We start from the raw sequence: 144179 nt of genomic DNA, 5'->3' as shown, positions 1-144179 counted from the left end.
ACAGTATCCAAAGTAGTTTCTCTAAATATCTATTTCTTAACCCTCTATCTCTGAAGATCATTACAGGCTTATAAATGAAGCTCAAACTCCAGCATGTAGCACAAGAAAATTTTCATCTGTGGTCTCCATCTTATTCCTTAAACACATCTATTGAAGACATCTATTAAGACACATCACCTCTCAAACCTTGTTCTGGTAACTGAACCAGTTCATTTCTCAAAGTGTGCAGTACCTTCTTTCCTGTGATCTTGCTCATATGTTTTTTGTCCTTTTTTTTTTTTCTCTCCTTTGCCTGAATAGTCTGTACATCCTTCACAACCTCGAATGAGTATTGTCTCACTTGAGAATTCTGCTACCCTCTCAACAGTCTCTTTTGCTACCATTTGCTTCCATTTCCCAGGGACATCTCATCCTACACTGAAATATACAATTTCACTTTTTCCTTTCAGTCTATGCCTAACATACATGAAATTTACAATGCGACATCAATATTGGATAAACTAATTAACATGATCAATATGAACGTAATTGCTACTTGATTGAAATCTAGTCCTCCAATCTTGAAAATGTGAATATACTAAAAAAAAAGTCTTCACTTTGACAATAATCTGGCATCTCCCACTCAAAGTAAAGTATTCTAAAGGTAGTTGAACTAGCAAGAAGAAAACAACGAGGATATAGATATAAATATATGGATAGATGTATGTATGTATCAAATAACAAAGTTCAAATGCTTTGTCTTTCCAGTATACTTTCGTAGTTCCTTATTTTGTATTGCCCTTAAAATTCAGGTGTTTGATGTTTGTTTGTTTTCATTTTTACTGATAGTGCTGGAGTTTAAATTCCAAGGCCTTATGCTTTCTAGGCTATCATACCATTCAGTCATTCACTGTTCGTTTAGTGAACAGTGAACAACACATTAACAAATAGCAGAGATTTAGAGACTTTAAAGTGTAGGACAAGGACTGGGGACATAGTTCACTGTTCAAGCACCTGCCTAGTAAGTGTGAGACCCTAACTTAAAATCCCAGGATGGCCAAAAAAAGTTATTTTCTAAGAAATGAAATAAATATATAAAAGATTGAAAGGGCTTATGTTTTTCTTTTAACTGTTAAATAAAAATTATGTGTTTATGGTATACATCATGATGGCTTAGTGTGCATGTACATGGTAGAATGATTAAATCAATCTAGACAATATGTTCATTACCAAACAGTAATCATGTTTCAATTGTACAGTATATTTCATATCACAAAGTTTCATTGATATAGACTGAAGTTAGCATAACAAAAATTCATTGATATAGACTGAAGTTAGTATAACAAAACTATATAATCACCCTTTAATATTTAAATGTATTTTATGTTTATGACATAAAATAATTTGGCATATTAAGAAAATGTAATGATTGAATTATTTTAAGCCTATTTTCTTTTTTCTCTCTTTATAAGAAGCTACTCTAGGGCCGGGAAGGTAGCTCAGTGGTAGAGCGCTTGCCTTGCATGCTCGAGGCCCTGGGTTCGATTCCTAAGCACCACATAAGCAAAAAGAAAAAAAGCCAGAAGTGGCGCTGTGGCTCAAGTGGTAGAGCGCTAGCCTTGAGCTGAAGAGCTGAGGGACAGTGCCCAGGCCCAGAGTTCAGGCCCCACGACCGGACCCAAAAAAAAAAAAAAAAAAAATACTCTACTAGAGAAAACACCATAAATCCAAGAGGAAACTGGAATACAAAAGTTTGATACATCAAAGAAAATAACCTTGTAGAAACTAGTCTGCAAAGCAATTAATCATTAAATTATAATCCACTCATAATGTCTTTATCTTGAAATACATATTACAATATGCATGATTTTTTTCACCAACATGATTTTTTTCATTGTCTTCCAGTTGTAGAAATGAATTTCAATTCAACATATCAGATTATGAGTGCAATGTATCTTGATCAGTGTCACTCCTACCATTATTCTCCCCTATCTTTCCCAATCCCACCTATCCTCATGATGTTTTTTATTGCTGTTGCACACAGCTTTTGGAATACTATTATAGAACTATAAACAGATCACACATAGCTTGCCCATTCTTTTGACCCCTTTATGATTAATTACAATAGATGCTGACTTTGCACAGTTTTAGCACAAAATATATACCTGCTTATATATCACTCATGGAAGAAAATTTAGTACTTCTGAGCTCTGTTATAACCAGCCGTTCCCATCTGTCTTCAAAATTACAGCCTTCTAAAAACTACAGGCAACAAGTAAAAGTCTTACTAGTCAGATTATAATAAAACCAGATTAGATATTTTTACACATAGCCCTCATCTACAAGGTACATTAAGGATACCAATTATAAACAAACACATGCAAACTTTAGCCAAAGGCAATCATTCACTGCAACAGAGTATTGGATATGACTACATTTTACTATGAAATTGGTGCCTTGAACCCCAATTAATAGAGGTCTTAAATTGTTCTCAAGATAATAGGAATTTAAAGTCTGTGGCTGATAAACTTCTTCAGAGAAATGAAACCATTGAACAGAAGAATAAACATTTACAGATCACAAGTGACTCTGAAGAAACAAATTGAGATAGTAAAAAAGTTGAATGAGTCATTCAAGAAAAGGCTATTGTTCAATTGATAAAGAAGAATAGAGAAAAGAAACTCGGAACTAGTTATTAGATACAGAATGCAAATTAGCAAATTTGCATCAAAAACAGAAGTGCAAGGAGAAAAGATTAAAGTCTTAGAAAAGGAAAAGGAAGATAAAGATAAAACCATTGCTTTTCTAAGAAAAGAATTAAGCAAAACAGAACAGATAAGAAAAAAAAGTACAAGTACAAAAGGCCCAATTACAAGGTCATTTGGAAGGAAAGTCTTTGATGGAAGTTCATCTAGAGGCCTTTGAACAAAGCACTTTCACAAGTGGTACATGCTCCACAGTTTAAGTGAGGAAAAACTAGTCCTGAAACTGTGAGTATATAGACATTATGGCATTTTGGAACTTGTAAACTGTTAATGTTTTATAATGATATGATTTATGTATAGAATGAAGTGGTAAAAGGAAATGTTTTGTGGCTCCAAAATAGTAGGAAAGTATTACTTAATTATTAATTTTGTAAAAATTCTTATTCAAAAAATAGTTTTTAAATACCTCTATGTATTCAGGAGAAAGAACTGTCATACACTGTTGGTGGAAATGTAAACTAGTACAACCACTATGGAAATCAATACAGAAGAGCCGCAAAAAAGTAAAATTAGACTTGCCTTATAACTGTGCCTGCCATATTACTATTAATATATATTCATATATCCTCATATATATACTCATATATACTATTCATACTCATGTATATACTGTTCATATATATATATTCAAAGAAGTATAACTTAAGACAATATGAAAGAAGGATATCCATGTAATCAGGCTTATTGCAGAATTGTTTCCAGTAGCCCAAGTATGGAATCAGCCTAGGTACCCAAAAAAGATAAAGCAAGCCAGGCGCTGGTGACTCACCCCTGTAATACTAGCTACTCAGGAGGCTGACATCTGAGGATCTTGGTTCAAAGCCAGACTACGCAAGAAAGGCCATGAGACTCTTATCTCCAATAAACCACTCAGAAAAGCGGAAGTGGTACTGTGGCTCTAGTGGTAGAGTAGCCTTGAGCTGAAGAGCTGATGGACAGCACCCAGGCTCAGAGTTCAAGCCCCATGACCAACAAAAAAAGACATAAGCATACAGCTAATATGGTACATATATACCATAAAGAAAACCAAAATCATGTAATTTGCATAAAAATGTGCAGAGATAGAGAACATTATGCTGAGTGAGATAAACCAAGCTATACACCATATGTCTACATACATATATATATATATATATATATATATATATATATAATACACGCGCTCACACACACACATTACTATTTAGAGGGATGAGGGGAAGAGGAGAGATCAAAGAAAGAGGGTGATTCATTTCTAAATATACTGCAACTATGTGAGTAGATAGCTTAAGCAATCTCAGTGAAAGCTGTGAGCCAATGAAGGGCTACAGGGAACAATAAATAACATTGGAAATTTCAGAAGTAGACTGGTGAATGTGGTTAATACCAGCAGGAGTGGGAAGAGATAAGAAGATGAATGAGAATGGATATGGTCAAAGTCGTTTATTTGCTTATGAGAGAATAGTACAGTGAAACCTGTTGAAATTGCACTTAGGAGATGATAGGAGGATAAGGGAGAGTTATAAAAAGGTTGAGTTTAATGAGGATACATTATATGCACATATGGAAACATCACAATGAAATCCCCTTGTATATCTAATATATACTAATTTCAAAGGTTGTAAAGAAAATTTTAAGAGAACCATCAATTGTTCCCATGTTAGTAAGATGAATGCAACTGCAAGTGTAACAGGTGATTTTTCTCCAGAAAGCATCCTCTGAGACAAGTACTAGAGCACAAGGTTAGTATAAGAATAAAATGAGCCTTGGAGTTGTTGTGCCTTAGGACAGAACAAATGAAGTTCTGTGTCCCTGTGTCCATCACTCATTGGATATGAACTGAGCCCAGAAGAAAGTGCATTTCACTGAGATAACAAGGAGAGCCAAGAGCCCCTCACCAACTGCAGACTTTGTGTAACACCCAGGCAACAAGTCCTCTCTTGAAAGCTTGTTGCCATATCCACTCAGACCCTTTAGAAAAACACTAGCTCCTCCTCTACCTATATGCTCAAGGTATAGAATCTTAGTAACATGGAAGAGGAAGATTAGGAGACAGAACCCCGTGCTGGTCCATCATTGATGATGATTCTTCTTTCTCCACTTCTAGCACTGGAATCCCCTGACCCTCTGCTACCACTTCTGCTGGTCTCTGGAATGTATTTAGCAATGAAACCCAAATTCTCTTCCCAAGTCAGCTTACTGCTCTCCAATGGATGTCTCTGTAACTGTTCATATACAGTAATATAAATTGTGTATTTCTTTCTGTTGCTGTGCTAAAATACCACAGTTTGGATTGCCGAAACAGCAAATTATGAGACATCATAGTAATAAAGGCTCACTGTTCAAATCAAAGTCTGGCTGAATGAGGCTGTGCTGCAGCCTCTCTTTCTGGTTTTAGGTGATCATCTTCCCTCTCACCACTTTTATGAGGACACTAATCTCACTGAATTAGTGTCTCTCAAGTCCTGCAATTTGAAATGTTTCCTAGTAGGGGGAAAGGGGTTGCAGATATAATTAAATTTGTTATCTTAATATGGACAGATTATCCTGGACTATATGGATGGGTCTTAAATACAATCACAGTGTTCCTATAAGAAGGAGAAAATAGAATTTACACGGACAGAAGAGACTAGCAATGTGACCATGAAGACAGATATTGAGGTAAAGGGGCCATGAGGCCAGGAAGGGTAGTGACGATTGAACATTAAGGAAGCAAAGGTCAGATTCTCCAAGAGACTCTAAGGAATCACAACTTTGGATTTCAACCAAATAATACTAATTTTGGGCTTTCAGCTACCAAGACAATAAAAACAAAATATTTTGTTATTTAAAATAGCAACTTTATGGTAATTTGTTACAACCCAAGAAAACTAATACAATTCCTTCCTTCTGTTAGCAGGCCCAACATTTCGTCAACATGAGTTTTACTATGACTTGACCTTATAGTTTTAGCCAGTGATGGAGAGGAAAATTCTGAGGGCATAGGAAAGAAATACTGTTAGTTTTTAAACAAAAAATTGATAACAAAACCAGGCTAATAATAAAGCCATAGCTGTAAATTAGCTATGTTTGACTTGCACAATGTACATATTACTTCACACTGCCGTACACAATGATTTTACCTGTTGATTTAAAATTCATTTAGAAGAATAAAATCATAGCAATAGCTATTAAATAGCTGATCATTCAAATCCACCAAAGGAAATGTTAGCTATGAGATTAGTATATTTTCCCTGCTTTCTTCAAAGGATTAAGTATAAACTATACTTGAGTTTAGGATATCAACAAATATTTCTATGTATATTTTTTTCATTTTAACCATAGACTCCCTTTCTGCAAACACAATAGCCAAAAATATAACCCTAATATCTATTGAGCATACATACTAGGTCAAAACACTTGGCTGGTGCTGGTGGCTCATGCCTGCATGCAATCCTAGCTACTCAAGAGTCTGAGATCTGAGGATCATGGTCCAAAACCAGCCTGGGCAAGAAAGTCTGTGAGACTTTTATCTCTAATAAATTACTCTGATAAAGCTGGAAGTGACGCTTTGGCTTACGTGATAGAGCACTAGCCTTGAGCACAAACAGGCTCAGGGACAGCACCCAGGCCCTGGCTTACAGCCCTGGGACCAGCAAAAAAAAAAAAAAAACACAAAATAAAACAAGAAAACAAACAAACAAACAAAAAAGAACCTGACCAACTTATTTCCATGTACTTTCCCTTTTAATATTCACTTATACAAAAAGCACTAATTTTGTATATGGATGAATAAAGACAAACAATATTAAGCCATTTGCCACAGGTCACTGGCTTTTTACATTATCAGAATATTTAGCCCAAGTACATTTGGCAATAGAACCCCACACTGACAATCCATCATAACTACACTCTCAAGTGGATTTTAAAGTCTGAGAGTCCTTGGTTGAAATCCAGGTTTCAACATTTCTGGGTATATAACCTTGTAAAAGCTATGGGATCTGAGTCTCAGTGTAATATCCATAAGTAAGACTAAAGATAGTGGCTGTCTCAAAATATAATTGTGATGATAAAATGAGACAGTTCTTAAATATTTATTCATAAATGGCATTTTAAAATTATACAATACTTGTTTATTATAGGAGTTCAACTTTCAGAATGGTCAATGTCTCTGGACATGGTGTCCAGTAAAATATTTTTTAAATGTTCATCATAGCTGGTTAAAATGATTGATAACTACTTAAAATCTAGCAATTTTGCTAAGCACCCACTGCAAAAGACATCACAATGCATTGGCTTCTGTTCTCTATACCAAATTAATATGCTCAATTCAAATTATGGGGCTCTTCCTCCCATCAGCTCCCAGTGGATAAATATAGTATCTTGGCAGGATTAAGCTGGTCAAATAAGTTTCTTTTTGTCTCTGAGTCTTGTCTCAGAGGCAAATACCTAAATTCCTAGCTATTATAGCCAAGAAGTAAGCTCCCTTTTTAGACCCAGCCCTAACTCATACTGTAGCCAGTAGGCTTTGACTACTATAACAAAACAACCATAGATTAGAGATCTTAATAATAATAATATTTTGTGAGGGAGCAGGGGATGGTGGTAGTCCTGGGGCTTGAACTCAAGGCCTGGTTACTGTTCCTGAGCTTTTGATTTTTATTTTTCCTCAAGGCTAGTGCTCTATCACTTGAGGCACAGCTCTACTTCTGGCTCTGTGTGTGTGTGTGAGAGAGAGAGAGGGAGAGAGAGAGAGAGAGAGAGAGAGAGAGAGAGAGAGAGAGAGAGAGCAGGTATGTGTGGGGAGGGGGATCCTGGGACTTGTATTCAGGGCTCAGGCAATGTCCCCTTGCTTTTCTCCTGAAGGTTAGCATTCTACCACTTGAGCCACAGATCCACTTCTGTCGTGTGTGTGTGTGTGTGTGTGTGTGTGTGTGTGTGTGTGTGTGTGTGTGTGTGTGTGTGTGTATGCTTAATTATAGTCTCACAGACTTTCCTATCCAGACTGTCCTTGAACTGTGATCTTTGGATAGCCTCTTGAATAGCTGGGATTACAGGCATGAACCACCAATGCCCAGCAACAATAACTTCTTTTTTTTTTTTTTTTTTGGGTCCAGTCGTGGGGCCTGAACTCTGGGCCTGGACGCTGTCCCTCAGCTCTTCAGCTCAAGGCTAACACTCTACCACTTGAGCTACAGCGCCACTTCCGGCTTTTTTCTTTTTGCTTATGTGGTGCTGAGGAATCGAACCCAGGGCCTCAAGTGTGCAAGGCAAGCGCTCTACCACTGAGCCACCTTCCCAGCCCAACAATAACTTCTTATTTGTCAGAGTTCCAGAGGATAAGAAGTCTAATATTAAGGGAAAGGTAAATTGAGTGTCTGGTGGCCACACTTCCTGAATGACTTTCACAAGTTTATTTTCTTACTACATCTTCACATAGCAGAAAGAAGTGAGGGAACCCTGTGGGGTTTCTTTTCTAAAAGGCAAAAATCCCATGCATGAGGACTTCACCCTTGTGACATATTCACCCCCCAAATGCTCCACCTTCTAAAGCTTCATATTGATTGTTAAAATTTCAAAATGTAAATTTTGGTGGGAAAAAAACCACAAGCATTTAGTCCATAACAATGCTATAAAAATATGGGGATCCCAAATGTATAGAGACACATATCTGCTCTTTCCCAGGGTAGAGGCTATATAAGGATAAGGAAATGCAAGAAAAGCAGAAGCAATATTCCTTGCTTAGCACTGCTTTCTAAAGGCTGTATTGTCACTTCTGCACCCTTTTCTGGAAAGGTGGCTCAGAGACTGCTAAATGGCACAAATAGTATGAATAACTCCCCAAAGAAAATAACCTTCTTAGAAATGGGCCATGAGATGTTCGCAGCTAAAGCTAGTTTCCAAAACAATGGTGATTTGGTTAGAAAGCAAGTGAGAGAAAAATGAAAAGAGAATCTGGTAAAGAGACAGCTAAGAAGAGACTACTTAAGGCCATAACAAACGTCACACACTCTATTTTTAGACTATGAAATGGTGAATGTCCAAACATTAGAGTGATGAGCAAGCACTCAGTAGAGCCTAACACTCGGTCATGATATTCACCAACACTATTGGCTTTATAAAGAGAGAGAACCAAACAACCTCACTGAAACCACTATCCTCCTAGGAGACTAGCATATGCCCATTGCTGCCCCTCTGAGAAGCTACCTCAGAGGATTCAAATCATGCAGGGACATAGACTTTACTAAATGGTCCATTTGTCACTAAGCAAATAAGTAACAGGGTTAAAAACAGAAAGAAAGAGGACCAGAAAAGGAGTGAATCAGTATTCATATTGTTTCCACAATATGTTATTCAGAATGTCTAGTTTTGAAAAAGCAATTTATGAACAACACAAAGAAGGAGGAAGATTACACAGGGAAAAGCAGGCAAGAGAAAGAGCCCATGAAAGGACCTGGATTTTATATTTTAAAATATTTCAAACCAACGATTATAAATAAATTCAAAAGTTAAAGAACACCATGCTTTAAAAGTAATTGATGTAAAATAAGGCTTCATCAAATACAGAATAACAGTAGAGAGATAGAAGTTAAGGGAGACAAAAGTTCTCATTAATCTCACATATCTAAATATACAATATGAATATTATCAATATAATGGCATAAAAAACATATATAGTACATATACAGTATATGTAGTACACCTACTATTTGAGAGAATCATATATATAGTACATACACGGTATATATAACACACATACTATTTGGGATATATGCTACATATACTATATATAGAATACTCTAGATACAATGTTATATATACTGTATATGTGTGTATGTATGTGTATGTGTGTGTGTGTGTACTAGTTCACTCTGCATGGTATTATTAGAATTACACAAGATAGATAGTTCATATATCAAAAAACATACTTCAAAGTTTTAAGCAACGTGAATTACATATTGCTGTCTTTGCATTTCCAAAATGGATATAAGAAAATTTTATCTGTAACTTTGTGACAGAACCTGGATAATACGCTTCCACGGAAAATGCCAATATAATACCAAATATGGACATGAGATTCATAATAATAACTATTATAAATAATATAATTCTAGCATTTGTTGTTTGACATGTATTTATTTTATATATTATTTCCTTAATCATTACAAACTTTCTACTCAGTAGTGTTATATATATATATATATGTATATATACATATAAATATATATGTATGTATACCAAGTTGTGTATATGTATGAGTGTACTCATATTCTTCTAAAGAAGGAATATGATTCCCTAGACTTAGTAACAGTACTCATACTGAAAACTTCATGACCCTGAAATAGGTTTAGCATTTCAAACATTTTTAGTAATAAATCTTTCTATATTCTACAACACAGTCTCAAGTCCTAGGTAATACATTTTTCATAATGTAAAGCTAATCATAGATTCACCTGCTGAATAAAACACTGAACTTTGGAGAAACTGTTAATAGACTAAGCTGTAAATGAATAAGATTTATTGCCTTATAAAAGGAATTTCTTGGTGAGAATCTACTCCGTCTATCTGTGCCTCACAGAAAGAAAGATAAAATTCAAGTGTCCACCATCGCTCTCCAATGACAGCTAATGTCATTTAAACCTTCTCATTACCTTGCATTGAAGATCCAGGACAAGGCCTCAACCATTTTACTGGTTAGAGAGAGAAGACAAGATGTGTGGTTCTATTTTGTCCCAGCCTGAATCACTCTGACCAGAGGTCCTCTATCTCTTGAACCACAGCACACATGCTAATACATCGTGGGATATCGTTTCCAGTTCAAGTAAAGTATTTGCTTAAATTGATTCTATTATCTTTAAAGTCTTCTGAACTATATAAGATGAAGCTGTCAGACTCCGGGGTTTATTTAAATTGTTACATTGCCATCTTGTGGCTGTACTTGGTAGGAATAGGAAACATACAGTTATTGAGAAGCCCAGAGCTTTTTTTCCCCAGTAGCTGGGTAAAGAAATTACCACTTAACAAAGCAGTTTATGAATATAATACATGATACCATCTCATCTTGCATAACTGAGGCATATGAGGCTGAAAATCATTCTATTGCTCAAAAGTGAGCCGATGGTGGTTGATGTAGAAAGGAGAAATTCTATACAATGTAAAAGTGCTAGATAAGAGAAAGCATTTTTAATCTTAATAAAACAAGGAATCTAAGTTGAAACTTGAAATTGTCTAGGTATGAAGCATTATATAACACTTCAAAGAAAGACCATGAGGTCAACTTTTGCTCAAGAGTTTTTACTAATTTGTCTAACTCCAACATTTGTAGGATGAATGTTTCTAATGGCATAATGATGTCCACATATCGAACTCAGTTTCAGATGAAATGTAAAGCAGAGGTCATGTTAGGTACAGCAAAGTCTTCCTGACTGGCCAATTCAAGCTTCAGTAAGACCTGTTTTGAAAGAAGTATATGCTCAACTTGTTGCCTTCCATTTCTAATACCTTATTAAAATATTGTTTTCTAATATATTTTATTGGAAAAATACTGTACAGAGGGGTTATAGTTACACGAGTAAGGTAGTACATTTCCTATCAAGCATTGTTACCTCCTCCTTTTTTTCCCCCTACCATCCCTTCCTTCTCTACCTCCCCAACTCTTCCCTCCTTCACCCGCCAAAGTTGTAAAGTTCCTTTTCACCATAGTGTCTTCTAAATCTCATTGTTATAATGGGGCAACCTGTATCCTTGTTTCAGCATTTTGTTATTTTCCTTCCCCTCCTCAAATTAGAAAAATGTATATACAAGATGCAAGGCACCAGAATCAAATACAGTGAAAACAGGGGTTATATCACCAGGGAAAAACATACAAAAGAAACAAAAAACTCACATGGTACATTACAAATTCATTAAAAACAATTGCAAGAAATATATAATCACTTGTGTCCCTATCTTAGGGTTCATTTGGCTTAGTATCATCTTATACCGTAATATGTACATAGCTTTTGACCTTTTCTGCTTGTCCTAGCCATATACTAGTTATTGCGAATAAGGGAAACCATGGGACCTATGTTTCCTTGGGCCTGGCTTCCTTTACTTAATATAACTTTTTCCAAGACTTTCCATTTCCTAACAAATGGGTGGTGTCATTCTTTCTGATGGAGGCATAGAATTCCATTGTATGTATATACCGCTTTCTTGATCCATTTATCTACTAAGGGGCATCTGAGTTGGTTCAGTGGGCTAAAGACTTAAAGAGAAACTTCTCTGAAGAGGAAAGAAGGATGGCCAATAGACACATCAAGAAATGCTCAACTTCTCTAACCATAAAAGAAATGCAAATCAAGACAACATTGGGATTCCCCTCTACCCCAGTTAGAATGGCTATAATCAAGAACTCTATTAACAAGAGATGCTGGAGGGGATATGGTCAAAAGGGAACCCTACTGCATTGCTGGTAGGAGTATAAACTTGTTCAACCACTTTGGAAAGCAGTATGGAGGTTCCTCAAAAGACTTCACAAAGAGCTCCCCTGTGACCCAGCAATCCCACTTTTGGGCATTTACACAAATGATCATAAACAAGGCTATACTAAAGCTACCAGCACAGTTGTTTATTGTGGCATTATTTTCCATAGCTAAGATATGAAACCTTTTTAAAAATTTCGTTGGGGCTGAACTCTGGGCCTGGTCTCTGTTTCTCATCTCCTCAGCTCAAGGCTAGTGCTCTACCACTTGAGCCACAGTGCCACTTCCGGTTTTCTGGTGGTTTATTGGAGATAAGAGTCTCATGGACTTTTATGCCCTGGCTGGCTTTGAACCGCGGTCCTCAGATCTCAACCTCCTAAGTAGCTAAGCTTACAGGTGTGATCCACCAGCGCCTGGCTTTAAAATCTTATTTTAAGTTGCTTCTATTATACCATTTTGACATTATATACATTCATTCCAAATACCAATAACATGTTCTAGTACAGCTACATATAAACACCCAGTTATGCTTGTTTAGGAGTCATTAATTTATCAAAATTTTCTGTTTTTACAATTAGGATCTAATAATGCCTTGTGTAACATAGAAGTGAGTTTGTTTTCAAGAGTATTCCAAAGTAGCACAATTTAAGAGAAACATGATATAATTAAGTGACAAAGTAAAGGTTTCTGTTGGGTTCGTTGGGAAAGAGAAGGGAGGCATCAATAATACAGGGACCCTGGAAGGAGTGAAGATGAAACAAATGGCAAAGCCAAAGGTCACGAAGCAGGAAGGCTGCTGATGCAAGATTGCATCCTAGTGCCTTAGTTTGAACAAGTTTTCCCACTACAAACATAAATGCCTCTGTGACACGGGGAAGAGAAAGAGGGCAAGCAACAGAGAACAAGTGGCACTTCCTGAGAAAATGAAGAGGCTCAAGACCTTCAGCTTAGTTGGCAAATGACCTCTGTAAATGGAGCGCTCCAACATACATTGACCCCTGGTCCTGCATAACATTTACTTCAAAATCCTATTCATCACTGGAGATTTCAACTAATAGCCTCAAGGCAAAAAAATAACTCTCCTTCCCCTTAACCTTGCTTTATCTATTCCTCAAGCTGTGGTAAAGCTTTGAAGTCTTTATCAGGTTTAAGATCATTTTCCATTTCCTTTAAGTCTAAACTTCTCTTGATCAGTGTCTCACACCAGTAATAACAGCTATTCAGGAGGCTACAACTGAGGATCAGCTCAATCAATTAATTGGTAGGGAAAGTCTATGAACTCTAATTAATCACCAAAAATCTGGACGTGGAGCTGTGGCCCAAGTTGTAAAGTGCTATCCTTGAACAATAAAGCCAGGGACAGTGTCCAGACCCTGAGTTCAAACCCAAGAACCAGCACAAAAAGAAAAAAAAATACTTACCTGTTTTCTTGATTGTCTCCCCAGTAACTCCTGATATGTGGATTTTTATAGACAATAAAAATATTACCTGGGTAATGGAGGTTTATACCTTAATCCTAGCTTACTCAGGATATTGAAATCTAAGAACTTCAGTGCTTTGGACTCCAATTTAACACCCCAAAAATAAATGAATAAATATTTTTTAAAAAAGAAATATGGCTATTTCATTGTTAATAAATGGTTTCTATTACCTGTATTTGTTGTCTACTGTTAATAAATAATCAAAACTCTGCTTTTGGGAGCTTCACTGCATGCATACCTGGGCTTTCACTTTAGAAGTCAGCCACCAATACTTCACTCCAGACAATGGCCTAAAACTTGATGGTATGGAAATTGCTTAGCAAAGGTCAACAAACCATTAAAAGTATTTAGGAATGAACTTGACCTGCTCTTGAAATATAAGAAGACAATGAAAAAAAACACTTTAATAGAAATAGGAATTCTATATATCCTAAATAGCAATTCTTTAAAGACTCATTTATTTCAGATAATTTTTACAAAAACATGTAATTATTCCAAGAATTTCTGGCTTAAGGGATGTCTGGCTTTAGAAAATCAACTATAAGGAGGCAAAGTCCTGAGAAGTTGAAATAAAATGGCTCAGGCCATTTTAAGGTATTACTTTGTAGTCCTTGCAGACCTTGAAATCAGAATTCTCTAATCTCAGCCTCCCAAATACTGGGATGATAAGAGTATTCTCCCAAACCTGGCATTGACTTCAGTGTTAGCATCGAGAGGTGTGGCACTTTGTTAAGGTTTCATGCATGAAGTCTCAATGTATTCTCTGTGTAGAACCTGAGCCAAACAGTGAATGTGGCTACAGTCAAATAACGTTGAATGGCTATTATGGTAGAGTAGGCTTGATTCAGGTCCTTGAGTAAAAAAAAAAAAAAAAAAAAAATGTACACTTGAATTGGAAAAGCTACATTCTTGCCAGGTCATCTAAATACCCAGCAAAGCTCTGGATATTACCCTAAGCCGTAGCTTTGCGAATGTTAGAATCCTGGTACTGATGCTGAAAGTGGCACTGTTCAAACTGAACATCATCTGTTGTAACACAAGATATATGTGGCTTTTACAGTCAAAAACCATCTTGGAAAAAACTAGCATTATAAATGAATATCATAGAAGAGGTAACTAAAGAGACACCTTTTACATCATCTGCCCTCTCTTCTTCCTGTACATTAAGAGGAACAGGGTGATGAAAAGCATAACTCCTAATAGACTAGAGTCTTTAGCTGAGCCTGAGCCTAATAAGGACATTTCCCTGGCCTAGAATGTTTTCTTTTTACAAATTCGCATTCTATCCCGTACCATGTGCTCCACAAATGTGTATGTAGAGCAGTATGGATGCAGGTGATTTGCCTGTCTTTGAAAGGGATAAGTGCACATTGTGAAGCAAAACTAGCCTTTTCTGTTCTAATCTTCCTTAGGCATCAGCATGATGGCAAACTTCACTCATATTTCAGGACTTTTATTGTTGGTGATGTGTGTTAATTTGAAAATATGTAGCTTAATTTTATGATAATCAGTTAAGCTCCCAGTGCAGACTAAAATATTATTCATTTCACTTGACACAGTACAATTGATGTACAAATCACAGTACCAATCACAGTACAAATCATAATTGGTTAATGAGTACAGAACACTTAAATACATATTTATTTTTTCTGACTAGTTTCATAAGCTTTCTTCAATTATTTTCCCTATTGTCACATACTACTTTTCATTTTTAACCATGGATCAAAACAAGAAAGATAATGCCATGTTAAACAAACCTCCAAATGAAGGAGTACAAACATCCATCCATGGGCTGGAGGCTGCTGGCTTCCTTCTTTTGTTGAGGGCCTTGTTTGTCACACCAGCCTCTTCTAGCCATAGAACGATTGTTTGCAATTGACATGCTATTGACTTGAATTGATTGTAACAATCAGCTATTAAACTGTTTACAATTAAATGACAATTTAGACCTTTTAATGTAAATGCCAAATTAGGTTTTATTTCAGCTTTCCCATTCCAGCTTCAATGTTCCCTTAGCATATCCCCCTGCGCTCCAACCGAGGGTCTGAACTCAGGCCTCCTCACTTGCTCTCCTTGCCTGCTCAGCTGGCCACCCTACCACTTGAGCTACACCTCTGGCTTCTTGACCCATTTTTAAAATGTGTCCTCAGTGGAGCTGGGAAGGTGGCTCACTGGTAGAGTGCTTGCCTTGCATGCCTAAGACCCTGGGTTCAATTCTTCAGCACCACATAAGCAAAAAGGGAAAAAGCCAGAAGTGGCACTGTGGCTCAAGTGGTAGAGAGCTGAAGAGCTAAGGGACAGTGCCCAGGCCCAGAGTTCAGGCCCCACGACCGGATCCAAAAAAAAATGTATCCTCAGTTTATGTTTGTATTTTTTTTACTGTAAAAATGCCTACTTATATTCCACATACTTCATGTTACTTGCAACAATATCCACTTTAAGTTTTTAGTAAGCTCACAAATGATTAAGATACTCTGAAATAACCTTCATTCACAGAAACAACTTTCATTTCTTACTGCCTGACATTCATAACATATATAGAGAGAGAGATCAGAAAAATAACCCAATCCATGGTAGTTTACAGGCAAGTCAAAGTCTGAAACATGGGATTTTCAACAATTTAAATTATCGAGACATTAAGATCTATCAGTTCAGTTAGGAGAGGCAGAGACAGGCTAATAAAAGAATCATCAATACATCATAATTGCCAGCATCAGTTTATTAACAGACCCAATGACAAAAAAGCATGGCAGACACCTCAGTTTATCCTTCTAATAACCCTATTAATCTGATCCTCCCAGTTGCCAGCATCTCTACCTTCTACAAAGTGGATGGTCTTCTTCATGCCACCTCTGGAGAAGATAATTTGAAGAGCCACAGGAAGTTATTTGCTCCTTGGAGCATTTTCCAACAGTATAGATCTCATGAATCAGATCCTCCATGCCGATGATGTCACAATTACCAAGAGATTGAGCAATCAAAGTGTTATCTGTTAAGGCAATTTGCTTCTTACTAATTTTGCCATAACCAGCCACACTGATGAGCTCATTTACCGACTTCAGGTTTGGGAACCCCCATGCAATTTATGGTTCCACAATCCTCAACATATTAATTAAAGCCTTATTGAGCTTAATAAACATGCCATTGAAGATCTGGCAAAGGAGAAGAAGCTGCAACACCTTACAGACTTTTGGACTCACACCATTGATTCCTCTGATTCTGATGACAAATGCCAATTTAGGCTCTGCAGGTACATAGACGTTGCCCGCTTTTCTGGCCATTCTCGCCATTCGAATCTCAGTTCTGTACATTTGCCTGTATTCTTTGTGATAGTGCTTAGCTTTCTCATAGATGAGCTTCCTCCTTGCTGTTCGAAGCATCTTCTGGACACATTTATTTTCAGCTCAGCAAAGATCCTCTGCTTTTTCTTATGGGTTTCTTTTTGGCACAGCAGGAACTTTCTTTTTCTTCTCTTCTGACCCCTTCATGGTTCCACCACAAAAGAGTATTTGTATTATTATTTAGGAACCAAATACTCATTATTCCTTTACCACAAATACTAAATTTACTACAAATACTAAAATTTAATCACAAGTATCTTTAAGTTTATTTGTGATTACTTGATCAATAAAAATGACTTAATTTACTTTCATTTAGAGTGACTTTAAAGATCTACATTCCTTTCAGACACAGTGACTAACACCTATTATGCCAGTTACTTGCATTTTTACATAGTTCTTACATGCAAGTTTATTCATTTAATAATTGGACATGGCTCTATTCCTTCATCTTCATGTCCCATTTATATTGTATTTTTTCTCATAACAATGACTTCCATGCTTCTTTTAGTGTTCTAATTATATCTTGAATAGACAGCTGATGCTAAATTATCTTAATTCTCACATTCATCATATGAAAAGGAAATCAAAAGTGCCTTGGGTTTTCTTTCAAGATGTTTCTGCCATTTTTAATCTTATGGTTTAGAGTTCTACTTTTCCTAAAATGTAGACAAATAAGGGTGTGAATGTGGGTATGTATGTATTTTTGTTTGCCAGTATTAGAATTTAAAACTCAGGGCCTTTTACTTTTGCTTGGTTTTCTTGCCAGCTCAGAGGGTGCTCTACCATTTGAGCATCATTTTTGCATCTTAATGGTTTATTAGAAATGGAACTTTTCAGAACTTTTTTCTGGGGCAGGATGGAGACCCTCCAGATCTCATATGCCTAAGTAGTTAGGAGTACCTGCATGAGCCATTGATGCCTGGCTGAAAATAATTTTTCTAAGCCTCTAAAATGTATGTTTTAAAAATATAATTGTAGTACTGCTATCAAAATATGCTTTATCTAGGGGCCAATGACTCATTCTTTTAATCCTAGCAACTAAAAAGGTGCAAATAAAGAGGAGCATGTAGTTTGAAGCCAAAAAAAGCAAAAGTTCACAACATTTTCAACAGAAAATGTTGGGCATGGTGGTGTGTACCTGTCATGCCAACAATGAAGAATCATGACCCATCAAGCTAAGGCAAAAAGATGAAACTATGAAAGCAAAAAGCTGGAGATGTGGCTCAAATGCACATACACATACACACATACACATATACATATATACTTATATATTAATATATACTGTTATATATGTGTACTAATATGTATACATTTTATGTGTGTATATATAAATTAGACATTATATGTTGTATATTGTACATATAATTGTAGAACTTTCACCTTCAATCATCAGGATAAAATTAGATCAGATATACCTACCTCATGAAAAAATAAGAGAAAATGTGAGTAAAATGTTTATGAAATCTCTGACAATGTCAAGGGAATAGATAAACCAATAAAGCTGAAGGTTTTGTTAGGCTCTTCCGGGAATAACGGCCCCTCCCCATGTTCTTCCTGAGTGCACACCTGGCCCCTTTCCTGGAAGCCCCCTCCCCAGCAGTTGTAACCCAGGCAACTGGCATACCTGGGGATGGTGGGCAGTCGCCAGGCTCTGAGGTCTTCACTGGGGCCAACCCTCCTCCTTGACCTCTCCCAATATATCAGTCTCCATCATTAGTTCTTCACTTTTCCTTGTTTTGCCTTTGGCTCCCTTGCAGCCTTTCCCTTGCCTCTTGCCCCTTTTCCCCTTTGCCTTCTCCTGCAACTCTGGCACCTCCTGCACGCCTTCATCTTGTGCAGGCCACCAGTACGCTCTCCCCACAATAATGCCTGAACCATGTGGTGGTCTCCTTTGGGTGGAACCTTACAGATTTAAGATCTTCATAGAAGAATAACTCTAAAAATATCTCTGATTCCACACCTGTGTCTTTTGTGCCCATTGCCTTGTAATGCAACCTTATAGCTCCTCTAGTCAAAAAGACTATTATTTTGAGGTGTATACCAGCTTGGAGGCTTGAAATCAGGGTCTAGGTATTGTCTCTGAGCTTTTTTGCTCAAGGCTAGCACTCTACCACTTCAGCCACTGTTCCACTTCCAACTTTTTCTTAGTTAATTGGAGATAGGAATCTCATGGACTTTCCTGTCAAGATCAGGGCTGGATTCAAAACTTGATCCTCAGATCTCAGCCTTCTGAGTAGCTAGAATGACAAGTATGAGCCACCAGCACCCAGCTTACTTGGTCTTCTTGCTCACTACTGGAGCTCTACCATTTGAAATATGGTGCAAAGTACATATTTGTCTGGATATGTTGGAGACTTGTAGTCCTTTCTGTCCAAGCTCACATGAAATATAAATAAGAGGATCATGACAAAGTAATCCAAGAAATAAATAAGACCTTTCTCAAAGCTAACCAGAGCTAACTTGGTATAACTGATAAGAATGCCAAATGTGAAAAAAGTACATAAACAAATACATAAAATAAAAACAAGCAATTGCATAAGACCTTGAGTTCAAGCTTCACAAAAATAACAATTCAACTGGATGCCAGCCACTCCTGTTTAGCTATTTAGGAGGATAAAATCTGGAAGATGACAATACAAGGTGAGACCAGGCAGTGTCTGCTAGATTTCCAAAATCCTAGTAAAAGCAGAGCTGATTCATTCTCCTTACAGGCCACCAAAAAAAAAAAAAAAAAAAAGCTGAGCCAAAAGCACAGCTCAAGTGACAGAGAACCATCTGAGTAAGCAAGCTGAGTAAGCATGAGGATTTGAGTTCAAAATGCAGTACCACAAATATTAATGAATAAATAAGTAAATAACCAAAGCTGAAAGGGTTAAGGGCATAGCTCAAGTGGTAGAGTGCTTGTCTAACATTCACAAGGGCCTAATTACACAATGCATACATTTGTTGAAACATTACATTGTACTCCCATTAAATCATAATTTTGGGGGAGTTTGTGTACCATTCAAAACTGTAAAAATCGGTAAAAATGCCAATTCATAACATTTCACATTATTAGCAAAGTATTAAAAGACAAGAAGTTTCTTGTCTGAGGAGTATCTATTCTATTCCCACATCAAAGTCATAGCTTCTGACTTAATGGTGAAATTTTAAGAGTTAGCTTCCTGAAATACTGAATGAGATGTGTAGGAACAATATTATTCCTTCAACTCAATGTTATGCTAATATAACTAACATTGATAATAATGCAAATATCAAACATAAATGACCTATGACTAGCTATATTCATGTAGAAAATCCGATACACTACATCATCCATTAAGCATAAAATATCTAGAAAAATATAAAGATGTACAGGACTCAATTGGAAATAAATATAAATAAAAAGAAACATAAAGAGCTATAGGCAGAAAATATTCATGAATCAGAAAAGTGAATATTATAAAGATATGTTTCTCTTATTTGTAGATTCATTGTTACCCCAATAAAATTGAACTTGACTAAAATTTCTATAAAAAGGCAAAAGATTTATGTATGCCAAATATAACCTTGAAGGAGAATATTCCTTGTAGGACCCCAGTCAGCAAGACTATGTGCTACCCAGTTAGACAGAGCAACAGGACAGAACATAATAAAGAACTACTCACAGGTAGCTAGCTTCTTACAAGTGGTCGGATTTCTAATTGGTTTTGTAGGGTATATTGAATATACATTTTATTTTATTTTATTTTTTTGTCGGTCGTGGGGCTTGAACTCTGGGCCTGGGCGCTGTCCCTCAGCTCTTCAGCTCAAGGCGAGCGCTCTACCACTTGAGCTACAGCGCCACTTCCGGTTTTCTGGTGGTTTATTCGAGGTAGGAGTCTCAAGGTCTCTCCTGCCCGGGCTGGCTTTGAACCGCGATCCTCAGATCTCAGCCTCCTGAGTAGCTAGGATTACAGGCGTGAGCCACCAGCGCCTGGCTGAATATACATTTTAAAATGAATTCCGCCCCATTCATTTGTACACAAAATATATTTCAATCTCTATGGTTACTACAAGACTGTATTCACTTTGGACGATAAAGAAAAAAAATACTCTTAGTATTTTTTTTCTTTATCTTCCTAAGGGAGAGGAACAGAAAGGCATAATGCCTATGTATATCTGCTCATACAAAATAAAATTTACTGAAATGACTTCCAGGATATGGAACCAAGAGGTTTTTTCTTTATTATTATTTTTTGTTTTCTTTTCTTTTTGTTCTGTTAGTTTATATTAAGGGGAGGTACAGAAATTGCAGGACAATTATGTGGAAAACGAACCTTACAACTTTGGTGGTGGGGGGAGGAAGACTGGGTGGGGGGGCGAGGGGAGGATGGGATGGGAAGGGGAAACAAAGGAGGAGGCTACAATGCTTGATAAGAAATGTACTCATTATCTTGTCCATGTAATTGTAACCCCTCTATACAGTGTTTTCACAGTAAAATAAAATAAATAAATAAATAAATAAATATTTAAAAAGAAAAAGCAGGCACATTTCATTTTAAATTTTAATAAAGCCAGAAAATTTTGTTTCTGAAGTTCATAGCTAAAATACAGTGCTTGGGATTAAATTTATCAGTAGCAAATGTGAGCTACAGTAAAGTACATATGTCTATAATACCTGTCAGGAGGTGAAGATGTGAGGATCTCTGCTCAAAGCCAACCTGTACAGAAATGTCTATGAGACTCATCTCCAATGAACCAGCAAAAAGCCACAAGTGGTTTCCCTTATTTGCAATAACTAGTATATGTCTGAGACAAGCAGAAAAGGTCAGATAAGATGATGTTAAGCAAAATGAATGCCAAGATAAGGACAAAAAAAGTTTTTTTTTTTTTTTTCTTGCTCGCTATTGCTTCTAACGTATTGATAAGGTACCATGTGATTTCTTTTGTTGCTTTGTATGTCCCTCCCCCACGGTATAACCCCTGTTTTCACTGTATTTGATGTTGGTATAATTTGTATAGGGGAAGGGAAAAAACAAATTGTTTAAACAGGGATATAGGTTGACCCATTACAACAATGAGATGTACAAGATGCTATGTGGAAAAACAAACTTTACAACTTAGGTGGGGGAAACGTGAGAGTGTAGTTGTGGAAGTGGGAGGGAAGGGATGGTAGGGGAAAAACAAAAGAGAAGACAACAATGCTTGATAAGAAATGTACTCATTACCTTGCTCATGTAACTGTAACCCCCTCCTCTGTACAGTATTCTCACAATAAAAAAAAAAATTCTTTAAAAAAAAGCCAAAGAAAAAAAAGAAAAAAATTGTGTGACAAGGAAGAACAAATGCAGCAAAGGTACTTATTGGATACTATGTTGAGTACAAACAATACAACTTGTGATTGGGGGATGGTAGGGATAAACAGAGACAGTGAGGGAAGGGGTGACATTGTCCAAAAAGAAATGTACTATATTAGTATACCATATTAGACCTGTAATTTACACTTATGATTTACACACTTTACTCCCTATATGTACATTTATATATTTTTGTAGCAAATAATACATGTAACACATATTCAGTGTTGTAAAGTGCACCAAAAATACATTCTATAAAAAATTGCATAGGTTTATTTTGTAGCTTAATGGCAATGGTATGCCATTTATATCCATGTCTTTTGTTCTGGCATTTTATGCATCCCACCTGTATTAGTCTCAGGGTTACCATAGCAAAACACCAATGGCTTAGTCAAGAGAAATATATTTCTTCAATTCTGGAAGCCCAAAGCCCAAGCTGAAGTTGTCAATGGGGTGGATTTCTCCTGAAGCCTCTATCCTTGACTTAAACATGCCATTGGTTTGTTGCTTTCCATTTCTGTCCATAAGTATTTCGGGATCTTTTCTCTTGCCTGAGTCATATCGCTTAAGGGTGCAGTTGCATGTCTTTCTTTCTCCTTAAATATTTCCTTAGGGATTAATTATGGTTTCAACACAGAAATTTGGGGTGAAGACACAGTTTACTGTAACATCACCAATTCTGATTTTATGCCCAGCCATGTGATTTGCTTTTCCAAAATGAAGCAAGACAGCAAGATTCAGAGGCACAGACTCATCTTGCCAGTAAAATAATTAGAAATTAGGGTTATACGATTACAGAAAAATAATCACAAAATAAGGTGTTATAGATTAAAGAGGGAGGAGAGAGAGACAGAGACAGAGAGACAGAGAGAGACGAGAGGGAGAGAGAGAGAGAGAGAGAGAGAGAGAGAGAGAGAGAGAGAGAGAGAGAGAGAGAGAGAGAGAGAGAGGAAGAGCCAAAAGTGACATAGGTATCATTATGGTCTCTTTAGCCTTTGCCCCTAGATTCAAATCAGGAACAGTATATTGGATATGTTGAAGGAGTATCATGTGCAGAAGTTAGGAGTCTGAAAATCTAGAAAGATGTCACTTTGCAGACTGGCCTACACCATAATACATTCAGATATATTAAAGCAACCACTATAGATTAAGCATTCACCACATGCAAAGATCTGTGCAAAAATTTCTTTTAAAAATATGGACGGGCTGGGAAGGTGGCTCAGTGGTAGAGCACTTGCCTTGCATGCCAGAGGCCCTGGGTTCGATTCCTCAGCACCACATAAGCAAAAAGAAAAAAGCCGGAAGTGGTGCTGTGGCTCAAGTGGTAGAGCACTAGCCTTGAGCTGAAGAGCTGAGGGACAGTGCCCAGGCCCAGAGTTCAGGCCCCACGACCGGACCCAAAAAAAATAAATAAATAAAAAATAAAAAAAAATAAAAATATGGACAATAAAGAATTCTCTCTGATTTCAATGAATGCTTAGTGATGTGAGAGGAGAAAGAAGCCTACATCAGCCTTAATACCACCCCAATGAACACCAATGGTCACATGTAGCAGTCATGTGGTCAGCCACAGAGAAACATTACCTATACTTCTACTCAAGGGTATCATGAGACAAACCTTGTTCTAATATTAAGCTATATATTCAGAAAGGACTGTCCTGCCAAAAATTTGACTGCAATCTGTATCAAAGTACATTATTATGTAAAATTTTGTCATATTATATTAATAAAGCAAAAAAACACATGAATTCTCAGTCTCCCTTCTTTAAGACAATACATTTATATTTATGAAAGCCAGGCTGACATTAGTCATGGAATAATTGTGCATCTACTAGCTTCTTAAGGAGCCCATTTACAGGAGAGAATGAAATCAATGATCATTCTGTTGATTTTATAATTGATTTGATTGATAAGGATAACTGATTTATATGCTGTCATATTCTTGCATGGCCTTACGCAAAGAATTCAGATCTACTAGCCAACTCTTCTCATTCAAATTCAACTATGCTATCAAGCATATTATTGCAAAGAATAATTCCCAATCTTTTCAAATAAAATGCATAGTTTGGCAAGCAGTATATGTTCTTGTGCTTTGCTCTTCATAGCTAAGAGATGTATAGACTATGCCAGTGGGGTTGAGTTCAAAGTACATTTTATTCCACATTATAAAACACTTACAGGATAATAACTGTTTTCAATTCTTTCCTAGTCATGCAGCAATGCTCAAGAATGATTCAGTAAAACTGTAATACTATTCTTTCAAATAAGTGGTGTGTGTTAATCTAAAGACATTCTTTTCAAAGCACAGTGAAATTTGTCCATGGACATATAACCTTTTGCCAAAAAACACAGTTCTGAGGCAGGCTCATGCCCTCATTTGTTAACAATTCATGTTCAGTTTTTTCTTTGCTGCCATGGAGACCCTGATTTATCTGACTCATTCTCCACCATTGTTCACTTTCTCTTTTCTCCTTTATTTATTAATTCAACTTGCTGTCTCGTCCTTTCCCCTCTCCTCCATATGGTTCTCTCTGTACCTGGCTTGCCATCACAAATGATCAGGAGCAACTTTGCTTCCACTTTCTCTGGGTCCTGATTTCAAGATGTTTGTTCCACCTGAAATGGGAACTGTTCATCATGAACAAGTAATGACACACGTGCAGTAGTGGTAGTTCCTGTCATTTAGGTAATCTGTGATGGTAGATGATCAAGGCAGGCCAGTAATATCCCATCACACTCCAGACCATCTGTATTTTCCAAGTGTAAGGCAAGGTACACAGACTAGGCTAACTAAAACACTGCCCTGGGGAGCTTTCTTTCTCTTGATTGAAAGACCTTCTTACATCTCAGCCTGTATCTAAAGAAGACATGACTTCAGAGATGCTCAAAGCCATGTCCCTTATGAAAGGATGAAGCATGAGAGATAGAAATGACATCCTGAGAGAAAAAGAGAATTTTTTTGCTATATAAATTGTTTAATTCATGTCTTTGAAGGTTCCCTGCATTTTCTGTTAATTTCTTCAAGTCTATTCCACAATTTTTTTCCATAAGTATTTTTTTATTTCTTTTAATTATATTTTCCTGTATTTGTCAGAGTTTGTCTTGTGTTTCATTCTCTTGCAAATGATTAATTTTATTCTGATACTATAAATTCTAATACTATTTGTCCTTGTCATTCTGGCTTATTTCCTTTAATGTGATGATCTACTGTTCATCCTTTTCTTTCAAATGACATTTTTTAAATTCTACCTAAACAATCCATTATATGTGAGTGTATACATATATATGTATATATATATGTGTGTAATGTTTTCTTTCTCTAGTCATCTGTCAATGGGGCATCTGTTCTGATTTCCTAACTATGCCATTATGAATAATGTTGAGATAAAAAAATAGGCATGTAAGTATCTCCAGTGTATGCTGATTTATGCTCCTTTGGGTTTATATTCAGGAATGCTATAACAGGACCCTATGGTACTTCTATTTTTAATTTTTGAAGGAATCTCTGCACTGAATTCACTGTGGATGTAACTAATTTATATCATTTTATAGGACAAGGCTCCTTCTTCCACCTCAGCTTTTGCCATTATTTGTTGTTCATTTTCTTGATGATTGCTATTGTGAGTGGGTTAGATGGAATCTCAATATCATTTTACTTTTTCTTGGTGGCTAAGGGTATTGGACATTTAAAAATGTAATTATTGGCCTTTTGTACTTCTTTTAAGAATTACTCATTTGCTCATTTACTGATTGGATTATTTCTTTTGTTATGAGACGGCTGTTGTTTTTGAGACCTTTATGTGTTCTGGATATTAATAACTTTTCAGATGAATATCTGGTAATAATTTTCTCTCATTCTGTAGACTGTCACTTCACTGTAGAAATTATTTCATCTACTACAAAAACATAAATTTCCTTAAATACAAGCAAATGGGCAACAGATACATGAAAAGGTACTGAAAATCATTAATCATCAGTGAATAGTGTGAGTCAGAATCAAAAGACAGTATCATCTCACATTAGAATGACTATTGCTATTACCAAAAGATAACAATTCGCCATGAGTGATGAATGCATGCTATTTGGGAAACAGTATAAAGAGTCCTCAAAAGACTGAAAAATAGCTAGGTTCTAGTGGGTCACACCTATAATCGTAGCTATGCAGGAGATCTCAGGATCATGGTCCAAAATTTGATCAGGTAGGAAAATAAGTGAGACTCTTATCTCCAATTAACTACCAAAAAGCTAGAAGAAAAGCTGTGACTCAAGTGTTAGAGCAATAGCCTTGATCACAAAAGCTCAAGAACAGCAACTAGGCCTTAAGTTCAAGCCCTAGGATCCAAACACACACACATAAGTAAATTAAATAAATGAATAAATAAATACTATATGATTCTGGAATCCCATTTCTGTGCATATATGTAAAGAAAATGAAACTGGCATGCTGAAAAATATTTGTGCCTCCATATTTTTTATTACAGAAATATTAATATTGGCAAGATATGGGGTCGATTTAAACATGAATGGATAGAGGATATGGATAGATAATGGAAGTGTGATATACATATAATGGAATTCTGGTCAGCCTTAAGAAGAAAGACATCCTGACACTTATGGTGATATAAATGAATATTTAGGACAGTATGTTAATTGAAATAAGCTCATGAGAGAAAGACAGTAAAGATCAGAGGAACTGAAAGTACACTGGTGATTGTAAGGAGCTGGTAAAAGAATAAATGAAAGATACTGGCCCAAGGGTCTCAAGTTTCAGTTATGCAGTCAGTTATAAATTCTGGAAACTTCATGTAATAATAGTTAACATTATATATTATGTAATATATATGTGTATATATTATATATGTAATTGTATATATAATTATATATGCAATAATAGTTAACATTATATATTATGTAATATATATGTGCATATTATATATATAATTATATACATAATTATATATGTAATAATAGTTAACATTATATATTAAATTTTATACTTGAAATTTATTGAGGGAGGAAATCTTATGGTCTTACAACACATAACAAATAAGCAAAGAAATCATTCAAAAAACACTTTTAAAGATGAGGTTTTTCACTTAAAAATATTTGTGAACTTAAGTTTGTGTTCTCATTAATATATACCATATATCAGCATAGTCCACGGGTCCTTTATTTAAAAGGCTATATTCTCTTTAGGAGGATGTAGCCCTCAACATAGGACCTCAAGTGTTACCCCAGCTTACTGACACTTGGCCAGTAAGCCATGCCTTCAGCCCATAAAACATTTTTTAGATTATTTTATTAGTGTATATCAATTATTATATTTCTGTATATTAAAGAAGTAAGTTTTCATTGTGATATTCCCATGTATATGTTCCTTGGTGTGTGTGTATATATATATATATATATATATATATAATTTTAGCTGGATTCCATTATTATTTTTTCTCATTTGCATATAGTGCACCTCAATTATACTTCTCTCTACCTGCTCTTTCCCTGATTCTGTCTCTTCCTTGACCCTTCCAAGAGTCATCCTTTTTATGTTCATGTTAAGATAGAATTTTTAATTTTTCTAATCAAATATTTGTCTAATAAAAAATTGAAACAGCATTGCCATCAGAGGTAGCCATTGCTGGGATCGTCCATGGGTCTCTCTCTAGGCTAGTGCCATACTTCAACTCTGGGTACCTGTACTTTTGTGATGGGAGAAGAAGTGAGGCAATAAAGGCATACCACATGTTCTGAAAGGATGAAAGAGGAAGTCTGCCTAGTCCTGCTTGCTTGGTATCTTCAGGCTTATTATCTCTCACCATCACATCTTAACAGCACAATAAACCGATCCCTCTCATTAGTTTTATGTGAAAGCTTCTGATATTTAGGTATTAAATAAACCCTGATGATGTTACTAGAATATTTCTCATTTTTTCATCCTTTTAGCTTAAGGCTACTCATCAGTATAGAGAAAGAATGATTACTTTCTCCAGTGAGCTTTACTGTAATTTGTCCACAGATTTTTGATTAACTGCCATATGAAACAAAAAAATCTTAAGTTATACATTTAGATAAAATTTATCCCACATAATAGAAACACAAAACTTGCCATTCTAGCTTTTCATGCTATAAAATATCATCATGTAGTTTTTTAATCAAAGTTAAAATTGTGTTCCAAAGCATAAAAATGAAACATTCTATTCTCAATTCTCACACTATTAATAGTATTAAGTGTAAAAACTTTTTTAATTCAGGAGTTTATTCCTTCTATGAAAAGGAGAGTGAGGGAGAGGGAGAGAGAGAGAGAGAGAGACAGATACAGAGACAGAGACAGATACAGAGACAGAGAGGGAGTATATATGTGTCAAACTCGGAAATATAATATTTATTCCATAGTCAATTTATTTTCAAAATTGTTCAAATTGATACTAGAAAGCATGAGTCTGCGTATGCAAGAAGACAAAACAATTTGGTAATGGTCTCCAAGATTTTCTCCATTTAGAGGGGATTATTTATGCATCCTGTATAGAGCAGACATAGTGTTCATACCTACTGCATATCTTCAGACAAATCATAAATCTCACAAAGTGGTATGCTAGAGACAAAGTCTTCAAATTGTGTACTTCCCTTTGAGATTCATTAGTTTCTGAGAAACTGACTCATTTCTGAAAATTTTCATAACTATGTGAGAGAAATAGAGTTAAAAGAGGTCATGATGAAATGCTTATCAAAATTTATAAATCAATAAAGGTTTTATAATTCCATGAACATTTTACACTGAAAAATCTACAAAACTCTCTTCAAGTAAATATCCACTTTTTCTTATATTATTCAAGAGGTTTTTTAACTTTAATCATTCAATAAAGTATCCAAAGAATTAAAACAATTTGTAAGGACTTTTTTAAAAAGTTTCTAGTGATGTCTACCTCCTTATCCTATGTAATACTCCAAAACTATCCATAGATAAGAGGTGAATATTTTCATGTCTGTTATGTTTCTCCTTATTTATTCTCTGGTACTAAATAATGTGTCTTTTTCAGACTTTTGCTTATTGACTCTACATAATAATTATTTCACTTAACTTTGTGTGATAAACAAAAATTCTAAGTCTCTTACAATATAGTACTTTGCTCACCCACTCACCATAATAATTTTTTTCTCAATCTCCACTCATTTCTAACTTATAAAACATTTCTAAGCTAGAAAATATATCTCAATATTACAATTACACTGTTTTTTCCTGTCACTTCTGTGCTTTTGTTTTTCTGATAATTTCTCTTTGATTTGTATGCTATTTACTTTTGAACTTTAGGCTATTCTCCTGAAACAGTCATTTTCTTCAAAATGAACTTGGAAAGTACCTGTTGGGCAAATACTAAAAAACAAGGAACTCCCCCCATAAAGGAAAAGAAAGAAAACAGTTTTTCATTGAATAAACATTAAAATCAGTATATCTTAACACAATTCACAACGGAGAAAATAACAACCAAAGGAATTCTTGCCCTTTTGTGTAGCCCTGAAGACACAACCCTATTATATTCATGTTCTCAGGATACAGTAATCATTTTTAAGGAAAAAGGTTAGCCAGCATCATTTGTCATATGTAGAATGAGAATTTCATTTCCTAACTTTACTTGGTTAACTACAGGAACCATCTGTATTAGCGAATTAGCTTTATTGTAAGGAAAAATCAACTTCTTATATCTTTACACTAAGAGGTTGTTTAGGAAGGAGTCACCTGCTTATAGTAGGTCTGTTCTTTTCCATAGAAACTGAGGTAAGATTCTAGAGGTAGGGTTTTGTCTTCCTTAATGATCAATAACAGTACAAAAAAAAATGTCTAGCAGCACTTTGAAGAAGATATCATGAGTCATTTCTTGGGCAAGAGGCACAATTAATATTTGAAAAGAAACATCTGTCAAGGATACCATTGCAAGATCTCTTTAAGTACAAATTATCTAAGAGAGCTATGAGAAAAAAATCCCTTATTTTCAACAGGAAGCCTCTGTTTGATTTGTTAGCCCCCACTGTAATGTGCTGTAAGAGACTCATAAGGGAAATGTAGGATTGTATAAATCTTCTAGGAAAACACAGCACTACCTGATATCTCTCAGTCTTTATGTGCAGTACTAGCTTGGAAAATTCATTTGCTACAAGGTTTTTAGTAAAACCAAGTCCTCAGCAATGAACAACTTACCTGTAAAATCTTAGTCCTGAAGGAAGCTGGAGCAGGAGTCCGGGGTGAAACATAGAAGGGTTACAGTTATATAGTAAGATAATGAGCACACTTCTTGTTGAACATTGTCACCCTTTAGGAGGCTTTTTAAAGAGAAAGATTGTTGATTACAAGCTTTCCTTCAATAAATACCCTAAGGGGTATTTATTATTTATACCCTAGGAGCAGAAGCCTATCTGTACTTTAGGCTCACTGAAGGAAATCTTGGCTGTTTTAGAGGATGTAAATTCATTGACTTGATTTCAATAAGTAATACATAAAAGGAAAAAAAACAAATTGTTTAAATGGGGATACAGGTGGACCCATTATACCAATGAGATATATAAGACGTTATGTGGAAAATGAACTTTACACCGGGGGTGGGGGCGGAGGGAACGGAGGGGGGGGGGGGGCGCGGCGGGGGGGGGGGGGGGGGGAGGGGGGAAGGAGATGGGAAGAGGAAACAAAGGAGGAGGCTACAATGCTTGATAAGAAATGCACTCATTACCTTGCCCATGTAATTGTAACCCCTCTGTACGGTATTTTCACAATTTAAAAAATGATGATAATAATAATACATTAAAATAAATACAACATAGAAATAAACACTCAGCTGGGTGCAGGTAGCTCACGACCCCTGAAGGAAAATCTGTGAAACTATTATCTCCAAATAACCACCAAAAAGCTAGAAGTAGCATTGTGGGTCAAATAATAGGGTGCTAGCCTTGAGCTTCTTCTTTCCCTCCCTCCTTTCCCCCTACTTCCCTTCTTTCCCATTTTATCGTCTTTATCTGTTTATTTTTCTTTCTCTTTTTTCTTTTTTATTTTTGGTGTGCACTGGTCCTTGTTTTTTTCTTTCCCCTCCACAAAAAGGATACAGGTGGACCCATTGCAACAATGAGATGTACAAGACGTTATGTTGAAAACAAACTTTACAACTTTGGGAGGGGGGAGAAGGTTTGGGTGGGGGTGGGTGGGGGGGAGGATGGGATGGGAAGGGGAAACAAAGGAGGAGGCTACAATGCTTGATAAGAAATGTACTCATTATCTTGCCCATGTAATTGTAACCCCTCGGTACAGTATTTTCACAATAAAAGAAAAGAAAAGAAAATTTTGCTTATTTTGGAACTTATTTGATTATTTAATACAAATTTCTGGTGTTTCTTTGAAACTGGGTGGGCTATGAAAAATTAATATGATTCTAACTTTTCTTGGGAACTTCTCGGTCAAAATCTAATCTTGGGGGTGAAAGTGGAGGGAGATACAAACAGCAGAAACATAGGATTGTAGTAAAACCACATTAGTCTGTCATTTTCTTCATGACTTCAGTAGTAGAATGACGTTTCCTCACTCTCATGTGCTGAAAGTTTAGTGCACACTTCTTGGAATGGAGGTAAATAAGTCAATCATATTATCTAAGATGAAAGAACACAGAGCTGAGTTAGTGACTTCGTTTTATTTCCCTTTTCCAACTTCAGAAGTCATTGCTGGATTGTCAGGCTTATTTATCTTTATAGGCAAATAAGAACTAATTAGTGAAAAATGACCTTCTACCAAATTGGAAACATCTGCCCAACAGTCAAATGAAATACTGCAGGTTAAAAAATTCACTAAAGGGGCTGGGAAGGTGTCTCAGTGGTAGAGCGCTTGCCTTCCTCAGCACCACATAAGCAGAATAAAAAAGCCGGAAGTGGTGCTGTGGCTCAAGTGGTAGAGCGCTAGCCTTGAGCTGAAGAGCTGAGGAACAGCACCCAGGCCCAGAGTTCAGGCCGCACAACCGGACCCCCCCAAAAAAAATTCACTAAAAATTAGGAAGATGCCCTGACATCACATTTCATTATAAACTTAAAGTTCCTGGTGTATAAATCTAGCAATTGCATGTGACAGAACACATATGACATAAGAAAATTCCTGTCTTCTAGAAGATAAACACAATAGATTGTATTCCTATTTTTCTAGGCTTCATGTGCATAGATTGTATTTCTGAAATACAGCTAATTATCCAAATCATAAAGGGAGAAAGATAAAGAAAACAGGGAAAAACAAAAAGGAGTTAACCTGTATTTGATCATCACTACATTCATGAACCAGAATTGCCAGAAAAGGTCATTTGCTTTCACTAGAATACAACACAATGGCAATGTAATTTTCTTAATCTCCTATATGACTTTCCTTCCATTCATTACACGGCTATACCTCATTTCTTTTGTCTCATTTCATGTCTTCTATTATAGTGGCTTTAATGTGCTTACTCCCCAGTCTTTTATTGGCTCCCATTCAAACCTTTTAATGTAGGTAATTAGCTTCAGTGTGTTTGAGCCTTGTTATCTCAGTTTGTTCTGTTCACAGCCGTCTATTATGATTACTCAGAATTTAAAACCATGAAAATGGGATCACTGTCTGTAGAGGACTTTGTGGCTTACTTTTTTAGCCTCTAGTGACTAATTGCTGTATTATATTTGTCTGATTAAAACCACAAATCCACAGATAGATGTGCTGCTTAATTAAAATATAATGGGGGTAAATCAGACTAAAAATTGAAGCAAGGCTTTTCTATGACTAAGTCAGTAAATCCAAAATCAAATACTAAGCAACCACAGGTTATATTGAATTAAATATGCCCAGAGAGACTTCAAGACCCATTGATATCAAGTCAGAGAATTTGTATCCTGTGACTAAGAAAGCCAAGATTTCCTTCAGTGAGGCTAAAATACAGATAGGCTTCTGTTCCTGGGTTCTTGAACCCCTTATGGTTTTTATTGAAGGAAAGCTTGTAATCACACAGTCTTTCTCTTTAAAAAGCCTCCTAGGAAGCAACAAGAAATGTGCTCAGTACCTTACTTACTTAACTGTAACCCCTCTATACATAACCTTCAAAATAAAATTTTTTTTTAAAAAATTGGCTTTAGAGCCCAGTAATTACTTTTTTCAAGGGTTCAGGAGCTACCCACTATATTGCAGTCACCAAGGGAGATAGCGTCTCTATCTCTAGTTCCTATCAAAGGGGAAGTACTGAACTTCAGAGGGTATTTTCTCCTCATTGTAACCCACCTCTTTAATGAAGATGTGAAAAGATTTACTTTTACTTTAGTTAATGTCAGCTGACAGACCCAGATGGTGTAAGATCATCACTAAGCCCACCTTTTGATTACTTTAGATTATTATGTCTCTTGTCACTATTGCTCTTGCTTTGTGTGTTAGGATATTTTATTTTGTTTTGTTTCATTTTGGTATCTGAGACACGGTTTCTCTACATTTCCCAGGTTGCCTCTACATCTCATAGTGATGTGATTGCATATCTTTAGCACATGCAACATCTTTGAATGAAATTTTGCTTGACTAAGTTTGATACAGCTTTTGTTCTGGTACTTCGGAGACTGTAAAATTAAAAAGCAGACTCAGAATGATCAGTTTTGTCTCTGGGTCAGTTGACTCCTGCCCACTGATCAAAATGGAGAAAGAAAGAAAAATAGGATATCAGGCAGGAAAGCAGTAGAGATGAATTCAGTGACTGTCAAGTTAATAATGCCTAGGATTCATCCCAAGAGAGAGGTCCACTAGAGCTGGCATACAAGGATACAGATGAGGGTGAAACATGGGCATTTAGAATCCATGGGGGGAAAGGAAGAATTTTGTATAGGTGGAAGAATCTTGAAATCATTAGATGGGAAAGAGAAGAGATTAACACTCTCTGCAAGTGGAGATAATTGCTTTTCAACTGTACTGGTTTGTGGATAGAGCTTTATAAGCCATTTGTGTTACCAGAGAGACAAAAATTCAGGCTAACCAGAAAGCATAGTGAAAGGGATAGAAAAGTTTGTTTAAAAAAAAAAGAAGAAGACGGGCTGGGAAGGTGGCTCAGTGGTAGAGCACTTGCCTTGCATGCATGAGGCCTTGGGTTCGATTCCTCAGTACCACATAAGCAAGAAGAAAAAAGCTGGAAGTGGTGCTGTGGCTCAAGTGGTAGAGTGCTAGCCTTGAGCTGAAGAGCTGAGGGACAGCGCCCAGGCCCAGAGTTCAGGCCCCGCAACCAGACCCAAAAAAAAAAAAAAACAAAAAAAAAACAGCCTTTAGTGGATAAAATAGGTAATCTCTAATGCGAGAATCATTTTTACATTAAATTGTTATTTAATTGCAAGGGCTTTAGAAGTGTTAAAAATTTCCCCAGGGCCAGTCTGTAGACAGAAGCCAAGTCAAAAAGTTGGGAGAAACTTTAAAAACCTGAAAAAAGAAATCAAAACAGAACTTAGAAAGTGGAAAAACCTCCCATGCTTCTGGATTGGAAGGATCAACATGGTGAAAATGGCAATACTTCCCAACGCTATCTACAAATTCAATGCTATACCTATCAATATTCCAACCTCATTTTTCAAGGAAATAGAAGAGGCAATCCAAAAAGTCATATGGAATAATAAAAGACCCCGAATAGCAAGTTTTTGCTATTAACAGAAAGAACGTGCTGGAGGAATATCAATACCAAATTTCAAACTCTACTACAAAGCCATAGTAATCAAAACAGCTTGGTACTGGCACAAGAACAGATCAGGATCAATGGAATAGAATTGAAAACCCAGAAATGAACCCACAGACCTATAGCCATCTAATCTTCGATAAGGGAGCTAAAAAAAATAGAATGGAGGAAAGACAATCTTTTTAGTGAATGGTGCTGGAAAAATTGGTTAATCACTTGTAGAAAACTAAAGCTAGATCCTTCTATATCACCCTGCACCAGACTCAACTCCAAATGGATCAAAGACCTCGGAGTCAAAGCAGACACCCTGAAAACATTACGGGAAAGAATAGGAGAAACCCTAGGACTCCTTGGCACAGACCGAAATCTTCTTGATAGAGACCCAGAAACACAACAAATCAAAGAAACGTTGGACAAATGGGATTGCATGAAGCTGCAGAGCTTCTGCCTGGCAAAGGACATAGCTAGCAAGATCAATAGAAAGCCCATGGATTGGGAGAGGATCTTCACTAGCCATACAACGGACAAGCGTCTCATATCTAAAATATACCTGAAACTAAAAAAAATAAATCCCCCAACAACAAATTCTCAAAGAAACAACTGCCCAGTAAATAAATGGGCTAAAGATTTACAGAGAAACTTCTCTGAAGAGGAAAGAAGGATGGCCAATAGACACATGAAGAAATGCTCAACCTCTCTAGCCATAAAAGAAATGCAAATCAAAACAACATTGAGATACCACTTCATCCCAGTTAGAATGGCTATAATCAAGAACTCTAATAACAACAGATGCTGGAGGGGATGTGGCCAGAAGAGAACCTTACTGCATTGTTGGTGGGAGTGTAAACTTGTTCAACCATTTTGGAAAGTAGTATGGAGGTTCCTCAAAAGACTCCACATAGAGCTCCCTTATGACCTAGCAATCCCACTTTTGGGCATTTACCCAAATGATGACAAATAAGACCATACTAATGTTACCACCACAACTATGTTTATTGCAGCATTATTTACTATAGCTAAGATATGGAACCAACCCAGATGCCCCTCAGTAGATGAATGGATCAAGAAAATGTGGTATATAGACACAATGGAATTCTATGCCTCCATCAGAAAGAATGACATTGCCCCATTTGTTAGGAAATGGAAAGACTTGGAAAAAATTATATTAAGTGAATTAAGCCAGGCCCAAAAAACACATGGTTTCCCTTATTTGCAATAACCAGTATATGTGGGAGACAAGCAGACAAGCTCAGATAAGTTGATGTTAGGTGAAATGAACCCCAAGATGGTTTTCTTTCTTGCTATTGTTCCTAACATATTTATAAGTTATTTCTTTGTTGTTTTGTATGTCCCTCCTCCACAATATAACCCCTGTTTTCACTGTATTTGATGTTGGCATAATTTGGTGAGGGAAGGGAAAGAACAAATTGTTTAAATAGGGATACAGGTGGACCCATTATAAAAATGACATGTACAAGACGTTATGTCAAAAAACGAACTTTACAACTTTGGCTGAGGTGGGGGAAATTGGGGGACGGGATGTGGGGGAGGATGGGAAGGGATGGGAAGGGGAAACAAAGGAGGAGGCAACAATGCTTGATAAGAAATGTACTCATTACCTTGCCCATGTAATTGTTAACAGTAAACAGTAGTTTCCCCAATTAAAAAAAAAAAAGTTGGGAGAGATTGACTGAATTGCATACATTTGACCTCAAAAGCATGGTTTACTCTCTTGGATAGCTAAGAATTTTTTGTTCTAGAGTTTTTATTGATCCACCTTAGGCAGGAATAAAGCCTTTCATTAATTCTTACGCAGATGGAAACCTAGCAAACTCCTATTTTGTTATTTATTTTTAACCACTTTGGTGGGCCACTAGGCTGGCTGGAAAGTTTAGTTACAATGCTCTTTCTCAAAGACCTTGTGATCTCATTCTCTATTTTAGAGACCCTTTATATTTCCCAGTTGTCCATGGCCATTTACTTCTGATCAATTTTGGCAATCTACATCACTAACACAAGTGGCACTCTTCCTCAGATTCAGAGTTATTGTAATGTCCATTGTGCCTTAGGACAACAAATGTCTTGAGAACTGGAAAAGGAGTTCTATGAAACTCTGTATGACTGTACATTGTGCCAGACACTCTAGAACTGAATATGGGGTAGGGGGATTAAATTGTATTTTAGTACAATTATTTATAATTTTTTTTTGTCAGTTGTGAGGCTTGAACTCTAGGCCTGGGCACTGTCCCTCAGCTCTTCAGCTCAAGACAAGCACTCTATCACTTGAGCCACAGCGACATTTCCGGGTTTCTGGTGGTCTATTGGAGAACAGTGTCTCAGGGACTTTCATGCCCTGGCTGGCTTTGAACCGTGATCCTCAGATCTCAGCCTCCTGAGTAGCTAGGATTACAGGCGTGAGACACCAGCACCTGGCTATAATTCTACTTTTTAAAAAATTCAGTGAGCCTGCCTGGGTGCTGGTGCCTCACACTTGTAACCCTAACTCCTCAGGAGGATGAGACTTGGAGGATCTCCATTCAAAATCAGCTTCAGCAGAAAACGCTGAGATTTTTATTTCTAACTGGCAAAAAGCTGCAACAGAGAGATGTCTCAAATGGCAGAACATTGTCCATAAGCAAGAAGCAGGGCAAATGTGAGATCTTAAGGTCCTTCAGCTCAGAGCACTCTTCCTTATGCCAATAAAAACTAATAGATAAAATAAAAATCAGTGAGCCTATAAAAATAAATATAAACACAGTACTTCTCTCTTGCATCTCCCTCTTTTCCTCTCATTTCTCCCTTATAATTTTTGGAGCTTAAAACATTCCCTTCAATTAACTAAAAGGTCAATAAATGTTTTTGAGGTAGAATGCTATTACCTTTGACTTTAAATCTCCAATGACTAATTTTTATCATTCCTTGTATTATACCTTATTTTTCAATTAAACTTTTAAGCTTTTGAGAAAAGCAATTCCAGTCATAACACACAATATTAAAGTTCCAGTTCTTAAAAAGAAAATTTTGTAGACAGCAACATAGCCACCTGCTGGTAAAAACACAAACTGGAAAGTTAGAAAGACTGAAATAATTCACTTTTTTCCCCTCTTCTATTCTTTTGCAGTACCTGAGTTATGTAAACACTTTGTCACTGAACTGGTACCCAGACAAACTCAGAGCCTCATGTTCTGGCTTGGATTTCTTGCTCACAGTTGGCCCTCTATCCCTTGAATAACACCTTCACTTTGGCATTTTGCTAGATAATTGGAGACTCTGCAGATTTTCTGCCCAGGCTACCTTCCAACCATTATACTTTAGCTCCCTGGCCTACTGAGTAACTAAGGTTATAGGTTTGGTTACTGGTGCATAGCTTGAAAGAATTTAAATTTAGGCATGTTTGTTTTTCAGATAATCACATTTCCATGTGTAGTATATAAAATGTTTCTTAACTACTTAATAAATTTTCATTTTTAGAGTTGAAAAATATATTGCCTAATAGCCATAAATAAAAACTCTTGTGTTTTTTTTAACTGAAAAGTAACTTCAACACATTCTACTAGAAAAATAAATTTCAGTCTTTCAAGTCACTAATATGAAGTGCTAGCTCAGATGACATTGTTGCCTTAACATCTTAATTTTTGTGGGGTTATTTTTCTCATATGCAGTACCTCTAACACACTTCTCCATGCTGGAGAAGTAAGCAAGAGCTGACACTTACCTCTTTATCACTTCAATTACCTGATCTTAACTAAACTATTATGAAAACTGTTTTGTTTTGTTTTGTTTTATTTTTGTTGCTGTTGTTGTTGTTTGTTTGTTTCAGTCATGGGGCTTGAACTCTGAGCCTGGGTGCTGTCCCTGAACCCTTCAGTTCAAGGAGAACACTTTACCACTTGAGCCACAGCACATCCAGTTTTCTAGTGGTTAATTGGAGATATGAGTCTCACAGAATTTTTTGCTCAGGCTGGCTTTAAACCATGATCTTCAGATCTCAGCCTCCTGAGTAGCTAGGATCTCAGGCAAGAGCCACCAGTGCCCAGCTGGAAGCTGTTTTTGTCATCAGTTTTTGCTGCTTATAATTTTCAGAGCCTTAAATTACCTTGGCAATTTTCATTTACTTATATGACAGGAAAGCTAATAATAGTTTGCTTTTATCTAAGACAAAAACAAGATACATATAAGACAAGGAAAAGAGAAGGAGCAAGGAAAACAAAAGCAGACACATTTGACATTGTGGGTTTTTTTTTTCCTTGTGCAGCTTTTGGTTTTATTAACTAGCAGAAAGCAGAGTGTTCTGTCACTGGGCTTCCCAGATAGGTCAGTTGTTTCTCTGTTATTTAAAGAGTTCGGGGATAGAGCATGTATCAGAACAATTTATGACTGTTTTTAGTGAATTCAAGTCTACCCTAATTTCCTTATCAGAATTTCTGATAACACTACCATCAAAACATGATTCAATGTGATCAACTCAGCAACTCCTAGAGCTCTGGAATATTCTATACTGTTGTATCCATATAATTACAGAAAATTACAGAAGTTACTCACTAATGCAATACAAGATAGAATTTGCTCCCTAATTTTTGTGTTTTTTTTTGAAGGTATGAGTCATGAGGAAAATTTAACAGTGAGTTCATTTGACTCTGCTGCTTTCCAGCTTTGTAATACTCCTTCTTCTCTAACTCAACGAGCTTCCATATTTTCAGGAGAAACCCAAGTAATATCTCAAACCTCAAAATGACCCTATTACTTCATTACGTTTTGCATCTCCTCAAACAGTTCTATAGGTTCAATTAAAAAAAAAAATCAAGTACATTTTTATTCTCTCAAACATCAAAATCTGAAATAAGTCATGACTAGATTACCAGAAATAAAAGTTGATTCACACCCCCGCCCTCATCTTCTATGATGTGTTCACTGATATGTAGCAGTTTTCAATTCTGACTTTATTTGCTACTGGGTTTGGAGGCATGGATCAGGTGGAAGAACACCAGCCAGTAAGCAAAAACATCAGATACTGAGTTTGAGTCCCTGTCTCCAGCAACAACAAAAAGACTGACTAGAAATTTAGTTAGTCTTGTGTGAGGCTTCAAGAATGTTAGCTTTAAAAGTTCCAGGGATCACTTAAATTGTAGTCATGGTTGCCAGCCATTCAACCCAAACTCTGGGTAGTGAACTTCAAGAAGGATAAAGGTTTTACATTGGTTTCAGCAGAAGAAATAGACCTCAATCACAATAAGTAAAAAAAGGCTAACATTCTAAATAGCTCATTCAAGAAGGTAGAACTCACAAGATGAAAACTAGGAAGGGCTTTATTTTTACCTCATTGCTACTTTGGTTTTTTTGTTTGTTATTTGGTCAGTCATGGGACCTGAACTCTGGGCCTCAGCTCTTTAGCTCAAGGCTAGCACTCTACCACTTGAGCCACAGCGCCACTTCCGGCCTTTTCTGCGTATGTGGTGCTGAGGAATTGAACCCAGGGCCTCATGCATGTGAGGCAATCACTCTACCACTGAGCCACCTTCCTCATTGCTACTTTGATATACATTTTGTAGTACCTTCTTTCTTTCCTCTTGTCAATTTTCTTAGATTTCACAGATATATAGTGGTTTTGGATATTAGAAAGGTGTCATTGCTCTTTGTTCCCCAACTTAGAAAGTCCTTTGCAGATTTAATTTAAGATTACCAAGGTAGTATGACCCTTAGAATGCTCTATGCAGGAAAATATACCATTGCTAAACTAAGAACAGAAAATATACTGGTTTGCGTTTTTGTTATTTCCTTACTCTATGTCATTTCCCATGCTTAATCATCAGGTCCTGCAACATGTAGTTTAAATCTTATGTGCCAATCATATGGTTTTCATACATAAAAACAGTAACAGAAAAGCATTCGGTTAATACATGCTTTGTAATGTACGTGGCTTATATCAAATTAAATAAATTAGTTGTAATACCAAAACTACTGGACTATTTGATATTCAACAAGTTTTAATGTACATCAATTTTCCCATTTATAAAACGTGCTTGCATTCACAAATAGACACAATCTACATTCAAAACTCTGTTAATGGTATGTCATTACAAGTATGGACCTGGAATGTCCCTTGAAGGCTCATCAGGTGTTAAGATTTGGTCCCCACATGGTGGTGCTGTTGAGACATGCGGTGGGCCTACTGCAAGGAAGGTCATTGCAGGCATGCCCTTCAAGAAGATATTGGGACCCCACCCCCATCTTCTCTCTGCTTCCTGGTCACCATAAAGTGAGCCACCAAGCTACACTGCTTCAAAATAGAACCAAAGCAATGCAGCAAAGAGACCAAACTAAATATTTTGAGATCAAGAGACAAAATACATTTTTCCTATCAAGTTGTTTTTCCTCAAATAATTTGTCACAATGATGGAAAGCTGGACCAAAAAAGTCAAACACTTAATACAATGTAATAAAAACATACTGATTTAATTTTTAAAGTATTTATATATTTTTTGCATAATTGTTTACAACAAAAATACTTGAAACAAAATATATCTAAAATTTGCCCCAATTTACATAGTAAAGTCCAATGTATATAGCTTTTGTTATGTGTAAGAGTTTTTACATTTGTATCCAGCAATTCAAAAATCAAAATGTTTAAAGCTTTAAGGTATATATTCAAATATGCACAAAATTACAATATGTTAGCTTGTAAGTTCAAGCTTATTTTATAACATAAATTGTGAAAACCACAATTTATGCTAAAGGCAACATACCAACCCATATGATCAAAGTAAAAACAATGATTATAAATTATAGTACTTTCTGTATCACCCTATCCTATATCCATAAAAGAAGTATTCTTTACAAGTCTTTATACTATAAATAAGACAGCCTAATTCATTTTAAGTGTCAAAATTGTTGTTTCCCTTTAACTATCTTCACTAGAAAGTTCATAAAATATCTATATCATTTTATAAAACCAAGCATACTGAATACAATATAGCCCTTGGTAACTAAGAATCTTTATGAATGCCTATTATTTAGTCAGTTGTTTATTAAACTCTTTCTAGGCTGGAAATAACTCTTTTTCCCTTCTTTCTATTTTTTTGTAGATAATTGTTTTTCTTGTTCTCATTTCTCATCTCTGTCAATGAGTTTTTCAGGATTTGCTGTTTGTTTACAGCTCTGATAGTCTTCCCTCAGTCCTCAACTTCTACTTTTGTGACAAAAAGTCTAATGCTCCATTAACTTTGGTCCCAACTAGTGGCACTGAAAATGTGCCTGGCTGAGTGGGAGGAAGAGATTCTCCATTGAGGTATCATGTGTTTATTCCCCTGCATACCTTTCATTATCCCTTTGGTTGCTAAAATTTCATGCTTCCCATATACCTGAAAATTTGGCTTTATTCTGGCTTTTTTGCTGTGTAAATGTCCCTGGATTAAACTATAGGTGTAGTTCAAGTGCTTGCCTATCAAGTGTGAGGCCCTGAGTTCAATCTCCAGTATCACACACACACACACACACACACACACACACACACACACACACACACACACTTGATTTCTGACCCACTGCTCTTCTCATTTAATATTCAAGGGTACTTGCTAGACCAACTCTTACCTCATTCTTCCTTCTTGAATCTCAGTTTATAGAACCTACTAGGTTCTTGAAAGTCATTGACTGCAGGTTACTCCTGATGACATCTTAAATTCTCTTAGCTTCTAGTGCTTCAGCTCCTGACTTCCAGCCACGTCATTACCTCACTTCTGTTGTCCTGATTACAGTGTGTGTAAATCTCTTCATGGAAAGTATTAAACTAGGAGAAGGAAGTAGGGAAAACCAGACACTTTGAGCTCAAGTGGTAGAGTACCAAATTTAAGGTCCCAAGCTCGGTCCATAGTATTAAAAGAAAAATTCCCCATCCCAGAAAAAACAAAATGTTAACAATCTACTTTTCTTTCTTCCTACCTTCCTTTCTTTTCTTCCCTGCTTCCTTTATTTTCCTTTCCTTTCCTTTTCTTTGCTGTGCTGAGGACTGAATTTAGGACCTCACACATGCTAGATAAATTCAGCAAAAAATTTTAACATTAAAAGTTATTTTTACTGATGTTCAATGTTCTATTTCTTCTATATCATGAATAAGTCAGCCATAAATCTGACCTAAGCACATTAGGGGTTTATCTATAATGTTATCAGATCTATGATGAATAAATTCATCAGAGTAGGTTTTAATGCCTCAATCAAATAATAATAGTTGTCTGCTATATTCAAAGTATTGTTTTTAAGTGCTCTAAGTAATGTACTGGATAATCAGTTTTTAAAATAAAAAAAAATAAAGAATTCAGCATACCAACACTGGCCAAGATGAATCAAGGAACATTGCCATGTCTAATTGGCACTTTTCATTATTGAAGTTGGTTCTTTCATCTGGAATGGATGTTACTGAATAATACTATCATGGAATCACAAAAAGTTAAGTGTTAAAATTCAGCAATATCAACAAATTGCTTCCTGGGTCCTTGAAGTGAAAATATGTGTATTCAATGTAAAATAAACAATCTAGGGAGCCACAGAGAAAACTGCTAGTGTCCATTCTCCTAGTTCAATAACTTATAGTAATAAATAAAATCCAGACCAGTAGATATAATTTTAAAACAAATTATATGATAAAGCTGCCTTTAAATTCACAAGCTTCCAGTAAGGCCCAGAAATCATTGCACAAATTTGTTTTAATATTTTTATATCATAAATTTTCCATGTAAGAGCAAATGTTTCATCAACAATATTTAAAATGCAACAAGTTGTATTAAAAAAATATAAAACATCAGTGTGTCTTTAAGTTTTTGTTTTGTTTTGAAACAGGCTTACCTTGAACTCACTGGGGTTATGGGTGTCACCACATCCAGCTTCGTCTCTGTGTTTCTTTAATGTAAACTATTAACTCATCATTGGCTACTTTTCTTGTAAATAGTTGGGACTTGCATGCATAGACAGGGAAACAGGTGAGCCTGTGTGTGTTTATGTGTGTGTGTGTGTGTTTAGGCTTCCAGTTGGCATCGATAACACAGGTTTGTTTCTTGCATTAAGACAAAAGAAGATACATGTACAACAAACATATTGGATAACAAACCATTCATTTTTAAAACATCATCGTCCATATTGGGTTTATACAATGCTGTCATGGCACTCTGTGAGACAGATGTCACTTCTGAGGCTTGTCCTCTAGCTTGTCCTCTTCATTTTCTGCTTTGTTCAGGTCCTGGTCTACTGAAACAGTGGTCACAACTGCATTCTGACTTTGAAAAGATACATCTGTGCCTGAGGGTGGTGGTTTATACAAAAAGATTGCCAGTCCATTGAAGAAAATGGTGATAATTTTACAAGTAACACCTAAATGCAAAAATAAAAATCAATCATGAATTTGGGCCTTCCCTTAGTAAAAGAATAGATCTGAGATATATATATATATATATGGATATGGATATATATATGTATATATATATATATATATATACATACATAATGGAGTTCTATGCCTCCATCAGAAAGCATAACATTGCTCCATTTGTAAGAAATGGAAAGATCTGGAAAAAAATTATATTAAGTGAAGCAAGCCAGACCTAAAGAAATATAGGTTGCATGGTTTCTTTCATTTGTAATAACTAGAATATATCCATGATATTCTTAGCAGGGTATCACAATAGCCCAGTCACTAAGTACATATAGCCATACATAATGAAGTGTATCAAAGTGAACTCCAAGAATTGGAAACAAGTGCTTCTTATTATATTCTGTTTGCAGTTATTTCTAATGTTTGTTTTATTTTTAGTTTTGTGCACACTTTGCCTTGTATATAAGTTTATCTGATCCATTGAAGGGAAAGGAAATCACAGAAATGGCAGGACAAAGAATGATCTAATATAACAATGATATTCATGAAACACTATGGTGGAAATGAACTTTACAACTTGGGAGGGAGGGACATGGGGCATGGGGAGGGGAAAGCAGGAGAAATGAGGGAAGGGGTGACGTTGTCCAAAAAGAAATGTACTCATTACCTTATGTAACTATAACACCTCTGTTTATCACCTTAACAATAAGTAATAAAAAAATGGGGCTTTTAGTTATTTCCAAACTTGAGAATTTCTGCATACAAAGAAAGTCACCATAGTGAAGAAAATTATATGGCATTATATTTCTATGCTTTCAAATTTTTAAATATTCAGAAGGTTGGAAATGGTGGATTGTGAATTTAATATCAGGTCTCCAAAAACTGAGGAAAGAGGATCTAGAATTTGAGGTTAGCCTAGACTACACAGTAAGTTCCAGGCTGTATAAAGATGTTGACTCAAAAAGACCCCAACAACAACAAAAACTCATCTGGGTACAGGTGCTCAGGCCTATAATCCTCACTACTTGAGGAAGCTGAGATTTGAGAAGTGATGTTCCAAGCTAACCCAGCAAGAAAGTTGATGAAATGCTTATCTCTAATGACCCCACTAAAAAGCCAGAGAAGGAGCTCATGTGACTAAAGTGGTACAGGGTAAAAAAGCTCAGGGACTGTGCTCAGGCCTTAAATTCAAGTCCTATTACCAGCGTGCACACGCACATGTGTGCACACACACACACACACACACACAGTCAATATGAACACAGTTCAATATGAACTAGCATTTCTTTTCTTTATAAACAATAAAAATATACTCTAGAGAAGGATTAAATAACTCCATGTTTCGTTCCCTTTTATTTGGAAACAAGGTTTTACTATAGTGATACAAGCTGGTCTTGAACTCATGATCCATCTACCCAAGCCTCACAAAGGCTGAGAGTACATCATTGCCCCATACTTCATTTTTAACATAATATTATATTTCATTTAACATACTTCATTTAATATACTACTATATTCAAAAAACAAAAAAAGCTAATTGATAATGATAAAATAGTTTATGTCATCCTTGAACTTGAATAAGTTGAAAAATTCTAATGTTCAAAATGGAATATAATATTAAAAATAGGTAAAAATTTGGGGGAAAAGTACTTTTATTTATTTTTTATTTATTTTTTTTGGGTCCAGTCATGGGGCCTGAACTCTGGGCCTGGGCACTGTCCCTCAGCTCTTCAGCTCAAGGCTAGCACTCTCTACCACTTGAGCCACAGCGCCACTTCCGGCTTTTTTCTTTTTGCTTATGTGGTGCTGAGGAATCGAACCCAGGGCCTCAGGCATGCAAGGCAAGCGCTCTACCACTGAGCCACCTTCCCAGCCCGGAAAAGTACTTTTAAAAGTAGAAGAGACCCTTTGGGAATATATCATGTTGAATATTTAAGCAAATTTCTCTCCTACGTTAGCTAAAAATATGGAGCAATAAAAGTTATTTCACAGGCTTTTTGTTTTCATAACTGATTTTAAGCTCAGCCATGTGAAGACAAATGAGTTCCAGTACTAAGTATTTAATAAATGTTATTAAAATTAAACGTGATCTCACAGGCCATTTTTTCTAATTCCTGAATCATATTTGTTAGTCATTGCTGTTTTTATGTGAAAGGTATGCATTTGAAAAACATGAATGCTCATTGGTCTAAACTTTACTAGATTTGTAGGAGGATTAGTTACCTACATAAAACAGATAATGTTTTTTGTTGGCTTAGTTTGAAAAGTGTATAGATGTGTAACATCTTTTGGAAGGTAAAATTCTCATGTTCACTGTTGGCAAAACATAAATATAAACCAATCTACTAAATAAATCTTAAACACGAATGGCTTCAATAAAAAGTGGTAAAATGATGGTGGCTATTTGGTATGTTTTTGTCAATATTTATGCTCTTGATTTTCTGAATTTATATATTTATTTCTCCAGGATTTCTCAAAAAATTGAATCTAATAGTATACTCTGGTTTTAAGCACACAAGAAGAAGCTAGTCATGATATATGTTTCCTCATGACAGCACTGAAAACTACAGGGTGTACATATCAAAAACTTCTCTATATGTACATACTCTAATTTCTTAAGATTGCTTTAAAGATTTTAAATATTGTGTGTGTGTGTGTGTGTGTGTGTGTGTGTGTGTCCTGAGGCTGGATGGTGCTTTTGCTGAGTTTTTTGCTCAAGGCTAGTGCTCTACCACCTGAGCCACAGCTCTATTTTCCACTTCTGGCCTTTTTTGGGGGGGGGAAGAGGGGGATAAAAGTCTCAGGGACTTTCCAGGTCAGGCTGGTTTCAAAGTGCAATCTCCTCCTAAGTAGCTAGGATTACCGGCATGAGCCCCCAGTGTCCAGTTAGATGTTAATTAAATTTTTTAGGGGGTGCGGAGACAGAGTTCAGGGTATTGTACTTGCTTACCTAGTAGTTTCTCTCATTTGATCCATGCCTTCAGTCCTTCCCAGACAGCCTTTGTACTTAGATTCTTCAGGTGTCATTCTTGTGAGTAGCTAAGATTACAGATGACTTACCAATGCCTAGCCTTCAATGTTAACTTTTAACCTGTTACTTTCTAAGTACTGACTATACCCAGGAGATGATTTGCTTGCTCTGTTGTCTTTTTTTTTTCATTCTTACCTTTTCTTTTTCTTTTTTTCCTTTTTTTTTTTTTTTTGTCAGTTGTGGGGCTTGAACTCTGACCTGGGCACTGTCCCTCAGCTCTTCAGCTCAAGGCGAGCACTCTACCGCTCTACCACTCTTCAGCTCAAGGCAAGCACTGCTGTAGCCACAGCACCACTTCCAATTTTCTGAGTGATTTATTGGGGATAAGAGTCTCACAGACTTTCCTGCCTGGGCTGGCTTTGAACCACAATCCTCAGATGTTGGTTTCCTGAGTAGCTAGGATTACAGGTGTGAGACACCACTCCCAGTATTTCTTTTCTTTCCCCATGTTTTTAGTGGAATGTTGCTGAACATTCCAAAGTAACTGACAAAGCAACCAATAGCTAATGAAACGTCTCATCCATATCCTTAAAATGATCAAGATGTCACTTACTTATGGCTACCAGCATATGGGCCATCCTGATGTTATCATAAATCCAACAAGCTCCTCTAGTGCCACATTCATTTACATCCCAGAGAATACATGTGCTGTCTATTGTCACACCAAATATAATTGGTCCAGGTATTGTGCCTAAAAGAATTAGGGACAAAATAAAAATGGTTGGAGATCATGACTTATTATCACAGGCTTTTAAAAATATAGTAACATGTATATCCTTATAGATAAAAATAGTCATTAGCCTTACCACATGCAAATTAACCAAATCATGTACATGTCAAAGACATATAAAGAAGCTGGATGTAATATTTAAAATAATAACATATAATTATGTTTCTAACCAGCTCAAAAAATGATTTTAATAGAAACCTCTACATATATTGTTTTAATTTAATAAAGATCTTACTGTACTTGTTATTTTGCAAAACATAATTATGTTTATTGATCACTACAGTTATTTATTGTTTTTTACCCATAATTAATGTATCTTTGAAACTAGCTAGTATTTTAAAAATCAAGATAAATTATATTAGATGCACATGTGAGTCCTCAAAACTATAGTATATGGTCTTGTCTGTGCAGACATACACATTAATGGGGGCATGTGTATACAAGTTAAAATGAATGTGTGTGTATAACAATGTGTATGTCTGTGCACATATTTAGTCAAACGAATATACCTACTCCTGTGCATTCATGTGAACACATATACATCTTGGAAACCATGAAGCTCTAAACTTCCAATACTATTAATCTCTGCAGGGTCCATATTAACAGATGCAACCAAATGCAAATTTACAATATTACAAAAGAAAATCATTTATACTATGCATTTCAAAACTCTTATTTTTCTTGTCACTCTTCTCTAAACAATTTAGTTTAACAATTATTTTCAAAGCATTTCTCTTGTTTTATCTATATGATCTAGACATGCTTTAATGTATAGGAAGGATGGCTGTACATAAGTCACTTCAACCTGTCATAAATCAAATATATTTTTTAAGGTAGTATTTCTTAGAAATACTCATCTGTTTTATAATCTATAATGGAGCAAGTTAAAAAGTGCACTTAACTGGCGAGGGACCAGTGTCTTACATCAGTAATCCTAGATACTCAGGAAGCTGAGATCTGAAGATTGCAATTTGAAGCCAGTCCAGGCAGGAAATTCCATAAGACTCATACCTACAATCAACTACCTATAAAAAACAAATTTAAGGCAAAAGTGGAACTATGGCTCAAGTAGCAGAGCACTAGCCTTGAGCAAAAAAAGCTCAGGAAAAAACACCTATGCGGCCGGGCGCTGGGGGCTCACGCCTCTAATCCTTGCCTCTTAGGAGGCTGAGATCTGAGGATTGAGGTTCAAAGCCAGCCGAAGAAAAGTCTGTTGAAATGCTTATCTCCAATTAACCACCAGAAAGCCAGAAGTGGTGTTGTGGTTCAAAGGGGTACAGGGCTCGCCTTGAGCTGAAGAAGTCAGAGACAGCGCCCAGGCCGAGGTCAAGCCCCACAACCGACTAAAAAAAAAAAAAAATACAAAAAACCTAGGCCATGAGTTCAAGCCCCAAGACCAGCATACACACACACACACACACACACACCCCACAGTGCACTTTACTGTGAGGGATCATTTTCTAACCTCCTTTCTACCAGTTAATTGTGCAACTTTTAGCAGAACCTTGAATTTTGAGGGAATTTACTTTCTCATTTGAAAAGTAAGAAAGTGGACTACATGATCACTAATGTTCTTTTTATTTTAATAAAAATCTCAACATTAAATTTATAATATTAATTTCTTTAAAATCCTCATATAGGGCTGGGAATGTGGCTTAGTGGTAGAGTGCTTGCCTAGCATTCATGAAGTCCTAGGTTTGATTCATCATACCATATACACAGAAAAAGCTGGAAGTGGCTCTGTGGCTCAAGTGGTAGAGTGCTAGCCTTGGGCAAAAACTCAGGGACAGTGCCCAGGCCCTGAGTTCAAGCACCAGGACTGACAAAAATAAAAATAAAAATAAATAAAGTAAAATCCTCATATCTGTTACAACGTAAGTTTTCTGTTATAAATTCTTCCAATAATTTTTATTTTTGGGGTCCGGTTGTGGGGCCTGAACTCTGGGCCTGGGCGCTGTCCCTCAGCTCTTCAGTTCAAGGCTAGCGCTCTACCACTTGAGCCACAGCGCCACTTCCGGCTTTTTTTCTTTTTTGCTTATGTGGTGCTGAGGAATCGAACCCAGGGCCTCTGGCATGCAAGGCAAGCGCTCTACCACTGAGCCACCTTCCCAGCCCCCCAATAATTTTTTTTTCTAGTACTGGACTTGAACTCAGGACCTCTTGCCTTCTAGGCAGGCCATCTACCAAATGAGCCACTCATTTTGCATTGATCATTTTGTGAGAAGAGATCTCTTTTTATGTCTTAATCAGCCTTGACTTATGACTTATGACTTAGTCAACCTTTCTGTTGATGCTTCCTCACCTCACTAAGAAAACAAGCATATACAAGTGCAACTAGACATTGGTTGAGATGGATTTTCATGAACTGCCCCAACTTGCCTCAAAATGCAATCCTCTAATCTCTACCTCCAAAATAGCTAGTATTATTGGATTGAGTCATTATGACAGACCAGCAATTCTTTTTTTTTTTTTTTGGGGTGGGGGTCTGGTCGTGGGGTCTGAACTCTGGGCCTGGGCGCTGTCCCTCAGCTCTTCAGCTCAAGGCTAGCGCTCTACCACTTAAGCCATAGCACCACTTCCGGCTTTTTTTCCCCCTGCTTATATGGTGCTGAGGAATCGAACCCAGGGCCTCATGTATGCAAGGCAAGCTCTACCACTGAGCCACCGTCTCAGCCCCAGGCCAGCAATTCTTAACTAGACACAATATCTTGATTTCATTTACTTTTGAAATATTTCATCTTATTGTCTTTCATTAGCAGTGCAACATGGTGGTATCCTAAATGGTGATAAAAGCATGGAAGAAAGAAATTATATGTGGATGGTCATATTATATATTTCAAATAAATCATATATACTTTTTAACAATGATTAGTAAATCAGGAAAATGGAAATGTAATCATTATAATTTCATGTGATATGTACATCTTGTACATATCATTGTTTTCTTTATTTTCTTTACATATACTATATCTGACACCAACAAAGCAGAATAACAAACCGTTTCCAATAAATTATTTGAAATGGCATACCCAATAATCGAAGCAACATGAATTGTATTCCAAGTGCTAGAGACCTTTGCCTTTGATTAACACACCTGGAAATATTAAACACAAATGAAGTTATATTGCATGCTCATATTTTGAACATACTTATATCAATTTAGCATTTCTATATTAAAGTAAATGTTGTTCATATGAAGGTCTCATGCATAGTTTAACCATTCAGAAATTATAAAAGAAAAAATTTACATAAAATTAAACAAAAGGGCTGGGAAGGTGGCTCAGTGGTAGAGCGCTTGCCTTGCATGCATGAGGCCCTGGGTTCGATTCCTCAGCGCCACACAAGCAAAAAGAAAAGCCGGAAGTGGCGCTGTGGCTCAAGTGGTAGAGCGCTAGCCTTGAACTGAAGAGCTGAGGGACAGCGCCCAGGCCCAGAGTTCAAGCCCCACGGCCAGACCCAAAAAAAAAAAAGTTAACAAAAAAAAGAAAAACTGTTATCAGAACTAAAATAATACAGATAATACCAAAGTCATAATCCCTAAGAGTTTTAACAAAATTCGTAGAAAAATAAAGACATTTATTAACAAGACATTTCTCATTAAACAGCTCAGCAAAATAGGTACTAAAAAATAGACTCCAACATAAAAAAGACCACATATGACAGTCTCACAGAAACATTTTTAGTAGGGAAAAGCTGAAAGTCTTTCTTCTGAGATCAGCAGGGGGGGAAAAAAAGGATTTCCTCACAACTTCTTTTCAACATTCAAACTCATAACTAGAATAATTAGGGAAGAAGAAAAAAATGGCATGCAAATTAGAAAGAAGTAAATCCCTCTTATTTTTGCAGACAATGGCACCTTATCAGAAAGTGTAAAGACTCTACCACAAACTATTAGAATGAGAACAAATGAATCTAAATTCATTTAAAGTTCAGCAGGAAAAATATCAATATTTAAAAAAAATCAGTTGCATTTCTCCAACTGAATTATCAAAAAAGATAAATAAAAAAGAATCTCTTTTGTAATAGCATTTAAAAGTAAAATCCTTTTAAATGAACTTTGAAATAAAATTAAAAATGCTGAAGAGAACACAAATACATGGAAAGATATCCTATATTCACAAATTGGAACAACAAACAACATCAAATAAGATTATTTAAAAATCCATATGTGAAATAATTTACAGATATCCAAAAATCCATGTCAAAATGAAATATGTGGGATAATGAATGAAAGAAGTGAAATTAATCAATCACACAACAATAGCATATTTTCTCTCATGTATGGAAGCTAAAGGATAGCAAATTAAAACCAAACACACCAGAACCTGGAAGTCAGAACACATCTTCTAGGAAAATAGAAAAGGAAAGGAAAAGATGGATGGAGAAGATAGGAATAAGAATGAATAAGAGAGGGAGTGATTGTATCAAGTAAGTATGTAACTATGATGACAAAACTGTTCTATGTACAATTTAATATATGCCACTTAACAAATGTGGTGTCTTCTTTTGCAGAAACAGAAAACTCTTAAAACTCAAATGGAACTACAAAAGACCCAGAACAGAGAAATCAATTTTGAGCAGAACAAAGCTAAAGGCACACAATCTGATTTGAAAATTTAGTATGACGTTGCAATCATCAAAGTAATATGATACTGATAAAAAATATATATATACAGATCAATGAAGTAGAACAGAATACCCTGAAATAAATCTCCATGTTTGTTGTTAATTGATCTTTGACAAGCAAGATTGTCAAGAACAGACAGTGGAAAGAGTTTTTTTTCAGTAAATTATGTTAGGCTAACTGGATATTTGCATTCAAAGGAATGAAATAGAGCCCTTATCAAAGATGACACACAGAAAGAATTCCATTAAAACCCACAGAATGGTGCAGAGTTATAATCCCAGATTTGAGAGGCTGAGGTAAGAGGATCAGGTGTTGAAGGCGAGTCTGGGCTTATAGTGGCACCGTGTTCAAACAAACAAAAAAGGGGGGTGGGGTGGAGAAAAAGTCCATTTAGAATGAACTAAAGTCTTAAAACATAAAAGTTCCTTGTCATTAGTTTGGAATATGACTTTTCAGTTATGACATCACAAGTACAGGTAATAAAGGCAAAAATAGATAAATAGTATTCCATCAAACTACAATGCTTTTTTACCAAAACAATCTATCCATGTAGAGAACCTAGAAATATTTAAAAACAACAGCAAACCATACAACTGACAGGAGTTAATATCCAAAAGGAATCTGAAAATTAAACAGCATAGTAATGAGAAAAAACTCTTAATTTTCAAAGTAAGTAAAAGATTTCAGTAGTCATTTTTCAAAGAAAGACATACCAATGTGAAAACAAAAAGAAAAAAAATGCTTCAAATTACTAGGCATCAGGTGAATATACATCAAAACCAAAATAAGATACCACCTCACACCTGTTAGTATTGGCTATTGAAATAAAGACAAAAGACAAAAATGTTGGCAAGGATACAAGGGTTAACCCCTGGGGAGGAATGTAAATTGGCACATACATTACAGTGAGTAGAATAGAGGTGCCTCAAATGATTAAAATAAAACAAGAATTAACACGGGCTCAAGCAATCTTCACTTCTGGATAGTTATCAAAGAGAAATGAAATCAGAATGTCAAAGCAATTTTGTACTCCTGTGTTCATTGAAGTAATATTCTTAATTGTTTATAAATATGGAATCCATCTCAGTGTCAATCAGTGAAGAATAGACAAAGGAGGAGTATAGCACCACTCTGTCTCTGTCTCAGAAAGAAAAGAAATTCTTGTATATGTGACATGAATGAACTTAAGAGGACTTGATGTCAACTGGGATAAACTAGACAAAAAACAATTACTGTACAATCTCATTCATATCTGGATACCAAAACAGACAATCACAGAGAAGTAGAGGGTAGAATGGTAATTGTGCAAGGCTGACGGTGAGGAAATGGGATGATTTGGTCAAAGGATGCAAAGTTTTAATTATGTAGAGTAAATTCTAGAGACTGACTGTGCAGCATAGTGATTGTAGCTAATAATACTGTATTGTATACTTAAATTTTATGGTGGGTAGGTTGTAAATTTTCTCACCAAATACACACACACACACACACACACACACACACACACACACACACACAAACACATACACACTCACACACATACCCACAACTGTAAAGTCATGGATATATTTTTTTTAATTTAATTTAATTTAATTTGTGAACATACTGTACAGAGGGGTTACAATTACAGGGGCAGGATAATGCATACATTTCTTACCAAGCATTGCAGCCTCCTCCTTTGTTTACCCTTCACATCCTTTCCCAGCTTCCCCCCACCCCCCATCCCAATCCTTCTCCTTCCCCCTCCCCCCATTCCCCCCCCTTCCCCCCCTCCCCCTTCCCCCCCTCCCCCGGCACCGACGTTGTAAAGCTCCTTTTGGACATGACAACTTGTACTTCTCATTGTTGCAACAGGTCCACCTGTATCCTTAAACAGCTGGTTTTTCCCCATCTCCTCCACAAGTTATACTGACATCAAATATAGTGAAAGCAGGGGTTATACTGTGGGGGAGGACATACAAAGCAACAAAGAGATAATCTTATAAATGTGTTAGAAACACATGCATGAAAGAAAAAAACATTAAAGTACCTATCTAAGGGTTCGTTTTCCTAACATCACATTATCTGACTTTTTCCGCTTGACTCATACCTATACTAGATATTGCAAATAAGGGAAACCATGGAACCTATGTTTCTTTGGGCCTGGCTTACTTCACTTAATATAATTTTTTCCAAGTTTTTCCATTTCCTAACAAATGGGGCAATGTCATTCTTTCTGACGGAGGCATAGAATTCCATTGTGTATATATACCACATTTTCTTGATCCATTCATCTACTGAGGGGCATCTGGGTTAGTTCCATATCTTAACTATGGTAAATAATGCTGCAATAAACATAGTCGTGCTTGTAGCTTTAGTATGATCTTGTTTGTGATCATTTGGGTAAATGCCCAAAAGTGGGATTGCTGGGTCATAGGGGAGCTCTATGTGAAGTCTTTTGAGGAACCTCCATACTGCTTTCCAAAGTGGTTGAACAAGTTTACATTCCCACCAACAATGAAGTAAGGTTCCTTTCTGTCCACATCCCCTCCAGCATCTGTTGTTGTTAGAGTTCTTGATTTTTGCCATTCTAACTGGAGTGAGGTGATATCTCAATGTGGTTTTGATTTGCATTTCTTTTATGGCTAGGGATGTTGAACATTTCTTCATGTGTCTATTGGCCATCCTTCTTTCTTCTTCAGAGAAGTTTCTCTTTAAGTCTTTCGCCCACTTATTTTTTGGGCAGTTGTTTCTTTGAGGATTTGTTGTTGGGTGGTTTAATTTTTTGAGTTCCAAGTATATTTTAGATATGAGACCCTTGTCCGTTGTATGGCTAGTAAAGATCTTCTCCCAATCTGTGGGCCTTCTATTGATCTTGCTAGCTATGTCATTTGCCCTGCAGAAGCTCTGCAACTTTATGCAATCCCATTTGTCCAACCTTTCTTTGATTTGTTGTGTTTCCGGGTCTCTATTCAGAAAATTTCGGCCTGAGCCAAGGAGACCTAGGGTTTCTCCTATTCCATCCTGTAATGTTTTCAGAGTGTCTGCTTTGACTTCAAAGTCTTTGATCCATTTGGAGTTGATTCTGGTGCAGGGTGATATATAAGGATCTAGCTTTAGTTTTCTACATGTAGTTAACCAATTTTGCCAGCACCATTTACTGAAGAGGCTGTCTGTCTTCCATTCTATTATTTTAGCTCCCTTATCGAAGATTAGATGGCTATAGGTCTGTAGGTTCATTTCTGGGTTTTCAATTCTATTCCATTGGTCCTGAGGTCTGTTCTTATGCCAATACCAAGCTGTTTTGATTACTATGGCTTTATAGTAGAGTTTGAAATTTGGTATTGATATTCCTCCAGCAGTGTTCTTTCCGTTGAGGAGCGTTTTTGCTATTCGGGGTCTTTTATTGTTCCATATGAATTTTTGGATTGCCTCTTCTATTTCCTTGAAGAATGAGGTTGGAATTTTGATAGGTATTGCGTTGAATTTGTAGATAGCCTTGGGAAGTATTGCCATTTTCACGATGTTAATCTTTTCATGGATATATTTTATGGTGGGTAGATTGTAAATTTTCTCACCAAACACACAACACACACACAAACACACACACACACACAGTCACACACATACGCACAACTGTAAAGTCATGGATATATACACAAGTTTGATTATGGTAATCAGTTCATAATATCTGTGGAGTTCAAAATATTGCATTATACACTTTAAATATACATAAATTTTATTTGCCAACATCAATTAAGTTGGAAAAAATTAAAGTAACATTGTACCATGAAAACATAAATCTTCCATTTATCAAAAATTAGATGAAAAGATAATGAGTAAATATTAAGAAGCGAAGTACTGACAAGGGAAAAGCATAGATCTGTTAGAAAAGACACAGACAGACTAGGGAGTCTGGAAGGGCAAATGGGAAATATCTTTGCAAAGAATGTGGAAGGAAGCGAGTAACCCAAAGTCCCAAACTCTGGCTAGCATCCAGGTGACAGAAATATTCTTGAGGCAGAATACATGTGCTTTGGAATCTGGCACAATGGTCTGTTCCTAAATATAATTTAACAAATCTCCAGTTCACAACTGAAGGCTTCATGAAACAAGCAAAGAAACTTTAAGTAACACCAGGTATATGCCAAGCAGAAAAGTGCTAAGACACCTACTCATATATGAACTCATTTACTTCCTACTTACCTGAATAGCTCATCCAATGCCACAGAGCTCATGTCATCTTTAGGAATAAATTTACTTGAACCCAGTAATCAATTTGTGACCCAGCTGAACCTTTGAGGCCGTATTCCCATCATTGAACATGTTGCCTTAGAGTTTGCAAACTTGGCAATATAATACATACCTTAATATAGACACGGTTATAGGAGTACCAGCCATGAAGGTAAAAATCACTGTAGTGAAGAAAATGCCAAGAAATATGGGCAAATGTGTACACTTGGTTGCACATTTTCCAGCTTTAGCTTCAAAGCTAAAACTTTCTGCAGTAGATGCAATATCTAACTTCCTTCCAATACAGGAACAATTGTAGTATGTCTGAAAACATTAGGCACAAAAGTACTAAAATTGTTAGTTTTGACAAGGTATTTTATCATTATCAATTCAGTGATTTCCAAATATTTCATATACTCCTTCACTATCCTAATCCATATGCAGTAAGTAATGCTGCAGAAGAAGTTATAAAGTTTCAAAACTAGAAACAACCTGCCCTTACAATTTAACTTATCTATTATTTGCTCATTTAAAAACAAATTGACAAAAATATAACAGTTTTATGATCTCACATAGGCTAGACTACTTTAATCTACCACAACTGCTCAAAATGTGCTTCCATGCTAACTTTCTTCTTTTCTATTATAGAAGGCAAAGAGAAATCCATGGTGACAATTTTCACTAGGATAAAGGATCAAACACTGAAATTCTGGTAAATGCCACAGTATAATTGCCTACTACATCCTATGACCTTGGAAAATGTTCTGCTTTTCACTATAGCCTTTACATCTACAATTTTTGGTTGGGTTTACTGAAAGGAAAGTGTAGCCTTCCTTAAATGATATACTTATGACAATAAGAAAGAGAACTTATCACCTCATTATCCTGAAATCTATATTACATATAAGTAATACCTCAAATATTTCTCATACATAAATATTATCTATGTAGATTTTTAAAATATGAAACATTGAAAGTTAACATGATAAAAAAATGAGTTTGGCCTTTATATAAAAAAAGAAACCCAGATATTAAAAGACATATAACTATGTCTTCTTAAAGGATTTTATTAAGTTTCTATAGGTAATGCTTGATAATGATAGATTTAGTTTCATTCCAATGATTAGAATTGCATGTAATATCTCAGCCTATTAGGTCTATATGAATTGACAAAGATATATTTATGGTAAGACTTTTCTCTTTTGGGGGTACTGAACTTTAATCTCAGGTACTTGTTCTTACTAGATACACCTTGAATCACATCCCCAGTGATAAAAGGCTTTTCTCTACCCTACGTCGCCATTACATATTTCTTAGTTTTTTTTTTTAATATTTTTTATTGTAAAGATACTATACAAGAGGGGTTACATTATTTCTTAGTTTTTAAAATTATTTTAAGTAATTGTAAAAATGACTTTCAATTCAATATATCAGTCTTTAAGTAAAACTCATCTTGATCAGGCTCAACTCTTGCATCATTCTTCCCAGTCAATAGCCATATGTAAAACAATGTGACAAGGTAAATTGAGGGGATGGACGGAGTTGGGAGAAATGGGAAAGAATGATGAAGGTCTATTCAGTGCTTTTATTTATTTATTTTTTTTTTGGGGGGGGGGTCCGGTCGTGGGGCCTGAACTCTGGGCCTGGGCGCTGTCCCTCAGCTCTTCAGCTCAAGGCTAGTGCTCTACCACTTGAGCCACAGCACCACTTCCGGCTTTTTTCTTTTTGCTTATGCGGTGCTGAGGAATCGAACCCAGGGTCTCAGGCATGCAAGGCAAGCGCTCTACCACTGAGCCACCTTCCCAGATCTATTCAGTGATTTTATATAACCATCTTTTAAAAGTCTATGTTGCAGCCGGGAGCCGGTGGCTCACACCTGTATCCTAGCTATTCAGGAAGCTGAGATCTGAGGATCACAGTACAAAGACAGCCCAGGCACAAAAGTCCATGAGACTCTTATCTCCAATAAACCACCAAAAAATGGAAGTGGCACTGTGGCTCAAGTGGTAGAGTGATTGCCTTGAGCTGAAGAGCTGAGGGACAGCGCCCAGGCCCAGAGTTCAAGCCCTACTGGCCAAAAAAAAAAAGGTGTATGTTGCATGCCAAGTGTGGTGGACCAAGATTGCAATCCTAACTACTTAGGAAGTAGTTCATGGTTCAAGGCCAGAAGGGCAAAAATAAGTTCAAGACATTCGATCTCAACAAACAGCTGAGTGCAGCGGTATACATGTGTTCCCAGCTACCGCTACCAGGGAAGCTCAATGGCTGGATGCATACACCTGTCATCCCAACCACAGGAAAGCATAAGTAGGAGGAGCCAAGCCCAGACAAGTTTGGACATAAAGCATGACCCTAACTTGAAAAAAGCAAAAATGGAGCTGGAAGTATGGCTCCAGTGGTAGAGAGCCTGACATGTAAGCACCAGACTCTGAGTTCAGTATGAAATTTTTGTTGTTGTTGTTGTATTTGGGTTTATTCCCAACAGGAAGATTGAAAGTCAGCCTACTGAGATAAAGTCTTAATGCATTTACTACATATAAATGTAGTAAAGGTATTTCCATATATACACATATATATTCATGCATGTACTTATGAGTATATAACTTTACACACGTGTACAAATATCCATATTGATTTTACAATAAATCTCAACCAACTTTACTCATTTCTACTTGCTTGTATAGAAATAATTTTTACAGCAGGGTGCCAATGGCTCATGCCTATAATCCTAGCTACTCAGGAGGCTGAGATCTGAGGATTATAGTTCAAAACCAGCCCAGGCAAGAACATCTTTAAGACTCTTATCTCCAATTAACTACCAGAAAACCGAAGTGGCGCTGTGGGTCAAGTGGTAGAACACTTGCCTTGAGGTGAAGAGCTGAGGCCCAGAGTTCAAGCCCCATGATCAACATCAACAACAAAAATACTTTTTACAATCTGAAACTTATCTTCATATAAGAAAAGGAATGCCACTACATAATCCTATATTTCACTTTTTGCTTAATGTTCTAAAGATAGAAATCAAAGCCTCATTCTTTTGCTCAGCTTGCTTGCTCATGGCTGGCACTCTACCAGTTAATTCATGCCTGTTCCTTAGCTTTTCAGTGATTAATTGGAGAGGGAGTCCCATAGACTTTTCTGCCAGGGATGGCTCTACCACACTCCTCCAGTTCTCAATCTCCTAAGTAACTAGGGTTACAGGTATGAGAAACCAATGTTTGGCTCTCCTAGGTCTTTGTAAAGTTACCACATTATCTACAAATACCTAATTCTTGCCTCCTTTTTTACATCCTCCATGTGAGAAACTTCTCAATGAAATTATTAATAATAGTTGCCCAGGAAGAAAGAAAAAGGAATCTTTCTCCATTTGAGATATCAAGACTAGCTAATGGGAGAGGTGGGGCAGAAAGAAAGAACAGGCCCTTCAGAACCCCAGGAGAAGGATGCAGAGAGGACAATCATAAATACACAAACACATTCCTTCACAGTTACCTTGGGTTTCCCATTCAAAACAGAGTTTAAACAACCTGCAAAGCAGGGAGAAAAATATTGGACTCCATCTCCTCCACAGAGGGGATAATAATAGGATCTCAAACAGTTACAATTGGCATTACAAGGGGCTGTCAAGTTCCCCAGTTTTCCTGTCCTGCAAATAAGAAAAGAGAGAAAGTTAAATTCTCTTTGGCATAACTTCTTAACAAAGAGTTAAGAAGCATATTTCATCCTGTCATTCAGTCATTTATTTAGTCACTCAACACATAATTACTGAAAGAATAAAAGAAAATCCCTTCCTTTGCACATAAGCTTAACTTCTTGTGAGAGAGAGGTAATAAAAACAGTTACAACGTAACTGCTATACAGCAATAGAAAATATTAGGTCAAGTTTCTGTCTCTGCGCTCTACCCTTCTCATGGGGAAGTAGTTCTGTGAATTCTGGGATGTTTAACAATGTTCCTAACCTCCACCCACCAGATGCCATTAGCTCTCTCCAGTTGTGGTGACCAAAAATCTCCACATTTGTACAATTTCTCTAAAAGGTGAGCAATATTTTGAACCTGAAAAGATGAGTAAAATCAAGTTGTCCAACACACTCAGTTCCCAATGAGAAAACCGAGGCTTAAGATACTGCCCTTGGGGCTGGGAATGTGGCTTAGTGGTAGAGTGCTTGCCTAGCTTGAAGTCCTGGGTTCAGTTCCTCAGAACCACATAAACAGAAAAAGCTGGAAGTAACACTGGCTCAAGTGTTAGAATGCTAGCCTTGAGCAAAAGAAGCTTAGGTATAGTGCCCAGGCCCTGAGTTCAAGCCCTAGGGCTGACAAAAAAAAAAAAAAAAAAGATACTGTCCTTTACTTGCCAAATACAAGTTCCTGTTTACCAGGCCAAATGTTGCTTTATATTGTGTCCTAAGAGAAAGCAACATCTTTTGCAATATTAAAACTTACACTAACTGAAGACATTCTCCAAGCAAGATATTATCATATATATATATATATATATATATATGCATATATATATCCATATATATGGAGCAGATGTTAGGCCCTATGCTAGCTAATGAGATTACAAAGCTAAACAAAACAGTATTATCTCTTAAATATTTCACAGTCTAGGAACAGAGATGGACATATAAATTACACTCTAATATGCTGAGTATGGTTACAGGTAGCTGCAAAGTGAAATTTCTTTTTTCTTTTCTGGCTATATTGGTGTTTGAACTCGGGCCTTTTGCTCGTTGGCAAAGGCTCTACGGTTAAGTCATGCTTACAGACCTATTTTCCTTTGATTGTTCTTTGGATAGGGTCTCACACTCTGTGTAGATCTGGACTCAGCTAAGATTCTCCAATTCATGCCTCCTTCACAGCTAGCATTACAGACAGGAATGCTCTACTACTCCTTTCTTGATGGTTAAGATGATTTATTAACTTTTTGTCCAAGCTGGCTTGGAACTTTCATCTCCATTTCATCATATGTGAACTACAGTTCAGAAACAGCAAGGAAGGAAACCTTTCGTAAGTGGAAGTTTGAGATGAGCCAAAAAAATAAGTTAGCTAGAGGAAGGGAATGGCATTTCATACAAGACTAGCACAAAATGTAGTTGAAATCAGCGACTAGTTAATGTAAGGGTCTCATAGGCCTTGGTAAAGCAATCATTGTTAGCTTGACACAGTAGTGCATGCCTATATTACTAGCAGTCAGGTGACTGAAGCAGGACATCATGAGTTCAAGACCAGCCTTAGATACATAACAAGGCCTTATTAAGAACAACAAAAACAAAAAGGAACTGGAAGTATGACTCAGGTGGTAGAGCTCTATTGCCAAAAATAAACATTAAAATATTTTTAGATTGAAAAGTGACTTGTCAAAGGTTCATTTTAAAGAAATAATTCTAGAAATTGTACAGAATATGGTTAAAAAGAGAGCTATGGTTGTAGCAAATGATTTTAGAGACAAATTTTGGGTGTAGTATCAGTAAGATTTGGTGATTGATTGAATGAGTGCTGATGACTACCCCTGTACAGGATGGAAGAGTCAAAGGTGACTCTTACTATCAAGGTGGAGCAGAAAAATCATTTTTGAGTAAGAGGAGATGGGTGTGGTATATAAGATTGAGACAAGAAATCTCATATTGATTTGCATGAAGATGTAGATGAAACCATAGGAATGATAAGACCCACAGCAGAGGGTGAGGTCTGGCTTTACATAAGATTGAGACTAGAAATCTCATATCAATTTGCATGCAGATGTAGATGAAACCATATGAATGGTAAGAACCACAGCAGAGGGTGAAGCAGCAATACTACAGTTTACATATAGCTTCACAACTACGCAGTTTCTAATGTGAACTCTTTAGTCACATTTAACAAATGGCAAAGGCATTACACTCAGAATATTCAATGTATATATGTGAAAATGGAGCTGGGTACTTTGAAGGGACGGATAGGATTGGGATAAATGGGGGTAAAAATGATGGAAGGGATTACACAGATCAAGCTGCATTGTCCTCAGATGGACCTGTTGAAATAAAACTCCTTGTGTGTGAACAATAATCACTGCCTCTATGTTCCAGACCTTGATATGCCTTGATGTGTATTTAGGTACAATGCCACATGCACCTCTAAGTGACACCATCCTACTTGCCTTCATTCTGCTTGTCCCACAAGGTTACCTTGTAGTAACTCTTAAAGTGCAGGAGAGGAAATGAATTCATATCTATTTTGTAATTCAGGGTGCTAAAATAAGGGCCTACCTGTCTAGATCTTTATGTATAACTAAAAGAAACACGTAGGACAAGTGCTTTATTAAAAATAGGTTGAGGTAAAGATCATCAGAGTGAAAAATCAGGTCTGTACAACTTACCTCTACCTACTTTCAAATAATATTTCCAAGCAGATATACACAATTGAATTTGAACTAATCTCTAAATCTTGCCTTCACTGTTTATAACATTGATAAAACATTTATAAACATATTACTTAGAATATTATTTCTGCCCTCCCCAGTTCCCAAATACTAATCTCTCTAAATCTAGTTACACCAGAGGAAGAAATCAGGATCATGCTTGGAAGCCTACCCAGGAAAAAAAAATCAAAACCTCATCTCAGCAAATAGGCCAAGAGTGGTAGTATGCACCTGTACCCTCAACTGAACATGAACAGGAAGTGTAAGTAGGAAGATCATAGTCTGAAGCCAATCTAGGTAAGGACATGAGACCTTATTTGAAAAACAACTGAGGCAAATAGGACTGGGGCAAGGCTCAAGTGACGGCATCTTTCTATAAGGGTGGAGGTCAGTAAACCTCAGTAATACCAAAAACCCAGAAAAATCTTAACCGCTGATAACTTTTTTTTTTTTTCTGTCAGTCATAGGTCTTGAACTCTGGGCCTGGACGCTGTCCCTGAGCTCTTCAGCTCAAGGTTAGTGCTCTACCACATGAGAAACAGAACCACTTCTGGTTTTCTGGTAGTTAATTGGAGGTAAGAGTCTCATAGACTTTTCTCCCAGGCTGGCTTTGAACCACAGTCCTCACATCTCAGCCTCCTGAGTAGCTAGGATTTACAGGCATGAACCACCAGTACCTGGCAATAACTTTCCTTATTCCTAAAGAATAGTTAAACCCCATTTTACTATTAGACCAGGGAGTCTTTCCTGAAACTAGTCAAACAAAATTGAGAACCTCTCCTTCTTTTGAATTCCATGGAGTATCCAATTACCTACTTCATTGTTTATTCACTGTTGTATTTACTAGTCTCTCCTTCAGAATGAGGATGTGGCCACAAAGATTTGTCATAAGAATCATTGAACAAGTGTAAAATAAATGTAATGGAGCTTAACCAAACACTGCTATAGAACATGCTGTATTATGTGAATGCCAAGGAAAGACAGATGCATGAACAGCAACCACAAATCACAATTATTGCCACTGGCAAACATTTCCATGCAAATTACACTTAATTTATGTCATGTGAATACTATATGACACAAAATTACAGAGTCCTGGACCTGGAATACCACCTACTTTCACACCCTCATACCATGTGACTGAACAATGAAAGCAGCAGGCTGAATTCCATTATCCCCTGCTGTGCAATGTCTTCCTGCCTGATCCACTTTTCATGGCTCAGGAATTCAGAGTAAAGCTAAACAGGTAAAGGAAACCAGCTAAAAGTATAAACACATCCATAGGACAGGGAAACATGAATCTCCAAGTAATTTTAACCCCTAGGACTAGTTGCATGTTCTTTTCGAATCTATTTTAATTTCCTATTGGGAATATTTTCAGGCCACCTGTAATGATATACGTCTTTAATCCAAGCCACTCAGGAGGTAGAAATTTGAAGAATCATTATTTTGAGCCAGCCCAGGCAAAAAGTTAGTAAAACCTCATCTCAATAAACAGGCCAGGGGCTGGGAAGGTGGCTCAGTGGTAGAGCGCTTGCCTTGCATGCTCGAGGCCCTGGGTTCGATTCCTCAGCACCACATAAGCAAAAAGAAAAAAGCCGGAAGTGGCGCTGTGGCTCAAGTGGTAGAGCGCTAGCCTTGAGCTGAAGAGCTGAGGGACAGTGCCCAGGCCCAGAGTTCAAGCCCCACGACCGGACCCAAAAAAAAAAAAAAATAAAATAAACAGGCCAGCCATGGTATCATGGGCTGTCATGTAGTTTCCAGCTGTGTAGGAAGTCTAGGTAGGAGGATTGCAGTCCAAAGCCAGTGCCAGGCAGGGACATGAAACACTACCTGAACAATAACTAAAGCGAAAGGAACCGGAGTTCTGGCTCAAGTCCACCTTCCTAGGAAGGGTCAAGAAAGAGAGACATAGACACAGACACAGACAGAGAGGCAGAGACGAAACAAACCTAAACAGAGACAGAGAAAGATAGAGACAATGAGAAAGTGAGACAGAAGCAGAAAGGAAGATACAGAAAAACAGAGAAGACATAAAAAAGAGACAGTCAGACACATGGAATTTTATTGGAAGGAATAGTTATAAGTTAAAAATTTTTAATTAATAAGAAAATATTGCCGGACACCGGTGGTTCACGCCTGTAATCCTAGCTACTCAGGAGGCTGAGATCTGAGGATCGTGGTTCAAGGCCAGCCTGGGCAGGAAAGTCCGTGAGACTCTGATCTCCAATAAACCACCAGAAAACTGGAAGTGGTGCTGTGGCTCAAGCGGTAGAGCGCTGGCCTTGAGCTGAAGAGCCCCGGGGCAGCGGCCAAGCTCAGAGTTCAAACCCCACGACCGACCAAAAAAAAAAAAATATATATATATATATATGCTCTCCCCAAGATGTGCCAATGTGTTTTTTCTTATTCTAACAAAATGCAGAGGACAGGGCAATGTACAAAGAGTATGAGTTGACCTGGCTGGCAGTTCTAGAGGCTAGAAGTCCAGGCCATGTGGTACTGGCATCTGCTAAAACTCTGAAAGAGTCCTCTTGTGCACTGTAAGATGGTAGAGGGATCTCATGGCAGAACAGAGAGAGCAAGCTGCTTAGATCTCTTTCCTCTTCTGATGCAATTATTAATTTTATCATACAGGCTCCACCTGAATGACTTTATCTGGTCCTAATCATCTTACCAAAGTCTCAAATCCAAAATCATTAATATATGAATTTGAGGATTCTTCCAACACAGGAACTTTCAGGAGACACATTCAAACCATTACCAAGGGAAGGAGAAGGAAGGGAAGAAGGGAGGGAGGGAACAGCCACACACCACTTATTCTAACGCAGAAAAAAATGGCTTCTAATTGGTGAAAAAAATCCATATCATTTGACTGAAAAAGTATATATTTATAAATTCATACATAATTTAATATTCTGGCATAAAAATACTGAAACATATTTACCCATTGTATGACTCAGACACACCAGCAAATGGTCCATTTTCACACATGGCATAAATAAATACAAAACTCAAGGCGAGGGCCACTGCAGATGTAAGCAATGCAAACTTCATGGTATTTTTACATGCCATCTTGAATTTTGAAACAAGGACACCACCTAAAATCTGACCAAGGGCAGCGCCAGGAATTAGAACAGCCCCTAGTAAGAAACAAAACCATGAGAGACACTCACAGACGTTCATTTTTACACGAACAATTGGAAAAACGTTAAAAATGTCAATAGGGATGTAAAGTCAAAAGCATTTATCAAACATGTAAGTGCACAAGTGACCTCACAGTTCCACTAGGGAAGGGCTCAATAAACTGATGTGTTGAGCATTAAGATACTCCTTTTACCTTATAGTCACTATCTCAAGTTTATACAGTAAGTTATCTCATATAGAAAATCAGAGACTTTTATCAAAATCAGTATGAAGTATAAATTTCAAGCATGAAATATCCAGTTATATGTTATCCTCATAAAAGTTTTATGTGTTAAAGTAAAATAAGTAGATGAAATTAAACAAAATAAACTAAGTTTTACCTCCAAGGGTAGCTGCAAAGCTGGATGTCAATCCAAATTGATTTTCTATAAATTTAGGTAAAAATGTAGCAAATCCAGTAGTAACTAAGGCTTCAGAAGAGGTGGATAGAACTAAACACATAAAGACAGTATTCCTCATCAGATTCTAAAGAAAAAATACAGTTCACCAAATGAATAACTATAATCATGCTGCCTAGTGAAGCATTAAAGGTGATAGTACAACAAAACGGATTTTTAATAAACACATATTAGTCTGGAAACTTATAGGTTGTCTTCCAACACAAAAATATAACTATGGATTATTAGTACATTTACAATGATAAAAAATGTACATATGGAACGCTTAAGAAAATAGACAAGTCACTCATTAGAATAATGAATAAACCTTTATCATACTCAAGGGGCCAGAGAAAACAGGTAAAAGCCTGTTTGGAAAGGTTCCTTTCCCAGACTTACTATAATTGTACATACTATACATCTATCCCCTATTACATTCTTAAATTGTGTCTTGAATTCATATGTCCATTGAATGAAGACCTTAAGACTGTAAGTATAGGTGCGAGTAGTTTCCAAGGAGCAAGTTCATATCTTTCTATAATTCAAAACTCAGTAATTGAAAACTTAGCTATACAGTTTAGCAACTAAGTAAGTGTATCTCTAATAATTAGACAAAACTAGATCTATTATATTTAGCCTAAACTAGTTAATTTTCTGAAATCAAAGACAAATGCATGTAACACTGGTTGCAGCTGCTTTTCAAAGACAGAAGAAAAAGATCACAAATTAAACATGGATAGGTAAGTCAAAATCACACTAACATCTAACATCTCATATGTACATTTAAACACAGAAAAACAAACTATCCATTTGCTATTGTTTTGTTTTACCTTCAGAGCAGCTGGAAAATCTTTAATACTTTTCCCAAAATTCTCATCTGTATGATGTAGGACAGTACTTTTATTTTGATGAGCCTGGGAAGTCTTTCCAGCTTGAATCTTCGCTGTACCTAAAAACATAGCAAATTTACTCACTTGCTCATCCTTTCAAAAATGGTTTCTTATAAACTGGACATATAGGCTGGGAATGTGACTTAGTGGAAGAGGCTTGCCTAGCATGCGTGAAGCTCTGGGGTCGATTCCTCAATACCACATAAACAGAAAAAGCTGGAAGTGGCACTGTGGCTCAAGGGGTAGGGACTAGTACCCAAACCCTGAGTTCAAGCCCCAGGACTGGCAACCTGCCCCCAAAATAAATAAATTAATTAATTAACAAGGCATATACTTCCACAAGTACATAAATTCCATAAGACATAAGGCCAGTTCTTCTCTTATTAACACTAAAGGAATTTCTACCAATCTAAACATTTTAAAACGAGACAGTTTTGCTCTCAACATACACTTCTTTTATTGAGTCTACCACAATTGTTTGTACCTTTCAAATCTGTACCTTTTCATCATAGATGTATTTTAAAATGTTTATGATTTTTACCTTTGCTTTCTAATGAAAATATTTGCTGGCAGATGAAATATTTGCTATTTATCATCATGCCCTTTGATTTTTAATAATAGTTCTGTGAATAAATCTGAGACCATATTAAATGGATAGTTATAAATTGGATGGGACAGGGTAAAAAGAAATCAATGAGTCCATCTACTCACAAGGTATCAGGTTTTCTTTTGTTCATTTCTAAAAGTTCACCATCTATTCTTCTGAAAATAACAATGGAAACAACTAATGGAAGGTGAATATGTATGTGTGTGTATGTGTAGATACACATATGTATGTATGTACATTTACATAGTGAAAAAAATCGAATGACCTGCAGAGAAACTTTATTGATAATTAAAAAAAAATGTGCTCCAAATTAGGATGTAATAATGTACATCAAATTGGTCCTTGAAATTGATGCCTAATTGAACATGAGCTAACAACTTATCATATCTTTCATATATATATATATATATATATATATATATATATATATATATATATATAGCAGGAATCAAAATAAAACAACAAATTGGTAAATACTAGAGATGAATATGCATAGATCCATTAATTACATTTGAAATAAAATTCATGAATGTTAAGACTGTTAGCTTTTATTTCCTAAAATAGAGATAGATACTAATAAGTTTATGCAGGCAACTGAAATCCTATAAAATAAACAAGAGAATTTTTTAATTTTAGTGATCCAATAGCAAATATTATCTGGTCTAGAATAAAATACCCTAGTTTACAAAAGTATATTTACCTGGTAAATGCTTTGGAAAGCAAGAGAAAGGTATTATCAATGACCAAGCGAAGAGCCAAGCTATAAGAAATCCAATCCACCAAGCCCCCAGCCATCTTGGGTCATCTTCTGTGACACCAGAACTGTGTGACAGAAAAACAGGAAGTAAAAAGCAACTAAAGTCTTGTCAACTAAAGCTCAGTTATGCATTCACAGTTTATAGTCCAATTACTTGAGCTACAATATTATATCTAAATTTGTGTGTGTATGTGTGTACACATGCATGTGCATGCGCGTGCGCACACACACACGCGCACACACACACACACACACACACACACACATGCACCAGTCCTGCGGCCAGAACTCAGGGCCTGGGTGCCGAACCTGAGCTTTTTTTGCTCAGGACTAGCACTCTGCTACGTGAGGCACACCTCCACATCTAGCTTTTTGGTGGTTAACTGGAGATAAGAGTATCGTGGCTTTCCTGCCTGAGCTGGCTTCAAACACGTATCCTCAGATCTCAGCCTCCAAAATAGTAGGATTACATGTACAAGCCACCAGCAGTCAGCTAGAAATCATTGTAATAAATCCAGAAACATGTAGCAGACATAAATGAATTATAAGGCCAAAAGTTTAGAAGACATTTTAAATGGCAAGAGTTTAAAATATTTAATAGTAAATATAATCATATTAAATACTTAAACATTTTTATTTAATTTTAACTATGTATTTCTCTGTTACTCTATTTAATGAAATACATCTTACAGGAAAGCATTGATTTAGTTTAATAGCTTATACAATGCACTTCAATTCTAGCATTTCTTTTAATTTGACTTAATTTTTTTATATAATGGTTCTCTTATTTTAATATTGATAGGCTTTTCTAAAAGCTTCCATTTCTGTAACTTATATAATTACTTACTGTCCTAAAAACCTGCTTTTCTAATTCTAGGTTTTGTTGTGCATATCTGCTCACTATCTCCCTAAGCTTGGACTAGGACTAATAGCTCAGAGAGCAAATCACATACCCAGCATGAGTTTTTACTCATCACTGTGTTTATGCTAAGCTTTGTACAGTAATAGTTCTCCGGGGTAAATTAGGAAATAGTGTTTCACCAACTTCCTTATTCAGGGAAAGAATACAGTGGCTAAGGATGGTAAAGAGAGAGCTTAGATTTAAAACATCAACTTCATGTCTTGACAGTTTGCCATTTGCCAATATCTGTGTATAAATTGCCTTACAGAATTAGTGGGAGGGTTAAATAAGATAGGATACAATATAAGCTAACATTAATATGCTATCAGGATATGATCTATTATTAGTTTTACTACTGTTATTGTCACAGTTGTCAAAGCAAAATAAATGTGATTTCTGTATTACCAGAGATACCAGAGAACTTATTCTAACAGTCATATTCCTTTAAAACCATTCATGCTATCCACCTCCAACTAAGTTTACTGAAAATACAGTTCATTTTTATTACTGATCCCTGCTCTTGAATAATATTGGGATCCTAAACACACATATTTAACAAGTTCACTAGATGAAACTATAATGAAAAGTGCAAATAAAGTTGTATATTGAATTTAGTTTCCTAAAAATTCCTCATGACATGCTGAATAAGCAGTGAAAATGTTCTGTAATCTTCACATTTCTAGAACAAAATAAATTTAAATGAAAGAAAATAGATATTGCCTTGCCTTTCTCCCATAGCAATGTCAATGTACATGGTTAACAGTTGTCCGCCCAACACATAGCCAATTGCAGGACCTAAGATTGACATAGAATAGCCGATTCCTAGAAGAAGATTAAAGGCATTAGAAACAGCCATATGGACAATTTATATCAAATAATTGTGATGATAAATACTTCACTGTAGAAAATTCTGACTGGTTAGACCTGCATCAAAATTACATTTATTTCCTCCCTAAAATAATGCAATTTGAATAATATCCACTTAGGACAATGCATCTAAAATGTATTATCTACTGCAAAACTTGTTGGATTGCAATAATAAATGTAATAAGCCAAATAATTACAAATCCATGGTTAGTTATAGCAATGGCAACTGGTGGCAGGCTAAAACACCTATCACTATCCTTTACTAATAGTAAATCTTGTAGCCATCTTGTAGAAGAATATAATGTGAAACTCTATCTTTCCCACTTTCCATGTACTGGAAAGCATGCATTAACTTCACATTATGGCAGATTTCAAAACCTAGTTCCATTTCATACAAGTAACCAATTCATTGTTAGTCATTTTGTTAGAGATTGCCCCATTTCCATAAGCAATGGGACTAAGTTAAACATACATCTGCCAGATATTTTAAATTATACTACTATAGAACATTTACAAGAAAAAACTGCTGAACTATTTTACTACTGAGGTTCTTATTCTCTCTCATATGCAAAATAATATAAAAATTCATTTACACCCTAAACTTAGACTATCATTGGTAAAGAAGATGTGTAGTAGATCAAATGTTCGATGATGATAAGATGATCTAAAAAATACAAGTTTTAATCAGTCAACTACTTGAAGAGTACAGCTGTATTTTAAAATGCAACAACTGTAGGAAAAATTGTATTAAAATGCTAGAAAATAGTAATTTATAAATTACTTCCTGTGACAGATAGTTTAAAATGACTTCCAATTGGGTTAGACTGAAATTTTCAGAGAAGTACCTATAAATTTTGTAAGAATATAAAATTATGGTAATTTATATTAGTTATATGTTATTACAGAATATTAATATATGATATATGACATTTCCATATTAGGAGTATGGTCAAGTAAACTTAATATTACTGTCTTTGTCATGGCTGTACTGAACATAAGAGTGGAAATGAATCCCCTATTATGGAATAATAAACTGACAAAAACAGGACTTGGAGGTACAATACTGTAATCCCAGAAATGCAGACGTTGAGACAGGAAGATTATAAATTAAAGGCCAACCTGAGCTACAGAGCAGATACCACACAACTCTCTCTAAAAAGAAAAAAAATGATAAAGAAAATTCATGCTCCAATAAAAGTTAACAATAATTAGATACAGGGTCCTGCATAGTCCAGTTAGCTCAACTTCAAGGAAGGAATTTAAGAGAAATTTAGACTATAGTACATAACCTTTTTCTTCCTTTCTTTTTTCTTTCTTTCCTTCCTTCTTTCCTCCCTCTCTCCCTCTCTTCCCTCTTTCTTTTTCCCTTCTTCCCTCCCTCCCTTTCTTCCTCCCTCTCTTCCTTCCTTCCTTCCTTCCTTTTCTTTCTTTCTTTCTTTCTTTCTTTCTTTCTTTCTTTCTTTCTCTTTCTTTCCTTTCTCTCTCTCTCCTCTCTCTCCTTCTCTTTCTCTCTTTCTCACTATTTCTCGTTCTCTCTTTCTTTCTCACTATTTCTCTTTCTGTTTCTTTCTTTCTCTCCTTCCTTCCTTCCTTTCTTTCCCTCCCACCCTCCCTCCCTCCCTCCCTCCCTCCCTCCCTCCCTCCCTTCCTTCCTTCTTCCTTCTTTCATATTGGTCCTGGAGCACTGTCCTGAGCTTCTTTTGCTCAAGGCTAGCACTCTGCCACTTGATCTATAGCCTCACTTCTGGAATTTTGGTGGTTAATTGGAGATAAGAGTCTCATGGACTTTCCTGACTGGTCTGGCTTCAAACTGAAATCCTTAGATATCAGCTTCCTGAGTAGCTAGAATTATAGGCATTAGACACTGGCACTGGCTTAAAAACTTGTTTTAAGTATTACTTCGCAGTTTTTTCTTTTGAATTCCTGTCACGCCCATGTAGGATATAGACAGTCTCCATACTCTGTGTAAATTATTCTGGGATTTCAGCAATACAAACAGAAGGCTGTTCAGAGGGTTATTCCCACTCAGAAAGAACACATACACAGATGGAATCTCAATCCATTCTATGAACTATCTGGGCATGCAATTTAAAATTTTTATTTAAAAATTAAAATTAGTGCTCCATTTATCTAATGCAAATACTACGACACTACAGCTTTTTCTTTTGTCTTGTTATTGTGGTCCTTGAGTTCAAACCTAGGGTCTATACAAGCAAATGCTCTACAACTGAGCTATATTCCCAGCCCTAACTTTTTAATAAACGTATGCTTTCCTTGGAAAATAAACACTAAGACAAAATGATACAGAGACTTGTATTAGAGAGTAAGCTTACCTATATAGAGAGAAGATTTGTGTGTAGGCACAGAGTCATCAATGAAGGCAGTTCCCAAAGTGTAGAGCGGAGTTCCTCCAGTCCCCAGCAACAGTTGTCCCAAGATGAAGACATACAAGTAGTTAGAAAGTGACGAGTGTGAAGATGTACAACTGGTACTATTCCTTGTTGTTAAGCAAGTATCTTTTGTGAAAGAAAATTAATTGTGAAGTTATAGGAGTGAATAATTCAAGTATCTACTTTATAAAATTACACGTTTCTGATAACCTTTGTTTTTTACAATCACTTCATTTTGATTATATTTAAATTACAAAAAGACATGGATTACTTAGAGAAGATTTGAAATATCATCATGCAAGAATTTAGGAAACATAAAGCAGAACTAAGAATTAAGAATCAAAATTACAGCCGGGCACTGGTGGCTCATGTCTTTAATTCTAGCTACTCAGGAGGTTGAGATTAGGATCACGGTTCAAAGCCAACCCTAGGCAAGAAAGTCTGTGAGACTCTTATCTTCAATTAACCACCAGAAAACTGGAAGTGGCACTGTGGCTCAAGTGGTAGAGGGCTAGCCTTGAGCTGAAGAGTTGAGGGACAGAGCCCCAGCCCAAAGTTTAAGCCCCACAACTGACCAAAAAACAAAACAAAAGAAAAGAATCAAAATTACAAATGTTCAAGAAAGCAAATCTAGAGGAAAACGCTACTAAGAAAATTTTAGGAAAAATGATAATGACAATTACCTCAAAGTTAAGACTCCAATAGGCTTATAAACACATAGAAATGGTAGCACAGAAAGAAACAAAATAATATCTATGGACTAAAAGAACTCAAGACCTATTTGAAATGAAGCAATAAAGGTGTCTGAAAGGAAATTCACATAGGAATGAGGAAAAGAGAATAAAGACTAGACAAGTCATAAGACTATAGACTTGAAAATTATGAACAAAATAAAGAAAAAGTAAAGATGTTAAGGTTTGAAAGATTAGAGAATAAATTATAAATATGAGATTCATCCAAAAGTAACCAAACAAGTAAATAATTAAGTAGGAAAAAAACCTCAATGTTTAATTAAGGAAACTTTCCTAAAATGGACACCAAAGGCACATACCTGAAATTCTAACTATTCAGGAGGGTGAGATCCTAAGGACCATAGTTCAGAGAATCCACAGAAAAATCCATGAGTTATCACTTCTAATAAGGCAGCAAAATGCTGGATCGGAGGCAAGACTCAAATGGCAAAACATCAGCCAAAAGTTAATCAAGATAGACTTTTTATTTAGAAGGTCATAGAGCATCTCACTAAAAATTAAAGTGTGACTTTTAACACTAAGATATTCTCTTGTAAACCAACTGGATTTTAAAGGTGAAAAAAATATTATTTTGAACTATCAGGCAAAAATTAATGCACTTATATAGAATATAGAAGATTAAAAAGAAGTAATCTTAAACTTCATTCCATACAGGCAAGCAAAGAAATGCCAGCAAAATTAATCAACAGAAGATTTTTAACAATCAAGATTTTATTCTCAAATTGTCTTGCAGATATATAAAGCAAAGAAACATACCTTATCCTATTTATCTTTTCTTTTTTTTGTCAGTCATGGGGCTTGAACTCTGGGCCTGGGCGCTGTCCTTCAACTCTTCAGCTCAAGGCAAGCGCTCTACCACTTGAGCCATAGCACCACTTTCAGTTTTTGTGGTTAATTGGATATAAGAGTCTCACTGGCTTCCTTGCCCTGGCCGATTTTGAACCATGATCCTCAGATCTCAGCCTCCTGAGTAGCTAGGATTACATGCCCGAGCCACCACCTCCCAGCTCCTTATCCTATTTTTCATCTCACAGAAATTTCTGTGGGAAAATTAAAAAAAAAAACCTACTGCCTATTATATATGTTCATTCAGAGATACCAGGTGGACATGAAGAACATCAGAAACAAGTTCAAAGTAACACATTAATTTATCTTTAAGAGATACTTAGATACAATACATTCAACTGTTCTGTGAATTATCCTATGGAATTATTAGTCAAAGAAACTATCTGAACTGATGTCTGCTGAGAAACCATTTTATTAAAAAAACTCAATCTCATTTAAGAAGTTCAATAATAAGTATCAAAATGCAGTTACACAAGAGGAATAAGTTTTTTTAAGTGATCCACAGAACAGTAGGTAGACTTTAACAACAACCTGTTATATATTTTATGAAGTACAATAAAATTTCAAAAGCTCCCAACACACAGAAATGATAGATACTTAAGGACCAGGAAATGATAAATGCTCTGACTTGATTATTTTCCCATTGTAAAATATATATTTAATTAAGCCAGGTGCTCCGTGGCTCACGCTTGTGATCCTAGCTACTCAGGAGGTTGAGATCTAAGGATCATGGTTCAAAGCCAGCCCAGGCAGGAAAGTCGGTGAGACTCATCTCCAATTAAGCACCAGAAAAACGGAAGTGGCACTGTGGCTCAAGTGGTAGAGTGCTAGCCTTGAGCTGAAGAGGTGAGGGACAATACCCAGACCCAGAGTTCAAGCTCCACTACTGACTATATATATAAATATATAAAATCACACTGTACCCCACAAATATGTATAATGTCAAAATTTCATAAAAGCATGTGTTTTGATAATGTACCACAAGATGGAGCTGCCACATTGTTTAGGAGCTGAGAATTTTACCTGACAGATAACAAGTATTTATAGTGGCTGAAGCCAAAAGGACAAAAAGGAAAATCAGAACAATTAAAAGTTAAAAATCTCAAGCTTATTCTAGTGTGTGTGTGTGTGTGTGTGTGTGTGTGTGTGTGTGTGTGTGTGTGTGTGTGTGTGTGTGTGTGTGTGTGTGGTGCCAGTTCTCGGCTTGAACTCAAGGCCTAGGCATTGTTCCTGAGCTTTTTTTTTTTTTTACTTGCACTTTGACAGACTTAAAAGTCTTCCTTGTGTACTAGCACTCTACCATTTTAGCCACAGCTCTACTTCTAGCTTTTTGCTGGTTTATTGGAGTTATTGAAGTTCAGAGTTTCACAGACTTTCCAGCCTGGACTGGCTTTTATTCTAACTTTTAAGACATTCTGTAGCCCACAATCTTAGGCATTCTTCCTGAAGAACTAGCGGCTCACGTCATTGTTTTCCTAGGGCCTCACAGCTGCTGGGGTAAGAGTATCTTCTTGGATTCCTCCCCTGCCTAAATCTCCTGGGCATACATTGAAGAGGCTCCAGAGAATCCAGTTCCCCAAATTTCCAGAAACAGATACATTGAAATGTCTAAACTGTAAACAAAATTTACCTCTTCTTCTTCCTGGTTGGAGAGTGACTTCCAGTCACTACCCTAAAAAAAAAAAAAAAAGAAAGAAAGAAAGAAAAGAAACAAAGAAACAAAGAAAGAGCTACAGACTTTGTTTACATGTAAAAGTTTTACAAGTCCCATTAGCATTTTCTGGCCAGAGGAGCTTAGGTCAGTCACTCTGGCATTCCTTTCTAATGATTTCTTTTTACTTGCTAGGAAACCAGTCCCACCAGCCTATCTCATAAAACTTAAGATCTTTGAAGGTCAAGATCTAAGGAGGTCTCTATAAGAAGCTGGTTGGGGGACCTACTTGCCTCAGGGACACTGTGGTGTCTATAGCTCTGAAAAATCGGAAAGAATTTTCTTCCTGTAGGTGAGGAGCAACAGTCCTAAGTCCAAATTGATATGCTTTTCCAGTAACACGAGACCAGCCAGGTGACAGCAGAGGCCTCCTGGGCTGCTCTGATTTAAAAAACTACAGGAGGTAGGTGGAAAAAGAGTTGCACAAAGAGTCATACCAACAACCTGCCTCATAACCCACCTGCCTCTGAAGCCAGCCGGGCTGCTCTTCTTCCCTAGGAACCTGATCCTAACCCACCCAATGAAGTGATTTTCAAATGGACCTACCACTGTATCCCAGAAAGATAAGAAAAGCCCACAGCACAGCAATTATTAAGGTCAATATTAGGGCATCAGCCAAATCAATATTTTATGGAACACATGAAAAAAGTGAACAAACTTTACTATGAAATGAAGTCATTATTTATATGAAAGCAGAAGTGAAATATCAGAAAAGAAATGATGAGAGAAAGAAAGATGAGGTAGGTTGTAGTAGGCAAAGAAAGAGATAACTGAAAGGGACATAAAAGTGGAGAAACAAAACACAGATCTCATAAAGCAGCAAGATGAAAGCAAAGATAAATGCTCTTCCAGCAAGTAAGAAGTACAAGGAAGAGGCATGAGGGAAATGCCTGGTAACAAACAAAGGGGAAATATTTAAAGTCTAAAATATGGGGCTGGGAAGGTGGCTCAGTGGTAGAGCGCTCACTTTGCATGCCCTGGTTCAATTCCTCAGCACCACATAAGCAGAAAAAAAAAAAGCCGGAAGTGGCGCTGTGGCTCAAAGTGGTAGAGTGCTAGCCTTGACCTGAAGAACTGAGGGACAGCGCCCAGGCCCAGAGTTCAGGCCCCACGACCGGACCCCCCCCCCAAAAAAATCTAAAATATGAACATATAAAATACTCAAATAGGGTGAAAGTACTTGAGAAGAAAAACTAAAAACCATGAAAGAAAATACTCAACAATGTGATTTAAGACAAAAATGCTGAATCTAACACATATGAATGAGAACTTTATACTTCAAATCTATCTACTAGGTATCACAAAATACAGCAGATTGGACCCTGAACAAGGGTTATTGAGTATTTTGTGCCTCTCTTTCCCTCTGAGGTAGTAGTAAGTGGTATTAACATGCATTTTATATATATATATATGTATATATATATATATGTATATATATATACATATATATATATATATAAAGTTCACAATACTGTATATCATGTATTAATTCCTATTTTTTTTCCTCCATCAATATCTAGCACCACAGACCTCTGCTCTATAAAGACATACTTTGGAAAAATACTGGTTATAGTATGACAGAGGTGCCAAGTAAAAATAAACAGAGACACCTACTCAGATGATTACAAAAGATATTTCATGGATATTTTGAGTGCTTGAGAGAACTGGCGATCTCTGGCTGGCTAGTGGCATGTTCGCCATGGAAAACCAGTCTTAAGGTCATACTTGGCAATCCCATGGCAGTAGACGTTCATGTCAAGTGAAGACAGTCTTAAAGACTGAGCAGGTCTCTTACTGGGTTGGTTCTGAGAGACATTCCTAGAGCAGAAATCTATAATCAGAGAGAGTTTCAGTCTTTCCCATGAACACTAACCTCCATTTCATTGAAATGTAAGAGATGTGACCTCATTTTTAAGAAGTTTAATAAGTGTCATAGACTTTCAGCAAAATATTACCAGCGTGTAAGGAAAATTCAGTCATCCTACTTACAACTGAAGTCGAAATGGTAGTAACTACCAGTGGGCTTCACACAGATGATAAGAGAAAAAGAGAAGCAAGGACAGTGGACAATCAGCAAACTCTACAGATCTTCCTCCGTCGCACACCAGAGGCCTGAGATTAATAAGTGTCTTTCTATCTATCATCTGCCAGGCTATCCCTTTACCACTGCCACTCCTCAATCGATCTGAGATTTTACATGGTCTCTAGCTCTTCTATCTCTACTGAGTTATGACAATTTTACAAGCTCTATAGGGAGTGGAAATGTGAGGTTTCAAGTAAGTTCTTACATTCCAAGATATATTTTCCCTTGCAATCATTGAAGAAAAAAAATAAAATAAAATAAAACTCTATTTTCTCTTGGCATGTACGATCTATTAACTCTACCAGTTTGTGGCCCTCTTCTTACCTTTTTGTTGACTAAAGTGATTTAAAAAAATAATTAGGGAATAGTCTCAGCTTTGGATTTAAGGAGTTAACGATTGTTCCTTGATGGAAGCATTCACATCTTAGGCATTAGGATAAGACAGAAGTGGGCTCACTCCTATAATCCTAGCTACTCAAGAGCCTGAGATCTGAGAATCACAGTTCAAAGCTAGCCCGGCAGGAAAGTGCATGTACAAAAGTGCAAGTACAAAAAAAAAAAAGGCCAAAGTGGAACTGTGGCTTTGAGCAGAAAAAACACAGGGGCAGAGTGCTCAGACCCTGAGTTCAAGCCCCAGGACCCACATTAGAAAAAGAAAAAATCCATTTAAACAGATACAACAAGGAAAAGCACCAATCTATTGTCAATCTTTATTATCTACCCTGCACATTGTGGCTAGAGAAGACCACAGAATGGCTTCTGCCTTATTATGATCTACCATGCCCTGTAGGGAAGGAAACTATGTTTTGCAAGTTATTCAACAGAAACCATTCTAAAAAACCAGCAGCTTCTGGTCACTAGGGAACATTGCAAGACAAGTAAATTGCATCAGTAGATGTCTATAGGAAATCTCTTTGCTGCAAATGTGTTTCTTACTCAAAATGATGTTGCATACAATATAATGATCAAGAATAAAGTATTATTATGTCAGTCAAATAATGGTGAGTGATTGCTAGATGCATTATAACCAATGAAGACAAATTCATACCTATAAAATTTATTTATCCCAGAAAGACAATTTCTAGCCAAGATAAATGTTCTTTGACTCACCTTTAGAAATCCTAATATATTAGGCCTGAGCTACTGCTGTAATTGGTACATTAGGCAATTTGTCTGTAGAAGAGACAGACAGGCTAGAATTGTGGAAAGGGGCATGATTTTGAACCCATGTTTAGCTTTTCTTTTTTTTTTGGCAGGGGGGGGCAGCGGGGGGGGGGGGTCTGGTCATGGGGCCTGAACTCTGGGCCTGGGCACTGTCCCTCAGCTCTTCAGCTCAAGGCTAGCACTCTACCACTTGAGCCACAGTGCCACATCCGCCTTTTTTATTTTTGCTTCTGTGGTGCTGAGGAATCGAACCCAGGGCCTCATGCATGTAAGGCAAGCGCTCTACCACTGAGAGACCTTCCCAACCCCATGTTTAGCTTTCTTTAAAGTCATTATGGGTATTTTTTGCCTGAGATAATTCTGCAAGTATTACTGTAGCTGAAGAAAGACAATGACATTCACATGTACAGTCAATCCTGAGGGCCTCTTCTGAAACCAATGACTTCACATAGAACCAACAAGTAACAAAACTGTCTTTATATTCCAGCCCCATTCCATAATACACACTCAGCTTACATTCCTTATTCAGCCTTTGTATTTTTTTGTCAAGCTTCTGACTGACCAGCCCATCTGTCATAGCTGTACATGAATAGATATAGATCTGTACTTTAGACATTCTTTCCTTCTATTGAAGGTTATGTTCCATTTACCATGGCTTCTTAGGAACATGACTGATTGTAGCTATTACTCAGAACACTTCATTTGTGGTAGTTGATGGTATACTTTTTAGACTCTTTACAAAGCAGGCTATATATTTTTCTCTTGTGTTCACTAGCCATGGGGAAATTTCTGTAATACCCTCACAATGAAGACATAGGTTTGTGTAGTAAGACCATGCTAACTTCTCCTTTTGATGATAACCTTCCTCTAATTTCAAGAGAGGAAGTACAAGTTATCAAAAACTAGTAATACAGTTACTTGGGCCTTCCACAATTACTTTTTCTACCACTTAATTTAACAATGAGCATTACCTTCCATGTCAAATTGTATGATTTGCTACATAAAGTTCTAGGGAAGTATGAGAAATTCAGGTCACATGATATTGTCATATGCCTAACTACAGCAGAAACCCTGTGATTCTATCTACTCAGGAAGATGATATCTGAGAAGCACAGTTTGAAGCCAGCCTGGGCAGTACAGTCTATGAGACTATTATCTCCAATTCACTACCAAATAGAATTGGAGCTGTCGTTCATGTGATAAAGTGCCAGCCTTGAACAAAAAGCTAAGGGACACTCCCCAGGTGCTGAGTTCAGGCCCCAGTACTGATACATTAAAAAATTAAAATAAAATAAAAATTTTAAAACCCAGGTGCCAGTAGCTCACACCTGTAATCCTAGCTACTCAGGAGTCTGAGATTCAAGCCCAGGCAGGAAAATCTGGTTTTTGGTCTCCCAAAAACTACTCAATAAAAAGCCGGAAGTGGTGCTGTGGCTCAAGTGGTCAAATGCTAGCCTTGAGCAAAAGAAGTTCAGAGTTCAAGGACCAGAGTTCAAGACCCAAGATCGGCAATAAATAAGTATATACATATAATCATAAATACAGAAATAAATAATTTTAAATTAAAAAATAAAGATAAGTACAGAAATAACCTACAGCTTATAGAAGCAACTAAAGACCTGCTTTCCAAATGAAGAATAGTTATAGGTAAGAGAAGTGATAGTCTCATTATGAAAACTGTGTCCTCACTATGAATTCCCTATGGACGTTGCCAAAGGCTACTTCTACCTTCCTGACTGTAAAACATGAAAGCCTTTACCTAGTACAGAATTTTACTCTCTTCAACTCTTCACTAAAATCTGGTTGGTAGACTCCTGCATCATTTAATGAATGAGCTAGAGTTGGTACAAATGTGATAGAAAATATCTCGACAAGCTCAAAATGAACACCACACAGTATGCCTCTATTGTAATAGAGCCCAGGCTTAACAGCCCAGGCTGCCAAAATTCTAGAAATTTAACAACTATAGGAAGCTTCTATGGTTCATCATTTACACTCTTGAATGCAAAGGTTGTCTAAAGCATCTGAAACACTTTTCAGTTGCCATTTAAGTACAGATAACTATTTATTGTGGAGGACTCTCCTATTGGATGGTAGGATGCTAACAAGCATCCACAGTCTCTACTCACTAGCTACAAGAAGAATCCTCTACTCAAGCTGTAATAATAATATTAAAAAAATGTTTCCACATACAGCAAATTGGCTGCAATTGAGAACCACTGCTCAATACTACATGATGACAGAGATCAAGCTGGTTCAAATAATACTGAGATGGGGGCTGGGAAGGTGGCTCAGTGGTAGAGCGCTAGCCTTGAGCTGAAGAGCTGAGGGACAGCGCCCAGGCCCAGAGTTCAGGCCCCACGACCGGACCCAAAAATAATAATAATAATAATACTGAGATGTAACAGTAATGATAGTCTTAATTTCCATAGAAAAGCAAACCCCTTGGTGCATACCCATAATCCTAGATAGATAAGAGACTAAGATATGAAAGATGAAGATCCAAAGCCAGTACAGGCAGGAAGAGTCCATGAAACTCGCCAAAATAACTAGCAAAATTTAAAGATCTAGGAGTGGCTTAAGTGGGAAAGAATCAGCTAAGGAAACAAGCCTCGTGAGTGTGAGGATCTGAGTTCAAACACCAAAAACAAACAATAACTAAATAAAACCAAAAAAACACAAACAACACCAAATCCTATGAGAATACAAGTATGATCTGAATATGAAGCTCTATTGCTTTAAAGATCATTTAAATGTAAACCATTGGACAAAATTTATATAGGAATGGAAAAAAATATGTACTCTCAAAAAGAGAAGGAAAAAGAAAAGAAAGTGTATGTATGAGAGAAGGAGAAGCAAGAAAGCAAGTAAGCAAACCACCTTGGTTTTATAGCTGAAAAGTCAAAGAAACTTACCTCTAAGGTCAAGATCTACATATTAGGTAGCTAAGGCTGAGCCTATTTTTGCTTGAACAAATATAAAATCTAGAACCAAGACAATATCTCCACCAGATTATGTTTGCCATAAGAAACAATAATGAAGTACAGTCTTTCTGTACTACTTTATTATGCAGGCAACCTAGACAAATGCATGCTCTTTCAGATCTTTCATGGCGTCACTAAGCTTTAATTCCCCTAACAATCTAGTATTGTTTACTATCTTGTTCAAAGGATTCTGCTCAGCCCTTCTAAAAATTTGCCAATTCTACCAGCTAATGTATATATACTTTTCCTGTATCCTTAAAATAAAAGATGTGCCACCATCATGACAGCTAATATATACCCTATCTATAATCTTAGTCCAAAGGATTTATTTTTCTCTCACAGGGTAAGGTCTCAGTGATAACGTAGTGAGTCCAGAAGAGCTATAACTCAACAATCACACTAGTCCTTTCCATTTTATGTTCAATCAAGATCTACAGGGTGATCTTGGACTCCTTCTCTGTATGGTCCTAATAAGGGGCCTCTTGCCCTTACCTTAAATCCATTAGAGCAGTTTCAGAGCAAGTAAGAAAAGAAGAAAGTCTGAATAAAATCCTCAGTCTAATAATATTAATAACAAGACTATCATAACTTCTAAACACAGATTGCCAGGCCTTTAACAAACACTCAAAAAACTGTATAATAAATACACACAAAGCACTACTACTACTTAATCAAAATATAATTCTAGAAATATCCAACCAGCCCATAGGAAAGTAGAAAATATATAAATTAAAAAGAAAAAGAACAAACACAAAATGAAACCTAAAAGTATAACCTTAAACTTTAACATACTAAATTTAGAATCAACATGTCTAAATATCATTACAAAGCAGACATTGGAGATGGGTGCTAGTGGTGCATGCCTATAACCTAATCATTCAAGGCTAAGACCTGGAAGGTAGCAGTTCAGACCCAATTTAAGCAGAAAAGTCTTTGAGTTTCTTCCATTGAGCCATCAAAATGCCAGAATGGAGGCATAGCTCAAGTGGATAGAATGCCAGCTGTGAGCAAGAAAGCCAGGTGCAAATGCAAGGCTCTGAGTTCTAGTTACATATGGCTCCTCGCTCACCCCCTTCCCCACACTAGATATTCAGAATGGATTAATAAACTATAATCTAATAGGTGTAGTCTACATGAAACTCAGTTCAATTTTAATGATATGCATAAGTTGACATTTAAAGGATAGTTAAAAAGACGTATCATCCAAATATTACTCAAAATAAAGTAGGAAGTTATATCAATATGAGAGGAAAAAAACTGACTTTGGAGCAAATAAATTGATCAGAAACAGAGAAGGATCGCAAAACGTAAAGATAAGTTGATGTACCAATAAAACATAGTAATTTTAAATACATATTCAACAATGGAGCTGCAAAGCATGGAACAGAAAATGAAAGGAGAGGCAAACCTATAATTACATTCAAATTACATTTAAATACTTCAAGACTTCCTCTGAACAACTTATAGAAGTAGACAGAAAATTAATATGAATGCGGAATACCTGTCAATGTCTATCAAGATCATCTTAAATGGCATTTATAAAGACTTCCCTAAACAATGGCAGAACACACTTTATTTTACAGTTTCTGGAGAACTCTTTTAACCCAGACAATAATTTGAACCATAAGCCAATCTTCAATAAAATATAAGGAATTAAAATCTTACCAAGTAAGTTTTCTGATTGGTATGTATCAATAACAAAAAGACTACAGGAAAATTTCCAAATTTTACAAATCAAACACCAGTTCAAGTATCTATGACAAAGAAAAAGCATGTGGGGATATAAAAAATACATTGATTCAAATGAAAATGAAAGTATGATCTAATATGATTGTAACATAGAACAAAGCAATACAAGAGGAAATATATAATAAAAATCAGAAAATCTGAATGGATAATGTAAGCTTTCATGTCAAAGAAGACATTAAGCTGAAACTAAGCAAAAGGAAACATAGCAAAAAATATCAATGAATTTAGAAATAGAAAAATAAAAAATAATCAATGAAACTAAAAGCCTTTCATTGAAAAGATGAATGAAACTGAATACCTCTAGAAAGACTAATAAGGAAAAGAAAGAATACACAAATACTATCAATGCCAGAAATGCAAGGACTTCACTACAGACCCTTGCAGACAGCAAAAGGAGAACAAATGTGACAACTTAGCTCCAATAGGCCAAATGAAGTACATTTGAAGGGGGCAGGGAAGGAAAACATACATTTTAACTGATAAATTCCCCCAATAGAAAACTATAGGAACGTATGACTTCTTTTGAAGAATTCTAACAAAAATATAAAGAAAAATTAGCATATGTTGCAGACATCATAGCTGATAGGTAGAAAACTAAATGAGGATCATATATTGTCATACAGAGTGCCAGCAAAAATCTACATGCACTTCCTCATGAGCCTAATCATTATGCTACATTGCTACATACTTTCATTAAATGTGTATTAGATCAATGAAACAGAAAAAAAACATGACAGAAAAATTTACTGACCAACTTTTAAGAACCACACTACAAAAATAAAAGTTTCTTCATTTCTTTTCTTACCACAAACCACATTTTTACCAATCTTTCTGAGGAAGCTACAAAATCAATTGCTTAATTATTCAACCCATTTTCTCTAGTAGATATAGCTAACTATGCCTATATGCCTATGGTTTAAAAGCCCTATCAAAGATTTTGACTTTATATATGAAGATAAATAATGTCTAACCCAAACACACTGCTACATGTTCACACTGAATTAGAAATACTGTAGCGAAACCAACATTACAGCAATCACTCATAACACAAACCAAAGCAAAAGCAGTTCACTACTATTTCTGAAAATGCTTCTCATTTTAGCTTCCTTTTTTTTTACATTGCAAAATTTCTCAGATCTTAAATGTTATCCATGAAGGTCATTTATGGCAAATAATTCTTTCCTCTGATAAGCATTATTCTTCCTGATTTAGTGGCGTTTTTTCAGAATTTGTTGCTACTTTTTCCTCAGGAAAACCTGGAAATAGTCTTGATACTTCTACTGTGCCTAATTTTTATGAAATCAACACTATTTTATAAAGACTATAGTCTCCTAAAATTAGCATTGTCCCTTCAGAGTACAGAGAGATAGAGAAACAGACAGACAGACAGACTGACAGACAGACATTATTCTTTAAGACCAGTTTTTGAAAATGGAGTCAGAAAATCCTAAACTGTATTTATCTACCATTGCCTAGTTTCATTTCATTGTACTGCAGAAGAAATCATTAGACAACTGGTAGAAGAGATCCATTCCTTCATTGCATATTTGACAACTCAACAAACTCTTTTTTCTCACCTTAAGTATTTTTTAGGTAAGATTTCATACTTTTTGCCAGGGCTGGGCTTGAACCACCATTCTAGCTATGACTCCTGGGATCACAGATCTGTATACCAGGCCCAACTTGCTTTATGAGAGGAGATCTCACTAAATTTTTGTTGAAATTTGCCTTGAACCATGAGCCTCCATGGGCTGGGAAGGTGGCTTAGTGGTAGAGCACTTGCCTTGCATGCTCGAGGCCCTGGGTTCAATTCCTCAGCACCACATAAGCAAAAAAAAGAAAAAAGCCGGAAGTGGCGCTGTGGCTCAAGTGGTAGAGCACTAGCCTTGAGCTGAAGAGCTGAGGGACAGCTCCCAGGCCCAGAGTTCAGGCCCCACGACCGGACCCAAAAAAAAAAAAAAAAAAAAAAAAAAACCATGAGCCTCCTGATGTCAGCCTCCTGAGAACTAGGGATTCTGACCATGAACCATCATGACAGGTCAACAGATATTTCTTGATAATTTACTTTATATGCTGTTTTAGGTGCTGAGCATAATGAAGTTTCTAAACTTAATAAAGGTTGCAAAAATATCCTTAGACCCCTTAAAATATCAGCCTGGGAGAGGAATGATAAAGTGAGGGGTGGAAGCAGAATAATAGTTACAAGCAGGACAATCAATTTTCCTGGTCACTACTAACGCAAAACTCTACACATCCTGCTTATAAGACTCACAAAATGCATTTTTATTTTTATGTTGATGCAGTAAGACATCCGTACATCTGTCACTTTTGCCCAAACTCATTTAACCATGAGACAAACTTTTACAATACTCAATATGCCTAGAAGTTAAGCCCTGCAGATTATGGTGGCTTGAGAATGCTGGAATACGTTTTGTTTTGTTTTGCTTTGCTTTTTGTCCGTCATGGGGCTTGAAGGCTGGGCTTGGGCGCTGTCCCTCAGCTCTTCAGCTCAAGGCAAGTGCTCTACCACTTAAGCCACAGAGGCACTTCCAATTTTTCTGAGTGGTTTATTGGAGATAAGAGTCTCATGGACTTTCCTGCCAAGGCTGGCTTTGAACCATGATCCTCAGATCTCAGCTTCCTAAGTAGCTAGGATTATAGGCGTGAGCTACCAGCACTGGGCAGGAACATGTTTTCACCCTTGCCGAAGATCAGGAAGTTTTTAAACTACTAAGAACAAGCAAAGGATAGTTTGTGAGTAACACAGAAGTTATGCTAATACCTCATTGATAACATTTTCCTACATATTTTTCTCTGGGAGTTTTACTTTAAAAATTAAGTCAGTCATTGAATTTCAATAGTACCAGCTATGTTAAAGCAGTTAGTATTTTTTCTTAATTTTTTTCTTTTTCTGATGGCTCTGTATGCTTTAATTTATATATGGTGTTACTCATGTGCACATCTGTAGGAGGTGAGGAGAGGGTACAGATTCAGAGGAAAAAGGTTGAAAAAGTGCAGCAGTGGAGCACACTGGATATTGATAGAAGTGAACTATGCAACTCGTGGGTGGAGATAGGAGGGAGCAAATGGAAGAGAATGAGAGAACAGATGTCTGAGAAAGGAAATGTACTTAGTACCGTACATACATTAAAGTAACCCTGCTGTGTATCACCTCTAAAACAACAATAACATAAATTAGGGGAAAAAGATAAAAGAAAAAAAAAGCACCTAGTATTTCATGGTGTTGTGAGACTCCCACTTTAAAAGAAAACATTTTTTTTTAAATCCTAAAATGTAAAGAAACTTTCTTCTTTTCCCACAGTTAATGGTCTCATAATGAAACCAGCCATTAAACTGACAAAGTGTTTTCAGAATTGGTCTATGATAATCTGGATAATATTTTTTTAAGAAAATATTGATTCCTGTGTGCTGTTCCAGATTTTCTGAAGAAATGCACCCACAAGTCAGAATTAAATAAGGACAGTTATCTGGGTAGTTTAAATTATCTAAGGAAATGGCAGGGGAGAGACTGAAGTTGTAAAAGTTACAACTTTATCTAGGGCACTGACTACCTCTAACAACTCTTTTCATTTTGCAAATTAAATTTTAATATTTTTATTGCACCATTGTATCTTGTAGCCTAGAAAGGGATTTCTACTAAAGAAGAGGGAATAGTAAAAAGGAAGAGTGCTCATAGATCTAATAAAATTACATCATTCTGCTGAATTAGTAGTTGGAAAGCTCTAGGATTTTTTTTATCCCTGATCTTCTTCAATCTGAACATTCCATAATTTATAATAGACACACAAATGAGAAAAGGAAAAAAACAACTTAATAAGGAACTGGTGGTATGGCTTAGCAGCAATGACATAGCAAATGTGAGGTCCTAATTCAAATTCCAGAATCCACCCCTTCTCTCCAAAATGCCTACTTTTAATAATCGAAGATAAAGAAGAAAGCTGTAACTACAAATTAAGTGAGACTCAACTCTGAGTCTGATTCTGATTATTTTCCTAACAAAACTGTTATTTCCTCAGCAAAACCAAAGCTCTCTGCAGAATTCTCCCCTCAAACACCAATTCTAAACATTTAGCAATTTAATGCTTCAGGTAGTAGAAATTTGTATCATTGAAGGTTACCATGTTTTAGGGAAAAGAGCCAGATAATAGGAACAATACAGCTTAGGTCAATAAAGGAACAGAAGTTCATTGTAGTAACTATTCTTCTTATAATTTGATATTTAAAAATAAACCCCCTCAATAAACTGGGTGAGAGCAAGGGAAAGGTTAATATTGTCCAAAAAGAAATGTACTCATGACCTGATTTATGTAACTGTAATCCCTCTGTACATCACCTTTATAATAGCAATGATAAAAAATAAAAAATAAGGGGCTGGGAAGGTGGCTCAGTGGTAGAGCATTGCCTTGCACCTGAGGCCCTGGGTTCGAGTCCTCAGCACCACATAAGCAAAAAGAAAAAAGCCAGAAGTGGTGCTGTGGCTCAAGTGGTAGAGCGCTAGCCTTGAGCTGAAGAGCTAAGGGACAGCGCCCAGACCCAGAGTTCAGGCCCCACGACCGGGCCCAAAAAATAATAATAATAAAAAAAAAATAAAAATAAAAAATCACCTCCCTCCCAGAATCTTAAGATCAAAAGATCATTTTGTTAACAACATTTATATAAATCTCATCAAAAAGGAATTAAGGGCTGGAAATGTGGCTTAGTGGTACAGTGCTTGCCTAGCGTGCATGAAGCCCTGGGTTCAATTCCTCAGTACCATATAAACAGAAAAAGCCAGAAATGGTGCTGTGGCTCAAATGGTAGAATGCTAGTCTTGAGCAAAAAAGCTCAAGGACAGTGCCCAGGCCCTGACTTCAAGCCCCAGGACTGGCAAAAAAAAAAAAAAAAAAAAGGAATTAAAAGATCATGGATAAAAACAGGGTTATGAGATAATGACTTTTGTTTACCACATTTAAATTTTTTGTTAAATTGCTGTTAAGATATGTCAAAGTGAGTTTCACTATCTGAAGTGAAAAAGGACTTCTTAATGTTAAATGATATATCTGAAAATATTTTATGACAATATTCCATCTTTGAGTTGTATAGAAACTAGCTCTAGCTTTCTCTCTCTCTCTCTCTCTCTCTTTTGTAACAACTAAAACTTCCCTGTGATGAATTTTGTCAGCTCCATTCAAAAGTTATATATCTCTAACCTTTATGTTTCTATTTACAGCTCCCCTGGTACAAAAAGTTCTCCCAAACCTGCTTTATTTTTTTTAATTTTTTACAAAACAATAGAAAATCAAGCTGATTGTAAATATGCCTTTCTACCTTTTGCTAACACTCTTTTGTGTGTGTGTGTGTGTGTGTGTGTGTGTGTGTGTGTGTGTGTGTGTGTGTGTGTGCATACTGGTCCCACGGCTTAAACTCAGGGCCTAGGCGCTGTTCCACTAGCACTTTTGAGGCACAGCTCCACTTTCTGCTTTTTGGAGGTTAACTGGTGATCAACATCTCAGGGACTTTCCTGCCCAGGCTAGTGTCCAACCACAATCCTCAGATCTCAGCTTTCTGCGTAGAAGATTACAAATGTGAACCACTGATACCTCATTTACCTTTTACTATTCTAAGTCTCCTGTGGAAATTATCTATGCTATCATATTCATATTTTGTTTCCTTCTATGTACTGTTACAGTACTTTAATTTCCTCCTAGAGATTAACTCACTAAAATGAGCACTGATTTTCCTCAAACACGCATACACAAACATTCATTAATTTCCTTAGTGTTCATTTCAAATGAAACTACATCTATGATTTCAATTAATATATTTATTTCTTAATGGTATACTCCCGTACTATATAACATTATGCTTTGTTAGATTATGTTACTGAAGAAGATTTTATGTTCCCATTGCTCCTAATGTATAGGAGCAAGTTATTTCATTATCTTTTCCACTGACATATAGTTTTCTTCTACACTGCCAGACAAATAATTCTGGTTTTTTTGGGTTTTTTTGGTCAGTTGTGGGGCCTGAAAGCTGGGCCTGGGCGCTGTCCCTCAGCTCTTCAGCTGAAGGCTAGCACTCTACCACTTGAGCCACAGCACCACTTCTGGCTTTTTCTGGTTATGTGGTGCTGAGGAATCAAACCCAGGGCCTCATGCATGCAAGGCAAGTGCTCTACCACTGAGCCACCTTCCCAGCCCCAATAATTCTGGTTTTATGTTCCAGGTTTTCATATTTACAAAAGTATATTTTATTTACTTGAACAAACAAGCTATGATGTTTTAAAGAAATGCAAACTATTATGTTAACTTCTTGAAATTAGTAAAAAAAAAAAAAAAAACTGGAGTCACTCATAATAATCTACAAAATAAGCATAAGGTCTAGATTAGTTTACGCTATTGTTAGTCACAACACTAATAGGAAGTCTAGGAAGTCACTTCATATTATAAAAAGAAGGAACTCATGAATTCTAACATTCATTCCATTTCTAACTATCCGGGTCCTTTCAGATGTCTCATGTAATTCAACTGAATTGTGCATCTGTTATATTGTAAACCTTTAAACACATACACACACACAATGATATTTCCGGTAACAAAGGTATTTAGAACTAAAAAAGAATGGAACTCAAAAAAGAAAAAAAAAGTGTATCTGGGCATGTTCATACTTTGACATGGCGTAACTGACATATCCCTTCCCCCCAAACTAGTGACAGCATCAGTTAAAAATTAGAATGAGGAAGTCCTTTGAACCCAGGGTTTGTACTTGCAGGAATTAAGACTACTGAATGAACATGTAAGTATTTAGGTAAACATGTTCAAGGATATGTATTGCAACAGTGTAATGTAATATGTAATTCATACTTTATCAAGTCCAAACTCAGATTTGTTATTTCCACTCACAATTCTCCTTGTCTCCTGCATGCTAGTACACAGTCCCAGTTGGTCAGGACAAAATACCAAGGAGAGAAAATGCATTCCTCCTTCACAAAAATCTAATAGTGAATCTTACCTCCTTTTCATCTAAAATATTTACCAGTCATCCTCCAGATACCTATTATTATCTACTCAGGCCCAGCCACCTTTCTACCTCAACTGGACTAATGGTAAAAACTTCCTGGTGTTTTCTTCCCTATTAACCTTGCCTTTCAGAATTGTAGAAGCCAAACAGATTATTTTATTTTCTATTTTATTTTACTTTATTTTAGATAGAACTGGGGTTTGAACTCAGAGCTCATGCTTTCTCAATTAGCACTATACCACTTGAGCTCTTTCAGCTTTCTGCTGGTTATATTTTAATGGTTATTTTGGAGATGGAATCTAGCATACTTTTCTGCCCTGTCTGGGTTCAACCCAAGATGCCCCAGATCTCAGCAACTTGATTTAGTCTAGGATTACAGGCATGAGCCACCAGGATCCTAGCCAAGATGATCATTTTAAAACATGAACTTCCCATTGTAAAATTTATCCATGATTTTGCTCTGTATTTCATACAACATCTAAGTACTTCACTGGCATCTGCCTGGTTTTCCAGGCTCATTACTTGACATATTTCTTCATACTGTGACCATGCCAAACTAATCAAGCTCCAAGACACTTAGTCAAGGTTTTCCTCCAGCATGGAAGTATTTTAAGAACAGTCCCTTGTTATTCAGGATTATCATAGTATCGAATGTAGCTTATCTAATTGCCCATTTATAATTAACCTCGATCAAAATTATCTCATTTGTTAATTAGTTGTATGTTTTCCCTAATAATATAATAAAGTCCTGCTGACATGAACTGCTTTACTACTACTTCGACTGTTCTTGAGACAGGATCCCACTATATAGCCTAGGCTTGCCTTGAAATCACAGTCCTTCTGCCTCAGCCTCCTTAAAATATGTGTCACCATGCCTGACTTCTTGTATTGCTTTATCTCAATGCTATATGCAATCTATATCAATATATATTTGTTTTATGAATGGTAAAATAACTTTGGGGAAACCTGAGTTTTTCTACTTCAGTGATCTACTAAATCTGATCTACTAGAATGGCAAAAAAAAAAAAAAAAAAAAAAAATCAGCCAGATCAACAAAGATTATAACAACCTGCACAGTGCACAGTAATAAGTAACTGATCTGGCTGCATTAATCTCAACTTCATTTCTGGACATACACACACACACACACACACACACACCTTAATTTGTAGTCATTTCCCTAAGCTCTTGACATTGGCTATAGTTCTAGTATAATAAGATTTAATACTGTGAAAATCATGGAAGACAAACCTGGCTTATACAGTATAAGACAATTTATGTTTGAGTTACAGTTTAGAGAGTAGAGACTTTTTTAAAGCAAGTTTTGTTTACATTAAGAACAAGAAGAGCATCAGATTAACCAGAAGGGTGAGAATCTAAAATAACTCAAGGATTACCACCTAAATGCTCTCCACATAAAACCATTTCACTATCATCAATCAGTACCATGTGTTCTTGTGTGGCAGATTATAAAGTTTAGACTGTTCCTGATTATTTAGATTTCAGAGATGTAAAGCTAGAGCCTAGGCTACAATGTGTGCCTTACTTCTAAAATCATCCCAACTCAGTTATGTGACATATGCTTTATAACCTTGTCCAATCTACTAGATTGCATAAAAGTTCTCTTCCCACTGACCAAATATCTCCTTATTCTATGCATTCCAAACTCTACCATGTCTTGAAAGTATCCTTTATTCATCCATGTTTGAATCCTCTATTTGTGTTTCTAAAATATGGTACACTTACATAAGAAGTATACGGTAAAACCACACTACATAACACACTTGTTATTAAGAACATGATCTTATTTGTATTTTATAATTTATTTGATAAATTACTTATAATTTAGAAACTGATTATGGGAGAGACTAGTACATAAGTGTTAATTTTCATTAATACAAACATTAAATTAAATTTTGTATATATAAAATTTTAAAATTTTTGGATATTTACAATTCATCAATTTGTACAAAGAATGCCTATCATACAGTCATCTCATCATCTTTCTTACTCAAGAGTTTTTTTTGTTTTTTTTTTTTACTTATATAACTCCTGAAATCTTCTGAGTTTGTAACCATCTGACTTTACTATTAATGATTTCAAAGTCTGCTACTGCAAGTCCCAGAAAGGACATAAAAATGCCATGGTGCACTCTCATTAACACATACCTCAAGCTCTACACTAATAGTTTTTCCATTAAAAGTGATTCTTTGAAAAGAATAATTAAATTTCCTTTCTGTGATGTTGAATAATGTACTTCATCTAAGCAGACAGAGCAACACCAGACCAAAACTAGAGGTTTCTCTGAAACTAGAGGTACCTCAAAATGAGAGCCCAAATTAAAGTTAGTTTCAGTTCTTAAGAAAAGTCTCCTATGAATGTCACTTCTTCTCTATTATCTCAAAACAAGAATCCACAATGTGCAGGGCATAGAGCTCTAAAGACTATAAGTAATAGAATGTAAAGAAAAACTATAGATCACAGATCCTATGGGATCACAATACCTGCAAAGGAGAAAAAAAAATTATTTTTTTGTAAACAGGATTGTATGCCGGGAAATGAGAATCAGGGGATTAAAACCTTGGAAAACACTGAGACAATGTACAGTTTATCTCTTCAACCACCTACCTTACACAACTCACAGAACAAATGAGGCAGTGAGAAGGGAAAGAGATTTATACTTAGTTTACTCTCGTAGCAAGGTAACACAGTATGAGTAAGTCGCAGTATAGAATAAACATTCCACTTGTATAGTGCTTGCTGTCAAATACAACAGAAACTTACCTTCAAAAATGGACCCCAATTTATATTTTCCACTGAAAAACTGTGGCAAGGAAAATACAAGTGCTCCCAGTCCTATCATGAATGAAGCAAACGCAAGCCACCGGGGCTTGTGTCCCCTTTCACCGAAGAATGACACAAATAGTGACAACAAGCAGAATGCGATATCATAACTGGAAGATATCAAGCCAGTCAGGGAACTCTTCATTTCATAACGCTTCTCAATTGTGGAAATGCTAATATTAACCAGGCCATTCACTACAATACCTAAAAAAAAAAAAAAGGAAAGGAAATATATATGCATTATTATCACTTTACTATATAGTTTTAGACTGTTAATCCAATGTACTAAAATGTTGTTGTCTCTTTGAATTTGAAAAATCTAAAAGAGAACAAATAAGATAAGGACTACACAGGCCATTATTGTAATGATAAATTGCTTCCTAACTAGATTTTTATCTTGACTTTGATGTAAGAAGAGGAAACTGAGCTCTTATATTGTTTTTAATTGTCTAACACTTTTATAAATATTCATTTTATTTTTGTCCTTGTCTCCCCCTCTCTCATGTGGGGTTTGGATATGAAGCTTAGGCTGACTTTGAACTTCAGATCTTCTACAACCTTCCTTCAACCTTATGAAGGTTGGTATTACAGATGTGGGTCACCACTCCCAGTTTAAATTTACATTTAAAAGATTCATGAGGTGGGCTGGGAATGTGGCTTAGTGGTAGAGTGCTTGCCTAGCATGGGTTTGATTCCTCTTCTCACATAAACAGAAAAAAAAAAAAAAAAAAGCCAGAAGTGGCACTGTGGCTCATGACTCCTGTAGAGAGTGCTAACCTTGAACAAAAGAAGCTCAGGGGTAGTACCCAGGCCAAAAACAAAAAGATACGTGAGGGCTGGGAATGTGGCTTAGTAGTAGAGTGCCTGCCTAGCATGCATGAAGCTCTGGGTTCAATTCCCCAGTATCACATAAATAGAAAATGCCAGAAGTTATGCTATGGCCCAAGAGTTGGAGTGCTAGCCTTAACCAAAAGAAGCTCAGGGAGAGTGCCCAGACCCTGTGTTCAAGCCCCAGGACTGGCCAAACACACACACAGAAAGAAAGAAAGAAAGAAGGAAAGAAAGAAAGAGAGAGAGAGAGAGAGAGAGAGAGAGGGAGGGAGGGAGGGAGAGAGGGAGGGAGGGAAGGAGAGAGAGAGAGAAAGAAAGGAAGGAGGAAGGAAGGAAGGGAGAGAAAGGAAGAGAGAGAGAAAGAAAGAAAGAAAGAAAGAAAGAAAGAAAGAAAGAAAGAAAGAAAGAAAGAAAGAAAGAAAGAAAGAAAGAAAGAAAGGAAGGAAGAAAGAAAGAGAAAGAAAAAAGATTCATGAGTACATAAACGAAGAATGTTATTTTGACTAATAGTACTCTAAATTATATTCAAAATATTAGAAATAAAAAAGAAATCCTTATACTCCACCTTCTTATTACAATTATAATAAAAGACTAAAAGAGAAAAACTGAAAATCCAATTTTGACCAGTTTTATAATGTCCTCTCCAGCCAGGCATGGGGGCTCATGCCTGTAATCCTGGCTACTGAGAAATCTGAGGCCAGTCTGGTCAAAAAACTTTACCCTGGGGCTGGGAAGGTGGCACAGTGGTAGAGCGCTTGCCTTGCATGCATGAGGCCCTGGGTTCAATTCCCCAGCACCACATAAGCAAAAAAAAAAAAAGCAGGAAGTGGCACTGTGGCTCAAGTGGTAAAGCGCTAGCCTTGAGCTGAAGAGCTGAGGGACAGCGCCCAGGCCCAGAGTTCAGGCCCCACGACAGGACCCAAAAAAATAAAAATAAAAAAACTTTACCCTTTTGTGCCCTAACACACTCATGTAATAAATACAACCTACTACATTAGTTGTAAGTGCATAATGATAGAAAGTATGTTAGGAAATTAGGTGCTAAAAGAAATTTATTTCTCTCAGGGCTGGGTAGGTGGCTCAGTGGTAGAGCACTTGCCTTGCATGCATGAGGCCCTGGGTTCGATTCCTCAGCACCACATAAGCAGAAAAAGAAAAAAGCCGGAAGTGGCGCTGTGGCTCAAGTGGTACAGTGTTGAGCTGAAGAGCTGAGGGACAATACCCAGACCCAGAGTTAGGCCCCACGACCGAACCAAAAAAAAAAAGAAAGAAATTTATCTCTAAAAAATGATACATTAAACAAATTTGTCATTTTTTCTTCCCAATTAAGCATCTGTTAATTACCAAAGAGAATGATCTTCCTAAGAATCTTTTTGAGAAGCAAAGTAGTAATGATTGCAGTCATTAAAGCTTAAACTAAAGCATGAATTAAATTACAGGGTCACTTTCACCTTGGGACTTTTTTTTTTCTCAATCTTGGGGCTTCAACTCTGGGCCTGGGTGTCCCTCAGCTGTTCAGCTCCAGGCTAGTGCTCTATCACTTGAACCACAGCTCCACTTCCAGTTTTCTTTACTTGAGATAAGAGTGTCACGGACTTTCCTTCCCAGGCTGGCTTTGACCTGCAACCCTCAGATGTCAGCCTTCAGAGTAGCTAGGATTACAGGCGTGAGCCACCAGCGTCCAGCATCCGGCTCATCTCAAGCCCTGTGTGTGTAAATTGGTATTTGGGCTTAAACTCAGGGCTTTCTATTCTTGCTTAGCTCCTCCAAGACTGGTGCTTTAATCATTTGAGCCATACCTCCACTACCAGCTTTTTAATTCTGGTTAAATGAATTAAGAATCTCTTGGATTTGTCTGCCCAGGCTAGCTTCAAACCTCAATCTTTTGGGGGAGGCAGGGGGAGTGGTGGGGGTGGCGGTTGCTGTTGTTGTTGAGCGTGGGGCTTGAACTCTGGGCCTAGGCTCTGTCCCTCAGCTCTTCAGCTCAAGGCAAGCACTTGAGCCACAGCACCACTTCTGGTTTTCTGGTGGTTTATTGCAAATAAGTCTCACCAACTTTCCTGCCTGGGCTAGCTTTGAACCATGAACCATGATCCTCAGATCTCAGCCCCCTGAGTAGCTAGGATTATAGGCGTGAACCACTGGCGCCCAGCTCAAACCTCAATCTTTAATCTTAGACTCCTGATTAGCTAGAATTACAGCTGGAACCACAGTGCCTGGCTAGATTAGTATGCTTCTTAAATTGTGGCTCTCTAGATAGAAGAATGTTAATAATCTTGTTACTAATTAAACATTTTACATTAGATTTCAAATAATAGCTTGTAATAACTTAGAAATATCAGAATAACTAGGCGACTTTCTGTGTTTAACTTCTTAAATTCTGTATTCCTTCAGTACTCATGCTTCACAGCCTCTGATTTTAGACAACTAAGATGACAGCATTAAAGAAGACAAACTGCCCAGAAAGAAAATTTTTCATCATCCCCAATCTTAGGTATAATCGTTTACTTGCAATCTCAAATACTTAGCACTTAACAAGTGAAAAGCGGTGGAGGAAGGGAGGGAGGGGGTAATGATCTCCTTGGAGATCATTCCTATTTCCTAGTAGGAATAAGAACAGGGAATGTAGTCTTGGATTTAGTTTTCTATTAACTTAGAAAAAAAATGTTTTCCAGCTGGGGGCATGGCTCAAGTGGAAAACTGTCCCTGAGTTTAAATCCCAGTGCCTTCAATAAATAAGAAAGAGAGAGAGAACAAAAGAGAATACTATTCCACACTATATTGTTATATTCCTTCTTATGTAGATTCTGAAAAAAAATTATTTTGAAACTATGGGTCAGATCTCTCTCTCTCTCTCTCACACACACACACACACACACACAAACACACAAACACACACACACACACCAAATTCAAACTTTCAACCTCTCCTTTAAGATTCTCCACTTTATAAAAGCGCCAGACCCCCTCCCCAGTCACCTCCACGTGACTTCCCATTTCAGCCATACCTTCCCTCAGAGGCAATCACTCAGGCTCGGGAACTTTCTCCAGGCTATAGCTTTCAAAGGAGCCTCCCCCCACCCCCTCCCCTTCCCCCAAGCCTGGTTTAGACTGCGAACTCTACAGGGTATAGATCTGGACTTAATCGGTCACTCCCAAGAGAATGGAAAATGAGATCTTAGAACAAAACAGGTACTGGAAAAGCTCTGTGAGGAGTGAAGGGCCTCCGTCCACCAAGGCCTGAGACCCTGGCGGACTGGCCACAGCCAACCCACTCCCAGACCCGCAAGGGTCACACCGCCTCGGCCTTCCCGGGGTCGGTTCCCGCGTTCAGCCTCTTTTTACCCAGATCTGCACACGTGCTCATCCTTTGCCTGAGGCGGGGGAGAAAAATCCTATCCAAAGGAGACACATTTCTGATAAAGAATGTAGAAGAAAACAACAACAACAAAGCAGCAGAACAGAAAAAGAAAAGGTTTTATGCTCCAGACAGGGCTTCCCCCCCCCCCCATCCTCCCTCCCTGACAGGGAAAGCTTCTGGCAATTTCCCCTGGAGGGAATTAAACTTGGGCGACCACACAAAACTAGTCTGACCTCGCAGAGCTAGTTCGCGGTGCTGCCCCGGAGCCTCGTGTGCGGGGCTGGACCTCTCGTGTGGCAGACGCGGTCAGGGCGAGCGCGTGCGGGTTCCCAGGCCCCAGCCCCGGCCGCGCGCGCGCGCCTGCGGGGATCCCTCCGCACCCGAAGCTGGCCCTGCCCGCGCCGCAGCCGGCTCGGGCGCCTCCGCGCGGGGGCCCGGCGGGCGCCCCCTAGCGCGCGCGCGCGCGGGACTTTACCTTGGGTGAGGGCCAGGAGGCAGTAGTGCAGCAGAAAGCCCCGGGGCGTGTTGCAGCGCTGCAAGCAGCGCGGGTGGAAGTTCCTCCAGCCGCAAGGACCCTCCTCGTACTCGGACGCCTGCGGCCCCGGCGGCTCGTGGGCATCCGGGGGAGTCGATGCAGGCAGGGGCGGCTCCGGCGATTTCTGGGGCTCCGGCGACTCCGAACCCTCTCCCTGGGAGTCGGTAGACAAGCCTGAGACCTCGACCAGGGAGGGCGATGCGGACGCGCGGCGCGGGGTGTCCGGGCTGGAGGGGACAAACGCCGGGTTCTCTATGCCTTTGGCGCCCTTCATGGCCCGGAGCGCTTCTCCTCGGGACTCCGGTGAGCCTCCTGGCAGCCCTGAGCCAGGTTCCTGAATGTTCCTGGGTGGCGCCTCCCTTCGACAGGTGACAGGAGAGCCCCGGGCGCGACCAGTTCCCGCCTCCCGGTCCTCCCACTTCTAGCGCGGCGGCGGCGGAGGGGCTGCGGACCCTCCCGCGCGCCGGACCCCGCGCTGCGCACTGCGCGCCCGCCCGCCTGCAGGCCGGGAGGTCCGAGCGCCGCGGCGCCACACCTGTCACCGCGCGCACCAACCGGCATGCGCTGCGGGGGCGACCGATCGGAAGCGGCGGCCCCCAGGTGAGGGGGGCGGCCGGCGGCGCGGCGCTGGGGCCTCAGTCCCCGAGCCCGGGGAAGGCAGAGAACAAGTAGAGATTGTGAGTCTGCGGTGAGCGCTACCGCCCCCCCCCCCCCCCCGTGCAGACAGACAGAGAGCTGTAAACACCATTGCATCAGGATAGGGCACCGCAGTCTTCTTCCTGCGCTGCCAAGCAAACCAAGGATCCAGGACTCCGACAGGCAACGCAGCCACAGGTAGACAATTGCGCATTCCGAGAACAGCCTGGTAAGACTTTTACCTGCAGCTGAAATCCACTTTCTCCCCATCATCATCCCCTCTCATAGAACCTCTCAATTATAACCGTCAACCAAAGAAATAGAAACATAGATAGACACAGAGACAGTGACAGACAGACAGAGGCAGACAGACATTCTCTGGGCTGTTTATTTCCTGTGTAAGATCAACAGTGCTGTTTTTAGTGGAAATAATTTGAACCTGTGAAATGAAGAAAAGCAGTTTGAAGACCTTCACACCATCGGGTTAGAATTCATTCGTTCATGATGTCATTCCGCAACCAACAGTATTTATTGTTGAGTGACAGACATTCTGGTAGACTCTTAAGTGTGCACCAACGAACAAAAACTGGCAAAAATCTCTGTCCTTGCTGGGCTTACATTCCAATAGAAAATAGACAATAAGTAATAAACAGTACACAGTGCATAGTATATATGATGATGAACAATATATATTCACTGCTCAGTGAAACTTTTCGGTCAGCAATATGCACTATATGTGCTGGTTTGAGAGACTGCAATGTAAAATATGTAGACTCCTTTGATTAGACATGTATTTGTTCCCTCACAGTAATAAAGTTCAAGTATTTTAAATGTCTGCTGTATACTAAATTAATATCATGTAGTCCAGCTGTTTTTGTCTATATTTTACACTATAAATGATATTATAAACATATATTCCATGAAAGCATATACCAAGGAGGATCAGTAATTCTCCCAGGGTCACAGGGCTCATAAGTGACTTGCCACTTGTGAAGAATTAGAACTCAGTTCTCTTAGCCTGAGCTTTGCATTTTTTTCATTGTGAACTTTGCATTTTTTGTCCCTTACTTCATCCTGCTCTGAGACATCAACACATATTATATTTTTTCTGATATTTGTGAGGTTTTTAAAGACTCAATGCTAGTTAGGTGCTGGTGTCTCATGCCACCTGTAACCCTAACTACTCTGGAGGCCACAATCTGAGAGGATCACTATGCTTAGCCACCCTGGGCAGGAAAGTCCTTGAGACTCTTATCTCCAAGTAAACACTAAATCCAGACGCCGAGCCACGTTCTAGAGGCAGAGCAGGAAGATTGAGCAAGAAAGCTTAAGGATAGCACCTAAGCCTTGTGTTTAAGCCACCCGACATGCCCTAAAAAGAAAAAAAAAAAGTCAATGCAAATCTGTCTCAGCTATTTTGATGGAATCACCCTATTGATGGAAATAGACTCCAAGCCAACATCTTTGAGTGTAAATAGCTCTCACCGTTTTATCTATGGGAACTAATTTACCCATCTAGAAAAGTTTGCTCTGATGTATTATTAAATCCAAGTAGCATAATCATTAGACATTTAAAATCATACTAAAGAGAAGTCTTCGCTCTTGTAGTGTTAGAATTTTTCAAAAAATGGTATTAGTAAAAGTGGTATTACTTCATCGTAAATGCATGTGGTTCTGAATGAGGGTGACATAAATACCATTTCCTAATACCTCACAACTGTATGCTGCAATGAAGAAATGAGGGAGCCTTACTTTTGCAGGAAAGATGAGAAAAGCTTTATAGGTTTTATCTTCTAGTATGTCCATGGAAATTTGTCATATTTTAATTGTGGTCAATTTATGAGAAAGTCATTTTAATGAGCATTGTCAGAATATATAGCATGTTAAATTTCAGAAAGTAATTGAAAAATTGCTATTTAGTAGATTTTATTTCCTAGATATTTGTGTTGTTTGTGTGTGTGTGTTTTGTTTGCTAATATATACATATACATACATACATACATTTGTTTATTTTTGAGGCCAGGTCTTACTATGTTACACAAGTTGACCTGAATTCTGGGCTGGGAAGGTGGTTCAGTGGTAGAGCGCTTAAGCCTTGCATGCCTGAGGCCCTGGGTTCGATTCCTCAGCACCACATAAGCAAAAAAAAAAAAGCCAGAAGTGGCACTGTGGCTCAGTGGTAGAGCGCTAGCCTTGAGCTGAAGAAGAGCTGAGGGATAATGCCCAGGCCCAGAGTTCAGGCCCCACGACCAGACTCAAAAAAACAAAAAACAAGTTGACATGAATTCTCTAAGTAATTCTCTAATTCTCTAAGTAATCTAGGTTGCCATTAAATTTAGTCCTCCTACTTCAGGCTCTCCATTGCTGGGATTACAGGTGTATGTCGCTACGACTGTGTCACAAGCTATATTTTTGGAGTGTGGTAAGGGCAGACAGAAGTGTCCACGTTTTATAGTAAAACTCCTCCAACACTGCACACAAGAGCAGATGCTGCTGCTGGAACTGGATTATAGTATCACCTACTAAATGTAATCTATTAAACCAAATTTCTATTTAATACTTTCAATTGCAACATAAAGATATGTGGAGAGGAGAGGAAATGCAGCTATATACTTTATCTTTTTGTTACACTAATCATGAAACACTAATGATTATATATAAGTGCAAGTAATCATAATTTTTAAAAAGAAAACAAATAGTTTTGTGTATGGACTGAGGGCTTCATACTGTCTTAAGCTTTCTTGCTTGTACCACTTAAGCCACACCTCCAGCTTGGCTTTTTGCTGACTAACTAGAAATGGAATTTTTTTCTTTTTTCTTTCTTTTTTTTTTTTTCTGTCGGTCATGGTGCCTGAACTCTGGGCCAGGATGCTGTCCCTCTACTCTTCAGCTCAAGCACTTGAGCCAAAGTACCACTTCTGGCTTTTTCTGCTTATGTGGTACTAAGGAATCTAACCCAGGGCCTCATGAATGCAAAGCAAGCATTTTACCACTGAGCCATCTTCCCAGTCCTTTTTAAAATTTTTATCAATAAAAATTCATTGTACAAAGAAGTTTCATTATAATATTTCCATATATTTGTAACATGCACTATGATCAGAATTGCCTCTTATATGATACAATTTTAACCCCTTCCTTCACCACGTTTTCAAATGGTATTTAGTGGGTTATATAATGCTTTTTATATATGTGTATAATGCATTTTGATCAAAACATTCTTTACTGAACAGCTGATGTGGATGGCTTGAATAATCTTCAGTATGTTGTTACTTTATACAAGATATGGATCACAGAATCATAATCCCGAAGAGGGAAAAGCATTTTTACTGAATAAAAAGCAGCTATACTACAGCTCTTCATAGTCATGTCACACCCACAATTTATTATCTGCTTTTTGGGAAGTAGAAGGATGTGAAAGGTTATTAAAATTTTTATTCATTGAGCTATGAAGGACATCAAGATACCATTTGTTTCAGCAATCTGCCTCATAGAATTTTAATGTCAAATCCACCCTAAAGCTCAATGTATTCAGTAGAATAAAAATAAAAAACTAATTGCAGATGAGGGCAAGGAAGGAACTTTCATGTATTCATTCATATATTCTTGTCTCAGTTTGGGGAAGTAAAAGGAAGTCTAATGTGAGATTGAGGGAACAAGCAGATACTATACTATAAATTTGTAAAACAAAATGTGCAGGGTGGTATAGGGAGGAGATGGGAAGGGATGGGAAGGGGAAACAAAGGAGGAGGCAACAATGCTTGATAAGAAACGTACTCATTATCTTGCTCATGTAATTGTAACCCCTCTGTACGGTATTTTTACAATAAAAAAATATTTTTGGTTACAACAAAAAGTTTAGTCAGAAGTGTGAGGCAATGGGCAGTTTTTAGAAAACATTTATGTTTCTCCATTATAAGTACTTGTGGAAATTGCAGAGTATGCTCCTAAAGGAGACAAGCATGAAGATTTTTTATATCACAAAAGAAGTATGAGAATAGAGAACTGTTTCAGTGGGCATCAGAGAAGGGACAGGATTTACTGTCCATTCACAGGTTGAAGGAAAGTGATCCCACAATGAGATTTATCAGAGTGTATGAAATTTATTAGGCCAAAGATAAAAGAAGTAAATACTTTTGACACAGTAGAGAAATGAAGATAATGATTTTAAAAGTAAAAGAAAAAAATAACATTAAAAGCATTATAAGTGGATTAAGGCATCCAGAGTTCATACTTGAGAGGCTCTCAGTGAGGCTGAGAGTCAGAAGATGGTACTTGGAAGCCAGCCTGAGCAGAAAAGTTCATTTCTTCACAACTAATAGTTGTGCTTGCTATTTCAACCATGTTGAATTATGGTGTCAGGTCAACATGGTCAGAAAAATCTTAAGAGACTCAGTCTTTACAGAAGGCAGCTGGACACCTTAGTATATGCTTGTGATCCCAGTGAGGACAACAAGCCTAAAATTAAGCAGATCCAGTTTCAAGACATATGCCCAAGTAGGAAGGGAGCCCCGCTGATGGCATGGCTCAGCAGTATGGCACCAGATGAGAAAGCTCAGGCCCTGAGTTCAAACCCCAGTGCCACCAAACATTAAAACCTCCAAACATTACAAATAAGGAAGTAAATTCATCACTCAGACAAAATACCTGGGCACACACAAGAGATTTTTTAAAAAGTGGGAAAAAGCAGAATGACACCAGATTGAAAAACTGTTCCATATGAAAGAATAAAGAGAAGTAAAAAGGAAGAGATAGAGCTACCCCTCATACATAAATATACAAGGTGCCCCACCCATTATTGCTTCAATCTCTTTAAAAGAAAATTCACCATCCAAGCAAAAGTAATAAGTCTTTTGGGTTAAGGAGATGTTAAAAGGTCAAATGTCTGACATAACAATTCACAGAAAAATGGAATAAGTTGCAAATATCTTATGTGGGAACTGATATATGCATGTTTGATATGTGAAGTGATATACTATCCAAGGTGGAATAAGATAATGATTCATGCCTCAGACCAAAATTATTCAGAATTTGTCTGAATTTTATCATAGCCTTAAAAATTACCTTATATATGACCTTCTGGATATAATAAAACATGGGGTAAATGATGTTATTAAGGATAAAATCATTATTAATGAATTCCTATGGAGAAACTGATTAAAAGTGAATTTAATAAATATTTAATAAATGTTTAGAACATGTGTTCAGATAGAATAGCAAACAACTCTATGTTCTTAAGGCAATGAATAAACTTTCTCTCCAGCTCATGAAAAGTTCACCATGGATTTTCCTTTTCATGAGGTCTTTCTAGAAATTTCTCCTAAAAATTGTGAATTCATAGGTGCAAATTCTTTCCACTTTCTTGTTCTTTCCTTTTAGAGCCTTATTTGTTTTTGGCAGGGAGAGGGTAAGAATACCTGAATACCTTAAATTTAGGGCCTCACACTCTTCCTCACCTTTTTTTTTTTTTTTTTCCTCAGAGCTGGCACACTATCATTGGAACCATACTTCCAGGACTTTAGAGTCCTTTTCTTTCCATAAGTAAATAAAAAAAAGAAAAGAGAATGTTTGCATTGGGTGTATCTACTGAGCATTGAGATGTATCACAAGGTACTTCTATTGATTTGTCACTGACTAGAAGTTAGTCACTTACTTTATCTGGATGTGAGAGGGCTCTGTCTGTAGTTGACCTGTATGCCCTGTGAACACAGAGTGAACACAGAGCACTGTATATCAAGCCAAATTGTTGTGAATGCTTTGTGCAACAGCATCAGGCACAAACAAAATAAAAACCAACAAAGCAAACTGAGATCATTTTTATTTTTAATTTAACATCAGCTTCAATCAAAGCTTGATGATGACAGATGGGAGCAAATATCAAAATATAATACAGGTCGAAATATATGAATTTTAAGGTACTCGCAGCTCATGCCTAACATCCTAGCAACTCTGGAGGCTGAGCTCTGAGGATTGTTAGACCAAGCTAGCCTGGGCAGGAAGGTTCATTAAGATTCTTACCTCAAACTAACTACCAAGAAGCAGAAGTGGAGCTGTGGCTCTGGAGTAGAGCATTAGTCTAGAGAAAAACAAACAAACAAAAAACCTCAAGATCAATCCCTAGGCACTACATTCAAGATCAAGGACTGGCACCAAAGAGAGAGACAGAGTAAAACAGAGAGAGAGAGAGAGAGAGACAGAAACAGAAAAATAGTGAAATAGAGAAATAGAAAAAAAAAAAAGAAAGAAATTGGGAACGTTACCTGGGAATACAGTACAGTGGCACAGCTCCTGCCTACCATATGTGAGGCCCTGTATTTGATCCACAGCATGACAAAGTAAAAGAAGAAAAAGGAAGAAGGAAAGAAAAAAAGGAGAGAAAAGGGAAGGAAGGGAGGGAGAAAGGAAGGAAGGAAGGTAGTGAGTTAATTTTTAAGATGGGCATAACAACACACACCTGTAATCCCAGTGTATGGGAGGCTAAGGTAGGAAAGATTACAAAGTCAAGTTTATTCTGGGTTATTATTCAATGAGAGAGGGAGGAAGAGAGACAGAGAGAGAGAGACAGACAGACAGAGAATTTGTAGCCATAATCTGTAAATATTACCTAAGGATTTAAAAAAATCTATTCTAAGGAATTTAATATAAGAGCAACCTCAATACCATGTGTGTCATTTTTTTTTTCCTGCCAGTCCTGAGGCATGCATAGGCACTGTCCCTGAGCTGCTTTTTGCTCAAGGGCAGCACTCTACCACTTGAGCCACAGCACCACTTGCAGCTTTTTCTGTTTATGTGGTACTCTACCACTAAGCCACATTCCCAGCCCTGTCATATATTTCAAAAAGTCTGAAAGCAAGAATATAACTACAAGTATTTATTTGCCATTTACTGACTGTGATCTTGGCCACATTCTCTGTTTCTTTTAATTTTCTCTTTTGTAAAATGAAGTCAGTCACAGCTATGGCTCACGGCTGTGGTGTGACAACTGCATAATAAATTTAAAAATGTGTTTGGAGTCATGGAAATGACTCTACTCAGTTATTCCTGTTTTCCTAAAGTATTAAGCATCTAAACGTGAAAATATTTTACGAAGGGCTTATTATGTGACAGAGGGCAAAAATAGGTAAGATGTTCCTTTTGAGCTTGTGTAGTAATACATGGGAAAAACACTCTAAAACTTATAAAAGCAAGTGTATCTGAAGACATGTGTTACGCAGATAATCATTAGATGATTATCTTATATGTCCTATAACCTCATGACTATGTTGTATAATAACATATAGTAGAGGAAGACTCCATGGCTGCTTAAGCTGGGGTGGCAAAGAGGAGGCCTCTCTATGGAGCTAACATTTAAACTGAGTTCTGAATGGGGAAGTGGGACATAGATCCAAACATACACAAAACTATAGAAATGTATAAGCCATGTCAATAGGCGTTTTTGTTTTTGTTTTTGTTTTTGGTCCCTGAGCTCTTTAGCTCAAGGCAAGCATTCTACCACGTAAGCCACAGAGCCATTTCTGGTTTTCTGGTAGCTAATTGGAGATAAGAGTTTCATAGACTTCTCCTGCCTGGGCTGGCTTTGAACTGTGATCCTCAGATCTCAGCCTTCTGAGTAGCTAAGATTACAGGCATGAGTCACTAGTGCCTGACTATATGCTTTTTTAAAGAAAAAATTAACAAATTCAGTCTTAAATAAGTAATGATATTTAATTCATGATTTACAAAAACATTTCTGCTGTATAACACTGAAATTTGGGGAGACAAAAGCAGATGCTAGTATGGTAGCTGGTGGCTCACGCCTACAATCCTAGGTTCTCAGGAGACTGAGACCTGAGAATCAGGGATTGAGGATCAAAGCCAGCCTGAACAAGAAAGTCTATGGCACTTGTATATCCAAATAACCACCAAAAAGCTGTGAGTGGAGCTGTGGCACAAGGACCACAGCTGTAGCTTTAAGCAAAAAAAGCTCAAGAATACTTCCCAGGCCCTGAGTTAAAGCCCTAGGACTGGAACCAAACTAACTAACTAAATAAATAAAGAGTAGATCCTATGATAGATTTGAATTAGGTTTAACCTAGGTTTAACCATGACTTACAGAGAGAGTGGGGGTTGGGGAGGAGGGAGAGAAAAAAAGGAAAGAAAAAGAAAGAAGGAAGGGAGGGAAGGAGGGAGGAAGAAAGAGAGAAAAGAAAATGATCAAGTTTCTCTACACACCAGAGGTGTGGAAGGGGAAGCCAGAAATTCTTGTTCATTTACCACTGGTCAATTCTCTTAGTTTACTTAGTTCTTGGTCCCAAATGCCTTCTGAAGCATGTACTACTATCTCTAAATTAAATCAAACAGAAAGAAGGAAAAAGGATGAAGAAGAACGCTTCCTGGAATTTGCACAAACCACATTTCCTAGAATAAACCAGATGCCACTAATACTTGGCTGAAAGATTATGTTCTTTGCTACTTCTGATGCTCTTAGGAAAATAAGGATTATAAATTATAAATTAAGCAAAGAAGTAGTTCATATCAATACATTATGGACTACAATGTTAAATGTAAACTTCAAAATGTTTATATACTTCTTCTCCCCCCCCCTTTTTTATTATGAAAATACAGTACAGAGGAGTTACAATTACAAGGGCAAGATAATGAGTCCATTTCTTATCAAGCATTGTTGCCTCCTCCTTTGTTTCCTCTTCCCATCCCTTCCCATCTCCCTCCCCCCCCCATCAAAGTTGTAAAGTTCATTTTCTCAACATAACAATTTGTACATCTTGGGGCTGGGAAGTTGGCTCAGTGGTAGAGCACTTGCCCTGCATGCATGAGGCCCTGGGTTCGATTCCTCAGCACCACATAAGCAAAAAGAAAAAAGCCAGAAGTGGCACTGTGGCTTAAGTGGTAGGGCACTAGCCTTGAGCTGAAGAGCTGAGGAACAGCGCCCAGGCCCAGAATTCAGGCCCCACAACCGGACAAAAAAAAAAAAAAAAAAAACCAATTTGTACATCTCATTGTTGCAATGGATCCACCTGTATCCCTATTTAAACGATTTGTTTTTTCCCTTCCCCTCCACAAATTACATCAACATCAAATACAGTGAAAGCAAGGGAGGGACATACAAAGCAACAAAGAAATCATCTTATAAATATGTTAGAAACAATTGCATGAACAATGAGATGTACAAGTCGTTATGTTGAAAACAAACTTTACAACTTTGGTGGGGGGCGGGGGGTGGGGAGGATGGGAAGGGATGGGAAGGGGAAACAAAGGAGGAGGCTACAATGCTTGATAAGAAATGTACTCATTATCTTGCCCATGTAATTGTAACCCCTCTGTACAGTATTTTCACAATAAATAAAAAAAAGAAACAATTGCATGAAAGCAAAAATATTTGAATACTTATCTTGGGTTTCATTTCACCTAACATCAACTTATCTGACCTTTTCTGCTTGACTCAGACACATGCTAGTTATTGCAAATAAGGGAAACCATGGGACCTATGTTTCTTTGGGCCTGGCTTACTTCACTTAATATAATTTTTTCCAAGTCTTGTTTATATACTTCTTACATAAGAAAGAAACTCTTTCCTAAGGCTTAGGGATATCACTCCCGAGAAACCAGTTAGTTTCCAAATATCTGTATTACTACTTTTTTTTCTTTTTGCCTGTTCTAGGGCTTTAATTCAGGGGGGTTATATCTGAGGATAGTGTTTTAAAACCAGTTGGAGGGGCTGGGAAGGTGGCTTAGTGGTAGAGCGCTTGCCTTGCATGCATGAGGCCCTGGGTTCGATTCCTCAGCACCACATAAGAAAAAAGAAAAAAGCCGGAAGTGGTGCTGTGGCTCAAGTGGTAGAGCACTAGCCTTGAGCTGAAGAGCTGAGGGACAGCGCCCAGGCCCAGAGTTCAGGCCCACAACCGGACCCTAAATAAATAAATAAAACCAGTTGGAGCAGTAAAATCTGTGACACTTTTAGCTCAGAACTCAGACACGTTAGCCACGGAACCATTGCATGACTCAATTTTATTATCCAGTTATTAATTACTAGGTAATTACTTTAATCAATACTTCCAGTTACATTATAAGAACTATAAGTGATATAAAATTATGTATCATGTAGTAAAATGTGTTTTCCTACATGACATAGTTTGGTATGTCAAAAGTTGTACTGCAGTAAGGCACCATTGGTGGCTCATGCCTGTAAATGGATTACCAACCAAAAATCCAGAAGTGGAGCTGTAGTCCAAGTCATTATTAGCCTTGAGCAAAAAAGCTTAGGGAGTTTACTGCTGGTGGCTTCAGTAACCTTATTTACTCCAGAGGCTGAGATCTAGGATCGTGATTCAAAGCTCGCTTGAGAAGAGCAGTCTGTGAAACTCTTATCTCCAGTTAATCACCAAAAACCCGGAAGAGGAAGGAGAGCTTGTTGCTGTAGAAGTAGATAGAGAGCTAGCCCTGAGCACAAAAGCTCAGAGACAGGGCCCAGGCATTGAGTTTAAGCCTCAGGACTGACACAGGCATGCATGCATGTATTAATTAGCATAGTTTATTAGTCAAATTCAGATGCCAATATGGTGCCTGTCTTAAGTTCCATTCTCCAAAATGTCACTTTGAAACAGAATGCACTAGAGCATAAGCACCATGAATGCAGGGTTGTTTTGTTTTGTTGTTTTTTTAACATAGCATGTGTTCTGTTCACTCATTCAATGACTAACAGTTTGCTGACTGCTAGTTACTGAGCATTTGAAAATTCCATGTAGGAAAAAAATAAGCTCTGTTGCAATTCCCTTGACAGAAACATGTGGAGTCTCAGATAAGATTGTATTCATGTGAAGACATAGTTCTATTGAATACTAAATGTAACTTTTATTTGTAATAAGAAAACAAAATATTCGTGTGTCCTCCTTCATTACAGTATTTACTTTACTGCAATGATCTGAAACCAAACCCAAAATATCGCCAAGTGTGCATATAATAGGATTATGACCATGCTTGATTACTAAGATAAATATTGTTTTTAAGAGGAAATGAATTTAATTTCTAAGCCAAGAGTACAGAATGTATTTCTTCCTCTTTACTCAGTTCCATAGAGGAAAACAGAGCGTCTTTCTTGTGGTTGCTACAGTGTAGTTTTTTTTTTTTTTTTTTTTCATTAAACAAGGATAAGACAGATTTTTTTTCCTAGTATAAGACTATGAATATAGGAAATGGGAGGGAGGGACTGGGAGAAAATGAGGAACAGATGACACTATTAAAGGAAATGTACTTATTTCCTGACATATATCAATGTAACTCCTCTTTATATCACCTCTATAATAACAAAAAGTAAATTTTTTAAAAAGAATGTAAATATAGCCTTAGTACCATCTTTTTAGAAACCTCTGCTCCATAAGAGCCCAGTGGAGGAAGAAACAAATGCTCAGGTTGAAGTATGAAAGAAGAAAGACGAGGCAGAGGCTCAAGTTCACCAACTCATGCTAAAGGAGCAGAAATAAGGAATACCAGAGGTCGAGACACTCAGGCAAGTTATTGGACAGATTTAGAACCTCCATGGCCAAGGCCACCTTTAAGAAACACCCGCCTATCTAATAAACAAGTAGCCTTTGTTGGTCCTGTGCCCAAACATAATGCCATACTGGATTAGTTTCTCAGTTAAAACCAACATGACATGAATACAATAAATCATCTCTTCTGCTGTATCATCACACAGGGTGTGGGGGGAGGAAGAAGGAAAGAAGGAAAGAAGAAAGGAAGGAAGGATGGAGGGCAGAGGGGAGGAAGAATAAGAGGGAAGAAAGAGAGGAAGGGAAGAAGGGAGGGAAGGATGGAAAGAAGTCTGAATTTAGGAGATTTGGAAGGAAGGTAATGCTTGGGTCAGTTGTAATCCATCTGGAATTTTTCAGGACATGAATGAAGTACCCAAGCTATTTTTAGCATGTCAGAAAGAACAATTAAACAGCAAATTTGTTGTCAACAAAACTACATAAGATTTTCTTTAATACTATAGCTTTGGAGGTTTTTTTGTTTTTTGTTTTTTGGTTTTTTTTTTAAGAATAGTAGACCATGAGAGGAAAAAGAAAAAAAAAATACACCACAGCCTTGGTGAATTTCTGCAATGTTCTAAGAAGTGTACAATTATAACTCTGCTCATATAAACCATTAATAAAATAATCACAGTCCATCTTAGCAAATCTACTCCTATTCAATAAATTATACTTGTGTATACTCCTTAAATGGATATTCATTATAATATTAAAACTTTTCATTATATATTTTCTTCTAAGACTGAAAAAAAATGTAAAGTTCAAACCGGTACTTCTCAAGCACACATAGTTTTGAGTTTGCATTCTAATTTATTACAGATATATTTCTGAGAGTACCACAGAAATGTCAATCTATGAAAAATGATACCCAGTTGTAAAAACCTATACTCAATAATCAAATAAAAATGTTTATCCAGGGCCTGGAAGGTGACTCAGTGGTAGAGTGCTTGCCTTGTATGCATGAGGCCCTGAGTTCGATTCCCCAGCACCACATAAGCAGAAAAAGTCAAAAGTGGCACTGTAGCTCAAGTGGTAGAGTGCTAGCCTTGAGCTGAAGAGCTGAGGGACAGTGCCCAGGCCGAGAGTTCAGGCCTCATAACTGGCAAAAAAAAAAAAAAATGTTTATCCAATCTACAAAATGCTGTCAGATATAAGCCTTCAAGCTGAGAAGCCAGGTATGACCAACGCCTTTGGAATAAGTTACACTTTTCAACCTGTTGTCCTCCATAGACATTTAAAATCAAAACCTGCGTCTTTCCTCTTATAACCTCACCCCCACTCCTTCATGCACAAACACCCTATAATTTACCTGGAGGAGAAATGTGCAGCCATTCGTCACTCACATGATTTCCTACTTTTGCAAAGAAATTGACCCTTGGAATCTTCTTTCTCTTTCCTTATCCCCAAGTTAAAGAGGGGAAAGAAGCTACAGTATTTTCTCCAATTAATACTAATAGTCTCTGGGCTTGAGCTCAATTGTGCAAAGCAGAATTGAATATTAAACATAGAAATGCAACCATAGTCACTTTAAGTGACAGTACCTTCCATTAAATCTGTCATATATGCAGAGGAGAAATTAACCTGCCATAATAATTAATAACAAAAAATAGAAACAATGCTCATATCAACTGTATAATCCTCAAGTTCCTAAATTCATACTAACTGTTCTATTAGATATGAATACTAAATGTTATATTAGATACCAGTGTTATCAGCTCATGATACAAAAATTCTATTTACATACTCTTTTTGAAATATTTTTGCATAAATTGATATGAAGGTAGCTCTTGTGATCTACTGATAAAAAACGGCAACACAGGGCTGGGAAGGTGGCTCAGTGGTAGAGCGCTTGCCTTGCATGCATGAGGTCCTGGGTTTGGTTCCTCAGCACCACATAAGCAAAAAAGAAAAAAGCCAGAAGTGGCGCTGTGGCTCAAGTGGTAGAGCGCTAGCCCTGAGCTGAATAGCTGAGGGACAGCGCCCAGGCCCAGAGTTCAGGTCCCACCATGGGACCTAAAAAAAAAAAAAGAATGGCAACTATCTTTATTTGCTGTAATACCATTCTACATGTTAAGTACAGGAATTTGGATTTTACCAACGTTAGGATAATTTACCCTTAGGTTAGCTCCATGTTCAACAGATAGTAATTGGGTTTTGAAAACAAACTCCCATGTGAGGTTATTTTCTGAAACTAGCTTACAATCTTATTTTTTTAATTTAATTTTATTGTCACAGTGTTATACAGAGAGGAGGGCAATGTTGACAAGAAATAGTTTAACACTTTTAGAGCTGATTGTTTTTCCTTGTTGGTTGTGGGGCTTGAATTCAGGACCTGGGCAGTATCATTGAACTCTTGCTCAAGGCTACCACTTTGAGCCATAGCAACACTTTCAAGAGCTGAAACTTTTAAGCAGATAGTTTTGTTTTTTTTGTGTGTGTGTGTGTAGGTGTGTGTGTTTATATATGCGTGTGATCCATCTCAAACCATTTAACATAGAAATCTTTTCTCTTGTGAAATTTCTCATGGGAATACCTTAACTAGGAATGAATTTTTCCCACTACCTACCTTGTCTTTTGTGTTTCCTAAGTGTTATTCATAGAAACTTAAGTAGACTAATGCCATTTAGAATAATTCTTCTGCCGGGCACTGGTGGCTCACGCCTGTAATCCTAGCTACTCAGGAGGCTGAGATCTGAGGATCGCGGTTCAAAGCCAGCCCGGGCAGGAGAGACCGTGAGACTCCTATCTCCAATAAACCACCAGAAAACCGGAAGTGGCGCTGTAGCTCAAGTGGTAGAGAGCTCGCCTTGAGCTGAAGAGCTGAGGGACAGCACCCAGGCCCAGAGTTCAAGCCCCACAACTGACAAAAAAAAAAAAAGTTTAGAATAATTCTTCTTCATTAAGCAAGAACATTTAAGTAGAAAAGAAAAGTCATACAGGATTTTTTTTTAAAGCCATGGGATAACTGAATTTTTGTTTTAAAGGTCAAAATTAAACTAAAGAAGCCTTGTATAAATTATACTTGGTAAAAAGAAAGGGCGAATTCCTGGGTTATTATGTAAGAGATGCTTCATACAAACTCCATATGTAGGTAAATGTTGACTCCTAACTTGGGCCCATAAATTAACTGTCTGTAAGAAAAAGGGTAGGCATACCAGGAATCTTCATTTTGTGTCTGTGTCCTTTGTCCTAGGCAAGTCTTCCCTCATCGCTGTGCAGTCATGTTTGGATCCAGGAAGGAGCAGAGGAGACTGGACTAACCTGTCAGGCATCAATGTATCTTTTTGTAATAAGGCCTCCCCTGACCAGTCCTGAAAGAGTGGACTATCAGACCACCTCAGTATTGAGACTGTTTTAACTATGAATACTTCTTGCCCCCCAATTCTCCCTAACAAATATCTGTTCCACGAAGAGTACTAAAGATGTTCAAAGTGCTGATTTCCTATGGCTGCCACTTGATAAATCCCCTTTCTCTGCCTCTTCCCATGTCTATTAGTATGACAAATAAGAACAAATTACCTGACATGTCAACTATATTTTGGGCCTAGATTCTAAAACTCTGCTTTCAATTAGAAGTAAAAAAAAAAAAAAAAACTGTAAAGGATTTGTCTAAGTTTAATAACATTCTTGAAAACAGTTAAAGCAAAATACACAGTGTAGGTGGCTGGGAAGGTGGCTCAGTGGTAGAGCGCTTGCCTTGCATGCTCGAGGCCCTGGGTTCGATTCCTCAGCACCACATAAGCAAAAAAAGAAAAAAGCCAGAAGTGGCGCTCTGGCTCAAGTGGTAGAGCGCTAGCCTTGAGCTCGAGAGCTGAGGGACAGCGCCCAGGCCCAGAGTTCAGGCCCCACGACCGGACCCAAAAAAAAAAAAAAAAAAAAAAGCATAGTGTATTAACTTCAATAAAATGGATTTCTAAGAACAATGCTAGTTTATTCTCTCACAATTCTAAAGGGTAGAAGTCCAAACTGAAGTTATGTCAGGACCCCGGTTCCTCCGAAGACTTCCAAAAAGAACCATTCCTTTCCTCTTAGTTGCCTGTAATTCTTGGTCTGTTGCTTAGTACTTGGTTGATAAGCACATTGCCCTATCTCTGTCTTCTTCACATGTTCCCCTTGGTGTGTTCCTCTTTCTTAAAAGCAGACTTATAAAGCTGGGCACCAGTGGCTCATGCCAGTAATCCTATTTACTCAAGAGAATGACAGTTCAATGCCAGCCTGCCCAAGAAGGTCCATGAAATGCTTATGTCTAATTAACCACCAGAAAACTGGAAACGGAGCTGTGGCTCAAAAGTGGTAGGGTGCTACCCTTGAACAGAAAAGCTCAGAGACAGCAACCAAACCCTGAGTTCAAGTCCCACAACTGACCTCCCCCCCAAAAAAAGAATTTCATTCCACCCTAATCCAGTGTTTATTTGTCCTCATTATTCAGAAATTCTTTAAAAGAGCACATTCACTGGTGCTAGTGGTCAAATACACATAGCTGTTTACTGAGACCTACAAATGAATAATCTCCATTTATTTCTTTATTTTTTAATATTTGCCAGTTCTGGGCTTGAACTCAAGGCCCAGGCACTGTACCTGAAGTGTAGGCTAGTGCTCTTTCACTTGAGCCACAGGGCCACTTCTGGCTTTTTCTGTTTATGTGGTACTGAGGAATCAAACCCAGGGCTTCATGCAGGCTAGGCAAGCCCCCTACCACTAAGCCACATTCCCATCCCTAATCTACAAATTCAAATTAGCAGGACTAAACTGCTTGCCTCTCCCTTCTCAGCACAATGTTTTTATGTATCTAAAGATGAAACTTGAAGGATTGACTCCTGTCTTATTCCCCCAGGTCATCAAAGGACCGGCGCGTGCTCACATGCTTGTCTTCAGGCAGGTCATTCCAACCTTGGCTTAGCTAAAAGCTCCTAACACTCCAGGTGGAGCATTCCATTCTGGGCCTGGCCAAGACACAGCCATTGGCCCCAAAGAAGCCATAGCCCATTTTTATTTTCTGCTTCCTTGCTAAGACCTATATAAGCCCACCCCAAAATCCTATCCCTCGTAAAACAGCCAAACCCATGGGAAGGTTTGTGCCCCTCACTGGCAATAAGCAGTCCTAGCCTATTGAAGATCAAGTCCAGCCTATTCCTTTTCCGTTTTCCTAACAAGGACTGTAACAAATTGGGAACCATCTTTTTTTGGGGGGGGAGGGAGGGAGAGTCCGGTCGTGGGGCCTGAACTCTGGGCCTGGGCACTGTCCCTCAACTCTTCAGCTCAAGGCTAGCACCCTACCACTTGAGCCACAGTGCCACTTCCGGCTTTTTTCTTTTTGTTTATGTGGTGCTGAGGAATTGAATCCAGGGCCTCATGCACGCAAGGCAAGCGCTCTATCGCTGAGCCACCTTCCCAGCCCTGGGAACCATCTTTGACAGTAAGTCATTAGGATCTTAATTGTGGTCCTAAGACTCACTGATGTTATATTTGTATCCAATCAAATAGTATCTAAGGATCTCTATAAAAAAGAAAGCATTTGGTCCTAGTGTAATTGAAGATAAATTAGGCATCCATTCATTTTTTTTTTCTATTTTCAATGCTTACCATATAATAAAATGAAAGTAGGAGAAAATATAAGACCTCCTTCCAAAGGCTCATAATCTAGAAGAGAGCCAGGCAGGTCAACAATATATTCGATTTCCTTTCAAGTTGGGATTTTAAAAATGTTTCTTTCACAGTAGGAGGACAACAGTTTGAAAGAAAAAAAAATAAGACCCAGGGACCAGTTACAGAGGCATTATCCTGACCATACCATGGAATAGTGGAGTGGAGAATTGTATGCATCCTTTTTTGTGGCCTCTGTTTCAATGGAAGAATCTTTTTTTTTTTTTTTTTTTTTTTTGGTCTTGGGGCTTGAACTCTGGGCCTGGGTGCTGTTCCTCAGCTCTTCAGCTCAAAGCTAGCGCTCTACCGCTTGAGCCACAGCGCCACTTCCAAGAATCTTAAAGGTACTACAGCAATTTTTTATTCAAGTTTTTGTGGATTTCTTCTTTCTTCTGGACTCCAGCTGTACTAACTATACTGTTTTGTTTTATTTTTTCTAGACCACAACCTCTTCGTACTTGATCCTCCCACCAGTCTTTCAAGTCATCCATCACAACACCAGAATTATTTATTCTTATTTTTATTTTGGTTGTCTTGGAGCTTGAACTCAGAGCCTGGCAATGTCCCTGAGCTTTTTCTTTTCTTTTTCTTTTTTTTTTCCTTCAGGCTAGTCTACAACTTTGAGTCATAGCTCCACTTCTGCTTTAGGGATGGTTAACTGGAGATAACAGTCTCAAAGACTTTCCTTTGAACTGGTCCTAATGAGCAGCTACATTACAGGCACAAGCCACCAGCACCAGGCTAAGAGATTTTTTTCTTTTTTTTTTTGGTCTGTCATGGGGCTTGAACTCTAGGACTAGGTGCTGACCCTCAGCTCTTCCGCTCAAGGCTAGTGCTCTATGACTTAAGCCACAGCACCACTTCTTGTTTTCTGGTGGTTTATCGGAGATTAAGTGTTGTAGATTTTTCTGCTTGGGCTGGCTTTGAACCATGATCCTCAGATCTCAGCCTCCTGAGTAGGTAGGATTACAGGCATGAGCCACTGACGCCCTGCAAAAAACCAGATTTTTTGAATCTGTCCAAACTCCAGAAGTTCTGCATATTGTCTACTCACTCCTGTATACCAAATAGAGAGTTGATGAAGTTCAGAAAAGGAAATTATGTGACAGCCATAGAAAGATAACATTTCAATACATCTTCAATCATATTCAGGTGTCTTTAACCTTCTGTTAAACAAGACTTGGGGGCAGGATGAGAAATTATGCATAGTTAAAACAGTCCCAAGTCATAAGTAGATTCAGATGTAGTTCAGGGCTCTGATAGTGGCTCAGGGGTCTGACAGTCCATTGTCTCAGAATTAGTGAGGTAGGGTCTTGCTACAATAGCCCATTGATGCCTGGCATGTGGTCTGGACCCTCCCTTAATTCCATGATGGCTATAAAGTGACACCTGGAAAGAATGACTCAGGACAAAAGATAAAGGTAAAAAATTGAGACATTCAGGGTACTTTGTCTTTATTTGCTCCTCCTTACTTCATGGGCACATTACAGGAGTCTGTATTTCAGAAAAGAAAAAAAAAGTGGATTTTAGACACTTCTTTCAATCACAATAGTAACAGTAGCATCTATCACACCTTTCATTCCCATCAAAATTTCTACTCTACTTTCTCTTTTACACCTTCTGTCTACAACTACACTTACCTGAGAAGTTGTTTGTGTCTTGTGTCTCCAATTGCTTATCTAAAATACATTTCTTTCATCTATTGTCATTTGTCTTGTTTAATTCCTGTGAATTTTGTTTGCCCTATTATCAACAAACCCTTGGTTGATAAATCTAGGCTGCTCTTAAGTTGGCTTAACTCCTCTACTCTCTCATCCACAAATAGCAATTTTTCTATTGTTTTGTTTTTTGGTCAGTCACAGGGTTTTAATTCTGGGCCTGGGCACTGTCCGTCCCTAAGCTCTTCAGCTCAAGGCAAGCACTCTACCACTTGAGCCACAGTGCTACTTCTGGTTTTCTGGTGGTTCATTGGAGATCAGAGTCTCATGTACTTTCTTGCCCAGGCTGGCTCTGAAACATGATCCTCAGATCTCAGCCTCCTAAGTAGCTAGAATTACAGGCATGAGCCACTGACACCTGAAGCAATGTTTTTACACACACACACACACACACACACACACACAAACAACTTTATTGTATCAATTTGTCTCAGCTTTTTCACTTATGACTGGAACCCTTCCACATGAGCCACACCTTGCCTGGTTTTTTGCTGGTTACTCTGCCTCTGTGAGAGCCAGTGTTTCAAAGTCTTCACTTTTGATTTGGCAAAGCCAAAGATCCCATTATTCTGCTTGTTGATGTATTCCAAAACCTATTAATTTGTTCAGAATTCAGATCTACCCATTAGTAGTTTATGTAGAATTACACTGAGTTGCAGAATCTTGAGAACCAGATAAAGAGAAGTTGTGTGTGTGTGCATGTGTGTGTGAGTAAGATGGCTTTATGATAGGCAAAGGGAGTGTTTTTAAAACTACTAGTTGGAGAATTATGTGAATTAATGTCAGGAAAGGGAATCAGCCTGAGAAAGAAGAGGCCTTGATCAACATTTGGAGGCACCTGAAGTATAGCCTCAGGTCTCTTCCTACAGGATCTGCATGCCACATACTGACAGCCACACTGCTCACTGGATTAAGGTTGAATTGTGTAAATGTTTCTTGATCTCTGAAGGCATTGTTTGCCTTAGATCACAGTTCTGGATTGTCACAAAACTCACCAACAAGAGTTTGAAGCCATTTTGTTACTTTTTGTAAAGATCATCCAATGGGACTTATTCTGAAGAGGTTGACTCAGATGTTTGTAGCAGAACAAACGTGGTCTGACTACATTTGATCCTTAATATGAGTCTCTTTTGTGGATTGCTCAGACTGTATCTTCCATACCCTGTGTGGTTCCTTGGTCACTGGTTTCTGTCTGCAGATAATCTCTGTACTTCTTTGCTACAGAACCATTGAGAGGTCAAGCTGACTTGTGCTTGGCATATGAGTCAGGAGGCTGTGCTAGTAGACAAAGGCCAAAATGAACTTTAGTCTCACACATTGAATGTGTTGGAGACAACTGGCATAGACCTGAAGGAAGGCTGCTCAGTAGATACCGGTTGAATGATTATGTCCAGCTAATGATTGAGTGCAGATTCTTTCAGTTTGTGACTGGAGGCCCCTGGTGGCAGGGTGAGAGCAGCCAACTCAGATGACTTCCTCCTGGAGCAAACTGCCTGCCTGGTTAGAAGCAGGATTTTATGTGTTTACCAGCTGCTTCACTCTCCGTTACCCTGTATGTGACTAAATAAATTCTTCCTTTGTGATTGTAGTCCTTGTACATCTGACTAAGCAGTAGTAGACTGCTTCAGAAGTTAACTATTTAAAAACATAGTTAGGGGGCTGGGAAGGTGGCTCAGTGGTAGAGTGCTTGCCTCGCATGCATGAGGCCCTGGGTTCGATTCTTCAGCACCACAAAAGCAGAAAAAAGCTGGAAGTGGTGCTGTGGCTCAAGTGGTAGGGTGCTAGCCTTGAGCTGAAGAGCTGAGAGACAGCACCCAGGCCCAGACTTCAGCCCCACAGCAGACAAAAAAACATAAATAAAAATAAAAATAAACATATTTAGGATTATATATATATATATATATGAGATTGATATTGATGATATTGCAGTTTAACCCAGATCCTCACACTTGCCAGACAAGTACACTGCCACCTGATCCATGCTTCCAGTTCTTAAATGTTTTCAAACAAAATCTATAATTTGTCATCTTCATTAAAAAATTAATGTGTAAAAGGCCTTCATTTTAATTTCTATAGTTCCATTCCTAGTTATCCTTGTGGCATTCTTACCATTACAAAGATATAACACATGGGTTAAAACATCATCTCACTCAATAACATGTATACTGTCTTCCTGATTTTTCTAATACAAAAAAATATTTTTGTAAACATTTTGAGCATGTTTATTTTTGGACAGAAATGAGAATTTTCTAATAAATGTGTTCTCAGGAATGGGATTTTTGTATTCCAGATACTACATGTTCAACTTAGAGAACAAAACTAACTAGCTATTCAGGATGTTTATATCCAATTATACTTTGCCAGCAGCATAAGAGAACTTCCATTTTACCAAATGCCCCTTCAGCATTGTTTTCCCATGTCTTTAAATGTTTTTGCAATATTAATAAGTATGAAAAAATACCTTGGTGGTATTGTTAATATAGTTGACATTTTTTCATGTGATGATTGGGCATGTGATTATTCTTCCTCTATAAATTGCCACTTTATTAAGGTTGTGAGGTGTGCTTAGTAGATTAGGGGAGTTTTTATGTTTTATGTATATTAATGCATTCAGTATTGCTGTGGACTCAGGCAGCAACCCTCTCCCCAGGGTGTGCATCCTTAAGCCTCCGTTCACACAACTTATGCTCTAGCTCTGCCCCTCCCTACTGGATGAGGAGATGGCGAAGTGAAGGGCTCAATCTAGCATCTCCACACTCTTGCTGCTTCCCCAAATCCATGAGTGAGACATAAGTCTATATTACCAGTGTGTGAACTCTCAAACCCACAGTGTGGTCTTGGAACAAATTGTTTGCTGGGAAATAAGACTTCACTGCAGAACTTCGGACATGAGGACAGAAAATGTCATGCCTCTTTCCAGGACTAGAAAAACCTAAGCCAACATTTTAGTTGTTTAAAAAATTGAAAATTTAAGGTAAAGCGAAAGCAAAGGTACAGTAAATACAAAGCATTGAAATTATGTAAACAATTATGTTCTGTTATTGTGGCTTTAATTTCCATTTATGTTACTAAATTGGGCAGGAGATATGTAATTAAACTAAGAACACATGAAAGATCAAATTAAATATGGAAAAAGCTTTACAAAATAACTATGTTATCATAGGAAAAATATAATGTAATGCAAAGAATATTATGTATGACATGAAAGGTAAGATTTTTTTCCCCTTTTTTTTCCCCCAGTCATGGGGCTTGAACTCTGGGCCTGGGAGCTGTCTTTGAGCTCTTCAGTTCAAAGCTAGCGCTCTACCATTTGAGCCACAGTGCCACTTCTGGTTTTCTGGTAGTTAATTGGAGATAAGAGTCTCAGGAACATTCCTGTCGAGGCTGGCTTTGAACTGCAATCCTCAGATCTCAGCCTCCTGAGCCATCGGTGCCCAGTCTTTATCCATTTTTATAGTTATGACTCTACTGCTAAAATTTTATTTGCCTGAAAAAATGTTTGCATGTTATCTTAATTTCTCCAAGGTAGTTATTTTTCTGCACTTTCTGGTTGACAGTTTTTTAAATTGTACTTTTATTATCTTTAAGTACTCAGTTATTTTTAGTCATAAATATTTGGAAGTAATATTCCACCATATTCTACATGGTAGAATATTAGTAGTAGTAGTGTTTTATATGGCTTTGCTGTTATTAAGTCTTCCCTTTGACCTTTTTGAGATCCCTTACAATTCCTCACAGATGTTTTTTCCTTCCTTTAAAGGAAGATCTTGCCCTTTCTTCCCATGCCTTGTGATCATTTGTCCCTCCTCCTTATATAGATAACCCTAGACTTTTATCCACTTCACATTCCAGGGTAAGATAAATATTTAATGTGTATTTATTTATTTTTATTACTTAAAATAGTTTGTAGACCATTTTATTTAAATATATGAACAACCAATGGGCTAATGCAATCTTCACATTTTAGAAGCTTTGTGAAATATAGTAAGATTAAATAAGTCTGTTGGTCTTTGGCAAATTCCTCCTGCCCCAAGACCAGGATATAAAGATGCAGATAAATGATTATAATCATTTATAGTTGAAAGTGGAGGCCCAGATGAAATTCCCCATTCCAACCTGGTTCCTCAACCAAAAATTATCATTGGCCCCAGAAAACACCCAAAGACCACCCTCCCAGGTTTCACATAATATCAATTTCAGGAATAGTTGTGCATGGCAAAGTGTAAGTTCTATGTATTTCACAGCACAGAAAGCCCTTCTTTCAAGAGGGCATGTAAGTTGCCAGAGATTACACCCCCAAGTTGGATGCTCTTGTGATGAGCAACTTAATGGCAAACACATCTCCTACTATTGTAAGCAGACAAATACATTGAGCACATTTTGCTGTAATCCCAACTATTTGCAATGCCTGCACAGTGTTTGTCTCTAGCTATTAACTTATTCTTTTTTGTTTATTTGTTTGTTTGTCATGGGGCCTGAACTCTGGGCCTGGACACTGTCCCTCAGCTCTTCAGCTCAAGGCTAGCACTCTACCACTTGAGCCACAGCACTACTTCCTGCTTTTTCTGCTTATATGGTGCTGAGGAATTGAACCCAGGGCATCATGCATGCAAGGCAAACATTCTACCACTGAGCCACCTTCCCAGCCCAACTTACTAATTTTTGACAGAACTCTGCTTTATTGATTGCACTTTAAAAAATGCCAAAGGCTTTTTCACACTTGTTAACTTGACCACCACTAGGTTATAAGAGCAAATGTCCTTTTTTTTTTCTTTTTTTATAATTGTGAAAATACTGTACAGAGGGGTTATAATTACATGGGCAACATAATGAGTACATTTCTTATCAAATATTGTAGCCTCCTCCTTTGTTTCCCCTTTCCTTCCCTTCCCACCCTTCCCATCCTCCCCCTGCCCCCCCCACCAATCCTCCCCGATCCCCCTCCCCCCCCCACCAAAGTTGTAAAGTTCGTTTTCCACATAACGACTTGTACATCTCATTGTTGCAATGGGTTCACCTGTATCCCTATTTAAACGATTTGTTTTTCCCCTTCCCCTCCACAAATTATACCGACATCAAATACAGTGAAAGCAGGGGTTATACTGTCGGGGAGGGAAATACAAAGCAACAAAGAAATAATCTTATAAATGTGTTAGAAATCTGGGCCTGGCCGCTGTCCCTCAGCTCTTCATCTCAAGGCTAGTGCTCTACCACTTGAGCCACAGCTCCACTTCCGGCTTTTTTTTCCCTGCTTATGTGGTGCTGAGGAATCAAACCCAGGGCCTCAAGCATGCAAGGCAAGCGCTCTACCACTGAGCCACCTTCTCAGCCCAGAGCAAATGTTCTTAATGCCTTACTTCCTATAGTCTCCTTCTTCTTTGGAGAGGATTCCTGTAATGGTAATGGTGATGGGGGAGGCTGGTCATGGGGCCTGAACTCTGGACCAGGGCACTGCACAGTCCCTCAGCTCTTCAGCTCAAGGAGAGTGCTCTACCACTTGAGCCACAGCGCCACTTCCCTGAGATAGACGACTTGCCATACCTTCTTTAAGTAATTCTTTCCTTAGCACTTCCTTTAGTAACACTCTCCATGGGGGTCTGTGGGTGGTAAATGCCATCTTTTCTTTTCACATCACTCTCATGTTTTGAATAATAATTTATCCAGAAATAGAATTCTTGAATAATAGTCTTTTTTCTCAGCACTAGGTAGAAATGGTTCCATTTTTCTCAGGCCTCCATTACTGCTATCAAGATACCAGTCTTTTTGTCCTCAAGAGCAGGTTACTTTGCTACCTGTTTCTATTATTTAACAGTCTGACTAAATGAGGACAGGATTTTATTTATTTTTAAGCATGGGACATAATGAACTTACATTACATATAAAATTTTGTGTTTGAACAACATGGGGTATGGGGGAGAGGGACATTTCTATCCATTTTTACCTTTCATGTGTTTTTTCTTATCTGTCTTTTGGAACTTTCATTAGACACACACTGGACCTTCTCTTAACACCTTCTGGGGTTCTTAGCACTTTTTTTTTTTTTTTGGTCGGTCATGGGGCTTGAACTCTGGGCCTGGGCGCTGTCCCTCAGCTCTTCAGCTCAAGGCGAGCGCTCTACCACTTGAGTTACAGCGCCACTTCTGGTTTTCTGGTGGTTTATTGGAGATAGGAGTCTCATGGTCTCTCCTGCCCGGGCTGGCTTTGAACCACGATCCTCAGATCTCAGCCTCCTGAGTAGCTAGGATTACAGGCGTGAGCCACCAGCGCCCGGCTAGTTCTTAGCACTTTTGTTTGTTTGTTTGTTTGTTTTTGTCAGTTGTGGGGCTTGAACGCTGGGCCTGTGCACTGTCCCTGAGCTCTTCCGCTGAAGGTGAGCACTCTACCACTTAAGCCATAGTGCCACTTCCAGTTTTCTAGTGGTTTATTGGAGATAAGAGTCTCACATACTTTCCTTCCCGGGCTGGCTTAGAACTGTGATCTTCAAATCTCAGCCTCCTGAGTAGCTACGATTACAGGCATAAACCACCAGAGCCCAGCTGTTTGATTGTTTGGAGTCCTGGGTCTTGAACTCAGGGCTTCCCACTCTTGCTTAGCTTTTTCACGTAAGACTGGCACTCTGTTATTTGAGCCACATTTCCATTTTCTTCTTTTTGTTGGTGAGGGGAAATAAGTAAGAGTTTGTCTGCCCACGCTGTCTTCCAACCACAATCTGTAGATCCAATCCTCCTGAGTAGCTAGGATTATAGGCATGAGCTACTGGTGCCTAGCCACTGGGCTATGATTCCTAATTCACATTTTATTTCTATCTCTGTGCCTTCACTCAAGCTTCTAATTTACAAACTGTTATTTAATAAATCTCATCTTCATTTTAAAGCATGTATTTAGAATGTAGTGAATAAGATGTTTTAATGTTGAAAGTCATTTATTTGATTCACTTTATTCAATGTTTTAATTAAATATTTCTAGAGTTCAAGTGTGTCTCCAGAGAAGCAGGCTGTCCCCCTAAGATGCTGTCTCTGTGTGGTACACGGAAATGTATGGCCTATGCAGAGGTCTGCCCAAAGTCAAGGCAGAGCCAAAGTAGTCTCTGTTTCACAGTTGGCAACTTATCAATGTTAAACAGGATGTTATCATGGTTAAGCAAAAGAATACCAAGGTTCTAATCACCAAGTTTTTAATTTTATTTTTATTTATTTATTTTTATTGTGAAAATACTGTACAGAGGGGTTACAATTATCACCACGTTTTTAAAGATGGTAATCTCCACGGCCAGTCTGTACAGGATGACTATTTTATTTCCTCATCTATAGCTGCTCAGTTTATTTACTAATGATAGGACAAATCTGTAGGATGATTAGGAAGATTTGAAAGGTTCTTCTGTTTTTCTTTTGGACCACCATACTGAGGAGGCTTATCTTTCTTTTTTTCTTTTTTGGCAGTCCTGGGGCTTGAACTCAGGGTCTGGGCAGTGTCCCTGAGCTTCTTTTGCTCGAGGCTAGCACTCTACAACTTGAGCCACAGCATCACCTCCAGCTTTTTCAGTTTATGTGGTACTAGGGAATTGAACCCAGGGCTTCATGCATGGCAGGCAAGCCCTTTACCACTAAGCCACATTCCCAGCCTGGCTTATCTTTCTTAATGTCTTGATTATATGGGGCAGGTAAATACTAAGAGATTCTGTGTCAGATGAAGTACTGATTGAAGCAGTTCTGAAGAAAAGGTTTGGTGTGTACAAGGTTTTCTTCATGTTCTGGAATAAGATAACACGTCATTTGAAGATCAGAAGGCAAAGCAGTAGGATCTCAATCATCTTATAATGAGTTTGAAATGTCCCTAATGTTGCTAAAATGACTGTATTTGGAAAGGAGCAAATTGTGCAATTTGAAGTGCCTGGAGTAATTTCTGAAGAAAACGGTCATAGTTTCCACACATTTCAAAAAGAACCTGGTGAGGATATAAGAACTGCTTCTGATATTCTTGAGATCACTTCTAAACCACCTCTTCTACCCCACTCCATTCAAGCACCAAGAAAACACAGTTCCCCATCAGGGCTAATAAAACTGTCTGACAAGCTGAGGCCATTAGAGATGTGAAAGTAGAACTGGAGAAGTGGAAATGTGGGAGGCTGCTACTACCATGTTGATGTTGGCAGAAGTACTCTGCTATGCCAGATACTTTATCATCTGGGTCTTGTAAGCAAAAAAATTATGCATCACTTTGATTAAAGGTCCAAAACAGCTGGAAAGCATTTGCATAGTGTCTGGGGTAAGGGTGATGTGGAAAGAAAAAGGGAGTAACAATGGATGCTGGTATGATCAAATTTGAAACCACAATCAAAGTTATTACACTAATGGATGCTCTAGGCTGTAAGCATTTATTCCAAATGAGATTACAGAAGCAGCCTAGGTGGATGTGTCTGTTTTATTTATAGATGGCAGCAAAGGAGACTCAGAGGCTGAATTTGTGATGAGAGGACCAATGCAAGAGTAAGATACGTTGGTCAGATCTCTTAGAGTGTCATAAGTTGCAGTTACAGTCAGTAAATTATATCATGTTAACTGGCAACAAGGAAGATGTTCAGAGACCACCTTCCTAAGGAATCAGGTATTAAAGAGGTCAATGTTGCTTTTATCCCTACAAGTGATCTCAGTGGTGTGAATCTAATCTGTCAAGTGAATTCACAAAATAAGATATAGGATAGTGTTCATTAAAACAATCCATCCCTACGATCTCCTAAGTGCTATATCAATAAGACTTTTAAATTGGATGTGTCTTCAAAGACCAAAGATCTGGATTTTGTGTGACTGGTGAAATTCAAGTTGGATATTTCCTTTCCCTTTCCCTTTCCTTGTTGTTGTTGGTGGTCATGGGTTTGAATTCAGGGTCTGGGCACTGTCCCTGACCATCTTTGCTCAAAACTAGCACTCTACCACTTTGAGCCAAAGTGCCATTTCAAAGTTAGTTATTTTCATATTAAGGTGACCAGTTACTAGCAGTAAGTGGCAGCTTTCACCAATAAAAGAATAGAAACGCCAAGCACTGGTGGCTCACACCTGTAATCCTAGCTACTCAGGAGGCTGAGATGTGAGGATTATGGTTCAAAGCCAGCCCAGGCAGGAAAGTCTTTGAGACTTTTATCTCAAATAAACCACTTAGAAAGCCAGAAGCAGTGCTGTGGCTCAAGTAGTAATGCGCTAGCCTTGAACTGAAGAGCTGAGGGACAGTGCCCAGGCCCAGAGTTCAAGCCCCACAACCACCACCACCACCAACAACAACAACAAAAGAATAGAAACTCTGCAAGATGGACTTATCGATCCTAGGGACAGCAGCAACAGATCATGTTACATTACTTTGGTTGGGATGTATATCATCAAAACTGATGTTGACTATGTCTTGTGTGTGTGTGTGTGTGTGTGTGTGTGTGTGTGTGTGTGTGTGTGTGTTTTGTTGGTCGTGGGGCTTGGGAACTCTGGGATTGGGCACTGTCCCTCAGCTCTTCAACTTAAGGCTAGCAAGTTTACCACTTGAGCCACAGTACCACTTCCAGTTTTCTGGTGGTTTATTGGAGATAAGAGTCTCACGGACTTTCCTGCCTGTTCGGCCTAGCTTTGAACTTCAATTCTTGAATCTCAGCCTCCTGAGTAGCTAGGATTACAGGCGTTAGTCACTGGTGACAGTGGTTTTTTTTTTTTTTAAATTTCATAGAGTATTTATATTCTTGAGTATTGAAATGATCATAAACAGACAGGTTCTTTTTTTTCCACTCATTTTCCTCTAATTCTGTGCTCTCCTCTAGCTTCCCTTTTATGTGCACATGTATATACCATATGTAGGGTCAAGAACATAGGGTCAGGCTGGGAATGTGGCCTAGTGGTAGAGTGCTTGCCTGAAGCATGAAGCCCTGGGTTCAATTCCTCAGTACCACGTAAACAGAAAAAGCCAGAAGTAGCACTATGGCTCAAGTGATAGTGTGTTAGCCTTGAGCATAGAGAGGCTCAAGGACAGTGCCCAGGCCCCAAGTTCAAGCTACAGGACTGAGGGGGAAAAAAGACCATAGTGTCATCTAAAACCAATGTGACAAATTAAAAAGAGGTCCTTCATTTCTTGAGTCCTGTTTAGTTTGTCATGTCTCCTTGCATTTTGAATTGAACATTCACATATCAGGGAGACCATGTGCAATTTGTCCCTCTGATCTTAGCTTATTTCATTCAACATGGTTTTTTCTGGTTCATCCATTTCCCTGTAAATGCCATTATTTTGTCCTTTCTAATGGCTGCATAATATTCCATTGTATATTGGTACCACAATTTCAGCTCTTTTTTTTTTTTTTTTTTTAGCTCAAAGCTAGGGCTGTACCGCTTGATCCACAGCACCACTTCTGGCTTTTTCTGCTTATGTGGTGCTGAGGAATCGAACCCAGGGCCTCATGCATGCAAGGCAAGCACTCTACAACTGAGCTACCTTACCAGCTCCTATTGGTACCACAATTTATGGATCCATTCATGTTTAGTGGGGCATCTGGGTTGTTTCCATATCTTGGCTATTGTGATTAATGCAGCAATGAACATGGGGGTCCATGTGTCCTTGTATCCTGGTTCCTGTTGTTCAGGGTAGATGCCTAGGAGTGGTATGGCTGAGTAGTAGAGAAGGTCTATGTTTAGTTTTCTGGGGTACTTCCAGTCTGCTTTCCAGAGTGGTTGTATTAGTATACATTCCCACCAGCAGTCCAATAAGGTTCCTCTTTCTCCTCATCCCCACCAGCATTTGCTGTTGTCTGAATTTAGGACATAGGCCATTCTGACTGGGGTAAGGTGTCATCTGAGGGTTGTTTTTAATTCCTTTACAGCCAGAGATGATGAACATTTCCTCATGTGTTTCTTTGTCATTTTTATCTCTTCTTCTTAGAAGTCTCTCTTTAGCTCCCTTGCCCTTTTAATGATTGGTTTGTTAGATTTAGGAGGAATTCATCTTTAAAATTCCCTGTATATACTGGATTTTGACTGATGTAGTGCTGGTATATATCTTCTCCCAATTGGTTGTCTGTCTTTCCAGTTTGTTAGCTATGTCTTTAGCTGTGCAGAGACTTTATTTTAAAGTAGCCGCACTTGTTGAGTCTCTCTCCAGTTTGTTATGATTCTGGGACTCTGTTCAAGAAGTTCCTGCCTGTGCCTGTAAGTTCTAGTGTCTCTCCTACTCTGTCCTGCAGTAGGTTCAGTTTCAGGTTTGATGTTCACCAAACAATGGAGCACCTACATACATTAAACAAATACTTTCAGACTTACAGAACAAGATAGACCCAAATACAATGGTGGTGGGGGATGTTAATACCTGAGTCTCATCAAAGGACAAGTAAACCAGAGGACAAGCAAAGAAGCCTCTGAACTTAATGATATTATATCCCAAATGGACTTCACAGACATCTGCAGAGTTTTCTACCCAACTACAACCTGATACACATTCTTCTAAACACCCATGGAACTTTCTCCAAAATAGATCATATCATAGTTCACACAAAGAATTTAAGCAAATACAAGGAGATTGATATAATCCCTTGTATTCTTTCCAACTACAGTGGAATCAAGCTAGTTCTCAACAACAAGGCATACTGCAGAAATTACTCAAATACATGGAGGCTGAACAGCATACTACTGAATAACACTAATTTTTAAAAAATTTGTTCTGTGAAACAGGTAAGTTCCTACAATTTGATGAAAATGAAAATACATCCCAACAGAACCTCTGGAGACACAGCAAAAGCAGTCCTAAGAGACAAGTTCATTGCTCTGAGCACACAGACCAAGAAAAGAGAATCAGCTCAAGTAAATAATCTTATAATGCAACTAAAACTGTTAAAAGCAAGAAAAAAATTGAACCTAAAGTTGCTAGATGTAGTGAGATAACCAAAGACAGAAATTAATAAGATAGATTTTTTAAAAAAAACTGTAAATAAAATTAATGAACCAAAAAGCTGTTGTTGTTTTTTAAAAAAAAAATCAATAAAATTGACGGACCTTTTCCAAGATTCACAGAGAGAGAGAGAGAGAGAGAGAGAGAGAGAGAAAGATCAGGGATCAGTAAGATCAGGGATGCCACAGGAAAAATTACAACAAACATCCAAGACATTCAAATAGTCATAAAGAACTATTTCCAGAATATATATTCACTAAACAAGGAAAACCTAGGTTGGGGGCACTGAAGGGCTGATGGTGCCTCAAGGCAGGCCCTCCCTCAGCAGGTCTCAATGGGCCTGCTGGGCACGTTGTGTCTGCAGAAGCCACCGCTCATCTCCAGACCTCTGACTAATCTGTAGGGTGAGATGGAGGCCCTTCTCCAGCAGATTAAGACAGAGTGAAACTTGTATTCCTTTAACCCCTTCTGTGTATTCCAACCACGAGCTACACGCACTGGATGAAGCCCAGCGACTGGCAAAGAAGAAAGCCGACCTCTTCGATGACGACGTTGAACAGGATATGCTACTTGTACAAGATCTGGAAGCCATGTGGGAACAGAAATTCTTCCAGTTCAAACCCTAAGCTCAAGAAATACATGCCAAAAAATGAAAATAAAAAGACCAAACCTCCTTGCACTGGAAGCTAGATAAGAACCTTGCCCTGTTAGAATGAAACGTGGGGACCAGAATGATTGGAGGTTGCCCCAAGTAGAGTGGCAGCTTGGAGAGACCCTCTGAGGGACTGCTGAGAGAATGCTGGACACACTGTCAGAAAATATCATGGAAGCCTAGGAAATGCTCCTTGTGGTCACTACAAGTTCAAGTTCCCCCAGGCAATGCGGACAGAGAGCAACCTGGGGGCCAAAATCTTCTTCAAAACTCTGCTACTCAGTGGAGACTTTTCCCAAGTGGGAAAGAAGGGCTATCACATATGGGCCAGTAAAGAGAAGACCGGCCACTATCTGAAGCCTCAGGACCTGGCCCAGGTTAGGAGATTCCTTCTGGACCTCTGATGGATGGAGCTGCTCCTGGTGTTTCTCAAATAGGCCATGGATAGGGCTTGAGACACTGCATGGCTGCCTTGCATTCTTGGGGAAGCTAAGTTCTGAGAATTGAAGGTGTGTGTCCGTGTGTTGGTCCTTTGAGGAGTAGGGACCCATCTTTCCACTTTCTCTCACTGTGAACTGGGCACTGCATTGCTTTATAGCCTGTCAGCTGGCTTATGGACGTAGGAAGAAAGAGTAAAAGGAAAAGGGTTGAGCTAAAGTCCTGAGCTCTGGCCCATGACAACCTTGTTCAGTGGTTTCTCTTAGCCATTCTCCATTTTATTCTTCCTTTTCTTTCTACTTCACGTTTTAGTCTACCCTAGGAAATCATGCCTCTCTTTCCTCCCTTCTTCCTTCCTCCCTACAGTCTTCCTTTAATAAGCATTCTATTTTTAAAAAGAAATTAATCATATTTTACCTATTTTTAAATAAATCAGTACAGATTCCCCCCTCCAAAAAAAAAAAAAAGAAAGAAAACCGAGCAAAAATGGACACATTTCTAGAGAAAAACAAATTGCCAAAGCTGAACCAAGAAGATATAAATCAACTAGATAAGTCAATAACTTATAATAAGATAGAGCAGAAGTTTTCCAATAAGGAAAAGCCCAGGTCCAGATGGATTCACTATGGAATTCTATAATTCTAGAAGGAGAGGGAACAATCTCAAACTCATTCTTTGAAGCTAATATCACACTCGTCCCCAAACCAGGCAAAGATCCAACAAAAAAAAGAGAACTACAGACCAGTCTCTCTGATGAACACAGATGCAAAGCTCCTTAATAAAATTTTAGACAAAAAATCCAGAAGCATATCAAAAAATTATACATTATGTATGCTTCATCCAAAAGATACAAAGCTGTTTTATTCTTTTTTTTTTTCTTTTTGTCTGTCGTGAGGCTTGAACTCTGGGCCTGGGAGCTGTCCTTCAGCTCTTCAGCTCAAGTTCTACTACTTGAGCTATAGCACCACTTCCAGTTTTCTGGTGGTTTACTGGAGATAAGAGTTTCAGGGTCTTTCTTACTCGGGCTGGCTTTGAATCCTGATCCTCAGATCTCAGCCTCCTGTAATAAATGTAATTATCTGTAATAAATGTAATTCATCACATCAACAGAGCCAAAGTCAAGAACCACATGATTATCTCCATTGATGCAAAAAAGGCTTTTGATAAAATAAAAGGCTTTTGTTAAAAGCTCTGGAGAAAATGAGAATAGGAGGAACATTCTTTGAAACATATGTGATGACCAACAGCCAGTATCATACTAAATGGAGAAAAACTAAAACCAATTCCCCTAAAACCAGGAACAAGGCAAAGATGCCCACTCTCCCCACTCCTCTTCAATGTAGTTCTGGAATCCTTAGTCAAGAAAAGGACATTAATGGGATCCACATAGGGAAAGAAGAAATTAAACAATTCCTATTTGCAGATGAAAGGATATTATACCTTAACGACCCCAAAAACTCCACTCCCAAACTCCTAGGACTTATAAACCACTTTAGCAAAGTTAGCAGGATACAAAATTAACCCACAAAAATCAGTTGCCTTTCTGTACACCAACAACGTACAAGCAGAAAGGAAAATCAGAGAAACAACCCCATTCACAATAACCTAAAAAAAAAAAATCTAGGAACTAACCAAAGATATAATACCTATTTAGTGAAAACTATAAAAGCCTAAAGAAAGAAATCAATGTTCTTGGATAGGCAGTGAAAATGGTCATATTGCCAAAAATGATATACAAAATCAATGCAATTCCCATCAAAATCCCAATGGTGTTTCTTACTGAAATAGAGAGAACAACAAAAGACCTAGAATAACCAAAGCAATTTTAGAAACAACACATGAGGTATCACAATACTAGAGCTCAAGCTCCTCTTTAGAGCCATAATAACAACAACAACAACAAAAGCTTGGTATTGGCACAAAAATAGACCCAAAGACCAATGGAAGAGATTAGAAGACCCAGAAATAAAACCACATACTTACAGTCAATTGACATTTGATAAAGAAGCCAAAGACATACAGTGGAAGAAACATAGCCTCTTCTACTATTGGTGCTGGGAAAACTGGCAGCCACGTGCAGAAAACTAAAAGTGGACCCCAGTCTGTCATCATGCACTAACATCAACTCAAAATGGATCAATGGCTATATATTGTACATCCCTCAAGGAATCCATTAAAGCAAGATTGCACTCTTTCAGAACCTGAGTCTCTATCCCACAAAGGGATTTCCTATGCCATCATACTACCAAATAATTAGCAAAAAATTATGTGAAAATACCAAGTTGTCATTACTAGCTTAATCGTTGATGAGGGCCTTAAACAATAGCTGGGTGAAATAATGACAATAATAAAAAGTTTAAGCTGTTGTCCAAAGGCAAGAATGCACTGATAGGAATACAGCCCCAAGCCAGCAGCTCTAGAGCTAGACAAACATTTCTTTTTTTTTTTTTTTAATTTAATTTTATTTCATTTGAGAACATACTGTACAGAGGGGTTACAATTACATGGGCAGGATAATGCATACATTTCTTACCAAGCATTGCAGCCTCCTCCTTTGTTCACCCTTCACCTCCCTTCCCAGCCTCCCCCCTCCCCCCCACCCAATCATACCCCCCTCCCCCCCCCCCCCCCGACATTGTAAAGCTGGTTTTGACATGACATTTTGTACTTCTTATTGTTGCAACAGGTCCACCTGAATCCTTAAACGACTTGTTTGTCCCCGTCTCCTCCACATGTTATACTGACATCAAATATAGTGAAAGCGGGGGTTACACTGTGGGGGAGGGACATACAAAGCAACAAAGAAATAATCTTATAAATGCGTTAGAAACACATGCATGAAAGAAACAAAAACATTAAAATACATATTTGAGGGCTCGTTTTCCTAACATCACATTCTCTAGCTTTTTCCGCTTGACTCATACCTATACTAGATATTGCAAATAAGGGAAACCATGGGACCTATGTTTCTTTGGGCCTGGCTTACTTCACTTAATATAATTTTTTCCAAGCCTTTCCATTTCCTAACAAATGGGGAAATGTCATTCTTTCTGATGGAGGCATAGAATTCCACTGTGTATATATACCACATTTTCTTGATCCATTCATCTACTGAGGAGCATCTGGGTTGGTTCCATATCTTAGCTATGGTAAATAATGCTGCAATAAACATAGTTGTGCTGGTAGCTTTAGTGTGGTCTTTTTTGGAAACATTAGGGTAAATGCCCAAAAGTGGGATTGCTGGGTCATAGGGGAGTTCTATGTGAAGTCTTTTGAGGAACCTCCATACTGCTTTCCAAAGTGGTTGAACAAGTTTACATTCCCACCAACAATGAAGTAAGGTTCCTTTCTGTCCACATCCCCTCCAGCATCTGTTGTTGTTAGAGTTCTTGATTTTTGCTGTTCTAACTGGAGTGAGGTGATATCTCAATGTTGTTTTGATTTGCATTTCTTTTATGGCTAGGGATGTTGAACATTTCTTCATGTGTCTATTGGCCATCCTTCTTTCTTCTTCAGAGAAGCTTCTCTTTAAGTCTTTCGCCCACTTACTTATTGGGCAGTTGTTTCTTTGAGGATTTGTTGTTGGGTGGTTTAATTTTTTGAGTTCCAAGTATATTTTAGATATGAGACCCTTGTCCGTTGTATGGCTAGTAAAGATCTTCTCCCAATCCGTGGGCTTTCTATTGATCTTGCTAGCTATGTCATTTGCCCTGCAGAAGCTCTGCAACCTTATGCAATCCCATTTGTCCAACCTTTCTTTGATTTGTTGTGTTTCCGGGTCTCTATTCAGAAAATTTCGGCCTGAGCCAAGGAGACCCAGGGTTTCTCCTATTCCATCCTGTAATGTTTTCAGAGTGTCTGCTTTGAGTTCAAGGTCTTTGATCCATTTGGAGTTGATTCTGGTGCAGGGTGATATATAAGGATCTAGCTTTAGTTTTCTACATGTAGTTAACCAGTTTTGCCAGCACCATTTACTGAAGAGGCTGTCTGTCTTCCATTCTATTGTTTTAGCTCCCTTATCGAAGATTAGATGGCTATAGGTCTGTGGGTTCATTTCTGGGTTTTCAATTCTATTCCATTGGTCCTGAGGTCTGTTCTTATGCCAATACCAAGCTGTTTTGATTACTATGGCTTTATAATAGAGTTTGAAATTTGGTATTGATATTCCTCCAGCAGTGTTCTTTCTGTTGAGAAGCGTTTTTGCTATTCGGGGTCTTTTATTGTTCCATATGAATTTTTGGATTGCCTCTTCTATTTCCTTGAAGAATGAGGGTGGAATTTTGATAGGTATTGCATTGAATTTGTAGATAGCCTTGGGAAGTATTGCCATTTTCACGATGTTAATCTTTCCAATCCAGGAGCATGGGGGGTTTTGCCATTTTTAAAGTTCTGTGTTGATTTCCTTTTTCAAGATTTTAAAGTTTTCATCATAGAGGTCCTTCACTTCTTTAGTTAAGTTAATTCCGAGGTATTTTATTTTTTGTGGGGCTATTACAAATGGAGTTGCTTTCCTAATTTCAGCCGCACTTTTCTCATTGTTGGCATACAGAAAAGCCATTGATTTTGGGGGGTTAATTTTATAACCTGCTACTTTGCCAAAGTTTTGAATCAGCTTGAGTAATTTGGGAGTGGAGTCTATGGGGTTCTTTAAATACAAGATCATGTCATCTGCAAAGAGGGAGAGTTTTATTTCTTCTTTCCCTATTTGGATCCCCTTTATGTCTTATTGCTGTAGCTAGGCATTCTAATACTAGATTGAAGAGAAGTGGAGAGAGTGGGCATCCTTGTCTTGTTCCTGAGTTAAGAGGAAATGGCTTTAGTTTTTCACCATTGAGTATAATGCTGGCTGTAGGTTTTAGACAAACATTTCTAAGCACTAGGAGGAGTATTAGTTATATAAAAATGCACACTATAATGATACTTCTACAAGGCAAATGAACAATTCTTAATAATATCTCAAAGTGAGCAAGCTAATGGAAAATACTTTATAAGGCTAACTGCCCCTTCAATATATTAGAAAGCTAAAAAGCTGATGATAGAAGCAAGAAAAAGGACTAAAGGAGAAGCTCAAGTGTTTGAACTCTAGCCATGGAAGCAGAGCAAGCTGGAGACCCTGAGTTCAAAGCTCAATGCCACCACCACCAAAACACAAACAAACACAAATCAAGAAGAAAAAAAAAAAGTAAAAAGCTGGGCACCAGTGGTTCATGCTTGTAATCCTAGCTACTCAGGAGGCTGAGATCTGAGGATTGTGGTTCAAAGCCAGCCCAGGCAGGAAAGTCCATGAGACTCCTATCTCCAATAAACCACAAGAAAACTGGAAGTGGTGCTGTAGCTCAAGTGGTAGAGCCCTAGCCTTGAGCTGAAGAGCTGAGGGACAGCATTCAGGCCCAAAGTTCAAGCCCCACGACCAACAAAAAAAAACCAAACCAAAACAAAAAAAGTAGTAGAAGAAGAAAGCAGTAAGAAATTTTTGTCTAAAAATATTTTAGAAATACTAAAATAGAGCAACGCAAATAATACCATAAGAGCAATGTGTAGGGGAATAATTTTAATGCCAAAGGAAAAGAAAAATATTTGAGATACAGTGACAAACACAGATACAGGCAAAGATCATACACATGTGAGTGTATAAAATGTCGCAATCAATAAAACATAAAAAGGAAATAAAAAACTGTCCTTAACTTGCATAAGCTCTGGCTTTGTTTCTCATCTTACAAAATAAAAAGCAAGCATTTGAACTTCCTTTTGGTAAACCAAATACATACTACATACTACATACATACATAATACATAATGCATACATACTACATACTGCTAAAAGTGACTCCATACTGAGAATCTAGAATGAAAATTGAGTTAGTTACAGCAGGTGAATAGCCACTATATAGGACATTACTATATATATATATATATTCTACATCACTATATAGTGATGTAGAAAATCTAAAATAATTATAGTAAGATGACTTGAGCGAAGGCCCAAATACGAGGCAAAACTGATTGTCTAATATAAATACTACTACACAATGGACTTTGAGATAACTGAATTCATGAATGTTGATCCTAGAAGCCTTAATTTGGGAATATAATATAAAACAAGCTTTAGACATATGCCCTTAGAAATCTTAAAAGTGTAAAATTGAAGTGAAAAATAAATACATACTTATTGAAAATAGGCAATTGTTGAGAGTACTGTTCTGCTTATATAGCTATAGTATACACATTTAGATATGATATAGATATATTCAATGGGGAAGATGGTAGTAGAAAAGCAAATTATTACCAATTACTTTATGTTGTCTTAAAACCATAAAATGCTATTACCTCCAATAAGGTGATGGAAGAAATGAAGAAATAAGAAAAAAATTAGTTTGATAATTTAAGTATTATATATTATGTGGATCAAATAGATAGTAATGAAGATTACTATCTATCATATTCCTAGAATTTAAAGGGTCATAACCAGAAGTCTACTACAATAGTAGGTAGCCCAGGTCAAATTTGGATGTGTTCTACTAGTGCCATGCTGTTCAGGGTAGGCCTTGGGCTCCGGAGAGACCCAGCATTCCAGCATTTGTTGTTCTAGGATTAATCATGACATTACTCTTCCAACATATGACAATAGAATATGAAAAGAAAGACTGAATTCCTGGAGAAAGCAAAGGGAGGTGGGTGCCAATTTGTAGGATAAGAGCCTGTGGCTAGTGCCACCCTGGTAATTATTCCAAGATCACACAAACTCTTGCAATCGCTGTTAACAGGCCAGTGACAAAGAACTAGGCATCTAAACCCACTGAAGTCCCAGAGAAAAACTTGGGAAACTCTCCCAGTTCCTCTTCCAGTTGAAGCTTTTAACACACCAAAGGAGATATAGAACAAAACTAGGCTTGGGTCACTCTCAGCATACCTGAAGCAGACTTTGTAACACGCCTTAATTTAGATTGCCCTCTAGTGATAAAATAGGAGAAGGGACATCAGACAGACTGGAAAGATAGGTGCTCTAAGAGTGGAGGGGAAACAAAGGAGGAGGCTACAATGCTTGATAAGAAATGTACTCATTATCTTGCCCATGTAATTGTAACCCCTCTGTACAGTATTTTCACAATAAAAAATAAATAAAAATTTAAAAAAGAGTGGAATGAACATTTCTTTGATACATACATAATGTTGCACACCAGCAAGCATCCATAGTGTCAAACTAAACAATTATAGCAAAAGCTGGGCCCTGGTGTAATCCTAACTACTCAGGAGTCTGAGATCTGAAAATTACTGTTTGAAGTTAAACTAGGCGAGAAAGTTGTGATTCTCTTATCTCCAATTAACCACCCTCAAGCCAGAAGTGGAACAGTAGCTCAAGTGTTAGAGTACTATAGCCTTGAGCAGAAAAGCTCAGGGACCATGCCCAGGACCTGAGTTTAAGAACAGAACTGGCACTAAATATATTTAGAGATAGACATAGGAAGATATAAAATGATTCACCAGAAATCAGTAATATGGAGCTGGGTAGAATAAGAATGAAGGGTTTTTTAATTAGTATAGTTTATCCATTTCATTTTTACTTCCCAGGTTTTATCTAATTATTGCATAGTATAATAAAACAAACAAAAAATTGTAATAAACAACCCCAAAATAAGGAAGGGAACAAAGTACACTTCTAGAGTAAATCTTTTGGCTATCAAGATTTTTTTTTATCATTTTTAACATCATTTTATCATTATTTTATATCATTTTTTATCATTTGGCTATCAAGATTATTTTTTATCAGCAATGATTTATAGAGAGAAATGAAGAAAAAGGACCACATTCTGACTCTATGCAATAAAAAGATTATTATAAGACAGGAATAGAAGTTGAGAAGAAAGAATGGAGAGAAGAGGAGGGAAGACAAAAAGAAGGACAAAAAAAGAAGAAAGGGCAAGAGAGAAGGAGAGAGAAAGGGAGGAGGAAAAAGAAAGTAGACAAAAGGAAGGAAGGATAGGAAGGTAGGAAGGAAGGAGGAGATGGAGGGCAGGCAGGCAGAAGCAACAATAAAACCAGAAATAAATCTTTAAAATTTTTGTAGTAAGAAGTTTTTATCAATAATTACCTAAAATGTAAAGAAAGTAGCAGGAGAATCCATACTTGTAGTAGATAAAATAATCTTTAAGTTAAAAGCAGCAAAAAGAAAATACAGATCTTACACAGTAATTAAGTAATTAATTCTGCAAGAGAAAACAACTAAATATATATGCACCCAATTTTGGAGCATTTAACTAAAGTAAATTTACTAAAGTTACACTCAAGTACAGTAAGAGTAAAGACTTGAACACAATCCTTTCTACAAAACATATATCCCTCAGATGGAAAAATTAACCAAGAAACAAGAGGTTTAGACATATGCCAAATATCTTTCCACCTGTTAATTTCATAGTTCCTTTTTTCAATATCATATACAATATTCATCAAGACAATATAAGCCATACATTTTAACATTGTGTGTGTGTGTGTGTGTGTGCATGCGTGCGCACGTGTGCATGTCAGTACTGGGACCTGAACTCAGGAGTTTGAACTCAGTGTCTCACACTCTTGCCTGGCTTTTTCTGCTCATGACTGGAGCTCTACCAATTGAGCTATGCCTCCCAAATAACTTCATTTTGTTTGTTGTTGTTGTTGTTGTTGTGACTATTTTGTGGTTTGTAGGCCTCTCATTCCTTCTTAGCTTTTTCCTATCAAGACTTTTACTCTATCACTTGAAGAATGTCCCCAGTTCCATAAATTAAATGAATTATCTTTCATAGACACCATCAATAAAAATAGAAACCAGTAATAAGAACAGAAAAAACCATGTTGGAACATACTCAAATAAATGACAATTAAAGAACTTACTAATACATCTTAAAAAACTAGAAAAATGAAAGAACCAAATTTAAAATTCTTTTTATAGAAAGACAATATGATCCAGTCCATTAACAAAATGAAGGGCAAAGACTATGCTATTGGCTGAGCTCATGCCTGTAATCCTAGCAACTCGGGAGGTTGAGATCTGAGGATCAGGGTTCAAAGCCAGCCCATGCAGGAAAAGTCCAATTAACCACCAGAAAACCAGAAGTGGTGCTGTGGCTCAAACTGGAAGAGTTCTCACTTTGCATGGAAGAGCTAAAGGACAGAGGCCAGGCTCAAAACAAAAACAAAACCTATATGAACCTCTCAAAACATGCAAAAAGGCATTTAAATTCAGTTTCTTTATGATGAAATGAAATGAATTAGATATTGGACTAACATTTCTCAACATTAAAAAGGCCATGTATCCTAACCCACAGTTAATAACACATTGAATGATGCAAAGCTGAACCATTTGTCTTTAAGATGAAATTACTATCAAAAATATGTCATTCTTTAAATTAAAGAAGAAATTAAGAAGTTTCTACAATTCAATGAAAATAAATAAATAAAATAAGAAATCTATGGGACATGAGAAAAGCAGTCCTGAGGGGCAAATTTATTGCTCTCAGTGCACCTATCAAGAAAATAGAGACAGACCAAATAAATAATCTCATGATGCCACTAAAACTGCTAGAAAAGCAAGAAAAATTAAACCCAAAGTTACTAGACAGAGCAAGATAACCAAAATAAGAGTTGAAATTAATGCGATAGAGACTAAGAAAACTATAAATAAAATTATTAAAACAAAAAGCTGTTTTTCAAAAAAATGACAATAAAATTGACAGACCTCTGGCAAGATTAACTTAAAAAAGAAGAGAGGAGACCCCAAATAAGTAAGATCAGGGATGCCACAAGAAAAATTACAACAAACATCCAAGACATCCAAATGATCAGAAAGAACTATTTCCAGAGTTTATACTCAGTAAGGAAGGAAACCCTAGCAGAAATGAATTTTTAGAGAAATACAAGCTGCCTAAACTGAATTAAGAAGAAATAAATCAATTAAATTAGCCAATAATTTATAATAAGATAGAGGACGTGATCAGAAGTCTTCCAATAAGGAAAAGCCCAAGCCCAGATGGATTTACTATGGAATTTTATAAGACCTTTAGAGAGGAACTAATACCCATACTTCTCAAGCTCTTCTGGGAAATAGAAGCAAAGGGAGATATCCCAAACTCATTCAATGAAGCCAATATCACACTTATCCCCAAACAAGGCAAAGATCCAACAAAAAAGAGAACTACAGACCAGTCTCTCTGATAAATACAAATGCAAAGCTCTTCAATAGAATTTTAGCCAAAAGAATCCAGAAACATAACAAAAAAATCATACGTTATGATCAAGTAGGCTTCATCCCAGAGATGCAGGAATGTCTTAACAGATGTAAATCAATTCATGTAATTCATCAAATCAACAGATCCAAGGTCAAGAACCACATGATTATCTCCATTGATACAGAAAAGGTTTTTGAGAAAATACAACAACCATTCACATAAGGAAAATTCCCTAAAACGATAAAAGCCATAAATGAAGGAACATTCCCTAAAACAATAAAAGCCATATATGACAGCCAATAGCCATTATTATACTAAATGGGGAAAAACTACAACCAATTCTCCTAAAATCAGGAACAAGGCAAGGATGCCCACTCTCTCCACTCCTGTTCTGTATAGTTCTGGAATCCTTACCCAGAGCAATAAAGCATGAAAAGGACATTACAGGGATCCACATAGGGAAGGAAAAAATTAAACTATCCCTATTTGCAGATGACATGATATTATACCTTAACGACCCCAAAAACTCCACTCCCAAACTCCTAGAACTTATAAACTACTTTGGCAAAGTTAGCAAGATATAAAATTAACCCACAAAAATCAGTTGCCCTTCTGTACAGCAACAATGTACAAGCAGAAAGGGAAATCAGAGACACAACCCCATTCACAATAACCTCAAAAAAAAAAATCTAGGAATTAACCTACCCAAAGATGTAAAACCTATTTAGTGGAAACTATAAAAGCCTAAAGAAAGAAATCAGTGAGGACACCAGGAAATGGAAAGACCTTCAATGTTCTTGGATAGGCAGAATCAATATTGTAAAAATGGTCATACTGCCAAAAATGATATACAAAATGAACATAATTCTCATTCAAATCCCAGTGACATTATTTATTGAAATAGAGAAAACAATCAAAAAGTTCACATGATATAACAAAGACGTAGAATAACCAAAGCAATTCTTTTTTTTTTTTTAAATAAGTAATCATATGCATAATTTACTCCTGGATTACTCAATTACTAATTTTCAGATTTTCTCAAATTCTTTATTGGAAAGATACTGTTACAGTTACATGAGTAAACTAATGAGTACGTTTCCTATGGAGCATTGTTACCCCATCCTTTTTTTCCCCCTACTAACCCTTCCTTCTCTACCTCCCCTACTTCTTCCTCCCCCCTCCAAGTTTTTTTTTCCTCCTTTTATTTTTTTTTAAATTTTATTTTATTTGTGAACATAGTGTACAGAGGGGTTACAATTACATGGGCAGGATAATGCATATATTTCTTACCAAGCATTGCAGCCTCCTCCTTTGTTTACCCTTCACATCCCTTCCCAGCCTCCCCCCACCCAAACCTTCCCCCCCCCCCCCCCGGGCCCCCACCCACTCCGCACCAAAGTTGTAAAGCTCGTTTTTGACATGCCAACTTGTACTTCTCATTGTTGCAACAGGTCCACCTGAATCCTTAAACGACTTGTTTTCCCCCATCTCCTCCACAAGTTATACTGACATCAAATATAGTGAAAGCGGGGGTTATACTGTGGGGGAGGGACATACAAAGCAACAAAGAAATAATCTTATAAATGCGTTAGAAACACATGCATGAAAGAAAAAAAAACATTAAAATACATATCTAAGGGTTCATTTTCCTAACATCACATTATCTGACCTTTTCCGCTTGACTCATACATATACTAGATATTGCAAATAAGGGAAACCATGGGACCTGTGTTTCTTTGGGCCTGGCTTACTTCACTTAATATAATTTTTTCCAAGTCTTTCCATTTCCTAACAAATGGGGCAGTGTCATTCTTTCTGATGGAGGCATAGAATTCCATTGTGTATATATACCACATTTTCTTGATCCATTCATCTACTGAAGGGCATCTGGGTTGGTTCCATATCTTAGCTATGGTAAATAATGCTGCAATAAACATAGTTGTGCTGGTAGCTTTAGTGTGGTCTTGTTTGTAAACATTTGGGTAAATGCCCAAAAGCGGGATTGCTGGGTCATAGGGGAGCTCTATGTGAAGTCTTTTGAGGAACCTCCATACTGCTTTCCAAAGTGGTTGAACAAGTTTACATTCCCACCAACAATGAAGTAAGGTTCCCTTCTGTCCACATCCCCTCCAGCATCTGTTGTTGTTAGAGTTCTTGATTTTTGCCATTCTAACTGGAGTGAGGTGGTATCTCAATGTTGTTTTGATTTACATTTCCCAAAGCAGTTCTAGGCAAA

General features: G+C 37.5%; 1 protein-coding gene and 2 pseudogenes across 1 annotated transcript; 1 reads left to right on the top strand and 2 right to left on the bottom strand.

Annotated features, from left to right (window-relative positions):
• Nucleotides 1-16405: 16405 nt before the first annotated feature.
• LOC122117229 lies at nt 16406-17135 on the bottom strand (annotated as a pseudogene).
• Nucleotides 17136-41440: 24305 nt separating this feature from the next.
• Slco4c1 (solute carrier organic anion transporter family member 4C1) lies at nt 41441-99656 on the bottom strand. The gene is made up of 13 exons (XM_042691102.1): nt 99166-99656; nt 94439-94702; nt 73289-73471; nt 70814-70910; nt 69131-69252; nt 67764-67882; nt 66877-67021; nt 66297-66492; nt 60443-60596; nt 57084-57274; nt 51141-51205; nt 47935-48072; nt 41441-44349 (listed from the first exon to the last, which is right to left on the bottom strand). Exons 1-13 carry the CDS (start codon nt 99497-99499, stop codon nt 44162-44164), a joined length of 2196 nt encoding a protein of 731 aa, XP_042547036.1. The 5' UTR covers nt 99500-99656; the 3' UTR covers nt 41441-44161.
• A 31303-nt stretch (nt 99657-130959) lies between these two features.
• LOC122117310 lies at nt 130960-131827 on the top strand (annotated as a pseudogene).
• The last annotated feature ends 12352 nt before the right edge of the window (nt 131828-144179 follow it).

Source organism: Dipodomys spectabilis, unplaced genomic scaffold (assembly GCF_019054845.1).
Source record: "Dipodomys spectabilis isolate Male_0828 unplaced genomic scaffold, ASM1905484v1 ptg000140l, whole genome shotgun sequence".
Taxonomy (NCBI): Eukaryota; Metazoa; Chordata; class Mammalia; order Rodentia; family Heteromyidae; genus Dipodomys; species Dipodomys spectabilis.
This window is presented reverse-complemented; position numbering and strand designations above follow the sequence as displayed.

Coding starts and splice junctions, on each gene's coding strand:
- Slco4c1 (XM_042691102.1), bottom strand. CDS start 99,499: ATGAAGGGCGCCAAAGGCATAGAGAACCCGGCGTTTGTCCCCTCCAGC. Junction 48,073..51,140: donor CATGTTGCTTCGATTATTGG/GTATGCCATTTC, acceptor TAATTCTTTTAG/GCACAATACCTGGACCAATT. Junction 44,350..47,934: donor CCATATGCTGGTAGCCATAA/GTAAGTGACATC, acceptor TTTTGCATTTAG/GTGTTACTTGTAAAATTATC.